The following is a 116,159-nucleotide window of genomic DNA, read 5'->3' as shown; positions in this document are numbered from 1 at the left end:
CCACCCGACCACAACCAGAGAGCAGTCCTGAACTACTATCTACCTCATCGGGGAGCCTCGGCCTACCTTTGATCGGACTATACTGGCTTTACCTTGCACTAAACCGCTATTCCCTTATCATGTATTTGTGCACTGTGAATGGCTCGATTGTAATCGTGTATGGACTTTCCGCTGGCTGGTTAGCACGCGACAAAAAGCTTTTCACTGTACCTCGTGCCAATAAACTAAACTGAACGGAACCCATGCCAACATTTCCTGGTCACCGGGCGATCCACATAGACAGCTTCCGAGGTCAGGATTGAACCCGGGGGGATGCCATGATAACAATGAATGGCGGTGCTGGCTTTAAGGGCCAAATGGCCTCCTCCTGCACCTAGTTTCTATGTTTCTAAGTTTCTAATACCCACACTTCGCAGTCTCTCATCGTTTAAAAAATACTTTGTCTCACTACCTTTCCCAGATAGTGCACGATCTTGTTCCAAATTTCAAAAGCTGTGTCCCATCAAACATTTTATACACCAGGTTCACTCACCCAAACCAGTGTCGTAGATTGAATTGTGAAGTGCTCGAGTCCAGCACCGTGCCACTGAGCTAGTCACAAGCTGAAAATGGCCACTTTATTGTTGTGTCCATTAGTGCGGCTGAACTGTTTGTGAGCCTCTGACTTTAGTTTAGTTTAGTTCAGAGATAGTTTGGAAACAGGCCCTTCGGCCCACCGAGTCCAGGCCAACCAGCAATACCCGCACATTAACACAATCCCACACACACGCACACGAGGGATAATTTACAATTTTTACCAAAGCTAATTAACCTACGAACCTCTATTTCTTTGGAGTGTGGGAAGAAACCGGAGCACCCGACTTGTTTGAACCATTTGAAGCTTCCACTACTAATTTCCTGTCTGGCCTGTTTGAAGTCCACCACCGTTGACATTGTAATCAGCAGCATTCATTTTGTGTGATGCGTAGTCATTGAGACATGTAGCATTGAAACAGGCCCTTTGGCCCCACTTATCCATGTCAGGCTCAGGTGTCCATCTACACTAGTAACATCTTTACCCTCAGTTGACCCATCTATATACCAAAACTCTCGTTTGTTTGTTTGTTTGTTCCTGAACTACAGCCAAAACGGTACACGATAGCACGACAATTTTAGGCCCACCTTACTCACCGTCATCCCTTTGGTGCTAATGGAAGAAGTTTCATTAAAAACGGTGTCATATTTTAAAAGTTATTCACATTTTTAAGTTTAAATCTATCTCCTAGGGAGGGAGGGAGGAGTGAGGATAAGGGGGGTTGAGGGAGATGGAGTGGGGGGAGGGAGAGGGGAGTTGAGGGAGGAGGGAAGGGGGGAGCGGGGAGGAGGGGAGGGAGGGGAGGGGGGGAGGAGAGGGTGCTGCACCAATGCAGGAGAGGTTTGGGCCCAACAGGTCCACTTGGTCTAGTATCCCTCTAAACATTTCTTATCCATGTACTAGTCCAAATGTCTTTTAAATATTATTGCTCAACCATGGCTGTCCATTCCATATACCGTACCATTCTCCGTGTGAAAACGTTGCCCCTCAGGTTCCTATTACATGTTTCCTTTTCACCTTAAATCTATGTCTTCTAATTCCAGAAGCAGGGGCCACAGTTTAAGAATAAGGGGAAGACCATTTAGAACGCAGATGAGGAAAAACTTTTTCACCCAGAGAGTTGTGAATCTGTGGAATTTGCCTCAGAAGGCAGTGGAGGCCAATTCACTGCGTGCTTTCAAGAGAGAGTTAGATAGAGCTCTAATAGATGGCGGAGTCAGGGCACATGGGGAGAATGCAGGAACGGGGTACTGATTGTGAATGATCAGCCATGATCACATTGAATGGCGGTGCTGCCTCGAAGGGCCGAATGGCCCCCTCCTGCACCTATTGTCTATTGTCTCTTGTCTTGATTCCCTAACTCTGGGGGAAAGACTCTATGCGTTTACCCGGTCTATATTTTACCCTCATGATTTCATACACTCTATAAGATCACTCCTTGGTCTCCCATGCTCCAAGGAATAAAGTCCTAAAATCCTAGCCTGCACAGCCTCTCCCTATAATTCAGTCACCCGAGTCCTGGCAACATTCTCATACATCGTGAAAAAAAACAAAAAAACAATCGTTTCAACAACATAAATCCAGAGTGCAATTGGACATTTGAAGCTCAATTTTCAATACACCTAATGTGGTCGAAAGAATATGTTATTCTTTTCAGCAAAAACCGACTCTCCTTTGTTTATGGTTTGAACTTGGGCCAGTTCTTTCAGTGTCAAATAAACAAAACGTTTCTTGCAAAAATGACCTGAATAATCAATACATGATTTCTCGTAGCTGGCTCCTCTTCTGGGTACTTTTGGTGGGAGAGTGCACAGGGAACTTGCTTTGTTTCTAATATGTGTTATACTGTCCTGCAAGGGGCTGGTGTGACAGTTCGTTTTCACTATATCTGTGCTGTAAAATTCCTAGTACTATGTTGAACAATCTATGAATAGAGTTGCACTCTATATCTATCATGCACTTCACTGCCTAAAGTTTACTTTAGTTAGTTTAGAGACACAGCGCGGAAACAGGCCCTTCGGCCTACCGATCCGCGCCGACCAGCGATCCCCGCACACCGACACTATCCTACACACACAAGGGACAATTTACAATTTTACCAAGCCAATTAACCGACAAACCTGTACGACTTTGGAGTGTGGGAGGAAACCGGAGATCCCGGAGAAAACCCACGCAGGTCACGGGGAGAACGTACAAACTCGGTACAGACAGCACCCATAGTTGGGATCGAACCCGGGTCCCTGGCGCTGTGAGGCAGCAACTCTACCGCTGCGCCACCGTGCCGCCCAGTGTTTGAAGGCACTTCACCACTTGTGTGTGATTGACTCCACATTATTTAATACATTTGTTCCAAATCTGATTCACCCTTTCAAATGAAGCTACTCCAGCAACGCTGTTTGAGAGGAACTTCCAAGGTTTAGACCCACAATGATAAAGGAACAGGAATATATTTCCTAGTCAAGATAGACTTAGAGGTGATGTTCCCATTAGGGGTTGCCAACTATCTCACTCCCAAATACGGGACAAGGTGACGTCACCGCCCGTGCCCCACGTGACCTCACCCAGCCAGCGGCCACGTGCTCCCGCTCCACCAATGGCGGCCGCCCGGACCGGGAGGCGGATTGCTACGCAACCTCCGTCAGGCGAACGCTCCCCGAACACACTCCGTTAGCCTACACTGTCCCGGCCTACAGCAGTCCGCGGGCCTAATACGGGACAAGGGCGGTCCCGTACGGGACAAACCAAGTTAGCCCAAAATACGGGATGTCCCGGCTAATACGGGACAGTTGGCAACCCTAGTTCCCATGAGGCTAGAAGGTCCTTGGTGGTAGAGAGTGCAAGTTTGGAAGGTGCAGTCAGGGTACTGTAACTGCATCTTTATATATTTGTGAGGCTGATTAGCTGAGTTTCTGATCAACAATGACTCCAAGGATATTGATGGTTGGCAGAGTCATGATAATGCCACTGTCTTTCATGGAAACATGTATACAAAATCATGAGAGGAATAGATCGGGTAGATGCACAGAGTCTCTTGCCCAGAGTAGGGGAATCGAGGACCAGAGGACATAGGTTCAAGGTGAAGGGGAAAGGATTTAATAGGAATCCAAGGGGTAACTTTTTCACACAGAGGATGGTGGGTGTATGGAACAAGCTGCCAGAGGAGGTAGTTGAGGCTGGGACTATCCCATCGTTTAAGAAACAGTTGGACAAGTACATGGATTGGACAGGTTTGGAAGGTTATGGACCAACCGCAGGCAAGTGGGACTAAGGTAGCTGGGACATTGTTGGCCAGTGTGGGCGAGTTGGGCCGAAGGTCCTGTTTCCACACTGTATCACTCCATGACTCTATGAGGTATAAGAAGGAACTGCAGATGCTGGTTAACACGAGAGGTAGACACAAAATTCTGGAGCAACACTGTGAATCAGGCAGCATCTCTGGAGAAAATAAATAGATGTCGTTTGGGGCCGAGATCCTCTCTTCAGATCTGAAGAAGGGGGCTCGACCCGAAACGTCACCCATTCCTTCTCTCCTGAGATGCTGCCTGACCCGCTGAGTTACTCCAGCATTTTTGTGTCTCTCAAGAGAACACGATGTGATTGTTGTTGGGGGCGGTCATTGCTTGGCACACACTCCTCTACAGTGGTGGAAGGATTCAATGCTTCAGACAATGGACAGAATGGCAATCAAAGGGTCGCTTTTACCCGGACTGATGTCAGGCTTCAGGACTGTTGTTTCAGCCTCTTTACCCGGGTAATCCATCACTTGCAGGGGCGGCACGGTGGTGCAGCGGTAGAGTTGCTGCCTCACAGCGCCAGAGACCCGGCTCCAATCCTGACCACGGGTGCTGCCTGTACGATCTCCCCGTGACCGCGTGGTTTTTCTCCGGGTACTCCGACGTGCACCCACACTCCAACATACCTGTACGTAACCTACATACCTGTACGTCTTTGGAGTGTGGGATGAAACGGAAGATCTCGGAGAAAACCCACGCAGGTCACGGGGAGAACGTACAAACTCCGCACAGACGGCGCCCGTAGTCAGGATCGAACCTGAGTCTCCGGCGCTGCATTCGCTGTGAGGCAGCAACTCTACCACTGCGCCACCGTGCCTGGTCTGTTAGTTGGGGGGTTGCTCAGGCCCCTGCTCTGCGTTGCCGTGTTTATTGATAGCAAATGTGCAGCCTTACAGCGAGCTGGCCCATCCGCATTGAATCGCCCGGCATCATAGTAATGGTGGAGTCGGGAGTGTGCCAGGTTTACTAACCACAGTGCAGCTGGAAGACCGTGGACATCCAGGGAAAGCAACCAATCAGTGCAATTAGCAGAGGGATATGCCCTTCCCCTCAGGCCCTGTCATGCATACAAGTGCAAGGCACTGTCACTGCAAGGGCCAGGAAGCGAGCGGACAAGATCATCTCTGACCCCTCTCACCCTGGCCACAAACTCATCAAAGCACTTCCCTCTGGAAGGTGACTCCGGACTGTCAAAGCAGCCACAGCCAGACATAAAAACAATTTTTCCCCCACAAGTAGTAGTTCTACTCAATAACCAGTCTGTAGTCTCTTTTTTTGCTCTGGTTTATTTTCACCCACCGTAATGGTGTATCCTTATTGTTTTGATGTGTTTATGCTTTATTCTTAATTGTTAACTGTATGTTTGTGTTGTCATTTGTGAGCGGAGCACCAAGGCACATTCCTTGTGCAAGCTCGTACTTGGCCAATAAATGTATTCATTCATTCATTGATTGATTGGGCTGACGTGAGATGGCCCATGCTGCCGTTAAGTTGCTTGCTCTGCTGTTCAGGGCCGAGCCTTGGCATGGGTGCATTGTACCTACCTTTGAACAGGGGCTGCCCTTTGTTTGCAGTGTGATAAGGGCAGACGGTCGTGCTGACCAGGGCTGGATTAAACAAACCTCGCCAGTGTGCCTCTGCCTTTTGGTGCCGGGCAGGACACGGACACAGATGTGGCAAGGGGACCCGATTGTAAACGGCTCATGTCCGCGCCCTGAAACATTCTCAATAGGAGTTGCGAGACTTTGGCTGTGATGTATCGAAGGATCCCGCTCTTCTGCAAATCCAAACTGGTGTTCTGGTTTTTGCTTCTGGTGAGCCTGGCTCTGCACGTCCTGATTGCCCTGCTTCCGGCTCAGGAGATATACGTCAACGATTGCCAGCGCGACGCGTGGGGGGAAGATCCGAGGGGCCACCCGCTCCCCAAGGAGCCGGCGTTGAGGAGCAGGCTGCCGAAGAGGAGCAGGGACCTGCAGAACGTTGCCAACAGCGGGACCCAGAGCCGCGCGTCGCAGTCCCGCGGGGAGGCGCGGGGGACTTCGAGCGCCGCGGGGCGGCCGTTCGCCAGCAAGTCAGGCTCCGAGCCCGGCAGCAACCCGCGGAAGGGCGGCCACAGGACCGACGCGTCCAAGCTGGCAGCGCTGTTCCAGCACCCGCTCTACACAACGCCGACTCCGCCGCTGGCCCCGGACGACCAACTCTTCTCCGTGAATTCAGCGGAGAGGTTCACCGCGAAGAGCAGCGACAACGACGGCTGGTGAGTTGGACGTTGTCCAGTCAAGGTAGACACTGAAGGCTGGAGTGATTCAGTGGGACAGGCAGCATCTCTGGAGATAGACACACAGTGCTAGAGTAACTCAGCGGGACAGGCAGCATCTCTGGAGATAGACACACAGTGCTGGAGTAACTCAGCGGGACAGGCAGCATCTCTGGAGATCTCTGGAGATAGACACAGAAAGCTGGAGTAACTCAGCGGGACAGGCAGCATCTCTGGAGAGAAGGAATGGGTGACGTTTCGGGTCGAGACCCTTCTTGGAAACATAGAAACATAGCAAATAGTTGCAGGAGGAGGCCATTTGACCCTTCGATTCATTGTGATCATGGCTGATCATGCACAATCAGTAACCCGTGCCTGCCTTCTCCCCATATCCCTTGATTCCGCTCGCCCCAAGAGCTCCATCTAACTCTCTCTTAAATTCATCCTGTGAATTGGCCTCCACTGCCTTCTGTGGCAGAGAATTCCGCACATTCACAACTCTGGGTGAAAAAGATTTTTTCTCATCTTAGTTTTAAAAGGCTTCCCCTTTATTCTTAGACTGTGGCCCCTGGTTCTGGACTCCCCCAACATTGGGAACATTTTTCCTGCGTCTAGCTTGTTCTTTAGACGTTTCAGGTCGAGACCCTTCTTCTGAAGAAGGGTCTCGACCCGAAACGTCACCCATTCCTTCTCCCCACAGATGCTGCCTGTTCTGCTGAGTTACTCCAGCTTTTTGTGTCCATCTTCGGTTTAAACTGGCATCTGCAGTTCCTTCTTGCACATTGTTCAGTCAAGTCCAGGAATCACCGGAGAGGAAGGGACGGCAAGTCAATTTTGTTGTTATGTGCACAGTATGGTGAGATGCGGGTAAAAATGAAAATCTTGCTTGTAGCAGTATCGCTGGCACATAGATTCAACCAACACACAGTAACTTAAATTATAGAAAAATTACATATAGATTTTACAAAGTATGGCAAACGGCGGCACGGTGGCACAGCGGTAGAGTTGCCGCCTTACAGAGAATGCAGCGCTGGAGACTCAGGTTCGATCCTGACTATGGGCACCGTCTGTACGGAGTTTGTACGCTCTCCCCGTGACCTGCGTGAGTTTTCTCCAAGATCTTCGGTTTCCTCCCACACTCCAAAGACATACAGGTATGTAGGTTAATTGGCTGGGCAAATGTAAAAATTGTCCCTAGTGTGTGTAGGATTGTGTTAATGTGCGGGGATCGCTGGGCGGCGCGGACCCGGTGGGCCGAAGGGCCTGTTTCCGCGCTGTATCTCTAAATCTAAATCTAAATCTAAAAGATTCAAGACATTAGTACAGAAATACAAATTAGAAAAAGGTTAGTGTTAGTTTTAGAGATTCGGCGTGGAAACAGGCCCTTCGGCCTATCAAGTCCGTGCCGACCAGCGATCACCCATACTCTAGTTCTATCCTACTCACTATTGACAATTTACGAAAGCCAATTGACCTACAAACCTGTGCAACTTTGGAGTGTGGGAGGAAACCGGAGCACCCGGAGAAAACCCAGGTGGTCACAGTGAGAATGTACAAACTCCGTACAGACAGACAGCACCCGTAGTCAGGATTGAATCCGGGTCTCTGGCGCTGTAAGGCAGCAACTCTGCCGGCCCAATTGTCAATGGTAATGTCGGAGATGTTCCTCTTCAGTAATGTTCCGGTCTCTGAGGTAGAAATAGGGTTGTGCGGGTTAGTTTTACGATCGTTTAGTTGCAGGAAAGTAGCTACTGTACCTCCTGTCCGATGGTCGAAGGGAGAAAAGGTTGTGGCCTGGATGGTGGCGATCCTTGATCACAGATGCCACCACTCTGAGTTGGTGCTCCATGTAGGTGCACTGCGTGTAGGGTTGCCAACTGTCCCGTATTAGCCGGGACATCCTATATAGTGGGCTAAATTGGTTTGTCCCATACAGGACCGCCCTTGTCCCGTATTAGGCCCGGACACTGTAGGCCCGGACACTGTAGGCCTGTACACTGTAGGCGCGAGGGCCCACAGTAGGCCCTGGCAGTGTAGGCCCGGAGGCCCAGGTGCTGCCTAACGGAGGTTGCATAGCAACCCACCCCACCTTGCCTGGGCGGCCGCCATTGGTGGAGCTGGAGCAAGTGGCCTCTAGCTGAGTGAGGTCGCGCGGGGCGGTGACATCATCTTTGCTCCCTTATTTGGGAGTGAGAAAGTTGGCAACCCAAACCAAAGATACTAGAGGAGCAAGGTGAACCACTCCATCGAAATCGCCTATACTGAAGTGTAGTACGCAAAGGAGCGTAACGTCCGCCATTTTAGTAAGCAAAACTCGCTCTGCCTCTCGCAGTGTAATCAGTGTTGTGGGGGAACAGTATGTGTGATGATACCATAAAAATGCAGAATATATCTCATCTATCAATTCACAGATTTCTGTTATTTTTCTTTTTAAATGTTTCTGCAAGTTTCTGCCGACTAAAATGGCGCCGTGCACTACGGTTTTTAGGGTCGAGTGGCCTATCTTGCTCCAGTGGCGGGGCTAATGGCGGAGCGACCGCTCCCCTTCAGCACATTTTTGAAAAGTGGCGCCGCTGGCATCAACTCCCCTCGCCTTGCCAATGGGCTCGCCTTGCTGCGTAGTGCGAGGCCCGTTGATGTTGAGAGGGGGTGGGGTTCGTGGGGGTGGAGGAAGGGGAGTGGGAGGGGATTGGGGGTGGGAAGTGGGTGGGGAGGATGGGTGGGAGAGGATGGGAGGGGGCTGGGGGAGGAAGGGAGGGGAAGTGGGGGAGGATGGGAGGGGGGTGGGGGAGGATGGGAGGGGGGTGGGGGAGGATGGGAGGGGGGTGGGGGAGGATGGGAGGGGGTGGGGGAGGATGTGAGGAGGGTGGGGGAGGAGGGGAGGGGGGGAGGAGGGGAGGGGGTGGGGGAGGATGGGAGGGGGGTGGGGGAGGAGGGGAGGGGAGGGGGAGTGGAGGTGGGGGGGAAAGGTGGGGAGGGGAGGGTGGGGAGGGGAGGGTAGGGCGGGAGTCGGGGGGAGAGGGGGGTAGGCGGGAGTTGGGGGAAAGGGTGGAGGGGATTAGGGGGGGAGTCGGGAGTGGGGGTAGAGTGGGATTGGGGGGTGGGGGTGGGGGGAGGGTAGTGGGGGGAGGGTAGTGGGTGGGGTGGGGAGGAGTGGGGAGGTGGGGGTGGGTAGTGGGGATGAGTGGGTGGGGACATGGACTGTTGTGATTTGCTGTTGAAGACTGCTGAAAAGTGGCATTGCGCGCCATATTATGGGATTAAAATTGTTTGGTATGTGTCATGGCACCTTTGTTTACGTGCTTGCTCCCCCTAACTTTAGAACCTGGCTACGCCACTGTCTTGCTCTGCTCTATTATCTTTGACCCTAACTGCGTGTGATGGGCCGGGCCGAGCCCACCACCCTCTACAGCCCCATGAACATTGGAATTGCTGTACCAGGTCACGATCGAGCATCCAGTGCAACACAGTGATTGTATGATTATAGACAATAGGTGCAGGAGGAGGCCATTGGGCCCTTCGAGCCAGCACCACCATTCAATGTGATCATGGCTGATCATTCTCAATCAGTACCCTGTTCCTGCCTTCTCCCCATACCCCCTGACTCCGCTATCCTTAAGAGCTCCATTTAACTCTCTCTTGAATGCATTCAGAGAATTGGCCTCCACTGCCTTCTGAGGCAGAGAATTCCACAGATTTACAACTCTCTGACTGAAAATGTTTTTCCTCATCTCCGTTCTAAATGGCCTACCCCTTATTCTTAAACTGTGGCCCCTGGTTCTGGACTGCCCCAACATTGGGAACATGTTTCCTGCCTCTAACGTGTCCAACCCCTTAATAATCTTATACGTTTCGATAAGATCCCCTCTCATCATCTAAATTCCAGTGTAAACAAGCCTAGTCGCTCCAGTCTTTCAACATATGACAGTCCCGCCATTCCGGGAATTAACCTAGTGAACCTACGCCCTCAATAGCAAGAATATCCTTCCTCAAATTTGGAGACCAAAACTGCACACAGTACTCCAGGTGCGGTCTCACTAGGGCCCTGTACAACCGCACACAGTACTCCAGGTGCGGTCTCACTAGGGCCCTGTACAACCGCACACAGTACTCCAGGTGCGGTCTCACTAGGGCCCTGTACAACTGCACACAATACTCCAGGTGCGGTCTCACTAGGGCCCTGTACAACTGCACACAGTACTCCAGGTGCGGTCTCACTAGGGCCCTGTACAACTGCACACAGTACTCCAGGTGCGGTCTCACTAGGGCCCTGTACAACTGCACACAGTACTCCAGGTGCGGTCTCACTAGGGCCCTGTACAACTGCACACAGTACTCCAGGTGCGGTCTCACTAGGGCCCTGTACAACTGCACACAGTACTCCAGGTGCGGTCTCACTAGGGCCCTGTACAACTGCACACAGTACTCCAGGTGCGGTCTCACTAGGGCCCTGTACAACTGCACACAGTACTCCAGGTGCGGTCTCACTAGGGCCCTGTACAACTGCACACAGTACTCCAGGTGCGGTCTCACTAGGGCCCTGTACAATGTAGAGAGATATCACGTCATGCCCCATCCAAACTAAGGCAGGCAACATTAAATAATATAATGCTACCTGTAACACAAAGCACACAGATATCATATTACACCGTGTAACCCAAACTCCATTTGAATGCATATCCTGCACAATAGACTATACAACACAGTAGACAACTAGTTTAATTTGTTATATATTCTGGACAATAGCCGAAAGTAGGGACTGATTTAATATAAAGACTGCACAATACTCTCAGGGAACACTAAGCATTCAATAATACAACAAGCTGCCAAATATTGTGATCCACATCTCACATAGTACATAAACTGTACTCTATTCCAATTGAGATGATTGCAAACTGCAATAAAACACAAGAAATGTAATTAGCATAGTGCAATTCTTTGTGTCATGTACCACCGTGGACAGACTATTGTACAGTGTGTCATGCTGTAAAATATTTCACATGGATCGTACTGTTAACCAATGATGCGAGATTCCAACATAGACACAATATGTAGGAAGGAACCGTAGAGGCTGGTTTACACCGAAGATAGACAGAAGAAGCTGGAGTAACTTATATGCGGCACGGTGGCGCAGCGGTAGAGTTGTTGCCTTACAGCGAATGTAGCGCCGGAGACTCAGGTTCGATCCCGACTACGGGCGCTGTACTGTACGGAGTTTGTACGTTCTCCCCGTGACCTGCGTGGGTTTTGTCCGAGATATTCGGTTTCCTCCCACACTCCAAAGACGTACAGGTTTGTAGGTTAATTGGCTGGGCAAATGTAAAAATTGTCCCTAGTGGGTGTAGGATAGTGTTAATGTGCGGGGATCGCTGGGCGGCGCGGACCCGGTGGGCCGAAGGGCCTGTTTCTGCGCTGTATCTCTAAATCTAAAAAAAAAATCTTCAAAACTCAGCGGCTCAGGCAGCATCTCTGGAGAAAAGGAATAGGTGACGTTTCGGCTTGAGACCCCTCTTCAGATTGTATTCCATTCCATAGAAACATAGAAACATAGCAAATAGGTGCAGGAAGAGTCCATTTGGCCCTTCGAGCCAGAACCGCCATCCATTGTGATCATGGCTGATCATCTGCAATCAGTAACCCTTGCCTGCCTTCTCCCCATATCCCTTGATTCTGCTAGACCCTAGAGCTCTTCGGGCAATGTTCCAATCTGGGCATCATATCAAACTCCGATCTACACATATTTTAAAAAGCATTCTAATGTAGTAAACACTGTAATACATTAAGTTCACAGACTTTAATATTCAGTTCAGTTCAGTTTATTGCACGTGTCCCTAGGTACAGTGAAAAGCTTTTTGTTGCTTGCTAGCCAGTGAGCAGAAAGACAACACATGATTATAATCGAGCCATTTACAGTGTACAGATACATGACAGGGGAATAACGTTTAGTGCAAGGTAAATCCAGCAAAGTCCAATCAAAGATAGTCCGTGGGTCACCAAAGAGGTAGATAGTAGTTCAGCACTGCTCTGTACCTGTGGTAGGATGATTCAGTTGCCTGATAACCTGATTGTTAGATCGAGCTCTAGGGGCTAGCAGAATTAAGGGATATGGGGAGAAGGCAGGCACAGGTTACTGATTGTGGATGATCAGCCATGATCACAATGAATAGCAGTGCTGGCTCGAAGGGCCAAATGGCCTCCTCCTGCACCTATTTTCTGTTTCTATAACAGCTGGGAAGAAACTGTCCCTGAATCTGGAGGTGTGCGTTTTCACACTTCTGTACCTTTTGCCCGATGGGAGAGGGGAGAGGAGGGAGTGGCCGGGGTGAGACTGATCCTTGATTATGCTGCTGGCCTTGCCGAGGCAGTGTGAGGTGTAGATGGCGTCAATGGTAGGGAGGTTGGTCCGTGTGATCTGGGCTGTGTCCACAATTCACTGCAATTTCTTGTGGTCTTGGATGGAGCTGTTCCCAAGGAGGCAGCGTGAGTTATAAATGGAGTCACTAACACACTGCACATTATAAGTAAACGTATAATATTCAAATACACCGCTTTCAATAATTTTAATATGATGATGGAATATTAAACTTCCACCCTCTGTCTTGTTCTATCATTGTTTAGTTTAGTTTAGAGATACAGCGCGGAAACAGGCCCTTCGGCCCACCAGGTCCGTGCCGACCAGCGATCCCCGCGCACTAACACTATCCTACACCCACTAGGGACAGTTTTTTACATTTACCAAGTCAATTAACCTACAAACCTGCACGTCTTTGGAGTGTGGGAGGAAAACGAAGATCTCGGAGAAAAGTCACGGGGAGAACGTACAAACTCCGTACAGACAGCACCCGTGGTCGGGATGGAACCCGGGTCTCTGGCGCTGTAAGAGCAGTAAGGCGGCAACTCTACCACTGCGCCACCGTGACCGCCCTGTCACTGCACTGAACTGCTTGCATTTTGCTCTCACAGGGTTAGCCACGAGCAGGACTACGTCCTGCCAGACGGCGACTCTCCTGCTGATACATACCCCAATTGGCTGAAGTTCTACATTGGGATCAACCGGTATGAGCTCTATGCACAGAACAGCAGCACCACGGCTTCCTTGCTCAACGAGCTCGCAACCTTGAAGATCGTCCGTGTCGGTAAGAAGCCTTTTATTTCTCATCTCTGTCAAGTGCGTTTGGTTTTGTACCTGCATAAGTACATAGGTTCTAGGAGCAGAACTTGTTCCATTAAGTGCACTCTGCCATTCAATCATGGCTGATCCACCTTTGCCTCCCAACCCCATTCACCTACCTTCGCCCCATAACCCCTGACACCCTTAATTTGTCAATCTCCGCCTTATAAATATCCATTGACTTGGCCTCCTCTGCCTTCCGTGGCTTTGAATTCCACAGATTCATCACCCTCTGACTAATGAAATTCCTTATCATCACATTTCTAAAGGTACGTCCTTTTTATTGTGAGGCTGTGGCCTCTGGTCCTAGACTCTCCCACTCGTGGAAACACCCTCTCCACATTCAATCTATCCAAGCCTTTCACTATTCGAGCAGACGTGATGTGTACCATCGGTGGGTTTCACACAGGTGTGTCAGGATGCACTGAAAGCGTGAGTGTACAGATGTGTGGAAGGTCCACACAATGGTGTACTTGAAGATGTGTGTACACGCAAAGGATGGTACGCGTTTGCAGATGTGTGCCAAGTAGAATGCCATGGAGCATGGAAACATGTCTTTGGCCCAACTGGTCCATGCCGATGAAGATGAACATCTATGTTAGTCCCATTTGCCTCCATTTGACCCACTACAGTAGCTGCATATGTAGAAGCAAAGAACTGCAGATGCTTGTTTATACCAAAGATAGACACAGAGTGCTGGAGTAACTCAGCGGGTCAGGCAGCATCTCTGGAGAAAAAGGACAGGTGACGATTCGGGTTAGCAGACTGAAGCCAAAAGGATGGTCCCGACCCAAAACGCCACCTGTCCTTTTTCTCCGGAGATGCTGCCTGACCCGCTGAGTTACTCCAGCACTCTGTGTCTATCTGCAGTAGCTGCATACATATGCATGGAACGGAACCTGCAATGGAAAGCACCACTTCAAGAGTGTGCACTAGTGTGCACTGGATGGACCGTGTGCATAGCTGTGCACTATTCGGGGAATGTACACTCGTGTACAGGTGAACGTGAGTGCGCTAAATGTGTAGGTGTGCACACCTGCCATGCTGGGGAAGATGCACCATCCACCACCCTGCATGCATGGGGTCCTGGGTGTGCGTATATGTGTTTGCTGTTGGGATGTGCATGGATGGCGTGTACATTAGATGGTGCCCGTGCATAGCTCTGTGTCAGATGGAGCTCGTTGACCAGATGGGGCTCGTGTGTGGCTACAGTAAACACTGATGAAGCATGGCAGCTGGATGTGTGTTTTGTAATTGGGCAAAGAGCAAAGAGGTCCTTCTGCAGTTGTACCGGGCCCTGGTGACACCACATCTGGAGTATTGTGTGCAGTTTTGGTCTCCTAATTTGAGGAAGGACGTCCTTGCCATTGAGGCAGTGCAGCGTAGGTTCACGAGGTTAATCCCTGGGATGGAGGGACTGTCATATGAGGAAAGATTGGAAAGACTGGGCTTGTATTCACTGGAGTTTAGAAGGATGAGAGGGGATCTTATGGAGACGTATAAAATTATAAAAGGACTGGACAAGCTAGATCCAGAACCTGGGGCCACAGTCTAAGAATAAAGGGGAGGCCATTTAAAACTGAGGTGAGAAGAAACTTTTTCACCCAGAGAGTTGTGTATTTGTGGAATTCTCTGCCACAGAGGGCAGTGGAGGCCAATTCACTGGATGGATTTGAAAGAGAGTTAGATAGAGCTCTAGGGGCTAGTGGAGATGGGGAGAAGGCAGGCACAGGTTATTGATTGTGGATGATCAGCCATGATCACAATGAATGGCGGTGCTGGCTCGAAGGGCCGAATGGCCTCCACCTGCACCTTTTTTCTATGTTTCTAAATTCAGTGAGCTAGATGTTTACTTTAGCTTTGTTTAGAGATACAGCACGGAAACTGGCCCTTTAGCCCACCGAGTCTGTGCCGACCAGCGATCCACGCTCACTAACACTATCACGCACACATTACGGAGATTTCTTTACAATTTTACCGTCCCAATTAAATTCTCCACATAATCCTATCAATTTCAGCCAGATCTGATTGATTTGTTTAGTTTATTTTATTTTAGATATACAGCGTGGAAGCAGACCCTTTGGTCAACCAAGCCCACGCCAACCAGCGATCCCCGTACACGAGCACTACCTTACACACAAGAGGGACAATTTACAATCTTTTACCAAAGCCAATTACCCTACGAAACTGGACGTCTTTGGAGTGTGAGAGGAAACCGGAGCTCCTGGAGTAAGCCCACGTGGGTCACGGGGAGAACGTCCAAAACTCCTTACAAACAGCACCCGTAAGCAGGATCGAACCAGGGTCTCTGGCGCTGCGAGGCAGCAACTCTACCGCTGCACCATGGATGCGTTTATCCAGCAACTAGTACAGATCACAAATGACATTCATTTTTAAATTCACAAAATGCTGGAGTAACTCAGCAGGTCAGGCAGCATCTCAGGAGAGAAGGAATGGGTGACGTTTCGGGTCGAGACCCTTCTTCAGACCGAAGAAGGGTCTCGACCCGAAACGTCACCCATTCCTTCCCTCCTGAGATGCTGCCTGACCCGCTGAGTTACTCCAGCATTTTGTGAAATAAATACCATCGATTTGTACCAGCATCTGCAGTTATTTTCTCACACTTAATTTTTTTAATTGGCATTTAACTCGACATTGACATTTTCAAATCGACATCTCTATACTAAAACTCTCGTTTGTTTGTTTGTTTGTTCCTGAACTACAGCCAAAACGGTACACGATAGCGCGACAATTTCAGGCCCACCTTACTCACCGTCGTCCCTTTGGTGCGAATGGAAGAAGTTTCATTGAAATCGGTGTTATATTTTTAAAGTTATTCACATTTTAAAGTTTAAATCTATCTCCTAGGGAGGGAGGGGGGAGGGAGGGGGAGGGAGGGGGGGGATAAGGGGGATGGAGTGGGGGAGGGGAAGGGGGAGGAGAAGGGGGAGAGGAAGGGTGGTGGTGGGGGGTGGTGGAGGGAGGTGGTGGAGGGAGGTGGTGGAGGTGAGGGGAAGGAGTGATAGGGGGAGGGGAGGGGGGAGGGGGGGAAGGAGGGAGGATAAGGGGGGGTGAGAGGGATGGATTGGGGGATGGAGATGGGAAGGGGGGAGGGGAGGGGTTGGAGGGAGGTGGAGGGGGACAGAGGAAGAGGGGTGGAGGGGTGGAGGGAAGGGGGAGGAGGGAGGGAGAGGGGAAGGGGGAGGAGGGAGGATAAGGGGGGGAGGGGGATGGATTGGGGGATGGAGATGGGAAGGGGGCAGGGGAGGGGTTGGAGGGAGGTGGAGAGGGACAGAGGAAGAGGGGTGGAGGGAAGGGGAAGGGGGTGGGGAGGAGGGAGGATAAGGGGGGGTGAGGGGGATGGATTGGGGGATGGGGATGGGGAGGGGAGGGGGAGGGGGAGGGAGGGTGGTGGTGGAAGGGGGTGGAGGGAGGTGGAGGTGAGGGGAAGGAGGGAGAGGGGGGAGGGGAGGGAGAGGGGGGAGAGGGGAGGGGTGGAAGGGAGGGGGCAGGGGGAGGTGGGGAGGGGAGAGGGAGGGGGGGAGGAGGGGAGGAGAGGGTGCTGCACCAATGCAGGACAGGTTTGGGCCCAACGGGTCCACTTGGCCTAGTAAATTCTAGTGAATGTAAATTCCAGAGCTATCACGGGGTGAGTTTTGAACTTGTGTGTGTGGATTGCGAGCTGAGGCTTCTGGATTATTTCATTTAGCCACTGCACCGCCACTATCTGCACGTGTGTGTTGGTGCGTACCAGATCACGTGTGTGCGCAGCTGCACAGAGAGTGGTTTGCATGTGTATGTGTGAACGAGACAGAGTGTGTGCACAGGTATACCTTGTGTGTGCTTGGGATGGACTTTGTACGCAAGTGTGAACCATTTTGTTGTGTCAATTATTTAAAAACAATATTTGCAATGCAGTAAAAAAAACAGAACCCACCAACAGAATACAATACAAACCAATATTCCAAATGAGACTATTATACAACTATGTTACAATCCCCGTCCAGGATGCGTCCAATCCCTCGCGGTGCCCAGCGGTCCCGGAAACCCCCCAGGGTCCCCGTGGGCAGCGCGCGGTCCCTCTCTAACACCACCCGGGCGCGGGCGGGCGGACGTAACCCTGGAAAAGGGGCGGGCAGCCGGCTCGGGCAGAGCCCTCTTCCGCCTGGCGCCGTGACTCGCGGATGGCCAGATTAGCCAGTGCTCTTGGGTAGACTGTGTGCGTCAGATAGATTGTGCACGCACCTGCATTGTTAAACGCTGCATTAGGTGGTAAGTGGCTGCAGGTTTGCAACAGTGCATGTGAATGTGTGCATGTTCGTGCGTGTGTGTGTGTGCATGATTGGTTGCACTGGTGGAGACAGTGCTTGTAGTTGTGTGCCACATCCCGTAGGGAATAAAACTGAAGATGCAGGTCTAAATCGAAGGTAGACACAAAAAGGTTCACACTCAGCGGGTCAGGCAGCATCTCTGGAGCGAAGGGATGGGTGGCGTTTCGGGTCGAGATCCTTCTTTACGATGGGCCTTCTTCAGGGGAGGGGGTGGAACTTACCTTCATATTAGGACATATTATTCACAATTAACGTACCAACTTGCATGCCTTTGGGATGTGGATGGAAACAGGAGCTCCTGGAGGAAAGAAGACACAGAATGGTGGAGGAACTCAGCGGGCCAGGCAGCATAGCAGGAGAATACAGATAGGCGAGGTTTTGAGCCGGGACTCTTCGTCAGACTCAGTCCGCACCCTGGGGAAACCCCAGCAGTCACAAAGACTGCCTGAAAATCCCGCATGGACAGTTTGAGATTGAACCTGGAATGCTCGAGCTGTGAGACGACAGCTCGATCAGACACTGTGACACCCACCTGCCACAGGTAGACTGGCAGGGACAAGGGCAAGTCCGTTATCCCTCACGTTCATGTAAATTGTCCCTCGTGAGTGTGGGATGGTGTTAGTGGGCGGGGATCGCTGGTCGGCGCGGACCCGGTGGGCCGAAGGGCCTGTTTCTGCGCTGTATCTCTAAACCAATCTACAGGTGGTCCTCAACTTACGATGGGACTATGTTCCGAGAAGCCCATCGCAAACCGAAAATATGGTACGTCGAAAATGCATTGAATAAAGGTGATCGCTTGGCCGGAGGCGAGTTGCGGCTCGCTGCCGTTGCCCAGCGTTTGCGCCATCGTAAAGTCGAAGCATCGTAAGTCGGGGAGCATCTGTACATGAAAACCCCAGCTGGCACACAATATCACCGCCACTCTGACTCACCACTTAGCAATGAACTGTTTTTCCACATCGGAGGGAGACACAAAGTGCTGGAGTAACTCAGCGGGTCAGGCAGCATCTCTGGAGAGAAGGGATGGGTGACGTTTTGGCTCGAGACTCTTCTTCAGACTGAAGAATCAGTCTGCAGCATCAGACTGAAGAAGGGTCTCGACCCGAAACGTCACCCATCCCTTCTCTCCCGAGATGCTGACTGACCCGCTGAGTTACTCCAGCATTTTGTGTCTACCTCCGATTTAAACCAGCATCTGCACTTTTTCTCCTACACATTTTGCCGCTCCACTGTGATTTCTCCTCAAGGTATGTCAACTTTGAAGAAGTTCTCCTCCTCTCTCTGACCAGAGTTTAGCAACAATCAGTCTGAAGAATGTGGATAAGTGTGAGGTTATCCACTTTGGTGGTAAGAATAGGAAGGCAGACTATTACCTGAATGATGTCAAGTTAGGAAAAGGGGACATACAACGTGATCTGGGTGTCCTAGTGCATCTGTCACTGAAAGGAAGCATGCAGGTACAGCAGGCAGTGAAGAAAGCCAATGGAATGTTGGCCTTCATAACAAGAGGAGTTGAGTATAGGAGCAACGAGGTCCTTCTGCAGTTGTACAGGGCCCTAGTGAGACCGCACCTGGAGTACTGTGTGCAGTTTTGGTCTCCAAATTTAAGGAAGGATATTCTTGCTATTGAGGGCGTGCAGCGTAGGTTTACTAGGTTAATTCCCGGAATGGCGGGACTGTCATATGTTGAAAGACTGGAGCGACTAGGCTTATATACACTAGAATTTAGAAGGATGAGAAGGGATCTTATCGAAACGTATAAGATTATTAAGGGGTTGGACACGTTAGAGGCAGGAAACATGTTCCCAATGTTGGGGGAGTCTAGAACAAGGGGCCACAGTTTAAGAATAAGGGCCATTTAGAACTGAGATGAGGAAAAACTTTTTCAGTCAGAGAGCTGTGAATCTGTGGAATTCTCTGCCTCAGAAGGCAGTGGAGGCCAATTCTCTGAATGCATTCAAGAGAGAGCTGGATAGAGCTCTTAAGGATAGCGGAGTCAGGGGGTATGGGGAGAAGGCAGGAACGGGGTACTGATTGAGAATGATCAGCCATGATCACATTGAATGGCGGTGCTGGCTCGAAGGGCCGAATGGCCTCCTCCTGCACCTATTGTCTATTGTCTATTGTCTCCACCCGGAACGTCACCCATTACTTCTCTGCCGAGATGCTGCCTGTCCCGCTGAGTTACTCCAGCATTTTGTGTCATTGATCAGTCTGAAAAAGGGTCTCGAACCCAAAACATCACCCATTCCTTCTCTCCTGAGATGCTGCCTGACCCGCTGAGTTACTCCAGCATTCTGTGTCTACCTTCGATTTAGAGCAGCCTCTGCAGTTTTCCTCCCACACATGTTTTTCCCCTTCAGTCGGTCGATTACTTGGGACTTGTTCTCCAGCAACTTCACTGGAGCATCTTCACTCTAATGACAACACTGGTCCAGGAAGACGTGCTGAGGTATTTGGGGATGGATCAGTACTACCTGGGCTGGCATCTCGTAGCTGGGTTTGCAATAATGTGAGTTCACCGGACAGTAACTGTTGACATTTGTTTCCTTAGTTCAGAAGCTCGGTGGGACCCAGCTGAAGCTGACAATGACTTTGAACAACTATGGCAAAGCCTTGTTTAAACCGTTAAAGTAAGTGTGAGATTCCGACACGGAACGCATCCTCTCAAAGAGGGAGATGGGCGAGACGGTATACTTCAGCTTTTGGAGAATGAAAGGAGATTTTGCTGAAACTGAAAATTATTACCGAGTTCAACAGGATGGAGGCAAAGAGGAGGTGGTGGCTGGAGAAGGGGGCACTGCCACAGGAGAAAGGGAAGGGCAATTAGGACTGAGATAAGGAGAATGTTCTCCACTGAGGGTAGAGTGAACCTTTGTAATTCTCTACCAAAGAGGTCTGTAGTAGTCCGTCTTAACCAACCTGATCTCCCGGTGGCTCAGCACTTCAACTCCCCCTCCCACTCCCAATCTGACCTTTCTGTCCTGGGCCTCCTCCATCATCAGAGTGAGGCCCAGTGCAAATTGGAGGAACAGCACCTCAAATTTCGCTCGGGTAGTTTACACCCCAGCGGTATGAACATTGACTTCTCTAACTTCAGATGGTCCCTGCTTTCCCTCTCTCTCCATCCCCTCCCCCTTCCCAGTTCTCCCACTCGTCTTCCTGTCTCCGACTACATTCTATCTTTGTCCCGCCCCCTCCCCTGACATCAGTCTGAAGAAGGGTCTCGACCCTAAATGTCACCCATTCCTTCTCTCCCGAGATGCTGCCTGACCCGCTGAGTTACTCCAGCATTTTGTGCCTACCTTCGATTTAAACCAGCATCTGCAGTTCTTTCTTGCACAGTAGTGGAGTTAAGTTCATTTAAAACCGAGTTTGATAGGTTTCTGGAATTAGGGGATAAGCGGACAGTGCAGAAGAATGGATTGGCCTGTCTTGACGTCTGATCGAGCAGACTGTGGCAGAGGGGACTAGATAGCCTACTCCTGCTTCCCCCTGCTCCTGCGTTCATTTAGCTTAGTTTATTTAGTTTAGAGATACAGCGCGGAAACAGGCCCTTCGGCCCACCGGGTCCGCGCCGCCCAGCGATCCCCGCACATTAACACTATCCTACACACACTAGGGACAATTTTAAAAAAACCATTTACCAAGCCAATTAACCAACAAACCTGTACGTCTTTGGAGTGTGGGAGGAAACCGAAGATCTCGGAGAAAACCCACGCAGGTCACGGGGAGAACGTACAAACTCCGTGCAGGCAGCACACGTGGTCGGGATCGAACCCGGGTCTATGGCGCTGTAAGACAGCAACTCTACCGCTGCGCCACCGTTACCGCCCTTCCTATTACGTCAATTATCGTCTCTTCAGGTCCATTAACGAGCTTTGTTCCCAACAGGCAGACCCGGGAAGAGGAAACGTCACCAGATCTTTTCTACTTCTCTGACTTTGAGAGGCACAACGCCGAGATCGCGGCCTTCCACTTAGACCGGTGAGTATGGAAGACCAATCTTGTGAGCTGGGAAATCAAACATCTGCAGGAAACACGTTCCCAATGTTGGGGGGAGTCCAGAACTAGGGGCCACAGTTTAAAAATAAGGGGTAGGCCATTTAGAATGGAGATGAGGAAAAACTTTTTCACCCAGAGAGTTGTGATTCTGTGGAATTCCCTGCCTCAGAAGGCAGTGGAGGCCAATTCTCTGGATGCTTTCAAGAGAGAGCTAGATAGAGCTCTTAAGGATAGCGGAGTCAGGGGGTATGGGGAGAAGGCAGGAACGGGGTACTGATTGTGGATGATCAGCCATGATCACATTGAATGGTGGTGCTGGCTCGAAGGGCCGAATGGCCTCCTCCTGCACCTATTGCCTATTGTCTCTTGTCATTCACATCCACCGAACTTCCACTCTTGTTGCTTCTTAATCAAGCTTGACCTGCCTGTTATAAAATCAATACTGTGATATCTTCTCTTCTAGCACCTGGTTCACAAGTGATAGGAGCAGAATTAGGCCATTCGGCCCATCACGTCTACTCCACCAATCAATCATGGCTGATCTACATTCCCCGCTCAGCCCCATTCTCCTGCCTTCTCCCCATAACCCCTGACACCCGTACCAATCAGGAATCAATCTATCTCTGCCTTAGGGCGGCACGGTGGCGCAACGGTAGAGTTGCTGCCTTACAGCGAATGCAGCGCCGGAGGCTCAGGTTCGATCCTGACTACGGGCGCCGTCTGTACGGAGTTTGTATGTTCTCCCCGTGACCTGCGTGGGTTTTCTCCGAGATCTTCAGTTTCCTCCCACACTCCAAAGACGTACAGGTATGTAGGTTAATTGACTGGGTAAATGTAAAAATTGTCCCTAGTGTGTGTAGGATAGTGTTAATGTGCAGGGATCGCTGGGCGGCGCGGACTTGGTGGGCCGAAAAGGACTGTTTCCACGCTGTATCTGAAATATGAAATAATATATAATATAAAATTATCCATTGACGGCCTCCACAGCCTTCTGTGGCCCGTCTATCCCACCTAGATTATAGGCAACTGTCATTTAATTTTCCTGCGTTATACTGGCATTTCCCTGCCTCTTTCTGAAGATATTTGCCATTTGGCATGCATATTGTAGAGCGTTTTTAGTTTTTAGTTTTAGAGATACAGCGTGGAAACAGGCCCTTTCGGCCCACCGAGTCAGCACCGCCCAGCGATCCCCGCACATTAACACTATCCTACACACACTAGGGACAATTTACACACACACTAAGCCAATTAACCTACAAACCTTTGGAGTGCGGGAGGAAACCGAAGATCTCGGAGAAAACCCACGCAGGTCACGGAGAGATTGTACAAACTCCGTACAGACGACGCCCATAGTCGGGATGGAACCCGGGTCTCCGGCGCTGCATACGCTGTAAGGCAGCAACTCTACCGCTGCGCCATGGTGGCCATCACGGTGCTTGCTTTTCCTTTGCCTTGTGCACAAGCTGTCAGGTCTACTAGGCACGTTATCTGTCACGTTTAGAATCAGTCTGGGCACTGAGTATCCTGCATCTCGTTCCAGCCATTCTTTCAGCATTTCAGCAGGGGTGGCGCAGCGGTAGAGTTGCTGCCCGGCACCGAATGCAGCGCCGGAGACCCGGGTTCCATCCCGACCGCGGGTGCTGCCTGCGACGGAGTTTGTACCTGCGAGGGGTTTTCTCCGATATCTTCGGTCTCCACATTTTTAAATTTCGAAAATCGTTAAAATCGTTGAAAACATTAACGGTGCTGGTTTTCGACGGGCACAGTGATGGACGCCCCACACATCTCTGTCCTCCACACGGCTGGCAAGCTCCTCTCTTGTCTCCACTGATGCGTCTTCCATCAACGTCTTCAGCATCGTCTTGTTTGGTCTGGTTTTCCAAAGACGTAGGTTAATTGGCTCGCTAAGTGTAAAAATTGTCACTCGTGGGCGTAGGATTGTGTGCGGGGATCGCTGGTCGGCGCTGATAGTGCCTGTTTCCGCCCTGTATCTCTCAACTAAACTAAAAAACTAAATTGACATGCCAACGTTTCTTAACCTCTCCCAGTTCTTGGAACGGTCTGCAATAGAAGCAGCCACTTCCATTAATTTCACACTATTTTTACCTCGGCTTACTTTATCTAATTACGGCCAATGTGCAGTCCACTGCAGGCCCTCTGGCAATCACAGGACATGCTGGGTTTTATTATAAGAAAATAACTGCAGATGCTGGTATTTATTCAAAGGTATTTATTCACAAAATGCTGGAGTAACTCAGCAGGTCCGGCAGCATCTCGGGAGAGAAGGAATGGGTGACGTTTCGGGTCGAGACCCTTCTTCAGACTGAAGTTTTTATTATGTTCCACCTAGTGGAATCAAGGGATATGGGGAGAAGTTGGGCACGGGTTACTGATTGTGGATGATCAGCCATGATCACAATGAATGGCGGTGCTGGCTCGAAGGGCCGAATGGCCTCCTCCTGCACCTATTTTCTATGTTTCTATTACCTCATGCTGTTGGCAGCATCGTTCTGTTCGTTGACTTATTTTTCCGTTAATCTGGATAGATTGCCCATTCTAGCTCACCATAATTTTGTTCCCCACATGCGTGAAGTGTTTATTCCTAAGTGTCGGAGGGAACAGCAGATGTTCTCCAAAGAGAGACACAAAACGCTGGAGTAACTCAGCGGGACAGGCAGCATCTGTGGAGAGAAGGAATGGGTGACGTTTCGGGTTGAGACCCTTCTTCAGACTGATGTCAGGGGAGGGGGCGAGTTTTTCCTTTTCCCACTCTGGCTTCAGTTTCCCCAAATTTTAGGCTATTTTCATCGCACGACTTTCACACAAAACCTAAAGTTAGCATTAATGGAACAGCTCGGGTGAAGATGAAACTAGTTTAGTTTAGAGATACAGCGCGGAAACAGGCCCTTCGGCCCACCGAGTCCTCGCTAACCTGCAATCCCCGCACACTAACACTCCAAGGACAATTTTACCAAAGCCGACTGGTTACTGGGTCTTTTTCAGGTTTAGTTTAGATTAGATTAGTGTGCGGCACGGTGGCGCAGCGGTAGAGTTGCTGCCTTACAGCGAATGCAGCACCGGAGACCCAGGTTCGATCCTGACTACGGGCGCCGTCTGTACGGAGTTTGTACGTTCTCCCCGTGACCTGCGTGGGTTTTCTCCGAGATCTTCGGTTTCCTCCCACACTCCAAAGACGTAGAGGTATGTAGGTTAATTGGCTGGGTAAAATGTAAAAATTGTCCCTAGTGTGTGTAGGATAGTGTTAATGTGTGGGGATCGCAGGGCGGCGCGGACTCGGTGGGCCGAAGGGCCTGTATCTCTAAATCTAGTTTAGTTTAGAGGTACAGCGCGGAAACTGGCCCTTCGGCCCACCCAGTCCGCTCTGACCAGCGATCCCCCACACACTAACACTATCCTACACACACTAGGGACAATTTACAATTTTACCAAAGCCATTTAGCCTACAAATCTGTATGTCTTTGGAGTGTGGGAGGAAGCCAGAGCACCCGGAGTAAACCTAGGTGGTCATAGGGAGAAGGTACAAACTCCGTACAGACAGCGACCGTAGTCAGGATCGAACCTGGGACCCTGGTGCCATGAGGCAGCAACTCTACCCCTGCGCCACCGTGCAGTAGTTCTGGTGTTCAAATATTCAATTGTTGGAAGTTTTTTAAAGTGTAAGATTATTAGCTTATAATCTGTTTAACCCAAAAGTTTACATACTGGGGAAGCATGATGGGGGAAATGGCCAACATTGGGAAACTAAGAACGTTAGTGAGGCAATGAATAGATTTATCATGGTGTTTGGATTCCACAGCACAGTTAGTTTAATTAAAATAAACATTAGGGGTTGTAAACAGCGGAGGGTAATAAAACCAATTAGAGCTCTTGACATTTATGGTATCTGTTTGTTATACAAATGGGATGAGTGGTATACTCAGGAGCAGGGACCATAAACGTAAAGATAATTACGGAGAAAGATAAAGATGAAAGGTTACAGAGACATCGTGAGAATATAAAAATGCTGTAGGCTGGAGTAACCTAGCGGGACAGGCAGCATCCCTGGAGAGAAGGAATGGGTGACGTTTTGGGTCGAGACCCTTCTTCAGACTGATCTTTGAAACATTTAGTGGGGCACGGTGGCACGGTGGCGCAGCGGTAGAGTTGCTGCCTTACAGCGAATGCATCGCCGGAGACCCGGGTTCCATCCCGACTACGGGTGCTGTCTGTACGGAGTTTGTACGTTCTCCCCGTGACCTGCGTGGGGTTTTCTCCGACATCTTCGGTTATCTCCCACACTCCAAAGACGTACAGGTTTGTAGGTTAATTGGCTTGGTAAATGTAAAAGTTGTCCCTAGAGGGTATAGGATGGTGTTAACGTGTGGGGATCGCTGGTCGGCGCGGACCCGGTGGGCCGAAAGGGCCTGTTTCTGCGCTGTATCTCTAAAAAATACATCCTTTTAGAAGGATGAGAGAGGATCTTATCGAAACGTATAAGATTATTAAGCGGTTGGACACGTTAGAGGCAGGAAACATGTTCCCAATGTTGGGGGAGTCCAGAACCAGGGGCCACAGTTTAAGAATAAGGGGTAGGCCATTTAGAACTGAGATGAGGAAAAACTTTTTCAGTCAGAGAGTTGTGAATCTGTGGAATTCTCTGCCTCAGAAGGCAGTGGAGGACAATTCTCCGAATGCATTCAAGAGAGAGCTAGATAGAGCTCTTAAGGATAGCGGAGTCAGGGGGTATGGGGAGAAGGCAGGAACGGGGTACTGATTGAGAATGATCAGCCATGATCACATTGAATGGCGGTGCTGGCTCGAAGGGCCGAATGGCCTACTCCTGCACCTATTGTCTATTGTCTATTGTCTATTGTATAAATAAATCAAACTAAACTTTGGGCTCTCTCAGAGTGATTATCAGTACGCACTGTTAAGGCCTTCAATAAACCGACTTGTTCGAGGGACTCACCACTCATCTATGAGATGTTTTATTTTGTGTCCGTCCCATGGTTGCCAACTTCCTCACTCCCAAATTAGGGACAAATGTTGACGTCACTGCACCGCGCCCCACGTGACCTCACCCAGCCAGCGGTCACGTGCTCCCGCTCCACCAATGGCAGCCACCCGGGCCGGGAGGCAGGTTCAACGTTTGTAGCGTGCTAACCAGTCTGAGGAAAGACTATTCATGATTACAATTGAGTGATCCACACTGTACAGATACATTATAACGGGAATAATGTTTAGTGCAAGATATAGGCCAGTAAAGTCCGATTAAAGATAGTCTCCAATGAGGTAGATAGTAGTTCAGGACTGCTCTCTAGTTGTGGTAGGATGGTTCAGTTGCTGGATAACAGCTGGGAAGAAACTGTCCCTGAATCTGGAGGTGTGCGTTTTCACCAAAGATACTAGAGGATCAAGACCCTAAAAACCGTAGTACGTCACGGCGCCATTTTAGTCGGCAGAAACTTGCAGAAACATTTAAAAAGAAAAATAACAAAAATCTGTGAATTGATAGATGAGATATATTCTGCATTTTAATGGTATCATCACACATACTGTTCCCCCAAAACACTGATTACACTGCGAGAGGCAGAGCGAACGGCGGGTTTTGCTTACTAAAATGGCGGACGTTACGCTCCTTTGCACACTACACTTCACTATAGGCGATTTCAATGGAGTGGTCCATCTTGCTCCTCTAGTCTCTTTGGTTTCCACACTTCTGTACCTCTTGCCTGATGGGAGGGGGGAGAAGAGGGAGTGGCCGGGGTGCGACTGGTCCTTGATGATGCTGCTGGCCTTGCCGAGGCAGCGTGAGGTGCAAATGGAACCGATGGGAGGGAGGTTGGTTTGTGTGACGGTCTGGGCTGCGTCCACGATTCTCCGCAATTTCTTGCGGTCTTGGGTGGAGCTGTTCCCAGACCGTGGTGTGGTGCATCCCGATAAAATGCTTTCTCCGGCGCTTCTGTGGAGGTCTGGAAGCCTTTTGTAGAAGTCTGCGTTTGTAGTCCTCCAAAGGCGTGAGACGTTTTCTCGGTATTCCTGCTGCAACTCTTGCCTGCCTTGCTGCGGTCCTTGCTGAACTCCCGACTTCTTCACAAGAATAGCAACCCAGTGGTGCAGCTGGTAGATCTGCTGCCTCACAGCGCCAGGGACCCAGGTTCAATCCTGACCTGTGGTGCTGTCTGTGTGGAGTTTGCATGTTCTCCCTGTGACTGTGTGGGTTTTCTACGGGTGCTCCGATTTATAGACAATAGACAATAGACTATTGTGCAGGAGGCAATAGGTGCAGGAGGAGGCCATTCGGCCCTTCGAGCCAGCACCGCCATTCAATGTGATCATGGCTAATCATTCTCAATCAGTACCCCGTTCCTGCCTTCTCCCCATACCCCCTGACTCCGCTATCCTTAAGAGCTCTATCTAGCTCTCTCTTGAATGCATTCAGAGAATTGGCCTCCACTGCCTTCTGAGGCAGAGAATTCCACAGATTTACAACTCTCTGACTGAAAACGTTTTTCCTCATCTCAGTTCTAAATGGCCTACCCCTTATTCTTAAACTGTGGCCCCTGGTTCTGGACTCCCCCAACATTGGGAACATGTTTCCTGCCTCTAACGTGTCCAACCCCTTAATAATCTTATACGTTTCGATAAGATCTCCTCTCATCCTTCTAAATTCCAGTGTATACAAGCCTAATCGATCCAGTCTTTCAACATATGATAGTCCCGCCATTCCGGGAATTAACCTAGTAAACTTACGCTGCACGCCCTCAATAGCACCCACATCCCAAAGACGTGCAGATTGACCCCTGTAAATTGCGCCAAGTGCGTAGGGAGCGGATGAGAAAGTGGGACAACGTGGAACAAGTGTGAACGGTTGATCAGTGATCAGCGTGGACCTCGTGAGCCGACGGGCCTGTTTCTATGCTGTAATTGTAAACTAAACTAAATAGCAGTGAACATGCCAGGGCCAAACACTCACAGATCACACACTTCTACAGCCGATCTTGGGACATGGCGAATGCCCAGTTCTGATCTGCCAAACCTCCTCCAAGTCCATCCCGTTCACCAAAGCTCACAGTGTGCATGGAAGCTGCCCTGAATGGGCATGTGCGGCAAGTGCAGTCTGTGTATTAGGGGTTGCCAACTATCTCAATCCCAAATAAGGGACAAGGTGACGTCACCGCCCCGCGCCCCATGTGACCTCACCCAGCCAGCGGCCACGTGCTCCCGCTCCACCAATGGCGGCCGCCCAGGCCGGGAGGCGTGTTGCTTTGCAACATCCGGGCCTACACTGTCCGGGCCTACACTGTCCGGGCCTACACTGTCCGGGCCTACACTGTCCGGGCCTACACTGTTCGGGCCTACACTGTCCGGGCCTACACTGTCCGGGCCTACACTGTCCAGACCTACGTTGTCCGGACCTACACTGTCCGGACCTACACTGTCCGGACCTACACTGTCCGGACCTACACTGTCCGGACCTACACTATACGGGCCTACACTGTCCGGGCCTACACTGTCTGGACCTACACTGTCCGAACCTACACTGTCTGGGCCTACACTGTCCGGACCTACACTGTCCGGGCCTACACTGTCCGGACCTACACTGTCCGGGCCTACACTGTCCGGATCTACACTGCCCGGACCTACACTGTATGGACCTACACTGTCCGGACCTACACTGTCTGGACCTACACTGTATGGACCTACACTGTCCGAACCTACACTGTCTGGACCTACACTGTCCGGACCTACACTGTCTGGGCCTACACTGTCCGGACCTACACTGTCCGGGCCTACACTGTCCGGACCTACACTGTCCGGGCCTACACTGTCCGGACCTACAGCGTCCGGGTCTACAGCGCCCCCGGGCCTAACACGGGACAAGGGCGGTCCCGTACGGGACAAACCAATTTAGCCCAATATAGGGGATGTCCCGGCTAATACGGGACAGTTGGCAACTCTACTGTGCAGGCTAATCTCATTGTCTCTCTATTGAAGAATTTTAGGCTTCCGGCGGATTCCCCCAGTCTCAGGCCGCCAGGTCAACGTGGTGAAGGACATCAGAGACCTGACGACTGATAGTCACCTCGAGCGGACATTCTTTGTCTCACCAGGTATCCGGGACGTGGAGTTGTAATGGTGGAGAGGTGGGGACAAGTTGGGGGGTGGGGAGGGGTGACACGGTGCTGGGGAGGGAGAAGGCCGATAGTGAGGACATAGAAAAATAGGTGCAGGAGGAGGCCATTCGGCCCTTCGAGCCAGCACCACCATTCAATGTGATCATGGCTGATCATGCAAAATCAGTACCCCGTTCCTGCTTTCACCCCATATCCCTTGATTCCTTTAGCCCTAAGAGCTAAATCCAACTCTCTCTTGAAAACATCCAGTGAATTGGCCTCCACTGCCTTCTGTGGCAGAGAATTCCACAGATTCACAACTCTCTGGGTGAAAAAGTTTTTCCTCATCTCAGTCCTAAATGGCCTGCCCCTTATTCTTAAACTGTGACCCTCGGTTCTGGACTCCCCCAAAACCAGGAACATTTTTTCCTGCGTCTAGCCTGTCCAATCCTTTTAAGAATTTTATGCTTCACTAAGATCCCCTCTCATCCTTCTCAATTCCAGTGAACACAAGCCCAGTCAACCCATTCTTTTCATCGCATGTCAGTCCCGCCATCCCCGGAATTAACCTGGTGAACCTACGCTGTACTCCCTCAATAGCAATATTGTCCTTCCTCAAATTAGGAGACCAAAATTACACACAATACTCCAGGTGTTTTCTCACCAGGGTCCTGTACAACTGCCCTGTTGTGTGGGATCTCTTGTGTGGGACCTTGTCAAAGGCTTTTTGAAAGTCCAGATACACCACATCCACTGGTTTCCTCCCACATCCCAAAGACCTGCAGGTTAATTGGCCTCTGTAAATCACCCCTAGTGTGTACGATGCAAAAGTGGGAAACCGAACTCGCATAAGGTAATTCATGGTCGGTGCGGACTCGGTGGGCCGAAGGGCCTGTTTCCGCGCTGTATCTCTAAACTAAGCTAAACAGGGGAGCTGGCCGGCTGGTGAGAAGGGTGCCGGGTCGGGAGAGTGAGTGTTGTCCGCAAGGAGTGGGTGAGAAGGAAAATCAAGCAGCACAGTTTGTAACAGGGGCACGGTGGCGCAGCGGTAGAGTTGCTGCCTTACAGGGAATGCAGCGCCGGAGACCCGGGTTCGATCCCGACTACGGACGCTGTCTGTACGGAGTTTGCACGTTCTCCCCGTGAACTGCGTGGGTTTTCTCCGAGATCTTCAGTTTCCTCCCACACTCCAAAGACGTGCAGGTTTGTAGGTTAATTGGCCTGGTAAATGTAAAATTTGTCCCTAGTGTGTGTAGGATAGTGTTAGTGTGCGGGAATCGCTGGTCGGCGCGGACCCGGTGGGCCGAAGGGCCTGTTTCCGCGCTGTATCTCGAAACTAAACTAAACAGGGGAGCTGGCCGGCTGGTGAGAAGGGTGCCGGGTCTGGAGAGTGAGTGAGTGAGGGGGAGCCAAGCTGGGGAAACAGCGGGGGGACCTTGTACAAACTTTACGCAGTTACAGATGCCCCTTCTCCTCTGGGCCTGCTTGATGGTAGTGAATGAATCAGCCGAGACATCATATCACGAATGCAGACTGATTTATGGAATTGTACAGCACAGAAACTGGCCCATCAGCCCGTCTCATCATAGACTGTGATGCCTCTCTACAGTTATCCTATCTGCCTGCATTAGATTTGTATCCACCCACTCCCTTCCTATCAAAGTACCTCCGCAAACGGCTTTTAAATGTTGTAATTGCATCTGTCTCCAATACCTCATCTGGCAGCTCATTCTAGATGCTCACCATCCACAGTGTGAAGAACTATCTCCTTAATTCTCCTTTAAATTACTCACCTCCCAATTTACACTAGTGTTCTCTCCCGTATTTTGGGCTAAATTGGTTTATCCCGGATGGGACCGCCCTTGTCTCGTATTAGACCCAGGACGCACTGTAGGCCCGTGGGGCACTGCAGGCCCGGACACTATAGGCCCGGACACTGTAGGCCCGGGGGGCGCTGTAGGCCCGACACTGTAGGCCCGGACACTGTAGGCCCGGACACTATAGGCCCGGACACTATAGGCCCAGACACTGTAGGCCTGGGGGGTGCTGTAGGCCCAGACACTGTAGGCCCGGACACTGTAGGCCCAGAGGCTCGGGTGCCGCCTAACAGAGGTTGCGCGGCTACCCGCCTCCCGGCCCGGGCGGCCGCCATTGGTGGAGCGGGAGCACGTGGCCGCTGGCTGGGTGGGGCGCGGGGCGTTGACGTCACATTGTCCCTTATTTGGGAGTGAGATAGTTGGCACCCCTACCTTATCCTGGGAAGAAGATTCAGGCTGCCCCTATCTATGCACCTCGTAATGTTGTGAACCCCTACAAGGCCAATGGTTCAATGGACCTTTATGTGCCACATATGAAACTGCACAGTGAAATTCATTTTGTATATGTTACACAAACAGGCCAGAGCTTCCCATGTTCCAGTGAGAATGAACCCAGGCCATCAATCTCTCCTTCTAACTGCACAGCCTTCTATTCCTGGAAGATTTCATCTACACGCTTTCTATCGTTACATATCCTTCCTATTGTGTTGCAAAAGCACAGTGTAACCAATGTTTTGTACGGTTGGGACTGGTGTGCCAACCGTACAGTTGGAGGGTGAGAAGGGTGGTAGGCAGGGGAGGGCAGGGGAGGGCAGGGGAGGGCAGGGGAGGGCAGGCAGTAGGTGGGAGAACAGGTAGTGGGACGAAAGAGGGAACTCGCAATTGCAGTTAACGAACCTACTATATTGAAATCCTTGCTGTTGAGGCAGTGCAGCGTAGGTTCACCGGGTTAATCCCCGGGATGGCGGGACTGTCATATGAGGAAAGTTTGGAAAGACTGGGCATGTATTCACTGGAGTTTAGAAGGATGAGAGGGGATCTTATGGAGACGTGTACAATTATAAAAGGACCGGACAAGCTTGATGCAGGAAAAATGTTCCCAATGTTGGGGGAGTCCAGAACCAGGGGTCACAGTCAAAGAATAAAGGGGAGGCCATTTAAAACTGAGGTGAGAAGGAACTTTTTCACCCACAGAGTTGTGAATTTGTGGAATTCTCTGCCGCAGAAGGCAGTGGAGACCAATTTAAAATTGTGGATGAATTTAAAAGAGAGTTAGCTAATAGCTAGCGGAATCAAGGGATATGGGGAGAAGGCAGGCACGGGTTACTGATTGTGGATGATCAGCCATGCCCACAATGAATGGCAGTGCTGGCTCGAAGGGCCAATTGCCCTCCTCCTGCACCTATTTTCTATGTTTCCATGAAAAGGGCAAAACTAGGAGGTTTGTAGCTCAGCGGGTGTGTTGGTACAAGAGTTATACCAGGAAGAAAGTTATGAATGCACAGCACAGAAAGGTCTTGGAAAAATATATTCAGGGCGGCACGGTGGTGCAGTGGTAGAGGTGCTGCCTTACAGCGCTTACAACGCCAGAGACCTGGGTTCCATCCTGGTTATGGGTGCCTGTCTGTACGACATTTGTACGCTCTTCCCGTGACCTGCGTGGGTTTCCTCCGGGAGCTCCGGTTTCATCCCACACTCCAAAGACGTACAGGTTTGTAGGTTACATGTAAAAATTGTCCCTCGTGTAAGATAGTGTTAATGTGCGGTGCGGACTCGGTGGGCCAAAGGGCCTGTTTCCGCACTGTATCTCTAAACTAAACTAAAGGAGAAATGTGCAGATGGTTAATCGTCAGTTTACCAATGTAAAATTGGTAGGGAGGGGTTGAGAAAGTGGGATAATAATGAACTAGCAGGAACCACCCCCTCCCCTGACATCAGTCTGAAGAAAAGGGTCTCGACCCGAAACGTCACCCATTCCTTCTCTCCCGAGATGCTACCTGTCCCGCTGAGTTACTCCAGCATTCAGTCACTGAAAGGAAGTGTGCAGGTACAGCAGGCAGTGAAGAAAGCCAATGGAATGTTGGCCTTCATAACAAGAGGTGTTAAGTATAGGAGCAAAGAGGTCCTTCTGCAGTTGTACAGGGCCCTAGTGAGACCGCACCTGGAATACTGTGTGCAGTTTAGGTCTCCAAATTTGAGGAAGGATATTCTTGCTATTGAGGGCGTGCAGCGCAGGTTTACTAGGTTAATTCCCGGAATGGCGGGACTGTCATATGTAGAAAGACTGGAGCGACTAGGCTTGTATACACTGGAATTTAGAAGGATGAGAGGGGATCTTATCGAAACATATAAGATTATTAAGGGGTTGGACACGTTAGAGGCAGGAAACACGTTCCCAATGTTGGGGGAGTCCAGAACCAGGGGCCACAGTTTAAGAATAAGGGGTAGGCCATTTAGAACAGAGATGAGGAAAAACTTTTTCAGTCAGAGAGTTGTAAATCTGTGGAATTCTCTGCCTCAGAAGGCAGTGGAGGCCAATTCTCTGAATGCATTCAAGAGCGAGCTAGATAGAGCTCTTAAGGATAGCGGAGTCAGGGGGTATGGGGAGAAGGCAGGAACGGGGTACTGATTGAGAATGATCAGCCATGATCACATTGAATGGCGGTGCTGGCTCGAAGGGCCGAATGGCCTCCTCCTGCACCTATTGTCTATTGTCTATTGGTGTCTACCTTCGATTTAAACCAGCATCAGCAGTTTTTTTTCCTAAGCATTTATTCCCTGCTGTGATGACACTGCCAAATGGCGATAGAGGCCGATGTTTTTTTTTGACGGGAAGAGATGGTGTGTCAAAAGAGAGTGAAGGTTTTGTGAGAGAGGGATGCGAAGAGAGATGGCAAGTGAGGGAGGGAGAGGAGTGAGGGAGAGGGGAGAGAGAGGGATCTGTGTGAAGAAAGAGTCAGTCTGTGAGAGAGATGTGGAGAGTGAAAGATTGAGGAGAAACCGCACACTGACACTATCCTACACACACTAGGGACAATTTACAATTCTCCAAGCCAATTAACCAACAAACCTGTATGTCTTTGGAGTGTGGGACGAAACCAGGGCACCCGAAGAAAAACCACGCAGGTCACGGGGAGAACGTACAACCTCCGTACAGACAGCACCCGTGGTCCGGATCGAACCCGGGTCCCTGGCGCTGTGAGGCAGCAACTCTGCCGATGCCCGTGATGAGGGAGGTATGTGGAGAGAGAGAGGGAGAGAGGGCAAATGGAGGGCAATCGAGAGTGCACTTACATGCACGGCAGTGGAAAAGGTTTCTAAATGAATACTCTGCATTGGTTCACTGCAGAACGATGAGGACATTATAGTTTAGTTTAGTTTAGTTTAGAGATACAGCGCGGAAACAGGCCCTTCGGCCCATCGGGTCCGCGCCGACCAGCGATCCCCGCACACTAACACTATCCTACACACACTAGGGACAATTCTTCATTTATACCCAGCCAATTAACCTACATACCTGTTCGTCTTTGGAGTGTGGGAGGAAACCGAAGATCTCGGAGAAAACCCACGCAGGTCACGGGGAGAACGTACAAACTCCGTACAGACGGCGCCCGTAGTCAGGATCGAACCCGGGTCTCCGGCGCTGTGAGGCAGCAACTCTACCACTGCACCACCGTGTCTGCGCTTGTAGCCATGCAGGAAATGTAATGGATATGATTTGGGCGGCTGGGGTGCGGGGGGAGACTGGGGGTCAGGAGTGGTCTGAGTGGGAGAGAGGGGGGCCCAGACTAGGTAGATCCTTCAGGGAAGGCGAGTTGGAGATGGGGGCCAGCACGTGGTTTTGGACAGCCACTGTCTTCTTTCTCTCTCAGTGAACAACGTTTGTTTCTATGGCGGCTGCTCCTACTACTGCAACATGGAGCACCCTCTGTGTGGGAAGCCCGAGATGATGGAGGGCTCCATGGCTGCCTACCTGCCTGACGTTACTCTGGCCAGACGCCTGTCCTGGAGGAACCCTTGGAAACGGTCCTACCACAAGACCAAGAAGGCCAAGTGAGTGCACGACACGATACCATACGATACGATATGATAACATACCATACCATGCATAGAAACATAGAAACATAGAAAATAGGTGTAGGAGTAGGCCATTCGGCCCTTCGAGCCTGCACCGCCATTCAATATGATCATGGCTGATCATCCAACTCAGTATCCCGTACCTGCCTTCTCTCCATACCCCCTGATCCCTTTAGCTACAAGGGCCACATCTAACTCCCTCTTAAATATAGCCAATGAACTGGCATCAACTACCTTCTGTGGCAGAGAATTCCACAGATTCACCTCTCTCTGTGTGAAAAAAAACCTTCTCATCTCGGTCCTAAAAGACTTCTTTTTATCCTTAAACTGTGACCCCTTGTTCTGGACTTCCCCAACATCGGGAACAATCTTCCTGCATCTAACCTGTCCAACCCCAGGCTACGATTCCATATCATACGATACCATACGATAGAACTTTATTTATCCCAGGAGGGAAATTGATCTGCCAACAGTCTACGTAGAAACATAGAAAATAGGTGCAGGAGGAGGCCATTTGGCCCTTCGAGCCAGCACCGCCATTCATAGCGATCATGGCTGATCATCCACAATCAGTAACCCATGCCTGCCTTCTCCCCATATCCCTTGATTCCGCTAGCCCCTAAAGCTCTATCTAACACTAGACCAAGTGGACCTGTTGGGCCCAAACCTCTCCTGCATTGGTGCAGCACCCTCTCCTTCTCCTCCCCCCCTCCCCTCTCCCCCCCTCCTCCCCCCTTCCCCGCCTCCTCCCCCCTCCCCTTCCCCTTCCCCTCCCTCCCCCTCCCCCTTCCCCTCCCCCTCCCCCTTCCCCTCCCCCCCTTCCCTCCCCCCTTCCCCTCCCCCCTCCACTCCATTCCCTTTGACCCCCCTTATCCTCTTTCCTCCCCCCTCCCTCCCTAGGAGATAGATTTAAACTTTAAAATGTGAATAACTTTAAATATATAACACCGATTTCAATGAAACTTCTTCCATTAGCACCAAAGGGACGATGGTGAGTAAGGTGGGCCTAAAATTGTCGCGCTATCGTGTACCGTTTTGGCTGTAGTTCAGGAACAAACAAACAAACAAACAAACGAGAGTTTTAGTATATAGATGAAACATGAAATTAACAAGACGTGGAAAGGATTGGGGATGTGCAAAAATTTGGGGAACACAGGAACATACAGGTGCCCAATTCACAGCCCCTTCCCCTGGCATCAGTCTGAAGAAGGGTCTCGACCCAAAACGTCACCCATTCCTTCTCTCCCTAGATGCTGTCTGTCCCACTGAGTTACTCCAGGATTTTGTGTTGACCTTCGATTTAAACCAGCATCTGCAGTCCTTTCGTACACATTTTGCCGCTCCTCGACGTGTCTGAAGCCCACTGTCCCGACCTCCTCGACTTGTCTGAGGCCCACTGTCCCGGCCTCCTCGATGTGTCTGAGGCCCACTGTCCCGACCTCCACTCCTCGAGCGTGGTGTTGGCTACCTCAGAGAGCCCCCTGGTGCTCAGGCCAACGCAAGGCTCCACCGTCTGGCAGCTCAGGGCTGCCTCAGTGAGTCTAACAACGTCACTCTGTCTAACCAACGATCAGAGGTGCCACAAAACCCTCTTCCATAAAGTCCCCTCACTCCCCGCAACCCATGCCCGACACAGCCCGACTCCACAAGCCACAGTGAAAAGCCACGGCGGTTTCTCCTGCTTTCCTTTTTATACACTCACACAGCTCCAGCCACTCAGCTGAGATTACAGATTCATAAGTGATAGGAGCAGAATTGGGCCATCGAGTCTACTCCGTCATTCAATCATGGCTGATCTCTCTCCCCCACCTAACCCCATTCTCCTGCCTTCTCCCCACAACCCCTGACACCCGTACTAGTCCATTTATATTAAAAGACCATTGCAAAGCTCACTCCCCCCAACGCCTTCACTCGTTCCCTCCGCCACGCTTCAACTTGCCACTGCCTTCTCCATGTGGTTCCCTCTTCCCCTCTGCCTCTCCTCACACCCTCAACTTGTTCCCCTCACCCCTCCTTGATCTTTCAGTCCAAGGGCACCCCGTACCCTGCTCTGCCCCTCTAACCCCGGCCTCCTCACATCACGACAACCTTTTCCCAACACCTCTCTCTTTAGGTCACAAGTGATAGGAGCAGAATGGGGCCATTCGGCCCATCAGGTCTACTCCACCATTCAATCATCTCTCCCTCCTAACCCCATTCTCCCGCCTTCTGCCCATAACCTCTGACTGCTGCACTAATCAAGAATCTATCGATCTACGCCTTAAAAACATCCGCTGACTTGGCCTCCACGGCCTTCTGTGGCAAAGAATTCCATCCCACTCTCCCCCTCTGTCGCTATCAGTCACACCCGCTGCTCTCCCGAGTCCTCACTCTCTGTCTACTGCAGGTGGGAAGTGAATCCCCGGTACTGCGATAAGGTTAAAAAGATGGAGCCATACAACACTGGGACCCGGCTGGTCGACCTGATGGACATGACCATCCTGGACTTCCTGATGGGTGAGAAACTATTCCTGTGTGCCTTGGCAGTTGTGTTTAGATATACAGCCGGTAGCGTGGCCGAGCGGTCTAAGGCGCTGGATTAAGGCTCCAGTCTCTTCGGGGGCGTGGGTTCGAATCCCAAACTGAAGATCTCGGAGAAAACCCACGCAGGTCACGGGGAGAACGTACAAACTCCGTACAGACGGCGCCCGTAGTCGGGATGGAACCCGGGTCTCCGGCGCTGCATTCGCTGTAAGGCGGCAACTCTACCGCTGCGCCACCGTGCCGCCAGTGGTGGTGGTGGTGTGAGCCGGTTCCGCCGGGCAAGTCAGGATGGAGACATGGAAGGGCACGGCGGATATTGGGAATGGCAGGACAGGGGAGGGTGGAGTGGAAGGCCGGGCAAGGCAAAGGAGAGGAGAGGGCAGAGCAGGGAGTGAGAGTGGATGTACGTGTGGGTCCACTGTTGTTTGTCATTTACATTAATGATCTGGATGATGGTGTGGCAAATTGGATTAGTAAGTATGCAGCTGATACTAAGATAGGTGGTGTAGTTAATAATGAAGTAGATTTTCAAAGTCTACAGAGAGACTTGGGCCTTTTGGAAGGGTGGGCTGAAAGATGGCAGATGGAGTTTAATGCTGATAAGTGTGAGGTGCTGCATTTTGGTAGGACAAATCAAAATAGGACGTACAGGGTAAATGGTAGGGAATTGAGGAATGCAGTGGAACAGAGGGATCTGGGAATAACTGTGCATTGTTCCCTGAAGGTGGAATCTCATGTGGATAGGGTGGTGAAGAAGGCGTTTAGAAACATAGAAACATAGAAACATAGAAAATAGGTGCAGGAGTAGGCCATTCGACCCTTCGAGCTTGCACCGCCATTCAATATGATCATGGCTGATCATCCAACTCAGTATCCGGTACCTGCCTTCTCTCCATACCCCCTGATCCCTTTAGCCACAAGGGCCACATCTAACTCCCTCTTAAATATAGTCAATGAACTGGCCTCAACTTGTCTTATTTTGAGAGGGCTTAATTATCAAATTTGGAAGTTTGAAACCACACCAAGAGTATTGTGTACAGTTTTGGTCTTACCGTAAAAATTAGAACATTAGACATTAGAACATTGAGCAGTACTGCACAGGAACAGGCCCTTCGGCCCACTTTGTCTGTGCTGAACGGGGTACTGATTGAGATTCACTGTACCTCAGTACACAATAAGCAATAGACAATAGGTGCAGGAAGGGGCCATTCGGCCCTTTGAGCCAGCACCACCATTCAATGTGATCATGGCAGATCATTCACAATCAGTACCCCGTTCCTGCCTTCTCCCCATACCCCCTGACTCCGCTATCCTTAAGAGCTCTATCTAGCTCTCTCTTGAATGCATTCAGAGAATTGGCCTCCACTGCCTTCTGAGGCAGAGAATTCCACAGAAAAAAGTTGTTCCTCATCTCCGTTCTAAATGGCCTACCTCTTATTCTTAAACTGTGGCCCCTGGTTCTGGACTCCCCCAACATTGGGAACATGTTTCCTGCCTCTAACGTGTCCAACCCCTTAATAATCTTATATGTTTCGATAAGATCCCCTCTCATCCTTCTATATTCCAGTGTATATTTTGCATTCGTTTGAAAAAAAAAGATTTTGGCATGCAGTAATCCATCTTTCATAGGAATATATTGTTTTTGAATAAAGTTGATTTTGGTGTTGGAATTTATTTAAAAAATAGGTGTTGGAATTTATTGAATTTCTAAGTACTTTATCATGACATCTCATTCAAAGATTCTAGTCGCATTCATTTTGACCATTAAAATCAAATGCTGACAGAACACTTTTCATTCATTTATTTAGATCAATGAGTCAAACACATACACAGGCATTTCACTACGTTTATTAAAGTCCAAAACTCACACACAGACAGACAATACTAACACAAAGATAAACGTAGATTTGTAGCGACCATAGAGAATGGTCCAGGTCGTCGAACCCTCGGATTGGCCAGAGAGGTCACGTGGGAACGCGACCATGGGGATTGGTCCAGGGAGTGACATCGCTGATTGGCCAGCGATGTCATGTGCGCGTTTGGCGCCCGATTTAGTTAGTTCGGCGAAGTCTTCAAGGAAGACAGTAAGTTTTGTGATGGTTGTCCTTTACCTTGTTGTTTAACTCTGTATTCGAATATTGCGGTTGCAATAAACTTCTTCTACAACCAACAAGTTTCGGACTCGCCATATTGGTGACCCCGACGTGATCTGGACGATCACCGACTGAGCAGGAACCCGACGCCTCGTTGACGATGACCGCGCCGGGCACACCGGAGTCAAGCGCGGCAAGCGTTCATCTTCCGTTGTTTTGGACGCACGCACTGCAAGCTTGGTTTATCCACACCGAGGCTCAATTTCATATAAAGAAGGTGTCGGACGAATCCACGATGTACTACTACCTCGTCAGCGCTCTATCGCCGGACACAACCAAGCGCGTGATGCGGTTCATCGTGAATCCACCTGCGGAAAACAAGTACGAGGCCATGAAGAAGGTATTACTGCGAACCTTCGGGTTTAATAAGCAGGGTGGTGCGGCAAAACTTCTGCACCTACCGGATCTTGGAGACCAACTGCCTTCCGTCCTCATGGCCGAAATGATGATGCTAGCCGGTGAGCATACGGATTGTCCTATGTTCGAACAGGCATTCCGCGAGAAACTTCCCGAGGATGTCCGACTGCTGCTCACGGATTGTTCTTTTAAGGACCCCGAAGCATATGCAGCGAAAGCGGACGCGCTCATAGCGGCAAAAAACAAGGCAAGTGGTTCGATCAACAAAGTCTCGACACCAGTGACCACGCCACAGCGACGGCAAGATGGCGCCACGTCTCCCGCCAATTCTCCGAAAGCCCGCCAAAAAGATCCGCACAAGCGCGGCTGGTGCTATTATCACCTACGATGAGGTAACGAATCCCGCAACTGCCGTTTGCCTTGTACCTTCGCGGGAAATGCCTCGGCCGGTCGTACATAGGGGCAGTTACGATTGGCCAGAACCGGCGCCTCTATGTCCATGATCGATTCACGGACACAGAATTTTTGGTAGACACGGGAGCCATCGTCAGCATAGTGCCGCCGACCGACCTCGAAACCAGATCGGGTAAGACAGGTCCCACCCTCATCGCGGTTAATGGCAGCCCAATTCGCACTTTCGGTACACGGAAGATGTCCCTTGTGTTAGGCCTCCGCACGTACGAATGGCCATTCATCATAGCCGACGTCAAACAAGCGATCCTGGGCGCAGATTTTCTCTGGGCTTTTTCACTGGTTCCTGATGTCCGCGGTAACGACCTCCGACCCTCCGCCGAAGATGAGCACGTCGCTCCGACAATCGCCTCCTCGCCCAGCCCTACTGTCCAGGCCGTCGTCGCGGCCCCCGACTCGTATGCTGCGATTCTGGCAGAGTTTCCAGAGCTGCTCGTCCAGCGTTTTGACACGCCTTCGGCTAAGCACGGTGTGGTCCATCACATCCGCACCGAAGGCCCTCCCGTTTTCGCTCGGGCCAGGAGACTACCGCCAGACAAACTGGTGGTGGCAAGGGTGGAGTTCAGGAAGATGGAGGAAATGGGAATTGTCCGTCAGTCTGACAGCCCGTGGGCCTCGCCGTTACACATGGTCTCCAAGGCATCTGGGGGGTGGAGACCATGTGGCGATTATCGGCGTCTCAATGCTGTCACCACGGCTGATCGCTACCCCATACCGCACCTACAGGACTTTTCATCTGGGCTGGAAGGAGCGGTGGTGTTTTCCAAAATCGATTTGGTGCGAGGATACCACCAGATTCTGGTGCGACCGGAGGACATACAGAAAACTGCAACAATTACTCCGTTCGGGTTGTTTGAATGGTTGCGTATGCCTTTCGGTTTAAAGAACGCGGCACAGGCTTTCCAGCGACTGAAGGACCGCGTGGGCCGGGGTTTACCCTTTTTGTTTATTTATTTAGACGACATCCTGGTCGCCAGCCCCTCAGTGCAGGAACACCAGGCCCATTTGCGGACCGTGTTCCAGCGGCTCCAAGACCACGGGCTCATTATCCAACCCTCCAAATGTCAATTCGGCCTTCCTGCTCTTGATTTTCTAGGGCACAGAATTACCCCTGCCGGCGCCTCCCCTTTGCCTGAGAAGGTGGAGGCTATCCGGGCATTTCCCAGGCCCACCACAGTAAAAGGGCTACAGGAGTTCGTCGGCATGGTTAATTTCTACCATAGGTTCGTTCCGGCAGCTGCGCGAGTCATGCGCCCGCTTTTCCAATGCCTGGCAGGGAATCCGGTAGAGTTGTTGTGGTCCCCGGCCGCAGAGTCGGCTTTTACAGCAGCTAAGGCAGCCTTGGCAGACGCCACCATGTTGGTCCATCCGAGCCCCTCCGCCCCCACGGCCCTGACGGTTGACGCCTCTGACGTGGCGGTGGGCGGGGTTCTGGAGCAGCAGGTCGGTGGCCGTTGGCAGCCTTTAGCGTTTTTCAGCCGGCAACTAAATTCGGCCGAGCTGAAGTATAGCGCATTTGACCGAGAGCTTCTGGCTCTCTATTTAGCTGTTCGTCATTTCAGGTACTTCCTCGAGGGCCGCCCATTTGTGGCATTTACGGACCACAAGCCATTAACATTTGCTTTTTTGAAATTGTCTGACCCATGGTCGGCCCGCCAGCAGCGGCACCTGACTGCTATCTCCGAATTTACCACCGATGTCCGTCATGTCGCGGGTAAGCTTAATGCCGTTGCTGACGCCCTGTCTAGACCTGCTTTTCCCCCTATTTCGGCGGTGGACTGCGAAGTGGATCCCCAGGAGCTTGCGGAGGCACAGCTCCTAGCGGATACCGTTTCGGCTTACCGGTCCACCACTTCGGGATTGAAGTTGGCCCAGGTAGCTTGTGGGTCGGAGGGCACGAAAGTCTGGTGCGATGTTTCTCTTCCCCGTCCCAGACCGATAGTACCGCCCTCCCTTCAGCGCCGGGTTTTTGATGCCATTCATGGGCTGGCGCACCCGTCCATCCGCTCCACCTCGGCCTTGGTAGCAGCGAGGTTTGTCTGGCATGGCCTGCGGAAACAGGTAGCGGGGTGGGCACGTTCCTGCGTGCCCTGTCAGACCGCTAAAGTCCAGCGCCACGTCCAGCCCCCCGTACAGGATTTCGAGGTCCCGGCTGTTCGTTTTTTCCACATCCACGTGGATTTGGTCGGGCCTTTGCCTTCCTCCCGGGGCTACACCCACCTCCTCACGGTGGTGGATCGGTTCACCCGTTGGCCAGAGGCTTTCCCATTGTTTGATATTTCGTCAGCGTCTTGTGCTAGGACTTTGGCCCTTCATTGGGTAGCTCGTTTCGGGGTCCCGGCAGTTATTACCACTGACAGAGGGCCACAGTTCACTTCGTCCCTCTGGGCCGCGCTGGCAGAGCTGTACGGGTCCAAGTTACAACCCACGACTGCATATCACCCCCAGGCAAATGGACTCGTAGAAAGGTTCCACCGCCAACTTAAGGCGTCCCTCAGTGCAAGGCTTGAAGGCCCGGACTGGGTAGACCAACTCCCTTGGGTTCTTTTGGGCATCCGGACTGCTCCTAAGCTAGATCTCGGTGCGTCGTCCGCAGAGCTAGTATATGGCTCGACACTTCGAGTACCCGGAGATCTGTTTCCGGACCCTTCAGACCAGCTGCCTGCAGTCCCATCAGTGTTAGCATCTCTCCGGGAACGGGTGGGCTCCCTGGCTCCAGTTCCGACTTCACGTCATGGGTGTCCCATGGTACATGAACCGTCTTCCCTGAAGCACTGTGAGTTTGTTTTTCTGCGTAAAGATGCCCATCGCGCCCCGTTGCAGAGGGTCTATCAAGGGTCGTTCCGGGTTTTGCGTAAGGGAACGGCTACCTTCACCTTAGACATGGGCGGCAAGAGTGAGCTCGTCTCGGTGTCCCAGCTCAAACCTGCCCATTTGGATCCGGATCAACCCGTCCTGGTCGGTCAAACCCCTAGGAGAGGCAGACCTCCGTTAGTTCCGCTCAGTCCAGGACCCCCCGTTCCGACAGTTCCTACAGGACCCCCCGTTCCGGCAGTTCCTCCAGGACCCCCCGTTCCGGTAGTTCCTCCAGAACCTCCCGTTCCGGCTGTTCCGCCGAGTCCGGAACCCCCGGCTCCTGTAGTTCAGGCTGTCCCTCTCCGTACTCGTTATGGTCGCGAAATCCGGCTCCCTGCTAGGTTCCGCACCTCGGGTTCTGGGGGGGGTCATGTAGCGACCATAGAGAATGGTCCAGGTCGTCGAACCCTCGGATTGGCCAGCGAGGTCACGTGGGAACGCGACCATGGGGATTGGTCCAGGGAGTGACATCGCTGATTGGCCAGCGATGTCATGTGCGCGTTTGGCGCCCGATTTAGTTAGTTCGGCGAAGTCTTCAAGGAAGACAGTAAGTTTTGTGATGGTTGTCCTTTACCTTGTTGTTTAACTCTGTATTCGAATATTGCGGTTGCAATAAACTTCTTCTACAACCAACAAGTTTCGGACTCGCCATAGATTATTACTAAAGGCCAAAGCTCATACAAAGACAGACACTACTAACACAAAGATAAATGGAGTTTACTACTAAAGGCCAAAGCTCATACAAAGACAGACACTACTAACACGAAGATAAACGTAGTTTACTACTAAAGGCCAAAGCTCACACAAAGACAGACTAGTAACACAAAGATAAACATAGATTATTAAAGCTCACACAAAGACAGACACTACTAACACAAAGATAAACGTAGTCTACTACTAAAGGCCAAAGCTCACACAAAGGCAGACTGGTAACACAAAGATAAACATAGATTATTAAAGCTCACACAAAGACAGACACTACTAACACAAAGATAAACGTAGTCTACTACTAAAGGCCAAAGCTCACACAAAGGCAGACTGGTAACACAAAGATAAACATAGATTATTAAAGCTCACACAAAGACAGACACTACTAACACAAAGATAACGGAGTTTACTACTAAAGGCCAAAGCTCACACAAAGACAGACACTACTAACACAAAGATAAACGGAGTTTTACTGCTATGCTGTTTGTAGGGGGTATGCACACCTGACCATAAGGACAGCAAGGTCCGTCCAGATCATTTCACACGTCAATGGCACCTCCGAGCCTGACACCTGTGGTCTAAACCCGTCCACTGAAAAGCAGCTGCAACAGCCAGGTGTGGATTGTGGGCGGAGTCTGCATAATCGCTGTCAGCTTGTACAGGTGTATGCCCCCCTTTGACAGCACCGCCCACAATCCACACCTGGCCGTTGCAGCTGCACGTCTGTCAGCTGTCAAAATGCGTTTTGACAGTTCCTGTCCGACCTTGTCTTCTCCTGATCCCGGTACCTGTGTCCGGTTGACGTTGGTAGTCTGCAATGAAATTCATCCGTCCTCAGTACCGGCGACCAACCTTGCAAACCTGGGGCCAGCGTGCGACAGCGCCCGCAATAAGCTACGATACCTGGCGACAAGCCAGCTGTCGCAGAGAAATGTCACTCCGGTTGATTTCTCAGCGACGCGCCGAGATCCACTACGATTCTTTGAAGACTCCTCACGATCATGTCCGCGACACCCCGGCGAACTGTCGGCGACAGCCTAGTCGCCAGCAGTCGCCTTAAAATCACCTAAGTGGGACAAGGCCCTTAACTCTCTTGAAAGCATCCAGAGAATTGGCCTCCACTGCCCTCTGTGGCAGAGAATTCCACAGATTCACAACTCTCTGGGTGAAAAAGTTCCTCCTCATCTCCGTTCTAAATGGCCTACCACTTATTCTTAAACTGTGGCCCCGTGGTTCTGGACTCCCCCAACATCGGGAACGTGTTTCCTGCCTCTAGCGTGTCCAATCCCTTAACAATATTATGTTTCAATAAGATCCCCTCTCATCCTTCTAAATTCCGGTGTACACAAGCCCAGTCGCTCCATTCTCCAAAGACGTACAGATTTGTAGGTTAATTGACTGGGTAAATGTAAAAATTGTCCCTCGTGTGTGTAGGATAGTGTTAGTGTGCGGGAATCGCTGGGCGGCGCGGACTCGGTGGGCCGAAGGGCCTGTTCCGCGCTGTATCTCTAAATCTAAAATCTAAAAATCTAAAAATTATTTCAACATACGACAGTCCCGCCATTCCGGGAATTAACCTGGTGAGCCTACGTTGCACGCCCTCAATGGCAAGAATGTCCTTCCTCCAATGCCGAGCTGTGGGGCAAGCCTAGTTAGTCAAGCAGTGCTCATGCAGTGGAAGAACTTGGGCCAAAACCGTTTGAACTCATACCAGTCGTTCTTCCTACAGGTAACCTGGACCGGCATCACTATGAAACCTTCCAGAAGTTTGGTAATGACACCTTCCTCCTGCACTTAGATAATGGCCGAGGGTAAGTGACCATTAATGGAAAAAGCTAATAATAAATAATAATAATTATTATTATTAATTCCTTGCTGAATCTTGCTCCGTTACTGATAGTTCCACTTATTTGCTTTTTATTATTATTAGCTTTTTATTATTTAGCTTTTTATTAGCTAATAATTATTAGCTTTTTATTATTTAATAATAATTATTATTATTATAATAAAAAGCTAATTATTAGCTATTATTAGCTTTTTATTATTTAATAATAATAATATAATTATTAAATAATAAAAAGCTAATAATAATAAAAAGCAAATAAGGGAAACTATCATTAACGGGGCAAGATTCAGCAAGAAAGGAGTAAGGAATGAGTAGATTTTAGTTTAGTTTACATAAAATAAAAGAGTTAAAATAAAATTGCAGTTGCTGGTTTAAATCGAAGGGAGACACAAAATGCTGGAGTAACTCAGCGGGTCAGGCAGTCTTGTCTTGTCTTGTTGATACTGCACCAGCCTATAAACGTGCAGTCCCTCATGCATACAGTTGCAGATTTAAAATTTAGTGTTTGCAAGCAACAGTTTAAAAGATTTACTATCAGCAGCAGATTTTATGTGCGGTGGCAAAGGATTCCAAACAGGGATTTAGATTTAGATTTAGAGATACAGCGCGGAAACAGGCCCTTCGGCCCACCGGGTCCGCGCCGCCCAGCGATCCCCGCGCACTATCCTACACCCTAGGGACAATTTTTACATTTTGCCAAGCCAATTATCCTACATACCTGTACGTCTTTGGAGTGTGGGAGGAAACCGAAGATCTCGGAGAAAACCCACGCAGGTTACGGGGAGAACGTACAAACTCCGTACAGACAGCGCCCGTAGTCAGGATCGAACCTGAGCCTCCGGCGCTGCACTCGCTGTAAGGCAGCAACTCTACCGCTGCGCCACCGTGCCGCCCGATGGTTCTGGGTTACAGCGAGTAGCTGAAACAGTCTTTGTTGGTCTGGATGGTTATACTGCAGTTGTACAGGGCCCTGGTGAGACCACATCTGGAGTATTGTGTACAGGTTTGGTCTCCTAATTTGAGGAAGGACATCCTTATAATTGAGGTTCACGAGATTGATCCCTGGGATGGCGGGACTGTCATATGAAGAAAGATTGAAAAGACTAGGCTTGTATTCACTGGATTTTAGAAGGATGAGAGGGGATCTTATAGAAACATATAAAATTATAAAAGGACTGGACAAGCTAGATGCAGGAAAAATGTTCCCAATGTTGGGCGAGTCCAGAACCAGGGGCCACAGTCTTAGAATAAAGGGGAGGCCATTTAAAACTGAGGTGAGAAAAAACTTTTTCACCCAAAGAGTTGTGAATTTGTGGAATTCTCTGCCACAGAGGGCAGTGTTGGCCAAATCACTGGATGGATTTAAGAGAGAGTTAGATTGAGTTCTAGGGGCTAGTGGAATCAAGGGATATGGGGACGCGGTATTGATTGTGGATGATCAGCCATGATTACAATGAATGGCGGTGCTGGCTCGAAGGGCTGAATGGCCTCCTCCTGCACCTATGTTTCTATGTTTCTATAATTCAAGGATTGGTTTAGTCGGGTTCTTGGTCCGTTGTTCCGACTGTATGAACGATGGATGGAGCTAGTGAGTGGGTTTCTTTGTAGACTGGTTATTATACGTCATCTTTGGAGGGTGTCCCATTGGGAGTTCATGAAGCATTTCTGTGACACTACTGGTCGTTCTATAGTCACCGGTTACAAACCTGGCAGCTTGTCTCCGGACCTTCTCAAGGTTGTTAATGTGGGTCGCTTGGTAGAGATGGCACTACGGTATTCCAGTCTTGGACGTGCTAGTGTTTAGTAAGCAATGTCCTTTGTGGATTTTGTACAGTTCCAGAAATTTCCAGGAGACCAAGGATTTTGTTTGAGCTTGAGATAGCTTGGTTAATATGTTTTGCCCAGCTGAGGTTGTCTGACAGTTCGATACCCAAATAGGGGTGATGTTGTACCCCCTGGAGTGCAGAGTTTCCCACGAAGTGCTAGACAATGATGAAAATTCTTCTTGTGGATCATTCTCATGACATAGCACTTGGATTTGTTGAATTTCATCTGCCACGAAGATTCCCACTTGCAGAGTGAATTGATGTCTTGTTGAAGGGTATCGCAGTCATTCAGAGAGTGTGTGGGTCTGTAGAGAATCAGATCATCTGCGCATAATCTCACCTCAGATGTTACACATGTTGAAAGGTCATTTAAGTAGGTTAGAAAGGCCAGGGCCCAGGAGTACTGGGGTACTCCTGAAGACACTGGACATCTGGATGAAGATCGACCGACGACTAAAAGGGCCTGCCCCACTTAGGCGATTTTGAGGCGACTGCCGGCGACTAGGCTGTCGCCGACAGTTCGCCGGGGTGTCGCGGGCATGATCGTGAGGAGTCTTGCAAAGATCGTAGTGGATCTCAGTGTGTCGCTGAGAAATCAAACGGTTTGAAGCGGTAGCGCAGCGGTAGAGTTGCTGCTTTACAGCGAATGCAGCGCCGGAGACATAGGTTCGATCCTGACTATGGGTGCTGCACTGTAAGGAGTTTGTACGTTCTCCCCGTGACCTGCGTGGGTTTTCTCCGAGATCTTCGGTTTCCTCCCACACTCCAAAGACGTACAGGTATGTAGGTTAATTGGCTGGGTAAATGTAAAAATTGTCCCTAGTGGGTGTAGGATGGTGTTAATGTGCGGGGATCGCTGGGCGGCAAGGACTTGGTGGGCCGAAAAGGCCTGTTTCCGGCTGTATATATATGATATGATATGATATGAAATGTCTCGGCGACAGCTGGCTTGTCGCCAGGTATCGTAGCTTATTGCGGTCGCTGTCGCACGCTGTCCCCAGGTTTGATAGGTTCTCTTAAGATGCATTTAGAAGCACATAATATTAAAATAAGTAGAGTCATTACAAAATACCATAAAATGCTTGTGTTTAACTAATTTATTTACCGTCAGGACATTTGACAGGTAGATTGGAGGCGACAGTTTGACGGTCAGATAAACGTAGGAATTTTCGCAATGTTTTTGGCCTCAGCCATTACATTTAAAATGGGCTCCCAACCCAGATATGCAACCCAGAAACCAGATATGCATCCCCCGTACATTTTCAAAGAATGCCCACACACTTTTCACAAGAATCCACTGAACCACTTTTACATTTTTTTTTTTTAATGCAGCTATTAATAAACTGGAAGTAAATCCGGTTTATTCCTTGTTACAGTGAAGCTTGGTTTTTAAGTAACCCATACAAGATGTTATAGTTCAAAACTCTTAAGTACTTACCGACTTGTCAGTGATTTCAGCGAAAATTAGGATGCCGGAGAAGCATTGACAGCGTGTGAATTTTCGCGATGTTTTTGGCCATCAGCCATTACATTTAAAATGGGCTCCCAACCCAGATATGCAACCCAGAAACCAGATATGCATCTCCCTTACATTTTCAAAGAATGCCCACACACTTTTCACAAACATCCACTGAACCACTTTTTCAGAAGACGCTGTAATCTCGACCTGACTCGGTATTGTCGTGGTCATTGTCGTCGGGTAAAAGAACAGTTCGGCGATCTGCTACGACTTTGACAGTCGCCAAAAAAATCGCCTAAGTGGGACAGGCCTTTAATACCTTCTGGTGTCGTTTGGTTAGAAAGTTTCCGATCCATTTCTTGATAGGACCTGGGATGCCAAGATGGTCAAGTTTTGCTAACATGCGTTGGTGGGGCACCACATCAAAAGCTTTACTGAAATCCATAATGCCAAGGTCGACTTGGCCCTTTGCATCCAAAACCTGGGCTAGGTCATTAACCAGTCCAGCTAGCTGAGTTTCACAGGATCGTCCTCTCCTAAACCCGTGCTGCCTGTCACAGAGAAGTGAGGATCTCTCCAGATGCCCCATAATGTTTTTGAATTTTTTGAAGAGGTTACCAGGGAAATTGATAAGGGCAAGGCTGTGGATGTTGTCTATATGGACTTCTGTAAGGCATTTGACAAGGTTCCACATGGAAGGTTGATTAAGAAGGTTAAATCGTTGGGTATTAATAGTGAGGTTGCAAGATGGATTCAACAATGGCTGAATGGGAGATACCAGAGGGTAACGGTTGACAATTGTATGTCAGGTTGGAGGCCAGTGTCTAGTGGAGTGCCCCAAGGATCTGTGTTGGGTCCACTGTTGTTTGTCATTTACATTAATGATCTGGATGATGGTGTGGCAAATTGGATTAGTAAATATGCAGATGATACTAAGATAGGTGGAGTAGTTGATAGTGAGGTAGATTTTCAAAGTCTACAGAGAGACTTGGCCTTTTGGAAGGGTGGGCTGAAAGATGGCAGATGGAGTTTAATGCTGATAAGTGTGAGGTGCTGCATTTTGGTAGGACAAATCAAAATAGGACGTACAGGGTAAATGGTAGGGAATTGAGGAATGCAGTGGAACAGAGGGATCTGGGAATAACTGTGCATTGTTCCCTGAAGGTGGAATCTCATGTGGATAGGGTGGTGAAGAAGGCGTTTGGTATGCTTGCCTTTATAAATCAGAGCATCGAGTATAGAAGTTGGGATGTAATGTTGAAATTGTACAGGGCATTGGTGAGGCCGAATCTGGAGTATGGTGTGCAGTTCTGGTCGCCAAATTATAGGAAGGATGTCGACAAAATGGAGAGGGTACAGAGGAGATTTACTAGAATGTTGCCTGGGTTTCAGCACTTAGGCTACAGAGAGAGGTTGAACAGGTTGGGTCTTTATTCTTTGGAGCGTAGAAGGTTGAGGGGGGACTTGATAGAGGTTTTTAAAATTTTGAGAGGGACGGACAGAGTTGACGTGGGTAGGCTTTTCCCTTTGAGAGTGGGGAAGATTCCAACTAGGGGACATAGCTTCAGAATTGAGGGACAAAGGTTTAGGGGTAACATGAGGGGGAACTTCTTTACTCAGAGGGTTGTGGCTGTATGGAATGGGCTTCCGGTGGAAGTGGTGGAGGCTGGCTCGATTTTATTATTTAAGAGTAAATTGGATAGGTATATGGATGAGAGGGGATTAGAGGGTTATGGTCTGAGTGCAGGTAGATGAGACTAGGTCAGGGAGAATGGTCGGCGTGGACTGGTAGGGCCGGACAGGCCTGTTTCCATGCTGTAGTTGTTATATGTTATATGTTATGTTAAAGTCGACCTTTGCCTTCCAATTGCTTGCTCGCCATACAAGTGAGTGACACTGGACGGTAGTCAAGGGGCAGCGTCTCTGGGGAGAGAAGGAATGGGTGACATTTCGGGTCAAGACCCTTCTTCAGACCAAAGATAATAGAGCAGAGCAAGATAGACCACTCGACCCTAAAAACCGTAGTACGTCACGGCACCATTTTAGTCGGCAGAAACTTGCAGAAACATTTAAAAAGAAAAATAACAACAATCTGTGAATTGATAGATGAGATATATTCTGCATTTTAATGGTATCATCACACATACTGTTCCCCCAAAACACTGATTACACTGCGAGAGGCGGGTTTTGCTTACTAAAATGGCTCCTTTGCGTACTACACTTCAGTACAGGTAACTTAGACGGAGTGGTCCATCTTGCTCCTCTAGTATCTTTGCTTCAGTCTGAAGAAGGGTCTCGACCAGAAACGTCACCCATTCCTTCTCTCCCGAGATGCTGCCTGTCCCATTGAGTTACTCCAGCATTTTGTGTCTACCTTAGTTTAGTGTAGTTTAGTTTATTGTCCCGTGTACAGTGAAAAGCTGATGTTGTGTGCTAAACCAGACAGCGAAAAGACTATACATGATTACAATCGAAACTGTACAGATACACGATAAAGGAATAACATTTAGTGCAAGATAAAGTCCAGCAAATGCCGATTAAAGATAGTCCGAGGGTCTCCAATAAAGGGATGAGTAAAAGGATATATTCGACCCCTATAGTGTCTAATCTGGGCAATGGAGTTACATCTGTCCAAGAGTGAGGGATCACTAAATGCTGGAGTAACTCAGCAGGTCAGGCAGCATCTCAGGAGAGAAGGAATGGGTGACGTTTCGGGTCGAGGCCCTTCTTCAGACTGATGTCAGGGGGGCGGGACAAAGAAAGGATATAGGTGGAGACAGGAAGACAGTGGGAGAACTGGAAAGGGAGAGGGGAAGAGAGGGACAGAGGAACTATCTAAAGTTGGAGAAGTCAATGTTCATACCGCTGGGCTGCAAGCTGCCCAAGCGAAATATGAGGTGCTTTTCCTCCAATTTCCGGTGGGCCTCACTATGGCACTGGAGGAGGCCCAGGACAGAAAGGTCAGACTGGGAGTGGGAGGGGGAGTTGAAGTGCTCAGCCACCGGGAGATCAGGTTGGTTAAGGCGGACTGAGCGAAGGTGTTGAGCAAAACGATCGCCGAGCCTGCGTTTGGTCTCGCCTATGTAGAGAAGTTGACATCTGGAACAGCGGATACAATAGATGAGGTTGGAGGAGGTGCAGGTGAACCTCTGTCTCACCTGGGGGAGGTAAAGGGACAGGTGTTGTATCCCCTGCGGTTGCAGGGGAAAGTGCCCGGGCAAGAGTGAGGTGTTGCTCTTTAGGCAATCAGATATAAAAGGAAAGTACACAGCTAATGGCAGGACCCTTAACAATAGACAATATACAATATACAATAGGTGCAGGAGTAGGCCATTCAGCCCTTCGAGCCAGCACCGCCATTCAATGTGATCATGGCTGATAATCTCTTTATTTCCCAGTATGTTTTCTCAGTCTCAGCCTGAAAGGAACCAGCACTAAATTTGGATGTTCTACTTTTTAACGTATCTATTGAAGCTTTTATAGCGTTTTTAATCATTCTTGCTGGTTTGTTCCCATATTTCCTTTCCCTTATCAATTTATTGTTTCTCCTCTGCAGCCTCTAGATTTTTTCCTAATCTCCAGGTTTAGTGCTTTTTCTGGAAATACTGTAAGCTTTTCTTTTCACCTAAATCTATCTTTAAATTTTCCAGTTGGTTTTTGTGCCTCAAAGGGATATAAATCTATTATAAACTTTGTATTAGTTCTTTAAATGTTAAGCATTGCTGGTTTACTGCCAAACCTTTTAATATAGCTTCCCAGTCCACCATGGTCAATTTATTTGTGTTGGAAAAAAACTGCAGATGCTGGTTTAAATCGAAGGTAGGCACAAAATGCTGGAGTAACTCAGCGGGTCAGGTAGCATCTCGGGAGAGAAGGAATGGGTGACGTTTCGGGTCGAGACCCTTCTTCGGACTCGGTGGGCCGAAGGGCCTGTTTCCACGCTCTATCTCTAAACTAAACTGAACGAGACCCTTCTTCAGATTGGCCCTTCTTCACCCTGACATCAGTCTGAAGAAGGGTCTCGACCCAAAACGTCACCCATTCCTTCTCTCCCGACATGCTGCCTGACCCGCTGAGTTACTCCAGCATTTTGTGTCTACCTTCTATAGTCAATTTATTGTATTGTTTGGAATTAAGAATTAAGGTTCAGGTTCAGATTGACTGCTGTAGGAAAGAGTTCAAAGAAGATTTACAAGGATGTTGCCTGGACTCAAGGGGCCTGAGCTATAGGGAGAGGCTGGGCAAACTAAAACGTCATTCCTTGGAGCGCAGAAGGCTAAGGGGTGCAGACTTTATCTGCTAAGGAGACTCTGGTCCTTTGGAGTGCAGGGGGCACTCCTAAGGACCTTCTACAACACGGTGGTTGCATCGGCCATCTTCTATCGAGTGGTCTGCTGGAGCAGCAGCATCTCAGCGGCGGAAGGGAAGAGACTCGACAAGCTGGTCAGGAAGGCCAGCTCTGTCCTGGGTTGCCCCCTCGACAATGCAGGTGGTGGGAGAGAGGAGGATGATGGCAAAGCTAACATCGCTGCTGGACAACGACTCCCACCCCATGCAGGACACTGTCACTGCACTGAGTAGCTCCTTCAGTGACAGACTCTTTCACCCCAAGTGCGTGAAGGAGAGATATAGGAGGTCCTTCCTTCCCGCTGCTGTGAGACTGCACAACCAGCACTGCTCCCAGCAGACGAGTCAACAATAACAGCTAAGAACACACAGAAAACTGATGACAGTTTATGTATCTTTTATTTATAATGAATGATCTCTTGCTCTCTTGCGATCCACTTTGCTGCTGTAACACTGTAAATTTCCCCGGTGTGGGACGAATATTATTATTAACTCCTTATACCGAAGGAGATATAAAAAATCATGAAGGGAATTGGCAGTCTTTTACCCAGGGCCGGGCAATCAAGGACCAGAGGACATTGGTCTGAGGTGAGAGGAGAAAGATTTAATAGGAACCTGAGGGGTAATTTATTTTCACTCCGAAGATGGTGGGTATAGGGAAGGAGCTGCCACAGAGGAGGGAGTTTTAGGCAGGTACACTAACAACATTTAAAAGAGGGTTTAGAGGGAAATGGACCAAACTTGGGCAAATGGGACTACCTTAGATGGGACATCTTGGTTGGATTAGATGAGTTTGGCCGAAAGGCCTGTTTCTGTTCCCTGTGACTCTAAGCAAACCACTTTCTGGAACCACTTTCATCTCTGGAGATGAAGGAATGGGTGACGTTTCGGGTCGAGACCCTTCCGGGTCTCGACCCGAAACATCACCCATTCCTTCTCTCCAGAGATGCTGCCTGTTTCCGCGCTGTATCTCTAAACTAAATTAAATGAGCTTCCTCATCGTTCATGTAACAGGGCGATCAGAACTGCATTCCACACTCCAAATGTGGCCTCATCAAAGTCCTATCGAGCTGCTGATGATCGAGAGTAGACTGGTGGGTGGTAATTGACTGCGTTAGATTTGTCCTGAGTGTATATAGACAATAGACAATAGACAATAGGTGCAGGAGTCGGCCATTCGGCCCTTTGTGCCAGCACCGCCATTCAATGTGATCATGGCTGATCGTTCTCAATCAGTACCCCGTTCCTGCCTTCTCCCCATACCCTCTGACTCCGCTATCCTTAAGAGCTCTATCTAGCTCTCTCTTGAATGCATTCAGAGAATTGGCCTCCACTGCCTTCTGAGGGAGAGAATTCCACAGATTTACAACTCTCCGACTGAAAATGTTTTTCCTCATCTCCGTTCTAAATGGCCAACCCCTTATTCTTAAACAGTGGCCCCTGGTTCTGGACTCCCCCAACATTGGAAACATGTTTCCTGCCTCTAACGTGTCCAACCCCTTAATAATCTTATACGTTTCGATAAGATCCCCTCTCATCCTTCTAAATTCCAGTGTATATTACACACCAGCGTAATTTTAATGTGGAGGAACAACACCTCATATTTCACTTGGGTAGTTTACACCCCAGCGGTATGAACATTGACTTCTCTAACTTCAGATAGTCCCTGCTTTCCCTCTCTATCCCCCTCCCCCTTCCCAGTTCTCCCACTAGTCTTCCTGCCTCCGATTACATTCTATCTCTGTCCCGCCCCCTCCCCTGACATCAGTCTGAAGAAGGGTCTCGACCCGAAACGTCACCCATTCCTTCTTGTTCCCGATGTTGGGGAAGTCCAGAACAAGGGGTCACAGTTTAAGGATAAGGGGGAAGCCTTTTAGGACCGAGATGAGAACTTTTTTTTCACACAGAGAGTGGTGAATCTGTGGAATTCTCTGCCACAGAAGGTAGTTGAGGCCAGTTCATTGGCTATATTTAAGAGGGAGTTAGATGTGGCCCTTGTGGCTAAAGGGGTCAGGGGGTATGGAGAGAAGGCAGGTACGGGATACTGAGCTGGATGATCAGCCATGATCATATTGAATGGTGGTGCGGGCTCGAAGGGCCGAATGGCCTACTCCTGCACCTATTTTCTATGTTTCTATGTTTCTCTCCCGAGATGCTGCCTGACCCGCTGAGTTACTCTAGCATCTTGTGTCTACCTTCGATTTTTACCAGCGTCTGCGGTTTTGTTTTCCTACAAACGTTTAAACATTGTCGGGTAGAAGCCAGCGTGGCAGCTGTTCTGGAGCAGCCTGGCCAAGGGAACGGCAAGCTCAGGAGCACGTGTCTTCAGTATAACTGCAGGAGTCCTGCCGCGGTTTTGCTGTAGCCAATGCCTTTAGCCACGGAGATTGATGGCTGGTGCATAGTCGGCTTTAGGAGGTGAGGATCTATGATGCATCTGTTGACTGCTTTTGTTCACAAGGTTTGGAAGGCACTCTCGGGACGAGGTGTCGATCCTGGCTCCTCTCCATCAATGCTGCAGGTAAGTCTCACGCCCACGCCTCCCACCCATTCTCTGCTGAGCTGCAGCACCTCCGGTCCAGCAGCTGAAGCCCAGGGGGCAGCAGCCACGTACTAAGGTTACCTGCACCCGACACAGATGCATGACACTGTGACCAAACTCGCTGTGGCCTGGAGAAAAGGAATAGGTCGAGACCCTTCTTCAGTCTGAGAGTCAGGGGAGAGACGGAGACTAGTGTCTAGGAATGAACTGCAGATGCCGGTTTAAATCGAAGGGAGACACAAAATGCTGGAGTAACTCAGCGGGTCGGGCAGCATCTCGGGAGAGAAGGAATGGGTCGAGACCCTTCTTCAGACTTAAGAAGGGTCTCGACCCATTGCTTCTCTCCCGAGATGCTGCCCGACCTGCTGAGTTACTCCAGCATTTTGTGTCTCCCTTCGAGAGGGAGACCATTTCATACCTGTGGTTTCCCTGATACCTTTTCGTACCTCCAGTTTCCCTCTCCTCTGACTCTCAGTCTGAAGAAGGGTCTCGACCCACAAACGTCACCTGTTCCTTTTCTCCAGAGATGTTGCCTGACCCGCTGAGTTACTCCAGCTTTTTTGTGTCCATCTCCAGTGCATCTGCAGTCAGTTCCTTCCTACACATTGGCCATTGCCTGCATGATAATGCCCATGGCCTGCCCCTCAATCACTCCCAGTCAACTGGAGGTTACACCAGTACAGCACACAACTGGACCCTTCGGCCCGCAATGCTTGTGCCAAACATGATGCCAACTTAAGCTGACCTCATCTGTCTGTACATGACACATATCCCTCCAGTTTCACACGCCGATGTAAAAGCCTCTCAAATGCCAATTGCCCCCACTCCTCACAGAAACATGGAAAATAGGTGCAGGAGGAGGCCATTTGGCCCTTCGAGCCAGCACCACCATTCATTGTGATCATGGCTGATCATCCACAATCAGTAACCCGTGCCTGCCTTCTCCCCATATCCCTTGATTCCGCTAGCCCCTAGAGCTCTATCTAACTCCTCATGATCATTGCCCCGATCTTCTCACAGACCCGTCTTGTACACGACAGAGCTCCTCACCCCCTCTCCCTCCACCGCCCCCAATCCACCTCCAGTTGCCTCTGCCCTAAACCTCACACTATGGCTGGAGGCAGATGTGGTTCCATGCCGAGCCGAGTTTCTGTGATGGGTTTTTGTTTTAGAAACATAGACAATAGGTGCAGGAGGAGGCCATTTGGCCCTTCGAGCCAGCACCACCATTCATTGTGATCATGGCTGATCATCCACAATCAGTAACCCGTGCCTGCCTTCTCCCCATATCCCTTGATTCCACTAGCCCCTAGAGCTCTAACTAACTCTCTCTTAAATCCATCCAGTGATTTGGCCTCCACTGCCTTCTGTGGCAGAGAATTCCACAAATTCACAACTCTCTGGGTGAAAAGGGTTTTTTTCTCACCTCAGTTTGAAATGGCCTCCCCTTTCTTCTTAGACTGTGTGTGGCCCCTGGTTCTGGACCCCCCCAACATTGGGAGCATTTTTTCCTGCGTCTAGCTTGTCCATTTATGGTCCATTTCAGTCTGAAGAAGGGTCTCGACCCGAAACGCCACCCATTCCTTCTCTCCCGAGATGCTGCTTAACTTGCTGAGTCTCTCCAGCATTTTGTGAATAAATCGATTTGTACCAGCATCTGCAGTTATTTTCTTATATCTTGCTTGTCCAGTCCTGCTACGGTTTTGCACGTCATGTTATTGTTTTGCCCTCGTTCACAGGATGAAGAGGAGCACCTTCCTTCGACTGCGGCTCCTGGCCGGCGAGGCCTTCAGGCTGGGCGACGTGATGCGGGAGTCACTGAGGAGCGACCCTCTCTCCCCCATCCTTGCTGAGCCTCACCTCGCCGCCCTCGACCGCAGGCTGCACACCGTGCTGCAGGCCGCCGCGGACTGCATCGACAAACACGGCGAGGACAGCGTGCTGCAGAACGACACGAAGCCCGGGCCGGACGCTCAGCGGAGGTGAGCAGGGTTGACTGGCCCAGGGGCCTGTCTGTGCCAGCAGCCCTCGGTCAACGACGGGTCAGACGGCCGTAAGCAGCGACCTTCACCTTGTAAATGCTCCATAAACTCAAGGACTCTGCGAGTCGTTTGAGGATGGGCTGATTTATTTACCTCTTTAAATAAAGGTTTTCTTTGCCGTTTCGACAGCTGATGTTAGATTCTTGCAGTAAAGTTGCATAGAAAATAGGTGCAGGATTTCCTAGATTTTAGATTTAGAGATACAGCGCGGAAACAGGCCCTTCGGCCCACCGAGTCCGCGCCGACCAGCGATCCCCGCACACTAACACTATCCTACACACACTAGGGACAATTTTTACATTTACTAAGCCAATTAACCTACAAACCTGTACGTCTTTGGAGTGTGGGAGGAAACCGAAGATCTTGGAGAAAACCCACGCAGGTCACGGGGAGAACGTACAAACTCCGTACAAACGGCGCCCGTAGTCGGGGTCGAACCCGAGTCTCCGGCGCTGCATTCGCTGTAAGGTAGCAACTCTACCGCTGCGCCACCGTGCCGCCCATAAGGAGGAGGCCATTCGGCCCTTCGAGCCAGCACCGCATGTTGCTGTACATGATCTCCTGCGCTCCATCCACCCCGAGAGCTGTCCTGAACTACTATCTACCTCACTGGTGACCCCTTGACTGTGCTGGCTTCACCTTGCACTAAACGTTATTCCCTTATCATGTAACTGTACACTGTAAATGGCACGATTGTAATCATGTATTGTCTTTCTGCTGATTGGATAGCACGCCACAAATGCTTTTCACTGTACCTCGGTACACAATAGACAATAGGTGCAGGAGGTGGCCATTCGGCCCTTCGAGCCAGCACCACCATTCAATGTGATCATGTCTGATCATCCACAATCAGTACCCCATTCCTGCCTTCTCCCCATACCCCCTGACTCCACTATCCTTAAGAGCTCTATCTAGCTCTCTCTTGAATGCATTCAGAGAATTGGCCTCTACTGCCTTCTGAGGCAGTGAATTCCACAGATTTACAACTCTCTGACTGAAAAAGGTTTTTCCACATCTCCGTTCTAAATGGCCTACCCCTTATTCTTAAACTGTGGCCCCTGGTTCTGGACTCCCCCAACATTGGGAACATGTTTCCTGCCTCTAACGTGTCCAACCCCTTAATAATCTTACATGTTTCAACAAGATCCACTCTCATCCTTCTAAATTCCAGTGTATACAAGCCCAGTCGCTCCAGTCTTTCAACATACACACGACAATAAGCTAAACTGAACAAAAGCTTTTCACTGTACCTCGGTACACGTGACAATAAACGAAAGTAAACTAAACTAAACCACATCCCATCTTCGGATTGTTAGACCCAGCTATTTTGGTTGCTGTTCCCCTCCCCACACTCCACTGTTGCAAGGCAGCATCATCAACACTGCATAGGGTTGCCAACTTCCTCGCTCCCAAATAAGGGACAAAGGGTGACGTCACCGCCCCGCGCCCCACGTGACCTCACCCAGCCAGCGGCCACGTGCTCCCGCTCCACCAATGGCGGCCGCCCTCACCTCCACTCTTCTTCCTCTAGCCCTGAAATTCCTGACTTTATTAGTTTAGAGACACAGCGTGGAAACAGTCCTTTTCGGCCCACCAAGTCCGCGCCGCCCAGCGATCCCCGTAAATTAACACTATCCTACACACACTAGGGACAATTTTTACACTTACCAAACCAATCAACCTACATACCTGTACGTCTTTGGAGTGTGGGAGGAAACCGAAGATCTCGGTGAAAACCTACACAGGTCATGGGGAGAATGTACAAACTCCGTACAGACGGCACCCGTAGACGGGATCGAACCCGGGACTCCGGCGCTGCATTCTCTGTAAGGCGGCAACTCTACCGCTGTGCCATGACGCACGGTGGTGACAATTTTTGAATAGGTTCAAAAATCTATTTCCTCATTAAGTATTTCAGGTATAGGATTATTATTGCCACTTGTTTTGCGTGCGATCTAATCAAGCCTGTGTCTAAATCTGTTTCTAAACCCCAACCATCTTGTAATGGTTGTGTTAGAAGGATGAGAGGAGATCTTATCGAAACGTATAAGATTATTAAGGGGTAGGACACATTAGAGGCAGGAAACATGTTCCCAATGTTGGGGGAGTCCAGAACCATGGGCCACAGTTTAAGAATAAGGGGTAGGCCATTTAGAACTGAGATGAGGAAAAACATTTTCAGTCAGAGAGTTGTGAATCTGTGGAAGGCACAAACCGGCGACAGGCAGGGTGTTGGGCGCCCAAGGCTCATCGATGCGCGAGGGCAACGAAGGCTATCCCGTCTGGTCCGAACCGACAGAAGGTCGACTGTGGCACAAGTCACAGAAAATGTTAATGGTGGTCACGGGGGGAATGTGTCACAATACACAGTGCATCGCACCCTGATGCGTATGGGGCTGCACACGGAGGACCAACAGCATATTAGGCAGATGGGCATAATGTTTTGGCTCATCAGGTCATAATGTTTTGGCTGATCGATTTTTATCCTCTCATTCGAGACTCTCCGTAAGTGGAAATATCTCCATGTCTACTCTGTCATGCTCTTTTAGGATCTTGCAAGATGAAATAACTTAGTATCCGCACCTGGAGTACTGTGTGCAGTTTTGGTCTCCAAATTTGAGGAAGGATATTCTTGCTATTGAGGGCGTGCAGCGTAGGTTCACTAGGTTAATTCCCGGAATGGCGGGACTGTCATATGTTGAAAGACTGGAGCGACTAGGCTTGTATACACTGGAATTTAGAAGGATGAGAGGGGATCTTATCGAAACATATAAGATTATTAAGGTGTTGGACACGTTAGAGGCAGGAAACATGTTCCCAATGTTGGGGGAGTCCAGAACCAGGGGCCACAGTTTAAGAATAAGGGGTAGGCCATTTAGAACGGAGATGAGGAAAAACTTTTTCAGTCAGAGAGTTGTAAATCTGTGGAATTCTCTGCCTCAGAAGGCAATGGAGGCCAATTCTCTGAATGCATTCAAGAGAGAGCTAGATAGAGGTCTTAAGGATAGCGGAGTCAGGGGTTATGGGGAGAAGGCAGGAACGGGGTACTGATTGTGAATGATCAGCCATGATCACATTGAATGGCGGTGCTGGCTCGAAGGGCCGAATGGCCTCCTCCTGCACCTGTTGTCTATTGTCTATCCTCCTCAACTAAAAATAATATAGATATAATTTAGGGCACAAAACGTTGGAGTAACTCAGCAGGTCAGGCAGCATCTCTGGAGAAAATGGATAGGCAACGTTTCAGGTCGGGACTCTTTCTCAAACCCGAAACATCACCTATCCATTTTCTCCAGAGATGCTGCCTGATCTGGTGAGTTTTGGTTCAGTTTAGTTTACAGAAAGGCCTGACTGAACCAGGAGATTACAGGTTGTGACAGAATACAACTCTACTACCATCTCACACAGTCTCATTGATCCTCTTTGCGATTCCAACGATGTAACACGCTCTCAGCAACACACTACTGAATGGAATAGGACATGTTATTATTCACCACAGTATGTCACAACTCTGATAAATGCAGCACCCCATTACTCGAATCTCAACACTGTAGATCTCCCACAGTACTGGGGTGTTAGGGTTGCCAACTATCCCGTATCAGCCAGGACATCCCGTATTATAAATTAGTATTGTCTCGTACCGGGACCGCCCTTGTCCCGTATTAGTAGGGTTCCTCACTCCCAAATACGGGACAAAGGGTGACGTCACCGCCCCGCGCCCCACGCCCCACGTGACCTCACCCAGCCAGCGGCCACGTGCTCCCGCTCCACCAATAGGCACAAAATGCCGTAGTAACTCAGCGGGTCAGGCAGCATCTCTGGAGAGAAGGAATAGGTGACGTTTCGGGTCGAGACCCTTCTTCAGACTGATTTATGTGTGTGAGCTTCACTACAACAGGCACCTTGGGATAGGGAATTAAAGAGACAGGCAGGCAGAAGCTCATGGTCACTCTTGTACACCGCAATGGAAAGAAAGACAAGGGACCTGGGGAAACACACGAGACGGCGGATGCCGCAATGTTGAACAAAAAACAAAGTGTTGGAGGAACACAGAGGGTCAGTCAGCATCTGTGGAGGGAAGGACGGAATGTCTCTGGTTAAAATTAAGTCCAATGGTGTTATCATATGACTAGGTCTATACTGTAGGCCGCCAAATTGTGACAGAGAGATGGAGGAATGAATATGCAGAAGGAAAAGAATCGGAAGTCTATGCTGGTTCAACCATTCAATAAGATCACAGCTGATCTTTTAATTGAATTGAATTGAATTGAATTGAATTACCTTTATTGTCATTCAAAATGAATTGAACGAAAATCATTTGCCACGCACTTTACCTCAGAGCAACTTACTTGCAGTTGTTCCACGTTCCTTGAAACATTCGGAAACATTTACAGAGTTAGGTGATATAAGATATAAGATATAAACGTGTAAGATTATTAAGGGGTTGGACACGTTAGAGGCAGGAAACATGTTCTCAAAGTTGGGGGAGTCCAGAACCAGGGGCCACAGTTTAAGAATAAGGGGTGGGCCATTTGAAACGGAGATGAGGAAAAACGTTTTCGGTCAGAGAGTTGTGAATCTGTGGAATTCTCTGCCTCAGAAGGCAGTGGAGGCCAATTGTCTGAATGCATTCAAGAGAGAGCTAGATAGAGCTCTTAAGGATAGCGGAGTCAGGGGGTATGGGGAGAAGGCAGGAACAGGGTACTGATCGAGAATGATCAGCCATGATCACATTGAATGGTGGTGCTGGCTAGAAGGGCCGAATGGCCTCCTCCTGCACCTATTGTCTATTGTCTATTGACAGCTGCAGAGTACTTGTTGAAGAGCAAAGAAAGGGATGAACAGGGACCTGGCAGGACCTTTTGATTCATTTTTCTCCTCTGTCTCCATCTGCTGGTTTTTAAAGTACGTGACAACCTCGGCCTGCACCAGATCGGCCTCCCCTTTCTTTCCACCCCTCGTCCTCTCTGACTTACAGCAGGATCATTTTAAGTTCTGAGGAAGGGTCTTTGACCTGAAACAACAACTTTGTTTCTTTCTTGACATCCCAGGGGCCTTCCACCATTGCCAAGCCTAAAGTCAGTACGCGAGGAAATCCTCTTCGTTTGCCAGGGATGAGTGCAGATCCAACAATTCTCAAAGTAGCTTGATACTATCTTGGACATGACAGACTTAATTGGCCCCCTAATCACCTGTGACAGGCACTGCAGTTGAGCAACTGAACTGAAGTCTGAAGAAGGGTCTCGACCCGAAACGTCACCCATTCCTTCTCTCCCGAGATGCTGCCTGACCCGCTGAGTTACTCCAACATTTTGTGAATAAATACCTTCGACAGGCACTGCAGTAACTCCATTGGAAAACTCTGAAAACACCTTTCAAGGTTCAAGATTCAAGATTCAATTTATTGTCACACGTACCAATTAAGGCACAGTGAAACTTTTTTTAGATTTTCATTTTTGAGATACAGCGCAGAAACAGGCCCTTCGGCCCACCGAGTCCGCGCCGCCCAGCGATCCCCGCACATTAACACTATCCTACACACACTAGGGACAATTTTTACATTTACCCAGTCAATTAACCTACATACCTGTACGTCTTTGGAGTGTGGGAGGAAACCGAAGATCTCGGAGAAAACCTACGCAGGTCACGGGGAGAACGTACAAACTCCGTACAGACGGCGCCCGTAGTCAGGATCGAACCTGAGTCTCCGGCGCTGCATTCGCTGTAAGGCAGCAACTCTACTGCTGCGCCACCGTGCCGTGACCATAAGTGAAAAGCAACAAGACACACAGCCACATAAAATAAAATTTAACATAAACATCCACCACAGCGGATTCCACATTCCTCACTGTGATGGAAGGTAATAAAGTTCAGTCATCTTCCTCTTTGTTCACCCGCGGTCGGGGCTGTTGAACCGTCTGCCGTTGCCGCTGCCAACTGTCCGAGCCCTCGCGTCGGGGCGATCGAAACTCCGGCGTTGGGACGATTGAAACTCTCTCAGCGGCACGGAGCTCCCGAAGTTAGACACAAAATGCTGGAGTAACTCAGCGGGTCAGGCAGCATCTCGGGAGAGGAGGAATGGGTGACGTTTTGGGTCGAGACCCTTCTTCAGAAGAAGGGTGGGTCTCGAACCCGAAACGTCACCCATTCCTTCTCTCCCGAGATGCTGCCTGACCCGCTGAGTTACTCCAGCATTTAGTGTCTATCGTCGATTTTAACCAGCATATGCAGTTTTTTTCCTATGCATTGGAGCTCCAGAGTTGGCCTCTTCTCACCTGAGACCGCGGGCTTCACCTTTCAAACTTCTATCACCAAGTACAAGATCAGTAAGCACACGGGGTCACAGCCACTTACAGGTTCCCCTCCAATCATGCACCGTCCTGGCCTGGAAACATGTTGCTTCTCCTTCATGTTCACCAAATCTAAACCCTGCAACGCTATTTCCGACCGTAATGTGAGAGCAGGCACAAAAAAGTTGGAGTAACTCAGCGTTTCTGGAGGAAACGAGCGGCCTGGAACGTGGCAACTTCAACTCCTGACCGCGGGAGAAGACGGCAGGGGAAGAGAAAAGACATTTAGATTTAGATTTTGTTTTAGAGATACAGCGCGGAAACAGGCCTTTCGGCCCACCGTGTCCGCACCACCCAGCGATCCCCGCACACTAACACAATCCTACACACACTAGGGACAATTTTATACATTTTACCCAGTCAATTAACCTACAAACCTGTACGTCTTTGGAGTGTGGGAGGAAACCGAAGATCTCAGAGAAAACCCACGCAGGTCACGGGGAGAACGTACAAACTCCGTACTGACAGCGCCCGTAGTCAGGATCGAACCTGAGTCTCCGGCGTTGCATTCGCTGTAAGGCTGTAAGGAACGAGATGAGAAAACATTTCTTCACACAGAGAGTGGTAAGTCTGTGGAATTCTCTGCCACAGAAGGTAGTTGAGGCCAGTTCATTGGCTATATTTAAGAGGGAGTTAGATGTGGCCCTTGTGGCTAAAGGGATCAGGGGGTATGGAGAGAAGGCAGGTACAGGTTACTGAGCTGGATGATCAGCCACGATCATATTGAATGGCGGTGCAGGCTCGAAGGGCCGAATGGCCCACTCCTGCACCTATTTTCTATGTTTCTATGTAACTCTACCGCTGCGCCCCCATTCTGGCCTTCCATCACAGTGAGGAGGTGACTGGAGGAGACTCACTGTGATGGATGTTTCTTTTTTGTGTGTTTTGTGTTGGTTTGTGATTGTGTGTGAAATTGTTTATTTTTATTGCTCTATTGCTGGACCGTGGGTGAACTTTCATTTCACTGCACATCTTGTATGTGTACATGACAAATAAACTTGACTTGACTTGACTTGAATAGGGGCAGCACGGTAGCGCAGCGGTAGAGTTGCTGCTTTACAGCGAATGCAGCGCCGGAGACTCAGGTTCGATCCTGACTACGGGTGCTGCACTGTAAGGAGTTTGTACGTTCTCCCCGTGACCTGCGTGGGTTTTCTCCGAGATCTTCGGTTTCCTCCCACACTCCAAAGACGTACAGGTATGTAGGTTAATTGGCTGGGTAAATGTAAAAATTGTCCCTAGTGGGTGTAGGATAGTGTTAATGTGCGGGGATCGCTGGGCGGCACGGACTTGGTGGGCCGAAAAGGCCTGTTTCCGGCTGTATATATATGATATGATATGATATGATAGGTGACGTTTCGGGTCAAGACCCTTCTTCAGATTGAGAGTCAAGGGGAAGGGAAATTAGAGATGTAGACGGTGATAGAGAAAGAGAGAGATAAACAAATGAATGAAAGATATGCACAAAAAGTGGAGAGCAGGAAACGGAGAGAGGGAGCAGCGGGAGAAACATAGCAACATAGAAAATAGGTGCAAGAGGAGGCCATTCGGCCCTTCGAGCCAGCACCGCCATTCAATGTGATCACGGCTGATCATCCACAATCAGTAACCCGTGCCTGCCTTCTCCCCATATCCCTTGATTCCGCTAGCCCCCAGAGCTCTATCTAACTCTCTTTTAAATTCATCCAGTGAATCGGCCTTCACTGCCTTCTGTGGCAGAGAATTCCACAAATTCACAACACTCTGGGTGAAAAAGTTCCTTCTCACCTCAGTTTTAAATGGCCTCCCCATTAATCTTAGATTGTGTGGCCCCTGGTTCTGGACTCCCCCCAACATTGGGAATTTTTTTCCTGCATCGAGCTTGTCCAGCCCTTTTATAATTTTATACGAGAGAGGGTGTTGCAGAACTCTCGTCGGAGAGAGGAGAACTTCTTCAAAGTAGGCGTACCTGGAGGAGATTTCGCAGTGGAGTGGCCAACATGTGTGAGGAAGGAACTACAGGTGCTGATTTGTACCTTCACCAGACGGATTGCATTGTTTCAAGGATATACCAACTGGTATTGTATGTTGGTATTGGTTTATCATTCTCACCTGTACCAAGATACAGTGGACAAACATTCTAGTGTGTTCTCTCTAGGTAGATCATACCAAATGGCACGGTGGCGCAGCGGTAGAGTTACTGCCTTACAGCAAATGCAGCGCCGGAGACTCAGGTTCGATCCTGACTACGGGCGCCGTCTGTACGGAGTTTGTACGTTCTCCCCGTGACCTGCGTGGGTTTTCTCCGAGATCTTCGGTTTCCTCCCGCACTCCAAAGGCGTACAGGTATGTAGGTTAATTGACTGGATAAATGTAAAAATTGTCCCTGGTGTGTGTGTTGAATAATGTTAATGTGCGGGGATCGCTGGGCGGCGCGGACCCGGTGGGCCGAAAGGCCTGTTTCCGCGCTGTATCTCTAAATCTAAAAAATCTAAAATCTAAATCTACATGAGTTTATCTTATAATGCAAGCGAGAACACAAAGAGTGCAGGATGTAGTGTTTTAATTTTTTTAAATTTAGTTTTAGAGATACAGCGCGGAAACAGGCCCTTTCGGCCCACCGTGTCCACGCCGCCTAGCGATCCCCGCACATTAACACCATCCTATACCCACTATCTCCTATGCACTCTATCTCCAGGTCCCTCAGGTCGGCCGACTTGGGGCTACTGACTATCCCGCGGTCTAGGCTTAAGCTCAGGGGTGACCGCGCTTTTGCGGTTGCAGCTCCTAGACTGTGGAACAGGATCCCTCTCCCCATCAGAACTGCCCCATCCATCCACTCCTTTAAGTCCAGGCTCAAAACCTATTTCTACTCCCTAGCGTTTGAGGCCCTCTGAGGGGGCGTTGTGAACTGTTTATGTATGTGCTGTTATGTTTGTGTGCCATTGTATGTTCGTTTCTTAGTACCTGAACCACTTTGGTCAACGTGGGTTGTTTTTAAATGTGCTGTACAAATAAAATTGACTTGACTTGACTTGACCAGGGACAATTTTTACATTTACCAAGCCAATTAACCCTACAAACCTCTTTGGAGTGTGGGAGGAAACCGAAGATCTCGGAGAAAACCCCTCGCAGGTCACGGGGAGAACGTACAAACTCCGTACAGACAGCACCTGCTTGTAAGGCAGCAACTCTACCGCTGCACCACCCTGAATCCACTAGGGCACTAGGTTACAATAAACTTCCTACATATTCCAGGAATGCATCTCGTAAAAATGGGAGAGGTTTAATGCATTGTAAAATCTGCTCTCAGTTTCCGAGATTGGTACTGCTCTAATGGGCTCTTTGTGTCATTTTCTTTGATTTAAACCATCCATTGTTCTGCATTTAGATTTTCTTTTTGTCCCCTGTGAATCACAAGGCACTGTTTGTTTCAGGAGTGACTCTAATCTCCCCAGTAATTTGACAAGACAACCAGGAGTGCCAACACAGGCGGTTCGGAAGCTGCTACCTACATCTCAAGAGAGAACAAAAATGAGACCAAAGGTGGACACAAAATGCTGGAGTAACTCAGCGGGTCAGGCAGCATCTCGGGAGAGAAGGAATGGGTGACGTTTTGGTCGAGACCCTTAAGGGATTTCTCTCTCTCCCGAGATGCTGCCTGACCCGCTGAGTTACTCCAGCATTTTGTGTCTACCTTCGATTTAAACCAGCATCTGCAGTTCTTTCCTACACAAAAATTAGACCAACTCGTTTTTTGCAGATCATCAGCCCTTGACTGACGTTCTCAAGGCCAATGGAGACTCAAGGAGTGCAGGTGAGGTTCCTCATGGCATACCGACGGCCTCAACAGATCATCTCGTTACAGAGTCTGACAGCGTGGAAACACGCTAGGTTGCCAACTGCCCCGTGTGTACTGGGACATCCCATAATTTGGGCCAAATTGATTTGTCCCACACGGGACTGCACTTGTCCGCAATCAGGCCCGGGGGGGGGGGGGGGGGGTGCTTTAGGACCAGACACTGTAGGCCCGGACACTGTAGGCCCGGACACTGCAGGCCCGGACACTGCCGGCCCGGACACTGCAGGCCCGGACACTGCAGGCCCGGACACGCAGGCCCGGACACTGCAGGCCCGGACACTGCAGGCCCGGACACTGCAGGCCCGGACACTGCAGGCCCGGACACTGCAGGCCCGGACACTGCAGGCCCGGACACTGCAGGCCCGGACACTGCAGGCCCGGACACTGCAGGCCCGGACACTGCAGGCCCGGACACTGCAGGCCCGGACACTGCAGGCCCGGACACTGCAGGCCCGGACACTGCAGGCCCGTACACTGCAGGCCCGGACACTGCAGGCCCGGACACTGCAGGCCCGGACACTGCAGGCCCGGACACTGCAGGCCCGGACACTGCAGGCCCGGACGCTGTAGGCCCGGACACTGTAGGCCTGGACACTGTAGGTCCAGACAGTCTAGTAGGAAAAAAAAAGCACATGCTGGTTAAAATCTGTGTCTACCTTCCGGGCAGTGTAGGTTCGGACAGTCCAGGTCCGGAGGCCCGGGCGCCGCCTGACGAAGGTTGCCTGGCAACCCGTCTCCCGGCCCGGGCGACCGCCATTGGTGGAACGGGAGCACGTGGCCGCTGGTTGGGTGAGGTTACGTGGGGCACGGGGCGGTGACGTCACCTTGTCCCGTATTTGGGAGTGAGATAGTTGGCAACCCTAAAACAGGCCCTTCGGCTCAACGTGCCCACGCTGGCCAACATGTCCCATCTAGACCCGTCCCACATGCCTGCATTTGTCCCATGCCCCTCTAAACCTGTCCTGACCATCAAATAACCCAACAGAACCCTCATCCAGCAATCCTCCAGCCCACCATCTCGCCTGGCGGACAATTCCAAAAGAGCTTCAATCAGCCAATCTCGCTTACCCTCAGCCCATCCTTAATTCAATAGACAATAGGTGCAGGAGGAGGCCATTCGGCCCTTCGAGCCAGCACCGCCATTCAATGTGATCAAGGCTGATCATTCTCAATCAGTACCCCGTTCCTGCCTTCTCCCCATACCTCCTGACTCTGCTATCTTTAAGAGCTCTATCTAGCTCTCTCTTGAATGCATTCAGAGAATTGGCCTCCACTGCCTTCTGAGGCAGTGAATTTCACAGATTCACAACTCTCTGACTGAAAAAGTTTTTCCTCATCTCCGTTCTAAATGGCCTACCCCTTATTCTTAAACTGTGGCCCCTTGTTCTGGACTCCCCCAACATTGGGAACATGTTTCCTGCCTCTAACGTGTCCAACCCCTTAATAATCTTATACGTTTCGATAAGATCTCCTCTCATCCTTCTAAATTCCAGTGTATACAAGCCTAGTCGCTCCTGTCTTTCAACATATGACAGTCCCGCCATTCCGGGAATTAACCTAGTAAACCTTCGCTGCACACCCTCACCGAGAAGTCTGAAATATTGAATGCTGACTGCATCTCTTTCCATGTCGGCACACAATACCCAGTTGTGTGAACAACGTGGAATAAATGCATGTGGCACAGTGATGTGTTGCAGCCAATTCGAGGCAGCACTCTTGGTCTGGAGACCAACAGGACTTCACCATCTGTAGTACAACCAGGGTTGGCAAGTATTAGCCGGGAAATCCCGTATTTTGGGCTAAGTTAGTTTGCCCCGTACGAGACCGCCCTTGTCCCGTATTAGTGGGGATGCCAACTTCCTCACTCCCCAAATAAGGGACAAAGGGTGACGTCACTGCCCCACCACACCCCGCGTGACCTCACCCAGCCAGCGGCCACGTGCTCCCGCTCCACCAATGGCGGCCGCCATTGGTGGAGCGGGAGCGCGTGGCCGCTGGCTGGGTGAGGTCACGCGGGGCGGTGACGTCACCCTTTGTCCCTTATTTTTGAGTGAGGAAGTTGGCAACCCTAAGTACAACCGGCATTTGAAAAGCCTTTCCCTTCCACACTCTATCTCCCCCCTTTGATCTTTTTGCAGTCGACTGCCTTTTCTGTACTCGCGGCAAGAGATTGTCATGGCACCCAGCATCCTCGGAGAATGTAGAATTAAAGGCAGAGGCAACACCAGTTTTAAAGATAGTATAAGAAGATAACTGCAGATGCTGGTACAAATCGAAGGTATTTATTCACAGAATGCTGGAGTAACTCAGCAGGTCAGGCAGCACCTCAGGAGAGAAGTTTTAAAGATGGTTTTTTCCCTCAAGATTGGATTGTTGAATCTCCAGTGCCTTCCCAGGGTTTCCGGGAGAGACAAAGTTCAAGGGGGAACACAAAAAGCCTGATTAGGAAGAAAATTAAGAGTAAGATTCTTCAATTGAAAGACTGTCATTGATGGAACCTAGCCTTTAAATTGGTTCCTGGATGAAACCCTGATGGTTTTCACATTGTCTCTTCACATTTACTCTCCTTTTCACACGTGTACTAAAACACACAGTCAAGGCCGTTCACAGTGATAGTGCCCGGCAGTCTCATAATTCCACAGTCAACTCAGACTCCTTGACAGCCACGCACAAATTGGAGGAAGCCCTGATACTCTGATTCACCCTGTCAAAAAATGCCACAGTCAAATAACAGACAACAATTGCAACAAAACACCATTATTGCATTCCAATCCGCCGTCCCATTTATAGGCTGTCTCCTGCCCTCCCCTGTTTTGACAGTATTTGAGTCTGGCAGAACCTTTGTCTTGTATATTGTGAGATTTGTTTCATTTTGAAACTGTGCCCTTGGATTCGAGTATCATACATGTACGTAACAACGGAGGGAGGAAAGCAAGGGAATCATAGACCTCTGTAAGTCTAACATCGAGTGGAATCAAGGGATATGGGGAGAAGGCAGGCACAGGTTACTAATTGTAGATGATCAGCCTTGATCACCATGAATGGCGGTGCTGGCTCGAAGGGCCAAATGGCCTCCTCCGGCACCCATTTTCTATGTTTCTATGTTTCTATTTTCCTATTGTCAGGAAAACTGTATAAATATACTTAACTATTGTCAGGAAAAGTGTATGAATACAATAATATAAGTGTACAGAACGTTCAAAATTTTCACCAGATTAAGCAGTTTTTAACTTTTGGGCGGTCACGGTGGCACAGCAGTAGAGTTGCCGCCTTACAGCGAATGCTGCGTCGGAGACCCGGGTTCCATCCCGACTACGGGTGCTGTCTGTACGGAGTTTGTACGTTCTCCCTGTGACCTGCGTGGGTTTTCTCCGAGATCTTCAGTTTCCTCCCACACTCCAAAGACATGCAGGTTCGTAGGTTAATTGGCTGGGTAAATGTAAAAATTGTCCCTAGTGGGTGTAGGATAGTGTTCGTGTGCGGGGATCGCTGGTCGGAGCGGACCCGGTGGGCCGAAAGGGCCTGTTTCCGCGCTGTATCTCGAAACTAAACAAACTAAGCATGTATGACGCCAGATTACCTTATTCTTGATTAAAGAGGTGGCTTTTGGCGATTGCCGTAATAGTAGGCGAATGGGTCTGGCGTTGGAGAGTCCTCAGCAGAGAATTAGGATCATGGAATAATGATCGGGCTGTCTATCCCCTGTAGGGTTGCCAACTTCCTCACTCCCAAATAAGGGACAAAGGGTGACGTCACCGCCCCGCGCCTCACGTGACCTCATTCAGCCAGCGGCCACGTGCTCCCGCTCCACCAATGGCGGCAGCCCGGGCAATAGACAATAGACAATAGACAATAGACAATAGGTGCAGGAGGAGGCCATTCGGCCCTTCGAACCAGCACCACCATTCAATGTGATCATGGCTGATCATTCACAATCAGTACCCCGTTCCTGCCTTCTCCCCATACCCCCTGACTCCACTATCCTTAAGAGCTCTATCCAGCTCTCTCTTGAATGCATTCAGAGAATTGGGCTCCACTGCATTCTGAGGCAGAGAATTCCACAGATTCACAACTCTCTGACTGAAAATGTTTTTCCTGATCTCCGTTCTAAATGGCCTACCCCTTATTCTTAAACTGTGGCCCTTGGTTCTGGACTCCCCCAACATTGGTGACATGTTTCCTGCCTCTATCGTGTCCAACCCCTTAATAATCTTATATGTTTCAATAAGATCCCCTCTCATCCGTCTAAATTCCAGTGTATACAAGCCTAGTCGCTCCAGTCTTTCAACATATGACAGTCCCGCCATTCCGGGAATTAACCTAGTGAACCAGCCGCCATTGGTGGAGCGGGAGTGCGTGGCCGCTGGCTGGGTGAGGTCGCGTGGGCGTGGGGCGGTGGCGTCACCCTTTGTCCCTTATTTGGGGAGTGAGGAAGTTGGCAACCCCTACTAATACGGGACAAGGGTCCAATTTAGCCCAAAATACGGGATGTCCCGGCTAATACGGGACAGTTGGCGACCCTAGTCCCCTGGCACCTGTGACCTTTACACCGTGGGAGCTGGGCATCGTTCGCAAGACCAGCATTTAATGCCTGTCCCTAATTGATCGTCGTCATGGTGGCTATCCCACGAGGCGAGGATGATGGTCTACGTTCCGATGTTTTTATGAACTCTCAGGTGGCATATGAGTCCAATCCTGGCTATCAATCCCTAATTAGACAATAGACAATAGGTGCAGGAGGAGGCCATTCGGCCCTTCGAGCCAGCACTGCCATTCAATGTAATCATGGCTGATCATTCTCAATCAGTACCCCATTCCTGCCTTCTCCCCATACCCCCTGACTCCGCTATCCTTAAGAGCTCTATCCAGCTCTCTCTTGAATGCGTTCAGAGAATTGGCCTCCACTGCCTTCTGAGGCAGAGAATTCCACAGATTCACAACTCTCTGACTGAAAAAGTTTTTCCTCATCTCAGTTCTAAATGGCCTACCCCTTATTCTTAAACTGTGGCCGTACAGGCTCCTTAGTGCTGTAGAGCAGTTTCTCCATAATTATGACGAATGGAACAGTAATGTGAATGCTGAAATTCCAAAATAGGAAGAGATAAAGTCAGATACTGAAATAACAAACAGAAAATACTGGAAACCCGCCTGTTCTGTTTTATTACTAAAATAATAATATAGTTTAGTTTAGTTTAGAGATACAGCGCGGATACAGGCCCTTCGGCCCATCGGGTCCGCGCCGACCAGCGATCCCCGCACACTAACACTATCCTACACACACTAGGGACAACATTTACGTCTTACATTTACACCATGAAGGAGGTCCTGGTGTACAAGTGAGTCACAGGTAACAACAGACAGTACATGGTCAATCTGATGGAATGGACTCAATTTTGCCTTGATGCACCGATAAACCTTAAACTAAAAGATGCACTGATTTTGGATGATTAGCCATGATCATATTTTTATTTCATATTTCAGATACAGCGCGGAAACAGGCCTTTTCGGCCCACCAATTCCGCACCGCCCAGTGATTCCCGCACACTAACACTATCCTATAGACACTAGGGACAATTTTTACATTTACCCAGTCAATTAACCTACATACCTGTACGTCTTTGGAGTGTGGGAGGAAACCGAAGATCTCGGAGAAAACCCACGCAGGTCAGGGGGAGAACGTACAAACTCCTTACAGTGCTGCACCCGTAGTCAGGATCGAACCTGAGTCTCCGGCGCTGCATTCGCTGTAAAGCAGCAACTCTACCGCTGCGCTACCGGTGGTGGTGGATTGAAGAAATGGCTTACTCCTGCATCTATTGTCTATGTTTCGATGTTTCTAATCTGTGTTCGGTCGACTAGAATGTACAGCAGTCAAGTCAGTCAAGTCAAGTCAAGTCAAGTCAAATTTATTTGTCACATACACATACTCGATGTGCAGTGAAATGAAAGTGGCAATGCCTGCGGGTTGTGCACAAAAATAATTACAGTTACAGCATATAAATAAAGTTAATAAGTTACTAAACATAGCACAAAAAGTGTCGACAAAAATTTAGTCTCTGGGGTTATCAAAGTTGACAGTCCTGATGGCCTGTGGGAAGAAGCTCCGTCTCATCCTCTCCGTTTTCACAGTGTGACAGCGGAGGCGTTTGCCTGACCGTAGCATCTGGAACAGTCCGTTACTGGGGTGGCAGGGGTCCCTCATGATCTTGCTTGCTCTGGATCTGCACCTCCTGATGTATAGGTCCTGCAGGGGGACGAGTGTAGTTCCCATGGTGCGTTCTGCCGAACGCACTACTCTCTGCAGGGCCATCCTGTCCTGGGCAGAGCTGTTCCCAAACCAGACTGTAATGTTGCCGGACAGGATGCTCTCTACAGCCCCAGAGTAGAAGCAATGAAGGATCCTCAGCGACACTCTGAATTTCCTCAGTTGTCTAAGGTGGTAAAGGCGCTGCTTAGCCTTACCCACCAGTGCGGCAATGTGCGTTGCCCACGTCAGATCCTCTGCGATGCGGACTCCCAAGTATTTGAAACTGCTCACCCTATCCACAATAGACCCATTTATCTCCAGTGGCGTGTACGTCCTTGGATGTTTAGCCCTTCTGAAGTCCACAATCAGCTCCTTTGTTTTAGTGACATTCAAGAGGAGGCTATTGTCCTGACACCAGAGTGCCAGATCAGCCACCTCCTCCCGGTAGGCCTTCTCATCGTTGTTGGAGATCCGGCCCACCACCACAGTGTCATCAGCAAACTTGATGATGGAGTTTGAGCTGAACCTGGCCCTACAGTCATGTGTGTACAGGGAGTACAGTAGGGGGCTAAGGACGCAGCCCTGGGGGGATCCTATGTTCAGGGTGAGGGAGCTAGATGTGTGTTCCGATTGGGGTTAGAATTGATAACGGCATATCTGCAGATATATACTGTGGTATATAGCAGGGTTTCAAAATAATAGCCAATATTGTTTCTGCCAAAGGAACAAGAAGTCATGCACTAAATACAAAGTATTGGAGGCAGGAGGCAGGTCAGTCAGCATCTATGGAGGGAATGGGCATTTGTTTTGGGTCGGGACACTTCTTCAGAGTAGAGTTCCCAATGTTGGGGGAGTCCTGAACCAGGGGCAATAGACAATAGTCAATAGACAATAGGTGCAGGAGAAGGCCATTCGGCCCTTCGAGCCAGCACCGCCATTCAATGTGATCATGGCTGATCATTCTCAATCAGTACCCCGTTCCTGCCTTCTCCCCATACCCCCTGACTCCGCTATCCTTAAGAGCTCTATCTAGCTCTCTCTTGAATGCATTCACAGAATTGGCCTTTTGAGGCAGAGAATTCCACAGATTTACAACTCTCTGACTGAAAAAGTTTTTCCTCATCTCCGTTCTAAATGGCCTACCCCTTATTCTTAAACTGTGGCCCCTGGTTCTGGACTCCCCCAACATTGGGAACATGTTTCCTGCCTCTAACGTGTCCAACCCCTTAATAATCTTATACGTTTCGATAAGATCTCCTCTCATCCTTCTAAATTCCAGTTTATACAAGCCACAGTCTAAGGATAAAGGGGAGGCCATTTAAAACTGAGGTGAGAAGGAACTTTTTAACCCAGAGAGTTGTGAATTTGTGGAATTCTCTGCCACAGAGGGCAGTGGAGGCCAAATCACTGGATGAATTTAAAAGAGAATTACATAGAGATCTAGGGGCTAGTGGAATCAAAGGATATGGGGAGAAGGCAGGCACGGGTTACTGATTGTGGATGATCAGCCATGATTGCAATGAATGGCGGTGCTGGCTCGAAGGGCCAAGTGGCCTCCTCCTGCACCTATTTTCTATGTTTCTAATTCATAGAAGCTTAGTTGCAATGGCACAAGCAGGCAGGCGTGTTGAGAATTTCATTATATTGTGCAATTTAGGGAGAAACACCCTTGAAAGTTTGGATTCAGATGATTACTACCACTGTATCTACTTATAGAATAACAGCACAGTAAAGGGTGGCGGAAACCTTTGCATCTGGAGATGAAATCAAAAACACTTTGTAAACGGGAACAGAGGGAGCCAACGACAGGGAGGCTCAATCACAAACGATTCTGAAACGCATCACGATGGAGAACCTATGGAAAGAATGGCCACTGCAATGAATCCTGAAAACAGCAGTCATCTTGCTGTTATATTTGGCAGAGTGGTGCAAAAAATCAGATGGAACTGTACTGAAAGGTCACTGTGCTGGAAGTGGACATTTTATCACACAAGCCCGTGAATTTTTCCAACACAAGATTAACAACCGGTATTTTCAGATTTTGTTTTCGTTGCAGATTAGTGAAGAGGTCAGGGTGGAAATAAAATGAATTATTTTGCTCCCAGACAAGGAGTTGCAGATTTATGCAGGGCAGACCTTGCCAGGAGGAACGAGCTCGGTGACCGGTTCCACGAGGAACGAAACTCGGAAACTCCAGAGTGATGCAGGATCGCATCGTGTAACTGGGAAAGTGAGTTGGGGAGGTCATACGAGAACATGGATAACTGAACCCTCGAGAGTTCGTACGTCGTATTTCAAAGAAGCCGGGCGTTAACAAATGAGCATGAATGCTGATCGATCGTCCACACACAAGTGCACATCACTATTACTTCAACAAACATGATCACAATAGCTGCTTGCATTGTTAAACCAGAATATAACATAGAAAACATAGAAAATAGGTGCAGGAGAAGGCCATTTGGCCCTTCGAGCCAGCTCCAGGATACTCCAGGATACCTCTGCTCTACAATAGTGCCCAGAGCCCAGCCATTCACTGTGAAGGTCCCGCCCTTGTTTAACTTCCCAAAATGCAACACTTTGCACTTGTTTGCACTTACCTCAATTAGCCCATTTGCCCAGTTGGTCAAGATCCTGCAGTCACCATCTTCACTAGGGTCGCCAACTGTCCTGTATTAGCCGGGACATCCCGTATTTTGGGCTAAATTGGTTTGTCCCGTATGGGACAGCCCTTGTCCCGTATTAGGCCCGGAGGGGCGCTGTAGGCCCAGACACTGTAGGCCTGAACACTGTAGGTCCCGACAGTGTAGGCCCAGACAGTGTAGGCCCAGACACCGTCAGTCAGTGTAGGTCCGGAGGCCCAGGTGCCGCCTAATGGAGATTATGTAGCAACCCGCCTCCCGGCCCGGTCGGCTGCCATTGGTGGAGCGGGAGCACGTGGCCGCTGGCTGGGTGAGGTCACGTGGGGCGCGGGGCGGTGACGTCACCTTGTCCCTTATTTGGAAGTGAGATAGTTGGCAACCCCTAATCTTCGCTCTCAATGATACCACCCATCTGCAATCGCACCTTGTACATTCTCATCCAAATCATTGTTTAAGAATAAGGGGTAGGCCATTCAGAACGGAGATGAGGAAAAACTTTTTTCAGTCAGAGTTGTAAATCTGTGGAATTCTCTGCCTCAGAAGGCAGTAGAGGCCAATTCTCTGGATGCTTTCAAGAGAGAGCTAGATAGAGCTTTTCAAGATAGCGGAGTCAGGGGGTATGGGGAGAGGGAAGGAATGGGGTACTGATTGTGAATGATCAGCCATGATCACATTGAATGGCGGTGCTGGCTCGAAGGGCCGAATGGCCTACTCCTGCACCTATTGTCTATTGTCTATTGTCTATTACTGTTCCACTGCAAATTCTCCTCAAAGTATAAACATTTTGAAGAATATCTCCTCCAGTCTGATGTGTACCCATCATAGACAATAGACAATAGGTGCAGGAGGAGGTCATTCAGCCCTTCGAGCCAGCACCGCCATTCAACGTGATCATGGCTGATCATTCTCAATCAGTACCCCATTCCTGCCTTCTCCCCATACCCCCTGACTCCGCTATCTTTAAGAGCTCTTTCTAGCTCTCTCTTGAATGCATTCAGAGAATTAGCCTCCACTGCCTTCTGAGGCAGAGAATTCCACAGATTCACAACTCTGACTGAAAAAGTTTTTCCTCATCTCAGTTCAATCTGTCCATTTCCCTCCACACCTGACCCACCAAGTTTCTCCTGTGCTTTGTTTTCACTCGAGATCTCAGCATCTGCAGTCTTGGGGCTTGATAAAATCCGAATAAGAGCCGAGCATCCTTTGTGATGCAAGAGGGGGCTGTCATCAACGACAGGTTTTCCCGATCGAGAAGGCTTGCTGCCAAAAGCATGATTTCCCAGTTTTTGCACATGCATTGTTTCAGGAACAAAATACTATTCCAATGATAAAGAGGATTGAAAATAGAAGGAAGGGATGGGCTGAGTAAATACACTCATGTCGACATTATGTTGATGTTGGCTGGATTAAACCACATCATCAGGTACAACAGTAAGCATACAGCAACGAACCATAGGTTCACTAAGGACAGTCAGCTTGTGTTTGCTGAATGGGCTTTCTGAACCAGATTTCTTCATGAATATTTAACAGCAGTGACGAGAAAGACTCTGCTTTCACCACTTGGATACACTATACACGCATTTAAGCAAGCATGTGGAAAAACATAGAAACATAGAAACATAGAAAATAGGTGCAGGAGGAGGCCACTTGGCCCTTCGAGCCAGCACCGCCATTCAATGTGATCATGGCTGATCATCCACAGTCAGTAACCCGTGCCTGCCTTCTCCCCATATCCCTTGATTCCGCTAGCCTCTAGAGCTCTATCTAAACTCTCTTTTAAATTCATCCAGTGAATCGGCCTCCACTGCCCTCTGTGGAAGAGAATTCCACAAATTCACAACTCTCTGGGTGAAAAAGTTCCTTCTCACCTCAGTTTTAAATGGCCTCCCCTTTATTCTAAGACTGTGGCCCCTGGTTCTGGACTCCCCAACATTGGGATCATTTTTCCTGCATCTAGCTTGTCCAGTCCTTTTTTAATTTTGTACGTTTCTATAAGTTCCACTCTCATCCTTCTAAACTCCAGTGAATACAAGCCCAATCTTTTCAATCTTTCCTCATATGACAGTCCCGCCATCCCAGGGATCAATCTCGTGAACCTAGGCTGCACTGCCTCAATTACAAGGATGTCCTTCCTCAAATTAGGAGACCAAAACTGCACACACTACAGACTGCTGTCAGGGGAAGGGGTGACTGGACTGTTCCTCCAATTTCCGGTGGCACTGGAGGAGGCCCATGACAGAAAGGTCAGACTGGGAGTGGGAGGGGGAGTTGAAGTGCTCAGCCACCAGGAGATCAGATTGGTTAATGCGGACCGAGTGCAGGTGTTGAGCGAAGCGATCGCCGAGCCTGCGTTTGGTTTCGCCGATGTAAATAAGTTGACATCTGGAGCAGCGGATGCAATGGATGAGGTTGGAGGAGGTGCAGGTGAACCTCTGTCTCACCTGGAAAGACCTGGAAGGATATTATATGATGTTTCGCCAGGTTTTCTCCTCCTGGTGACACGCATGGTTTCACATTTGGAAGGAACAAATGCCTTCACATTCCTTCTCTCCAGAGATGCTGCCTGTCCCGCTGAGTTACTCCAGCATTTTGTGTCTACCTTCGATTTAAACCAGCATCTGCAGTTTTTGTCCTATACAAAGAGCGCACTAGGGTCGCGATCACAGAGAGCGTGTCGAGAACGCACTCACACTCACAGAAAGAGCAGATGCAGAGTGCATCCCCTAGTCAAAGACATACCACTCACTAGTGATCACGGAGAGACCGTACAGAGTCTCAGACTGAGATTCTTCCATGCGACTGTGGAGAATATTATTGTATGGGTGTGAGGCATGGACTATCACCCAACCACTGTCCAAGTCTCTCGATGGTGTCTACGCCTGAACGCTGGGAAAAGTTCAAAATGTCAGTTGGAGGGACCACGCCACCCCAGCTCTACGGGGAGATTCCACCTCTGACCGAGAAGATCAGGTGGAGAAGGATGAGGCTTGCTGGTCATTGCCACCGCCATCCCGAAATACCAGCCGACGAGGCTGCGCTGTGGGAACCCACCCGCGGAAGACGGAACCCGGGACCACCAAACGAGGCCATGCTGAAGGCGTTGATGGAAGACGCACATGTAGAGTGAAAAGAGGAGCTTGCCAGCTGTGTAGAGATGTGTGGGGCGTCCGTCACTGTGCCCGTCGGAAACCAGCACCACTGCGTCCATAATGTTTTCAACGATCTTAAATAAAAATGTAAAAACTTGATCCAATCCTCACCTCAAACATTCATTCCATTCACCACCAGTACTCAGTGACTGCACTATGGGGCCCACAATGGAGCCACTGAGTTAATCCAATATTTTGTGTCTATCATAGTTGACGATGGTTGTTCCGTTGCCTCACTAAATGCTGGTCTGATTAGATTTGTCCTCCGATACGATGCCCGAAAGGTGCATTCCTTCCTTCCAGAGACTCACATAGGCCGCAAAAAGCAGATCATCGATTTACCCCCCACACCCAGGCCTCGCCCTTCCCGACTGATGCGGGCAGCCATCTTGGATTGCGTTGGCCCGGGCAATGCGGGCCCAGAGACAAGTCAAGTCAATTCAAGTTTATTTGTCACATACACATACAAGATGTGCAGTGAAATGAAAGTGGATTGTGGCCTGCAGATTGTGCAAAAAATTACAATTATAGCATAAAAATTTAAATGAATACAGAAAAAAATTTAGTCCCTGGAGATGTAATAGTTAACAGTCCTGATGGCCTGTGGGAAGAAACTCCGTCTCATCCTCTCTGTTTTCACAGCGTGACAGCGGAGGCGTTTGCCTGACCGTAGCAGCTGGAACAGTCCGTTGCCGGGGTGGTAGGGGTCCCCCATAATGTTGCTGGCTCTGGATCTGCACCTCCTGATGTATAGGTCCTGCAGGGGGGCGAATGTAGTTCCCATGGTGCGTTCAGCCGGACGCAAGACTCTCCGCAGAGCCATCCTGTCCTGGGCAGAGCTGTTCCCAAACCAGACTGTAATGTTCCCGGACAAGATGCTCTCTACAGCCCCAGAGTAGAAGCACTGAAGGATCCTCAGAGAGACTCTGAATTTCCTCAACTGTCTGAGGTGGTAAAGGTGCTGCCTTGCCTTACCTACCAGTGCGGCAATGTGTGTTGCCCATGTCAGATCCTCTGTGATGTGGACTCCCAGGTATTTAAAGCTGCTCACCCTGTCCACAGTAATCCCATTTATGTCCAGTGGCGTGTACGTCCTCGGATGTTGAGCCCTTCTAAAGTCCACAATCAGCTCCTTAGTTTTTGTGACATTCAAGAGGAGGCTGTTGTCCTGACACCAGAGTGCCAGATCAGCCACCTCCTCCCGGTAGGCCTTCTCATCGTTGTCAGAGTGTCGGCAGTGACAGGTGGGTCCTGGGTGACCCCTGCCCTCTGGGCGACGCTGAGGCAGAAGCGGGCCGAGCGGGATGGCGGCCGCAGGGACCCGCATGGCCGGCTACGGCTGAGGCTATGGCTACCTGCCGCTCTTGGGTCACATGTGTCGTTGTGGCCATTGTGTGACTAATAACTCTATTAACCGATTCAACAAGATCCAGGATTAAAAACTCATCATTTAACACCTAAAAATGATATCCCCTCACGACCGCCCCAACGTGGCAACTCCAACAGCCTGACCTCGGGAGAAGACGGCAGGGAAAGAGAAAAGACATTCTGGCCTTCCATCACAGTGAGGAGGGGACTGGAGGAGACTCACTGTGATGGATGTTTATTTTGTTTGGTGTTGGTTTATGATTGTGTGTGTTATTGCATTTTTTTATTGCTTTTTTTTATTGGTCTTATTGTTGAACTGCGGGTAATTTTTCATTTCACTGCACATTGTATGTGACAAATACATTGACTATTGACTATTGACTATTGTATTAAAAGATTGAACATCCATGGAAGCAGTCTCGACCCGAAACGTCAGCAGTCTGAAGAAGGGTCTCGGCCCGAAACGTCACCCATTCCTTCTCTCCTGAGATGCTGCCTGACCTGAGATGCTGAGTTACTCCAGCATTTTGTGAATGAACATCCATGGAGGCAGGTGAAGGTTGGCCGAGATTCCGTTTTCGGCCACTGACCAGGTGGTTGGTGAGGGATCCAAGCCTCAGCGAGACCCAACTTCAGTAAATGCTGCAAGTGCACTTGTTCTCGGAGCTGTGCCTTGGAGAGGAGAAACATGGGGCTATATGTACAAGGGTGGAGGATCAAATTCACCCCTGCAAGCATTTCAGTTAGCTCCTGATCGCAGAGACAGCCAGGAGAATCTTTGCCAACTTCAGGAACAGTAGGGTGAGGGATCGATGTGCAGGTTGTTCATGGCCACCCGTGCAGCAACCTTCAAGCACTCCTGCTGAGGTTGATGCTTTGGCAGGCCACATGCCGAACCGCACGCAGCCAACCCAGAAATGATAAAGGAATGATAAATGATAAAGAATAGAAGTGGCGGTGGCGCAGCGGTAGAGTTGCTGCCTTACAGCGAATGCAGCGCCGGAGACCCGGGTTCCATCCCGACTACGGGTGTCGCCTGTACGGAGTTTGTACGTTCTCCCCGTGACCTGCGTGGGTTTTCTCTGCGATCTTCGGTTTCCTCCCACACTCCAAACATGTGCAGGTTTGTAGGTTAATTGGTTTGATAAATGTATAGGATAGTGTTAGTGTGCGGGGATCGCTGGTCGGCGCGGACACGGTGGGCCGAAAGCGCCTGTTTCCGCGCTGTATCTCTGAACTAAACCAGACTAATATCGGGCCGTAATCTGGGGGGTATAGAAGAGGGCTTGGGTATAGAAGAGTGTTGTGTTGACTGTATAATAACAGAAGCCTTACACCTGGATAATAATCCAAAGACTTTATTAACTACATAGCAAGCACGACCTCACGCCTGCATGTTCCACTTACACTAACCCGAATCACACAAGCAGTGGTCACTCAAAAGCTAAAGGGGCGTAACTACAAAAGCATGACACATAACATGAGTGACACCATTACACTAATCTACAAAGAGGGCTTAGGTTAATTGGCTGGGTAAATGTAAAAATTGTCCCTAGTGTGTGTAGGATAGTGTTAATGTGCGGGGATCGCTGGGCGGCGCAGACTCTGTGGGCCGAATGGCCTGTTTCCGCGCTGTTTCTCTAAATCTAAATCTAAAACACCATCTTACAACCGTGGTTGTTACTGTTAAGGAAATGACCTTGCCGTCAAAGCACTGTTAATGTTTAACAATGTCCTAGGAGACCCAGGTAACCGGGATTGTTTTCCCAGTAAACTGGGTTATCTCCGACCAAGCGTAACGTCCCTTATGCAGTCCAAGGATCATGGCGTCATGTCCAATTTCACGACTTACTATGGAAAATATAAAGTGGCAGATACTGGGAACTGACTGCAATGAGTGCACAGAAATGCAATGAGGAGTGACCACCCGGGGATGAGTGAAGTCCTGCTAAGGAGTGACCACCATGAAGGCGAAAAAAGCAATTGTGTTTTAGTTGTGTTTGTTAAATATATTTTAGCCCTAGAAAGATAAAGGAAAAACCCAAGCAAACAAAAGTAGACAAAACAAAGATTTTATATAAGACAATAGACAATAGACAATAGGTGCAGGAGTAGGCCATTCAGCCCTTCGAGCCAGCACCGCCATTCAATGCGATCATGGCAGATCACTCTCAATCAGTACCCCGTTCCTGCCTTCTCCCCATACCCCATCACTCCGCTATCCTTAAGAGCTCTATCCAGCTCTCTCTTGAAAGCATCCAACGAACTGGCCTCCACTGCCTTCTGAGGCAGAGAATTCCACACCTTCACCACTCTCTGACTGAAAAAGTTCTTCCTCATCTCCGTTCTAAATGGCCTACCCCTTATTCTTAAACTGTGGCCCCTTGTTCTGGACTCCCCCAACATTGGGAACATGTTTCCTTCCTCTAATGTGTCCAATCCCCTAATTATCTTATACGTTTCTTAGACAAGGGGGATGTTGTGATATTGCAGGGACTACTTTGTTGTATTACAAGGACTACTTTGTTTGCCTGTGTAGTAATGTCTATATTAGAGAATGATGTGATTAGGTGGTCACTCTGGTTCCAGGTGGAGTAAACAGCCTGGAGTTAAGCTCCAGCATTATAACCTTTTACACACATGTACTTGTGGTCCGTCCAGGGTCATAACAAAGGTACAACAGATAACCGGACCACGAAGTACCACAGGTCAGTGGCAAACGTTCCAGTCTAGAGGCCCTTTGCTCGAGTGTCTCTTTCATGTCCTCTTCCTGTAACCCGGTTTCCCCTCTGCCACAGTTTTTTCTTATACATCAAAAAAATTATTCAGTTATCTAAAAACAATATTTACAATGCAATAAAACAAAACGGAACCCACCTGCAGAATTAAGTTAAGGCCCCCCTCGGTCATGGCTGCCCATGGGTGATGCATTCTGGGTGTTGGCTGCTTGGTCCAAGCCTCGGCTGGAGTAGTGTGGATGTGTGGGTCGGATGCAAGCCTGGGCGATGTCATTCGGCACGTCCCCCTCCTCTCCACGTCGCTGATCGATCCAAAGGAACTGCAGGGCCGTTACAGTTTGGCACCAGCGCCATCGCATGAGCTGCCAGAACGAGGTTGTGGACAACGATGAACTGCCTTAGGGACTCCGATTGTTCTTGAGGTTTACTCCTGGAGCCTTTTCCGTGACTGGATACGGCCACAAGGCAGTGGAGGTTTTAGATCAGCGTTTTCCCTCTCTGAGATGGACTGCCTTCCCAGGCTGGCGAGCCCCATCTACCCGAGACTCGTGGGTGGGGGTCGGAGCGTTGATCTTCCCGTCTGTCGCACCTGCCCACGGCGGCCTTCATCCGCCTTCCCAGCCCGTTGTGACGCTCCACTGAAGTCAGCCATCATCCTCCGCCTGTTCCACTGTTGAGGTCTTGGTTGGATCGCTCTCTGTCAGGGACCTCCCCCTCGACCTTACCGCCATGGGTGACCCCACCAGGAGCGTGGCTCCAGACAGCATCGCTCCCAGGATCTCAGGACCACACGAGCTTCTCCACCACGACAAGGTGACAATCCACGGAGAAGTCTACAATACAAACAAGTATACCAAATGAAACTATTATACAACTATGTTACAATCCCTCGCGGTGCCCAGCGGTCCCGGAAACCCCCCAGGGTGCCCGTGGGCAGCGCGTGGTCCCTCTCCAACACCACCCGGGCGCGGACGGACGTAACCCCGGAAAAGGGGCAGGCAGCCGGCTCGGGCAGAGTCCTCTTCCGCCTGGCGCCGTGACTCACGGATGGCCAGCTTGGCCAGGCCCAGGAGCAACCCAACCAGGACATCCTCGGCCACAGTGGATGAAGCCAATGGAATGTTGGCCTTCATAACATGAGGAGTTGAGTATAGGAGCAAAGAGGTCCTTCTGCAGTTGTACAGGGCCCTAGTGAGACCGCACCTGGAGTACTGTGTGCAGTTGTACAGGGCCCTAGTGAGACCGCACCTGGAGTACTGTGTGCATTTTTGGTCTCCAAATTTGAGGAAGGATATTCTTGCTATTGAGGGCGTGCAGCGTAGGTTTACTAGGTTAATTCCCGGAATGGCGGGACTGTCATATGTTGAAAGACTGGAGCGGCTCGGCTTGTATACACTGGAATTTAGAAGGATGAGAGGAGATCTTATCAAAGCGTACAAGATTATTAAGGGGTTGGACACGTTAGAGGCAGGAAACATGTTCCCAATGTTGGGGGAGTCCAGAACAAGGGGCCACAGTTTAAGAATAAGGGGTAGGCCATTTAGAACTGAGATGAGGAAAAACCTTTTCAGTCAGAGAGTTGTGAATCTGTGGAATTCTCTGCCTCAGAAGGCAGTGGAGGCCAATTCTCTGAATGCATTCAAGAGAGAGCTAGATAGAGCTCTTAAGGATAGCGGAGTCAGGGGGTATGGGGAGAAGGCAGGAACGGGGTACTGATGGAGAATGATCAGCCATGATCACATTGAATGGCGGTGCTGGCTCGAAGGGCCGAATGGCCTACTCCTGCACCTATTGTCTATTGTCTATTGAGCTGTCAGCACATTTCCTCTATTTTACGAGAGTCTGCTCTCTCTCGATCTACCCCAGGGCATATCAAAGCCAGGGCTTCTCCTGGTACTCACCTCCCACACCACCAGGGATAACGGGATGTATTATCCTTTGAATTTCAGCTAGTTCCAACGTGGCTCGCCACGAGTCACATCTGCCCCACATCTTCGATCCCACCACCTGTCATATCTTCTCATCGTCCCGTTCTGCTCTCTGCAAGGATCACGCCCTCTACCACTCTGGTCCCCACCCACCGCAGCCCATCCTCAAAGCACCTGGCCATGCAGTCGTTGGAGATGGGATACTTACCTGCCCGTTCACCTCTTCCTTTCCCACTGTTCGCTTCACCCGTGTCCGATGGACTGCATTCAGTGTTCATGATGTGGGCTCCTCTACATTGGCTGAACCAGGGGCCTCCAAAGTTTTCAGCATGAGGGCCACATTATATATTTGGCACATTTTTTGTGGCTCGTAGGAAAAAATAAAGAAATGTCAGTTTTATAAATTTAATGAGGTTTATATGGCAACAAATAAATAATATTCAAATTTTAAAAAGAGCTTGAAATATTGGAATATATATGTACCATAGGTATACAATCTATATACTAAAACGCTCGTTTGTTATCTTGTTTGTGACTGAACTTCAGCCAAAACGCTACACGATAGCGCCACAATTTTAGGCCCACCTTACTCACCGTTGTCACTTTAGATTTTAGATTTAGAGATACAGCGCGGAAACAGGCCCTTCGGCCCACCGAGTCCGCGCCGCCCAGCGATCCCCGCACATTAACACTATCCTACGCACACTAGGGACAATTTTTACATTTACCAAGCCAATTAACCTACATACCTGCACGTCTTTGGAGTGTGGGAGGAAACCGAAGATCTCGGAGAAAACCCACGCAGGTCACGGGGAGAACGTACAAACTCCGTACAGACGGCGCCCGTAGTCAGGATCGAACCTGAGTCTCCGGCGCTGCATTTGCTGTGAGACAGCAACTCTACCGCTGCGCCACCGTGCCGCCCTTTAGTGATAATGCAAGTAGTTTCACATTTTGAAGTTTAAGAGGAGGGGAGGGGAGGAGGGAGGAGGGAAGGAGGAGGGAGTGGGGGCGAAGGGAGAGCGGAGGGGGTTGAGGAGAGAGGGGAAGGGGGGAGGACAGGGTGCTGCACCAATGCAGGAAAGGTTTGGGCCCAACGGGTCCACTTGGTCCAGTTATTTATAAAACTGAAAAAATACAGTGGACACTCCGCTAAGAAATCATTAAAATTAAAAGTTATTATTAAGTCAGCAGCTGCATAAAAACCCTCAACTTGATAGCCGACCTGACGTGAAAGTTCGGAAACTGCCGCCGAGTTCGGCCACGAGGACCGGAGAACCGAGGAGGAGGGAGCGGCTGGCAGTGATGGACACCTTGAGTGGGTCAGTAGGAGAGGGGTATTGCCTCCAGCACCTGCAAGGCCGGCAGCAGAAGGCGTTTGCCCCGGGATGTAGAGGCGGTCGGTCGGTCGGTCGGTCGGTCGGGCGAGGGGAGGGACACCCATCGACAGGCCGAGCCAGTCGAGGGCGACGGAGGAGGCCCTTCAGCAGCCTGGGGCTCGCCTGGATCGGGAGCCGCTCCAGCACATCCAGCGCGCGGACCCGACTTTGGACTTTTTGTAAACCGCGCCAAAATATGGTGGTGACTCGTGCACGTGCGATCTGCGCTAAAAAAAATCCACTGTGCAGTGCACACGTGACTTTAAACCACCATTCATGTAGGCCGCTTAAAAAAAAAATCTACCACAAAACCTGCAGCATGGAACGAGCTTGCTGCGGGCCGGATAAAGTCTCGTGGCGGGCCGGATGCGGCCCGCAGGCCACAGTTTGGAGACCATTGGGCTAAACCAGCGCAGTTTCGGTGGTCCCTTTGAGGAGCACCTGCCTCAGTCACAGGGGTAGACACTATAAATGCTGGAGTAACTCAGCGGGTCAGTCAGCATCTCGGGAGAGAAGGAACGGTGTGACGCTTCGGGTCGAGACCCTTCCGAAACGTCACCCATTTCTTCTCTCCAGAGATGCTGCCTGAGTTACTCCAGCATTTTGTGTCTACCTTCGATTTAAACCAGCAACTGCAGTTTTTTTTAAACTCAGTCACAGGGGTGTTCGTGAGCTTCCAGGTGCTTGCCCAGTTTAATTGCCAGTCCCACTCCTCTGTTAACAGACCACTTCCAAAGTTAGATCGAAAGCAAACTAGAAGAACAACTTCTTGTTGGTTTCGGCACTTTGCAGCTCTTTGGAATGAACATTGTATTTTCCAACTTCAGGGAAACTATTCTCTCATCAGTTCCCATGTTTGGGCTTGTGTCTCTTTCTCTACTGTTTACTGAAAGTAGGCGTGCAGGTACAGCAGGCAATGAAGAAAGCTAATGGCATGTTGGCCTTCATAACGAGAGGATTTGAGTGTAGGAGTAAAGAGGTCCTTCTGCAGTTGGACAGGGCCCTAGTGAGACCACATCTGGAGTATTGTGTGCAGTTTTGGTCTCCTAATTTGAGGAAGGACGTCCTTGCTATTGAGGCAGTGCAGCGTACGTTCACCAGGTTAATCCCAGGATGGCGGGACTGTCCAACGAGGAAAGGTTGGAAAGACTGGGCTTGTATTCACTTGAGTTTAGAAGGATGAGAGGGGGTCTTATAGAGACGTACAAAATTATAAAAGGACTGGACAAGCTGGATGCAGGAAAAATGTTCCCAATGTTGGGGGAGTCCAGAACCAGGGGCCACAGAGTCTAAAAATAAAGAGGAGGCCATTTAAAACTGAGGTGAGAAAAAACTTTTCTACCCAGAGAGTTGTGAATTTGTGGAATTCTCTGCCACCGAGGGCAGTGGAGGCCAATTCACTGGATGAATTTAAAAGAGAGTTAGATAGAGGTCTAGGGGGCTAGTGGAATCAAGGGATATGGGGAGAAGGCAGGCACAGGTTACTGATTGTGGATGATCAGCCATGATCACAATGAATGGCGGCGCTGGCTCGAAGGGCCAAATGGCCTCCTCCTGCACCTATTTTCTATGTTTTCGTTCAAGTGCCTCAAATCAGTCCCCCTGCTGCTTATTTGTGGTTTACTATTTCCATATGGTCTTTTGTTATAGAATCATCCAGCACACAAAGACATTTTAGATTTTAGATTTAGATTTAGAGATACAGCGCGGAAACAGGCCCTTCGGCCCACCGAGTCCGTGCCGCCCAGCGATCCCCGCACATTAACACTATCCTACACACACTAGGGACAATTTTTACATATTACCCAGTCAATTAACCTACAACTTCCATAACCCTTAAAATGTCGAAAAAGAAGATACAACTCGCGTGGTTTAATGTCCATGGGAAGACCACTGACAAAACGTGTACAAAAAGTGATTTGATTACAACATAATTAAAAATAAAAGAACAGTGTGTCCAGATTTTATTTTATGAATGCACGCCTTTGGAGTGTGGGAGGAAACCGAAGATCTCGGAGAAAACCCACGCAGGTCACGGGGAGAACGTACAAACTCCGTACAGACGGCGCCCGTAGTCAGGATCGAACCTGAGTCTCCGGCGCTGCATTCGCTGTAAGGCGTCAACTCTACCGCTGCGCCACCGTGCCGTCCACCATGTCTATGCTGTCATTTTTGCTCTTCTTCCCCAATCTCATTTGTCCCCAGTAGACATGCACCTTGCTTCCTCACTCCTCCCCCAGCTCTGCTTTGGAACTGACTCCCTTTATTCTTCCCCCAGTTTTGATGAAGGTCCCCAGACCCAAAGCATTGACTGGTTTCTCTTTACAGAGATGCCGTTTGACTGGCTGAGATCTTCTCTCATTTCATTTTTTTTTTTTCTCGACGTTGCCCATCTTCAAAGCTCCTTCAAAATATCTCACCATCGAGGAGCTCGCAGTCTCGGGTAGAGACCGATGTCGGGAAGCTCCAAGTGCAGAAGGTTCGACTAGCCCACGGCACGGGCTCAGATCGCCCAGTGGGAGGGGGGGAGCTGAGATTCCCCCCCTCTGATGCTGGCAGCTTGATCGCCCCGATGCAGAGGGCCCAAACGCCGCCGGCTACGGGAGCCAAGATCGTCCCGTCAACGGAAGGCTCGAGGCCCCCGACCGCGAGAGAACAAAGAAGGGAAGTCAATTGAACCCTTTTACGCCTTCCATCACAGTGAGGAATGTGGAGGAGTCACAGTGGTGGATGTTTGATTTAATTTGATTTAGAGATACGGTGCAGAAACAGGCCCTTCGGCCCACCGGGTCCGTGCCGCCCAGCGATCCCCACACATTAACGCTATCCTACACCCACTAGGGACAATTTTTACATTTGCCCAGCCAATTAACCTACAAACCTGCACGTCTTTGGAGTGTGGGAGGAAACCGGAGATCTCGGAGAAAACCCACGCAGGTCACGGGGAGAACGTACAAACTCCGTGCAGACGGCGCCCGTAGTCAGGATCGAACCTGAGTCTCCGGCGCTGCATTCGCTGTAAGGCAGCAACTCTACTGCTGCGCCACCGTGCCGCCCGTGTTTATGTTAAAGTGTTTTTTTATCGGTATGAGCGTGTGGCAAATCAAATTAGCCAACATACTTGGCCAATAAAGTATGATTACGATTATGATTAAAAAAATAACAGTTGGTGGACGATCAATAAGGGGATTCTGGAGGTGGTGCAACATCAGGAAAGCTATTGGCGACATCAGTACATCGAGGGTGAGTCCCGGTTGCACTTCTGCTGATGGTATCGGTGGATGTTCTGGTTGTAGATACGTGGCAAGTTTGGCTTCGAGGAAGGGAAGCAGCTGGCTTCCAGTGACATTATCCATCTTGCCACGGTGGCGTAGCGGTAGAGTTGCTGCCTTACAGCGAATGCAGCGCCGGAGACCCGGGTTCCATCCCGACTAAGGAGTTTGTACGTTCTCCCCCGTGACCTGCGTGGGTTTTCTCTGAGATCTTCGGTTTAAGGTCATAAGGTCATAAGAGTAGAATTAGGCCATTCGGCCCATCAAGTCTACTCCACCATTCAATCATGGCCGATCTCCCTCTCCTTCCTAACCCCATTCCCCCTGCCTTCTCCCCATAACCTCTGAGACCTTTACTAATCAAGAAGAAGTTTTTCTCTTTTTGTAAGCCATAAAGACGTTCAGGTTTGTAGGTTGATTGGCTTGGTAAACCTCAAAAAAGAATGGTCCCTAGTGGATGTAGGATAGTGTTAATGTGCGGGGATCGCTGGTCGGCGCGGACCCGGTGGGCCGCAAAAGGGCCTGTTTCCGCGCTGTATCTCTAAACTAAACTAAAGCTACCCAAGCAGGAGTGGGTGAAGGTGACACTGGCAATGTGACAGAGATACACCTAGTCCCACAGGGGGCAGCCCACTGAATGGGGGACTGCAAGGGATGGAGTTACACAGTGTCTACACGGAGGCCGACCACACACTCTGAAACTCATGAGACTCTGGCTGAAGCAAACCCGACGGCAGTGGTTTGGACGGAGGCCGAGGTCGGAGCGCGGCGATGTTTCTGACCGTGGCCTCGGCCGGGAGTGCTAAATGCTCCTCGTGCAGAAGAGGTGGGCAGGACAGTTAACCCTGGAAGGGTGACACAACACGCTGGAGTAACTCAGCGGGTCAGGCAGCATCTCGGGAGAGAAGGAATGGGTGACGTTTCGGGTCGAGACCCTTCTTCAGGCTGATGTCAGGGAAGGGGGCAGGACAAAGATAGAATGTAGTCAGAGACAGGAAGACTAGTGGGAGAACTGGTAAAGGGAAGGGGATGGAGAGAGAGGGAAAGCAGGGACTATCTGAAGTTTAGATTCAGATTCAGATTCAGAGATACAGCGCGGAAACAGGCCCTTCGGCCCACCAGGTCTGCGCCGCCCAGCGATCCCCGCACATTAACACTATCCTACACACACTAAGGACAATTTTTACATGTGCCCAGCCAATGAACCTACACACCTGTACGTCTTTGGAGTGTGGGAGGAAACCGAAGATCTCGGAGAAAACCCACGCAGGTTACGGGGAGAACGTACAAACTCCGTACAGACGGCACCCGTAGTCAGGATCGAACCTGATTCTCCGGCGCTGCATTCGCTGTAAGGCAGCAACTCTACCGCTGCGCCACCGTGCCGACCAAAAAGAGGAAAGTTGGAGAAGTCAATGTTCATACCGCTGGGGTGTAAGCTGCCCAAGCGAAATACGAGGTGCTGTTCCTCCAATTTGCGCTGGGCCTCACTCTGACGATGGAGGAGGCCCAGGACAGAAAGGTCAGTGTGGGAGTGGGAGGGGAGTTGAAGTGCTGAGCCACCGGGAGATCAGGTTGGTTAAGACAGACTGGGCGGAGGTGTTCAGCGAAACGATCGCCGAGCCTGCGATCTTTTTCCTACGCATTCATACTTGATGAAACTTTCTGGATCTGGGTGCAGTCAAATTCTCCTGGAATCCGACAGCTCCTAAGGAGGACTATGAGAGTAAGGCAAAATATGGAAGCACCAATCCAATACCCATGCTGAATGTAGAAGTGTGGAGATCCTTGCACGGTCGCCTCTGTCCTCATCATTCAACGGGGCACCGAAAATGAGTTCAGCGTTAAAGACGGGATCTATTTCTCCACCGGTGCCACCTTTTCGCTGTGTTTATTCCGTTAATTAAAAGGACAGCCTCCTTGCCCTCCAAAACACATCTGCCTTAATCCCGTCAACAACGGCCCTCTGCAATGAATCACCTTCCCTGTTGTTCTAGTCGAACTTCTGGTGAATGTGAAGCTATTGGAATGTGTGGCTATTGTTTACTGATGACTAGGCTTTCATGTTTTGAAAGAATAGTTGTCCTGATCTGGCACTGAGACAGGGCCGGTCTTCAGACTGCACGGACCTAAGGAATTAACAAACACATGTACAGAGAGGAAATATTGCAGAAGGATTATTGTATGTCTGGAATGTGGAGGACCTCTGGCTCCTGGCCAGACTTTGATAGTCAATATAGATCTTTTGTAATCAGACAATGGCCTCCTCCACTGACTTCCTGTGTTTGCTTCAAGTCAAAGCCTAGTTGCTAGGCCTCATTTCCTGTCCGGAGCCCAGGCAACAATAGCTTGTGTAACAGAGCTGAAGAGAGTGCTGACGTCATTCTGTTTTTAAGGAAGAAGTTGTTCCTTGGCCTTGAGTATCAACATACCAAAGGAAAATAAAAAAAAGGTATAAACCCTGACAAACAACGTGATCTTTGGACATCTGACAGCAGGATTTCAGCAGATTTCATGAACACAAACATGTTGTTTCCAGAGTTCGTGTTGTTTGAAGTGGTGAGATCCTGTCTGATGCACTGGTCTACACTACATCCACAAGTATGAGGATGAGTCTGGCCTCATCGTCAGATCGAACTAGACCTCCTGTGTAGGGAAAGTTTTGGTCTCCTAATCTGGGGAAAGACATTCTTGCCATAGAGGGAGTACAGAGAAGGTTCACCAGATTGATCCCTGGGATGGCAGGACTTTCATATGAAGAAAGATTGGATAGACTCGGCTTATACTCGCTGGAATTTAGAAGATTGAGGGGGGATCTTATGGAAACTTACAAAATTCTTAAGGGGTTGGGCAGGCTAGATGCAGGAAGATTGTTCCCGATGTTGGGGAAGTCCAGAACAAGGGGTCACAGTTTAAGGATAAGGGGGAAGTCTTTTAGGACCGAGATTAGAACGTTTTTTTTCACACAGAGTGTGGTGAATCTGTGGAATTCTCTGCCACAGAAGTTAGTTGAGGCCAGTTCATTGGCTATATTTAAGAGGGAGTTAGATGTGGCCCTTGTGGCTAAAGGGATCAGGGGGTATGGAGAGAAGGCAGGTACGGGATACTGAGTTGGATGATCAGCCATGATCATATTGAATGGTGGTGCAGGCTCGAAGGGCCGAATGGCCTACTCCTGCACCTACTTTCTATGTTTCTATGTTTCTATTAAAAAAAACTGCAGGAGCTGGTTTAAATCGAAGGCAGACACAAAATGCTGGAGTAACTCAGCGGGGACAGGCAGCATCTCTGGAGAGAAGGGATGGGTGAAGTTTCGGGTCAAGACCCTTCTTCAGACTCGAAATGACCCGAAACGTCACCCGTTCCTTCTCTCCTGAGATGCTGCCTGACCCTGCTGTGTTACTCCAGCATTTTGTGCCTCAATCTCCTTCGCCCACCCACACAAACCCCAATGATCTCCCTCTCTGCTTCCTAGCCATCTGAATTTAAGAACATTACTCACATCCACACATCTGTGTTAATGATTTCCCTCTCCCGTTAATTCTGGAATCCAGATGTCTGGTTTCCGCCACATCGCGTCCAGATTTAGGTCCACGCTCTCTCTCTCACCTTAACCTCCTCCAAGGTCTTTTCCATCGTTATGTTTTGCATCCAGGTTCTGGAAGGTTGTCAGGGGTTATGGGGCAAAGGCAGGAGAATGGGGTGGAGAGGGAAGGATAGATCAGCCATGATTGAATGGCGGGGTAGACCTGAAGGGCCGAATGGCCTAATTCTGCTCCCAGAACCTATGAACTTGTTCTCCCCCTTCTGTCCCCCAAATCTCCCTCTTTTCCTCACCTGCCAATCTAGGCATCCATCTCCCTTCCTTTCTTCTGCTCAAATGTCTCTGTTGCCTATCTTACACAGCCACCTACACTCGACCTGCACCTTTCAGAACCTGAGTCTACCGACGCTGCAGGTATAGGTAGTGCTGGAGTAACTCAGCGGGTCAGGCAGCATCTTTGGAGAGAAGGAATGGGCGACGTTTCGGGTCGAGACCCTTCTTCTACCTACACTACTCCTTCTCTAGCCTACCAAATCCTCTGGAAAAAAGTCTGAATCTGATCTCTGAATCTGAAGAAGGGTCCCATCCTGAAACGTCACCTGTCCATTCTCTCCACAGAAGCTGCCTGGCCCGTTGAGTTCCTCCTTCACTTTACTCCTGCCCATTTCTCCTGCATCCAACGCATCAACTTCAAGAACTGACTGTTCACTTGCTGCCTAATATATCCCACCCCTCGACAGGTGCCATTGTAACAAGATCATCAATGTTATTCACTTCACCTGTCAGTGGTCATAATGTTTTGGCTGATCGGTATATACACTACAAGATCCACACCTCACAGTATTAAATTATACTGACCACTGGGACAGCACAGGGCAGTGTTAGATTATATACACCACTGGATCTGCACTGCGCTGTGTTAGATCATCCACACCACTGGATCCGTACTGCACTGTGTCAGATTGTACACACCACTGGATCCGCACCGCGCTGTGTCAGATTGTACACACCACTGGATCCACACTGCACTGTGTCAGATTATCCACACCACTGGATCCACACTGCACTGTGTCAGATTATCCACACCACTGGATCCACACTGCACTGTGTCAGATTGTACACACCACTGGATCCACACTGCACTGTGTCAGATTATCCACACCACTGGATCCACACTGCACTGTGTCAGATTGTACACACCACTGGATCCACACTGCACTGTGTCAGATTGTACACACCACTGGATCCACACTGCACTGTGTCAGATTATCCACACCACTGGATCCACACTGCACTGTGTCAGATTGTACACACCACTGGATCCACACTGCACTGGGTTAGATTATACACACCACTGGATCCACACTGCACTGTGTTAGATTATACACACCACTGGATCTGCACTGTGTTAGATTATACACACCACTGGATCCACACTGCACTGTGTCAGATTATACACACCACTGATACCACTCACCATCACACACACACACGCCCCTCGTTTTCACCGTTCATTGTCCCTCTAGTCAGTTGACCAGCTGGACATCACATCTGCCCCACATCTCAAGCCAACTGGATTCACTCCCGTTCTCTGGCCCTATTCGTGTGGTGTTTGCACCTCCTTCCTGTGATTGCACGGGTCCCCCCCCACTCCCCCCTCCCGCCCGGGTGATCCGGTTTACTCCCACGTCCCAAAAAACATGTCGGCCAGGTTAATTGGCCGCTGTAAAAATTGCCCCTCCTGTCGACAGGGGGAACCTTCAGTGAGGAAGGACGCACAGCAGAGGGAAATACTAGAGGGATGGGGAATGATGGGATCACTCCGAGAGTCAAAGGCCTTCTATGATGTGGGGAACCAGCCTCCATCACCTCTACACACACTCACACCCACATTACACAGAACCAGTACACCACCACACTTTCACATCCGCATCTATCATCACACTGTCGGGGTACACTTGCAATAATGAATGTCCTCGACGTATTGCCCCCCTCTTTGGATCGTTCACCTTGTCGTGGTGAAGAGGCTAGCGTGCCGCCATGATTCCGAGAGCGATGCCGTCGGAAGCACGGGCTTCTGGTGGGGCCACCCATGGCGGTAAGGTCGAGGATGAGGGTCCAGACTAAGAATGACCCAACGTACAAGACCTCAACGGCGGACAAAGTTATCGTGAACCCAGCGGCTGTGAAGGCGGATGAAGGCTGCAACAGATCCATCAGCTCCAATCGTCTCGGTTCCCTTTGCCATTGGAATGAGTTTAGATTTATTTTAATTTTTTTAGATTTAGAGATACAGCGCAGAAACAGGCCCTTCGGCCCACCGAGTCCGCGCCGCCCAGCGATCCCCGCACATTAACACTATCCTACACCCACTAGGGACAATTTTTACATTTGCCCAGTCAATTAACAAACCTGCACGTCTTTGGAGTGTGGGAGGAAACCGAAGATCTCGGAGAAAACCCACGCAGGTCACGGGGAGAACGTACAAACTCCGTACAGACGGCGCCCGTAGTCAGGATGGAACCCGGGTCTCCGGCGCTGCATTCGCTGTAAGGCAGCAACTCTACCGCTGCGCCACCGTGCCGTGATTGATTTGTGAAGGAGCGTGTGCTTCTTGGAGTGCAACATCAAGTACACGTTAAACACCCGCACGCACGCACGGGCGTCTTCGTTCTGTGAACAGCACAAAACTTCACTCAAGACATTCGGTGGTGGGAGCAGGCTACGTGATGGCTGGAAGCTCCTAGTCGAGAACCCGCATGAAGCGATGAACACTTGAGTCAATCGCTTCAACGGAACGTAGACAATCGTCCTCGACCTTGAGGGACAGACACGACAACACTCACCCCATTGGTACTCTCACCCACCGGTCACCAACACTGCCACACTCCACCCCTCTTCACACTCACCTATTGTCTGACTCTCGCTCACACCCATTGTCCCATTCATTGCCACATTCACAGCACTAACTGTTGTGCATTAGTTTCGTTTAGAGATACAGCGCGGAAACAGACCCTTCGGCCTACCGGGTCCGCGCCGACCAGCGATCCCCGCACGTTAACACTATCCTACACCCGCTAGGGGCAATTTTTGTTTTTACATTTACCAAGCCAATTAACCGACAAACCTGTCAGGGAAGCCGAAGATCTCGGAGAAAACCCACGCGGGTCCCGGGGAGAACGTACAAACCCCGTACAGACGGCGCCCGTAGTCGGGATGGAACCCGGGTCTCCGGCGCTGCATTCGCTGTAAGGCAGCAACTCTACTGCTGCGCCACCGTGACCGCCCATTATTACATGCACACAGTGTTGCCGACATTCACTTTCACATGTGCTTTCATGCTCCTCAACTGTTACATCCACACGAATGCACATGCGAATCTGAAGAAGGCGAAACGGCGACTATCCATCCCCTCGACAGACGCTGCCCGACTCACTGATTTACTCCAGCACTTTGTGTTTTACTGAGGCAGTCACAGATTTGTTGCCCTCAGATTGTCACTGACAATCCCATTCATCCACCCTCGTGCACACATCAGTTGTAGCACCCCCACATCCAGCACAGTTTCTCCACACGAGCCTGGGTGGGATGCAGAATGTCAGGTGGAGCTGTTCAAACATCGACAAACACAGGCACACTGACACAACTTGTGTTCGAGCATTAATGAGTCACCGAGCTATAAAGTAAGGACACTGCCCATTGATCCATCTTTTCCAATGCAATCAAATTGACATTCTAGGCTAGTCCCATTTGCCAGCGTTTGGCCCCTATCCCTCTAAACCCTTCGTGTCTGTACATCAGTTCAAATGTCTTTTGAAAGTCATAATTGTAACTGCTTCCACTGGCAGCTCAGAACGGCATGATGGCACAGCAGTAGAGTTGCTGCCTTACAGCGAATGCAGCGCCAGAGACCCGGGTTCAATAGACAATAAACAATAGACAATAGGTGCAGGAGGAGGCCATTCAGTCCTTTGAGCCAGCATCACCATTCAATGTGATCGTGGCTGATCATTCTCAATCAGTACCCCGTTCCTGCCTTCTCCCCATACCCCCTGACTATGCTATCCTTAAGAGCTCTATCTAGCTCTCTCTCGAATGCATTCAGAGAATTGACCTCCACTGCCTTCTGAGGCAGAGAATTCCACAGATTTACAACTCTCTGACTGAAAAGGTTTTTCCTCATCTCAGTTCAGAATGGCCTACCCCTTATTCTTAAACTGTGGCCCCTTGTTCTGGACTCCCCCAACATTGGCAACATGTTTCCTGCCTCTAACGTGTCCAACCCCTTAATAATCTTATACGTTTCAATACGTTCCATTCCGACTACGGGCGCTGTCCATACGGAGTTTGTACGTTCTCCCCGTGACCTGCGTTTTCTCTGAGATCTTCAGTTTCCTCCCACACTCCAGATGGACGAGTTGGGCTGAAGGATCTGTTTCCCTGCTGCGTGGTGCTATGACATTCTCCCATATTCAAGTATTAACAAACGCAGTCACATGGACACAGGTTGTGCCCAAGCGTTGTTGAACCGTGACTTAGCTGGTGGAGCTGCTGCCTCACAGCTCCAGGGACCCGGGTTGGATCCTGACCTCGGGTGCTGTTAGGGTTGCCAACTGTCCCGTATTAGCCGCGACATCCCATATGTTTGGCTGAATTGGTTTGTCCCGCCTACTCCTGCCCTTGTCCCGTATCAGGCCCGGACGCTGTAGGCCCGGACGCTGTAGGCCCAGAGTAGGTCCGGACAGTGTAGGCCTGGACAGTGTAGGCCCAGACAGTGTAGGCCTGGACACTGTAGGCCCGGACAGTGTAGGTCCGGGCAGTGTAGGTCCGGACAGTGTAGGCCTGGACAGTGTAGGCCCAGACAGTGTAGGCCTGGGCACTGTAGGCCCGGACAGTGTAGGTCCGGGCAGTGTAGGTCCGGGAAGTGTAGGCCTGGACAGTGTAGGCCTGGACATTGTAGGCCTGGACATTGTAGGTCCGGACAGTGTAGGTCCGGGCAGTGTAGGTCCGGACAGTGTAGGTCTGGACAGTGTAGGCCCGGACAGTGTAGGCCCGGACAGTGTAGGCCCGGACACTGTAGGCCCGGACGCTGTAGGCCCGGACAGTGTAGGTCCGGACAGTGTAGGTTCGGACAGTGTAGGCCCGGATACTGTAGGCCCGGACAGTGTAGGCCCGGAGGCCCGGGTGCCGCCTAACGGAGGTTGCGTTGCAACTCACCTCCCGGCCCGGGTGACCGCCATTGGTGGAGCGGAAGCACGTGGCCGCTGGCTGGGTGAGGTCACGTGGGGCACGGGGCGGTGACGTCACCTTGTCCCTTATTTGGGAGTGAGATAGTTGGCACCCCTAGGTGCTGTCTGTGCGGAGTTTGCATGTTCTCCCTGTGATTGCGTCGTTTTCCTCTGTATACTCTGGTTTCCTCCCACATCTAAAAGACGTGCAGGTTTGTAGGTTAGTTGGCGTCTATGAATTGCCCCTCGAGTGTAGGGAGTGGATGAGAAAGTGGCATAACATATGGCTAATGTGAATGGATGATCTAAGGTCAACGAGGTCTCGTTGGGTCGAAGGGCCTGTTTTTACAGTGTATCCCTAAACTAAAATAAAACACAGTCAAATGGGTACTGGCCTTCATCGGTCATTGATACACACAGATACACACAGCCAGATAGCTGACTAAGTTTAACAACATGCAACATTTTAAAGGTATTTGGACAGGACTACTACAGAAGGATACGAACCTCATGCCATCACTGCCGGCAAGAATGAGTTGGGCTGAAAGTAGGGTTGCCAACTTTCTCACTCCCAAATAAGGGACAAATGGTGACGTCACCGCCCCACGCGACCTCACCCTGCCAGCAGCCACGTGCTCCCTCTCCACCAACAGCTACGCAACCTCCGTCAGGCGGCGCCCGGGCCTCCGGGCCGACACTATCCGGGCCTACACTCTCCGGGCCTACACTGTCCGGGCCTACACTGTCCGAGCCTACACTGTCTGGGCCTGCACTGTCCAGGCCTACAGCGGACCCCGGGCCTAGAATGTCCGGGCCTACAGTGTCCGGGCCTACACTGTCCGGGCCTACACTGTCCGGGCCTACAGTGTCCGGGCCTACAGTGTCCGGGCCTACAGCGGCCCCCGGGCCTACAGTGTCCGGACCTACAGTGTCCGGGCCTACAGTGTACGGGCCTATACTGTCCGGGCCTACACTGTCCGGGCCTGCACTGTTCAGGCCTACAGTGAACCCCGGGCCTACAGTGTCTGGGCCTACAGTGTCTGGGCCTACACTGTCCGGGCCTCCACTGTCCGGGCCTACAGCGGACCCTGGGCCTACAGTGTCGGGGCCTACAGTGTCCGGGCCTTCAGCCCCCCTGGGGCCCTACACGGGACAAGGGCGGTCCCGTACGGGTCAAACCAATTTAGCCCAATATACGGGATATCCCGGCTGATTCGGGACAGTTGGCAACCCTAGCTGAAAGGCCTTTTTCTGCTGCATGCAATTCTGTGCCTCTATGAATCCGGTCACAGGCCGTGATGCTCACAGTCGGATGGCCATGGGTCCTGTTTGGGCCAAGGTATCTGGGCAGTAAAGTTAAAGGATGATGCTGGAAGTTGGATGTGAGTTGGATGTTTTACAGAGGCGACGTGTGTTTACTGGAGCTGCAGGATGTGTTCATGTCCGCCCATTGCAGCAGGTCCCCTGTCGTGAACATCGGTTATTCCCATTCTGGGGATTTCATTCCGCTGATGTTTCCCCTGCTCTACCTTTCGAAACTACATAACCACAAATTGTATTTTTGCTTCAATGACTCAGAAAACTCGTGTTGTGTGGAATCATTTCCTGTGCTTTTCCTGCGAAGTTGCTAACAGCAAACAACTGACCAACAACTATCACAACATCCTTGCCCCTACAAGGCACATTATTAATCTTTGGCTGAGAGGCACTGCTGGACCAAGAGCCTCAGTAAACATTTTCCGTCTGCAACGTCAAGATAGCAGACTGTAGTTTGCAAAACTGGGTCCACACTGCACGGCTTTAGATTATCATATCATATCATCATATCATCATATATATACAGCCGGAAACAGGCCTTTTCGGCCCTCCATGTCCGTGCCGCCCAGTGATCCCCGTACATTAACACTATCCTACACCCACTAGGGACAATTTTTACATTTACCCAGCCAATTAACCTACATACCTGTACGTCTTTGGAGTGTGGGAGGAAACCGAAGATCTCGGAGAAAACCCACGCAGGTCACGGGGAGAACGTACAAACTCCTTGCAGTGCAGCACCCGTAGTCAGGATCGAACCTGAGTCTCAGGCGCTGCATTCGCTGTAAAGCAGCAACTCTACCGCTGCGCTACCGTGCCGCCCACAGGGGGTTGCAGTTTACGAATAAGGGGGAGGCCATTTAGGACTGAGATGAGGAAAAACTTATTCACCCAGAGTTGCGAATTTGTGGAATTCTCCATCACAGAAGGCAGTGGAGGCCAATTCACTGGATATTTTCAAGGGAGAGTTAGACTTAGCTCTTAGGGCTAGAGGAATCAAGGGATATGGGGAAAAAGCAGGAACGGGGTACTGATTTTAGATAGAGTCACAGAGTGATACAGTGTGGAAGCAGGCCCTTCGGCCCAACTCGCCCACACCGGCCAACATGTCCCAGCTACCCTAGTCCCACTTGCCTGCACTTGGTCCATAACCTTCCAAACCTGTCCTATCCATGTACCTGTCCAACTGTTTCTTAAACGATGGATGATCAACCATGATCATATTGAATGGTGGTGCTGACTCGAAGGGCTGAATGGCCTACTCCTGCACCCCTATTATGTTTATATATACCTCACTAGATCCACACCTCATGGTGTTAGATTATACGGACCACTGGGCACTGCAATGTACAGTGTGAGATTGCATATACCACGGGGCACTGCAATGTACAGTGTGAGATTATACACACCACTGGTACTGTACTGTACAGTGTTAGATTATACACACCACTGGAACTGCACTGTACAGTGTGAGATTATACACACCACTGGTACACAGTGGTTCAATGCTGTTCCAGTCACATGCTCAATCTGATCAATATTTGAATTTCAGAATAATTTGAGAAATCATTTAAAATTCAAAATCATTGGTGTGAAACTAAAACACGTGAGGTGCTGAACAAGTTACTTTTTGTTCAAAAACAATCTGCTGGAGGAACTCAGCGAGTCTGGCAGCATCTGTGGATGGAAATGGATAGCAGACGTTTCGGGTCGGGACAGGGACTGGGACCCTTCCCCTGGACATTCCATTGTCTCCTCAAAAACTTCCTGACCCATTAAGTTTCTCCAGTAATTTGTTTTTTGCTCAAGATTCCAGCATCTGCAGTAGGGTTGCCAACTGTCAACGTATTAGCCAGGACATCCCGTATTTTGGGATAAATTCGTTTGCCCCGTACAGGACCGCCCTTGTCCCGTATTAGGCTGAGACAGCGCTGTAGGCCCGGACAGTGTAGGCCCGGACACTGTAGGCCCGGACACTGTAGGTCCGGACACTGTAGGCCCAGACACTGTAGGCCCGGACATTGTAGGCCCGGACACTGTTTTTTTTTTTTTTTTTTTTTTTTTTTTTTAATCAAAAATATTTATTCAAATATTAAAATAATATATACAATGCAATAAAACCAAAACAGAACCCACCACCAGAATATTATACAAACAAATATACCTATTAAAACTATCATACAATTATACTACAATCCCCATCCAGGATACATCCAATCCCCCGCGGTGCCCAGCGGTCCCGGAATTCCTCCAGGGTGCCCGTGGACAGCGCGTAGTCCCTCTCCAACACCACCCGGGCACGGACGTAACCCCGGAAAAGGGGCAGGCAGCTGGCTCGGGCAGAGCCCTCTTCCGCCTGGCGCCGTGAGTCTCGGATGGCCAGCTTGGCCTGGCCCAGGAGCAACCCAACAAGGACATCTTCGGCCCTACCCTCTCCCCTACGCACAGGGTGTCCAAAGATGAGGATGGTGGGTGAAAAATGCAGCCAAAAAGCAAGGAGCAGCCCCTTTAGATATTGGAACAGGGGCTGCAACCTCACACACTGCATATACACGTGGTACACAGACTCTTCCAACCCGCAAAAGTGGCAGGCGGCTGGCGAGTCTGTGAACCGCGCGAGGAACAGGTTGCAGGGGACTCCTCGGTGCAATATCTTCCACCCCAGGTCCCCGATGGAGAGGGGCAGAATTCCTGCGTAGAGGGACCCCCACCGCGGGGTCACCTCGCGAGGCCCGGACACTGTAGGCTCGGACACTGTAGGTCCGGACACTGTAGGCCCGGACACTGTAGGCCCGGACACTGTAGGCCCGGACACCTTATGCCTGGACACTGTAGGTCCGGACACTGTGGGCCCGGACACTGTAGGTCCAGACACTGTAGGCCCGGACACTGTAGGCCCGGGCGCCACCTAACGGAGGTTGCATAGCAACCTGCCTCCCGGCCCTGGCGGCCACCATTGGTGGAACGGGAGCACGTGGCCGCTGGTTGGGTGAGGTCACGTGGGACGCGGGGCGGTGACGTCACCTTGTCCTTTATTTGGGAGTGAGGGAGTTGGCAACCCCGAACTGTAGTCTCTTGTGTCTTTAGTTTAGTGATATAGCATGAAAACAAGACCGTCGGCCCACCGAGTCCACGTCGACCATCGGTCACCCATTCACACGACATCACCCCTCTTTATCATCCACTCCTTGCGTGCTGGGGCAGATCAATAACAACCAATTAACCTACAAACCTGCACGTGTTTGGGATAGACAATAGACAATAGGTGCAGGAGGAGGCCATTCGGCCCTTCGAGCCAGCACCGCCATTCAATGTGATCATGGCTGATCATTCTCAATCAGTACCCCGTTCCTGCCTTCTCCCCATACCCCCTGACTCCGCTATCCTTAAGAGCTCTATCTAGCTCTCTCTTGAATGCATTCAGAGAATTGGCCTCCACTGCCTTCTGAGGCAGAGAATTCCACAGATTCACAACTCTCTGACTGGATGTGGAAGGAAACTGAAGCCCACGCAGTCACAGGGAGAACGTGTGAACTCCACAAACAGCACCCCGGGTCACGATCGATCTCGGGTCTTTGGCCCTGTGAGGCAGCAGCTCGATCAGCTACACCACTGTTAATTACAAATAACTTTTGTAATTACAAACTTCCACTGATCACATGGAAAGACAAACGGCTCTGAGGAGCAAGGCCTTGACTGTTTTGCAAAACACTGCATTTCGTGAAGTCCCTGAGGGGTGACTAGGACGGAGCTGTGAGCAAGATGGCAGGACCTGCCCAATCCCTGCCAAGGGTGGAGTACAGACGCAACACAAATAACCACCACGCTACAATGAGGTGAAGCTGCTGCTCCCAGCTGCTAGATCTTCCTCATTTAATCTCTGATTAATCTTCCAAGAACACCAGGGGTATTTCTAGGGTTGCCAACTATCTCACTCCCGAGATAAGGTCAAGGTGACATCAAGGTGACGTCACCGCCTCGCACCCCCTTGTGATCTCACCCAGCCAGCAGCCACGTGCTCCCGCTCCACCAATGGCGGCCGCCCGGGCAGGGAGACGGGTTGCTACGCAACCTCCGTTAGGCGAATGCACTCGGCCCCGCTCCCCGGCTAATATGGGACAGTTGGCAACCCTAGGAGTTTCACAGGGGGTGATAGAAATAGGAACACAAGAAACTGCAGATGCTGGAACCTTGACCAAAAAGCAAAGTGCTGGAGGAACTCAGCAGGTCAGGCAGGCAACATTTGTGGAGGGAATAGGCAGATGACATTTTGGTTCGGGACCCTTCTTCAGACTGATGGTGTAGAGGGGAGAAAGCTGGTAGAGATGTGAGAGGTGGGATGTGACAAAACTAGCAGTTGATACAGGTGAGGAGGGTGGTTATAGGATGGGTGGAGATAAAATGGACAAGAGATAAAATGGAGGCAAAGGGAAGTCAGTAGGGGTTGCCAACTATCTCACTCCCAAATACGGGACAAGGTGACTTCACCGCCCCGCGCCCCACGTGACCTCACCCAGCCAGCGGCCACGTGCTCCCGCTCCACCAATGGCGGGCGCCCGGGCCGGAAGACGGGTAGCTACGTAACCTCCGTTAGGCTAACAGAGTGTGTTCGCCTAACGGAGGTTGCGTAACAAACCGCCTCCCAGCCCTCGGGCCTAACACGGGACAAGGGCGGTCCCGTACGGGACAAACCAATTTAGCCCAAAATGCATGATGTCCCGGCTAATATGGGACAGTTGGCAACCCTAGAAGTCAGACAAGGAAGGAAGCGGAGGAATGAAATGTAAGGGAGGGAGGAAGGGAGGGAGGGAGGGAGGGAGGGAGGGATATGGATGGAACAGAACAGGAGGGAGGGAGGGAGGGAGGGAGGGAGGGAGGGAGGGAGGGAGGGAGGGAGGGAGGGAGGGAGGGAGGGAGGGAGGGAGGGAGGGAGGGAGGGAGGGAAGGAGGGAGGGAAGGAGGGAAGGATGGAAGGAGGGAGGGATATGGGTGGAACAGAACAGGAGGGATGGGAAAGAAGGGGAATAATGGGAAAATGGGGGGAAACTCAGGAGGAGGAGTCAGGAGGAGTGGGAGATGAGCCGAAGGAGAAGAGGAAAGGAACAGGGTGACGGGGTGGTGGGGAAAGATGTGCACACAGCAGGGTGGGATTGGGATGGAAGAGAAAGGTGGATGAGAAGAGGGGTCGGGGAGTTACTTTAAGGCCCTGTCCCCTTTAGGCGATTTTTTAGGCGACTGCCGGCGACTGTCATAGCCGTAGCAGGTCGCCAAACAAACGGGCGACTGGACCCCCCCCATCCCCCACGACAATGTCTACGTCAAGCTGCAACAACCTACCACCTAGTCGACGTCAAGCTACGGCAAGCTACCGACAACCAGCGACCCAATCGTCGCGAGTAGGACGTCCACCTACGACCGCACCTACGACAACCTACGACCACACAGGGCGGGAACCTACGACAACCGAAGTCATCCAACGTCCACCCGCGACAAGCTACGACCGTGTCGGTGACAACTGAAGACAATTCACGTCATATAGGCCTCCGGGTTTGACCTGTCGCCGGTCGACGTAGGCAGTCGCCAATGGAATTCACCAAAGTCATCACCGGCAACAACCTACGTCACCTGGTGACAACCTACGACAGCGCCCCCGTCAGGAGACGTCAAGCTACGATCATTGGCGTCAAACCCACTGTCACCGATGACCAGAGAGACCCTACGACTCTTTGGAGACGACTCACGGCCGTATAGGCGACACCCTGGTGACAGCCTAATCGCCTGTAGTCGCCTAAAAAACCGCCTGAGTGGGACAGGGGCTTAGAGTTCCACGCTCGGTCCGCATTAACCAAACTGATCTCCCGGTGGCTGAGCACTTCAACTCCCCCTCCCACTCCCAGTCTGACCTTTCTGTCATGGGCCTCCTCCAGTGCCATAGTGAGGCCCACCGTAAATTGGAGGAACAGCACCTCATATTTCGCCTGGGCAGCTTGCAGCCCAGTGGTATGAACATCGACTTCTCCAACTTTAGATAGTTCCTCTGTCCCTCTCTTCCCCTCCCTCTTCCCAGTTCTCCCTCTATCTTCCTGTCTCCACCTATATCCTTCCTTTGTCCCGCCCCCCTGACATCAGTCTGAAGAAGGGTCTCGACCCCGAAACGTCGCCCATTCCTTCTCTCCTGAGATGCTGCCTGACCCGCTGAGTTACTCCAGCATTGTGTGAATAAATACCTTCGATTTGTACCAGCATCTGCAGTTATCTTCTTACACTACTTAGTGTTCATGCCGTTGGGCTGTGGGCTACCCAAGTGCAATATGGGTAATGTGAATGCATGTGTGGGGGAGACCACCCTCACTGGTAGAATGGCCATCTTCCCCAGCACAGCCAGCATTTACCGAGTGAAAGCTGGCCCTCAGTGTGAACTCATCTGCTTCATGCTCTGCGCGCACTTTTCGATTCAGGCTCTGAACTTGCAGAACGAGTTTCCCTGTGCACCTGAGCCACTCTGACCATTGAAAGACAGGAAGGCGTTTTGTTTTCGAAATAACCTCAGGATGTCCAAACGTTCTTCACAGCTGGCTGTAGAAATTTACAGATTACACGACACAGTTGGCGGCTGCTGGCTCAAGCAATGCCGGCCGGTGCCAACACATTGCACTTGCCTCTCGTAACTATCCCTCTTTCAACCTCGAAGGTTTTTATTCACAAAATGCTGGAGTAACTCAGCGGGTCAGGCAGCATCTCAGGAGAGAAGGAATGGGTGACGTTTCAGGTCGAGCCCCTTCTTCAGACTGACAGTGTTGAAAGACTGGAGCGACTAGGCTTGTATACACTGGAATTTAGAAGGATGAGAGGAGATCTTATCGAAACGTATAAGATTATTAAGGGGTTGGACACGTTAGAGGCAGGAAACATGTTCCCAATGTTGGGGGAGTCCAGAACCAGGGGCCACAGTTTAAGAATAAGGAGTAGGCCATTTAGAACTGAGATGAGGAAAAACTTTTTCAGTCAGAGAGTTGTGAATCTGTGGAATTCTCTGCCTCAGAAGGCAGTGGAGGCCAATTCTTTGAATGCATTCAAGAGAGAGCTAGATAGAGCTCTTAAGGATAGCGGAGTCAGGGGGTATGGGGAGAAGGCAGGAACGGGGTACTGATTGAGAATGATCAGCCATGATCACATTGAATGGCGGTGCTGGCTCGAAGGGCCGAATGGCCTCATCCTGCACCTATTGTCCATTGTCTATTGACAGCTCTTCGATTTGTACCAGCACCTGCAGTTATTTTCTTACACTCCCTCTTTCAACCTCCCTCATGAGCTTCCCGACACTCACAGTGTTAATCCCACATCCATCAATGTTTTTATTCTGCCTGCTTGCCAGCCTTATTAAAACATTCCTCTATTTAACAACTGTTAGTTTTGAACTTTATAAAAATGTTCTGTGCTGCGCACCTTAAACCCATGTCCTCTAGTTCTCGATTCCCCTACTCTGGGCAAGAGACTCTGTGCTTCTACCCGATCTGTTCCTCTCCTGATTTTGTGCTGCCCTTCAAGTTCATGTTGTCTCTCTGTAGACTCGTCCAGTTGATCACAGTACCTTGCTCTATCCGCCACTGTATCCCCTGTTCCAGGTGTCAACGTCTCTACATCGGCCAGACCAAGCGCGGGCTCGGCCATCGTTTCGCTCAACACCTCCGCTCAGTCCGTCTTAACCAACCTGATCTCCCGGTGGCTCAGCACTTCAACTCCCACTCCCATTCCCAATCCGACCTTTCTGTCCTGGGCCTCCTCCATTGTCAGAGTAAATTTGCCCAGCGCAAATTGGAGGAACTGCACCTCATATTCCGCTTGGGCAGTTTACACCCCAGCAGGCAACGGAGGTTGCATAGCAATCCGCCTCCCGGCCTGGGCGGCCGCCATTGGCGAAGCGGGAGCACCTGGCTGCCGGCTGGGTGAGGTCACAGTGGGCGCGGGGCGGTGACATCACCTTGTCCCATATTTGGGAGTGAGATAGTTGGCAACCCCTAGTCCACGGAGAACAACCCCAGCTTCTCCAGCCTGACGTTGCAGCTAAAATCCCTCATCCCTGGGACCATTCTGGTGAACCTCCTCTGAACTAACTAACTCTCTTCTCTCTCTCTCTCTCTCTCTCTCTCTCTCTCTCTCTCTCTCTCTCTCTCTCTCTCTCTCTCTCTCTCTCTCTCTCTCTCTCTCTCTCTCTCTCTCTCTCTCTCTCTCTCTCTCTCTCTCTCTCTCTCTCTCTCTCTCTCTCTCTCTCTCTCTCTCTCTCTCTCTCTCTCTCTCTCTCTCTCTCTCTCTCTCTCTCAGATGTGTGAACTCTTCCTGAAGTGTGATGACTAAAATCAAGGGCAATGCTCTAGCTGTGGCCACACTAGGGCTTTGCAAAGATTTAGATGACTTCCATTCTTTTGTACTCAACAGCTCTATGATGACACAAGAGACTGGAATAGAGTCAAGGAGTCATTTAGCGTGGAAACAGGCCCTTCAGCCAACAGCGACACGCTGTTGCTGCCTTACAGCGAATGCAGCGCCGGAGACTCAGGTTCGATCCTGACTACGGGCGCCGTCTGTACGGAGGTTTGTACGTTCTCCCCGTGACCTGCGTGGGTTTTCTCCGAGATCTTCGGTTTCCTCCCACACTCCAAAGACGTACAGGTATGTAGGTTAATTGACTGGGTAAGAAACATTTAAACAGGTACGTGGATAGGACAGGTTTAGAGGGATATGGACTAAGCACGGGCAGGTGGGACCAGTGTGGATGGGACATGTTGGTCCGCTGTGGGCAAGTTTATTTATTTATTTTTATTTAGAGATACAGCGCGGAAACAGGTCCTTCGGCCCACCGAGTCCGTGCCGCCCAGCGATCCCGCACATTAACACTATCCTACACACACTAGGACATGTTCCCGATGTTGGGGGAGTCCAGAACCAGGGGCCACAGTTTAAGAATAAGGGGTAGGCCATTTAGAACTGAGATGAGGAAAAACTCAGTCAGAGAGTTGTAAATCTGTGGAATTCTCTGCCTCAGAAGGCAGTGGAGGCCAATTCTCTGAATGCATTCAAGAGAGAGCTAGATAGAGCTCTTAAGGATAGCGGAGTCAGGGGGTATGGGGAGAAGGCAGGAACGGGGGTACTGATTGAGAATGATCAGCCATGATCACATTGAATGGCGGTGCTGACTCGAAGGGCCAATTGGCCTCCTCCTGCACCTATTGTCTATTGGGATGGGATGGATGAAGCAGGGTCCATGAAAGACAATCAGCTGCAAACTATAATGTGACCGAAACTATGAGACCTATGTGGTCACAATGGGGATGTGCAAACTCCACACAGATGGCACTGTAGGTCCGGATTGAACCCAGGTCACTGGAGCAATGAGGTAGTGGCTCTACCATCTGCGTCACTGTTCCACCGAGTGCTTGCTTCTTCTCCCGTGGTATCTATCTCTGCGATCCAGATCTCCCCACTTCAGTGCCGATCGACAATTTTCTCTTCCGCGATTTGTAGCACAGAGTTGCTAAATCTGGCAAAGAAAGTGTTGTGGCGGCAGAATCGCTGAGTGTGCTTGTCCTCGGCGTTAACCCTTACCTGCTCTGCCAACAGGGAACCACAGAGATGGTAGAGCAGATGCTGCCTCGAGGCCTAGTGAGGTTACAGGTGAGGTTTCAGATTTACAAGCAGGGCGCGCGCACACACGCACACACACACGCACGCACACACGCGCACCACGCACACACGCACACACACACACACACACACACACACACACGCACACGCACACACATACACACACGCACACACGCACGCACAAACGCGCAGACACGCACACACACACACACGCACACGGCACACACGCACACACACACACACACACACACACACACACACACACACACACACACACACACAGCCTGAATGGAAATACCTCTCCAGATTCTCACTCCACCACAGAGCAGAAAGTCAGCCAGTGTTTTGAAACACTCCAGCATCAGTCTCACAACTTTGGCAAGACCCCAACTCCAGGAATCTCCCTTATGAGAGGGCTCGTTCACAAGAATGAGGCAGACTCGAACAGGTGGGTGTGAGCAGACATTTGCAAACATCAGATAGACTCCAATCTCAGCAAAATTTACTCCTTCACATCGAAATTTCTTTAGAAGTCTTTGAATGTCAAACTTGATTAATCCGAGGGAAGATGGTTCTTAAAAGGATATATTATTCCAAGGTTCTGTGTGGTGAACAGGAGAATGACATGAGCAAGAACGCTCTGACCTAGAGACTCCATGAACGTCCCCTGTACAATAACCGTTCTGTGATTCTCTGGCTGGTCCCAGGAAGGGTTCACAGATGCTGAGCAGCCAGTGATTATCATCTCACACCATCTGTACACCTTACTTTACCGTAGATATTTATTCACAAAATGCTGGAGTAACTCAGCAGGTCAGGCAGCATCTCAGGAGAGAAGGAATGGCGTGACGCTTCGGGTCGAGACTCTTCTTCAGACTGAAGCCCAACTTGCCCCATCTCTACTAGCCCCACCTGTCTGTGTTTGTCCCATATCTCTCTAAATGTATCCTATCCATGTACCTGTCTAAATGTTTCTTAAATACTGCGATTTAGCAGGTCAGGCAGCATCTCAGGAGAGAAGGAATGGGTGACATTTCGGGTCGAGACCCTTCTTCAGGACTGAGCATTGCACCTAAAAATTAGCATGGCAACACTGCATATAAAACACGTCAATGCACCACCCTCATCGATCCTCCTCGTCACCCACTCAAAGAATTCAGTCAGGCTGACCAAACACTACTTTCCCTTAACAACTTCATGCTCAGTCCCTGGTTATCCACTGTCTTCCACATAAAAGTTCACCCAGTCCTTCGATTGCTTCCATAATCTTTACATTATCAAAATGAAATGACTTCATCTATTCCTTCCTTCCTCTTTAAGCGTTGTGCAATATCATTATTTCTCCATTCTCTCTCGTCAGCCCTTTGAAGAGAGATCTTTGAAGATTAATGGTCAGGGCCTCTGCTTTAGGCCTCAGGCTGTAGACAGCACGGAAACGGTCCATTTAGCCCACCGAGTCCGCGCCGACCAGCGATCACCCCGAACGCCATGTTCTATCCCACACGCACCAGGGACAATTTACCATTTTTGATCGAAGGCAATTGACCTACGAAACGTGCACGTCTTCGGATTGTGGGAGGAAACCGGAGCACCCGGAGAAAGCCCACTCGGTCACAGGGAGAACGTACAAACTCAGTACAGACGAAGGTATCACAAAATGTTGGAGTAAACTCAGCGGGGTCGGAGCAGCATCTCTGGAGAGAAGGAATGGTCTCGACCCGAAACGTCACCCATTCCTTCTCTCCAGAGATGCTGCCCGACCCGCTGAGTTACTCCAGCATCTTGTGATGCTTCGATTTGTACCAGCATCTGCAGTTATTTTCCTGCAGAACTTGTTACAGCCGGCATCCGTGGTCAGATTGAACCTGGGTCTCTGGCGCTGTGAGGCAGTGACTCTCTCTGCTACAGCCTCTCTTGCTTCTCGTTAACAAACTGATGTGTCCACTTTCAAAATTACTCACACTCTCCCCTTCACCCATGTTTAACCCATCCAACTGTCGTTCCTACTCTGCTTCACTTATATCTTATTGATATCTCCCCCTCTTTCATCAGAACAGCCACAAACCCCAACCCACATCCTCTGTCTGTCCACACTGATCATTGTGTAATGCCGGAAGTCACGCTGGAAGTTCATGAAGCTCGGGGCCTAGCCGCCACCTCCAGCATTGTGTTCAGTTCTGCTCACTGCATTATGGAAGGATGTGCGGCCATTGGCGGCAGTCCCTTACGAGAATTGCTCCTGGGATGAACAAAAAAATGGATTGGAGACACCAGGGCTGTTTTCCTCAGGGAAGGCTGAAAGAGGACCTGATGGAGGGGTTACAAGGATTGAGAACGGGATACTGTTCTCCAAGTAGAGGAGTCAAGGCTGGAGGACACAGCTGTGACATAAAGGGGAAGACAATTGAGAATGACATAAGGAGAAACTTTTTTTTATACGCACAGTGTGTGGTTGAAAGCTGGAAGAGACACCAACAATGGATATGGTGGAGGATGGTACCACTTCAAACGGAACTAGAAATGGATAAATACACAAAGAAATTTGCCAGCCTATAGGGATCGGACCACGGGAGAAAACTGGAGAGATAGTCTGGCAGAGACCTGGCCCACAATGGGCCAAATGGCCTCATTCTGCGTGGTAACCATTCCATTATTTGATGACCAATCTGGAGATGGAGATGATTGTCTTAGTCCTTCCTTGGCCATGATTCTTACATAGAAAATAGGTGCAGGAGGAGGCCATTCGGCCCTTCAAGCAGCACCGCCATTCATTGTGATCATGGCTGATCATCCACAATCAGTAACCCGTGCCTGCTTTCTCCCCATATCTCCCGATTCCACTAGTGCCTAGAGCTCTATCTAACTCTCTCTTAAATCCATCCAGTGATTTGGCCTCCACTGCCCTCTGTGGCAGAGAATTCCACAAATTCCATGTACTTCCAGAACCAGGGGCCACAGTCCAAGAATAAAGGGGAGGCCATTTAAGACTGAGGTGAGAAAAAACTTTTCCACCCAGAGAGTTGTGAATTTGTGGAATTCTCTGCCACAGAGGGCAGTGGAGGCCAAATCACTGGATGAACTTAGAGAGTTAGATAGAGCTCTAGGGGCTAGCGGAATCAGAAAAGATTTACGAGGATGTTGCCAGGACTAGAGGGTGTGAGCTACAGGGAGAGGTTGAGTCGGCTGGGTCTTATAGAGGTGTACAAAATCATGAGAGGAATAGATCGGGTAGATGCACAAAGTCTCTTACCCAGAGTAGGGGATTCGAGGACCAGAGGACATTGGTTCAAGGTGAAGGGGAAAAGATTTAATAGGAATCCGAGGGGTAACTTTTTCCACACAGAGGGTGGTGGGTGTATGGAACAAGCTGCCAGAGGAGTTAGTTGAGGCTGGGACTATCCCAACGTTTAAGAAATAGTTAGACAGGTGCATGGATAGGACAGGTTTGGAGGGATATGGACCAAGCGCAGGCAAGTGGGACTAGGGTAAGCCGGTGTGGGCAAGTTGGGCCGAAGGGCCTGTTTCCACACTGTATCACTCTATGACTCTATGGCACTGACTAAAGATGGAAGAATTGACTCAAGTGCAGAGTTTAAGTGCTGGCACAGGGAAACAATGAACGTAAAGGGAGAGGTACCGGGAAATAACTAGTCGTGGGGTGGAGGTGTAGGAAGTGGGATGTGGGGTGGGGAGGAAGAATGGGAGAGGTTGGGGATTATGATCCAGGTGTGGGAGGGGCGGGGTGGTGGGGTGGAGGTGTGTGGGGAGGTGCCATGGGGTGGGGGTTGGAGTTTCTAGGTGGGGAGGCAGGTGTCAGTAGCAGTATCGGGACGTTACCTTGCAGGCAGTTCCATATTTCCAGCGGTAGACACAAAATGCTGGAGTAACTCAGCGGGTCAGGCAGCATCTCGGGAGAGAAGGAATGGGTGACGTTTCAATAGACAATAGACAATAGACAACAGGTGCAGGAGGAGGCCATTCGCCCTTCAAGCCAGCACCCCCCATTCAACGTGATCATGGCTGATCATTCTCAATCAGTACCCCGTTCCTGCCTTCTCCCCATACCCCCTGACTCCACTATCCTTAAGAGCTCTATCTAGCTCTCTCTTGAATGCATTCAGAGAATTGGTCTCCACTGCCTTCTGAGGCAGAGAATTCCACAGATTTACAACTCTCTGACTGAATTTTTTTTTCCTCATCTCCGTTCTTAAACTGTGGCCCCTGGTTCTGGACTCCCCCAACATTTGGAACATGTTTCCTGCCTCTAACGTGTCCAAACCCTTAATAATCTTATATGTTTCGATAAGATCCCCTCTCATCCTTCTAAATTCCAGTGTATACAAGCCTAGTCGCTCCAGTCTTTCAACATATGACAGTCCTGCCATTCCAGGAATTATCCTAGTAAACCTACGCTGCACGCCCTGAAGGGTCTCGACCCGAAACGTCACCCATTCCTTCTCTCCGGAGATGCAGCCTGACCCGCTGAGTTACTCCAGCATTTTGCGTCCACCTTCGATTGAAACCAGCGTCTGCAGTTCTTTCCTCCATATTTCCAGTGCTCAATAGAATCGCACAAAAGAACAGGTCCCTTCAGCCCGCCTGTCCAAGCCTATCCCATTTACCTGCATTAGGCTCTTGTCCCTCAACACCTTCCACTCCAAGCACCTGTCCAAACACCTTTTTTTAAACACTGTAATTGTATCTTCCTGACCACTTCTGGCAGCTTGTTCAAGGTAAACACCACT

At 50.1% G+C, this 116,159-nt stretch overlaps 1 protein-coding gene across 1 annotated transcript; it reads left to right on the top strand.

The window, feature by feature from the left end:
• The first annotated feature begins 5,499 nt into the window (after positions 1 to 5,499).
• LOC144611299 (extracellular serine/threonine protein kinase FAM20C-like) lies at positions 5,500 to 58,895 on the top strand. The gene is made up of 10 exons (XM_078430340.1): positions 5,500 to 6,124; positions 13,088 to 13,260; positions 20,181 to 20,259; positions 21,521 to 21,613; positions 29,630 to 29,745; positions 35,438 to 35,618; positions 38,029 to 38,138; positions 46,440 to 46,521; positions 56,650 to 56,709; positions 58,470 to 58,895. Exons 1-10 carry the CDS (start codon positions 5,622 to 5,624, stop codon positions 58,714 to 58,716), a joined length of 1,644 nt encoding a protein of 547 aa, XP_078286466.1. The 5' UTR covers positions 5,500 to 5,621; the 3' UTR covers positions 58,717 to 58,895.
• The last annotated feature ends 57,264 nt before the right edge of the window (positions 58,896 to 116,159 follow it).

This window comes from Rhinoraja longicauda, chromosome 40 (genome assembly GCF_053455715.1).
Source record: "Rhinoraja longicauda isolate Sanriku21f chromosome 40, sRhiLon1.1, whole genome shotgun sequence".
NCBI classification, from domain to species: Eukaryota; Metazoa; Chordata; class Chondrichthyes; order Rajiformes; family Arhynchobatidae; genus Rhinoraja; species Rhinoraja longicauda.
Note: the sequence above shows the minus strand (reverse complement) of the source record. Positions and strands in the feature narration are given on the sequence as shown.

Bases quoted from the DNA above. Each gene is read 5' to 3' on its own strand.
- LOC144611299 (XM_078430340.1), top strand. From the start codon at position 5,622: ATGTATCGAAGGATCCCGCTCTTCTGCAAATCCAAACTGGTGTTCTGG. The intron at 21,614-29,629 runs GTGAGTATGGAA...TCTCTATTGAAG, and splicing joins GCGGCCTTCCACTTAGACCG to AATTTTAGGCTTCCGGCGGA. The intron at 29,746-35,437 runs GTATCCGGGACG...TTTCTCTCTCAG, and splicing joins GACATTCTTTGTCTCACCAG to TGAACAACGTTTGTTTCTAT.